Genomic DNA, 139,545 nt, shown 5'->3' on the forward strand with positions numbered 1-139,545 from the left:
GAGTTGGATGCAGCAGTTGAGCCAACAATCTGGGCCGGGCCTGACCCCCAGGCAGCAGGGGGTCTTCGCTGGTGAACAGACACCTGAGCGCAGGCTGCTTTAATAGCTCTGTTTACAGCAGCTCCAGCCACCAGTATACACGGACCTCAGGTTCCCATAGCTGCCGGGCCAAAATAAACAAGCCGTCCGGCAGGAATCCTGCTGAATTCCCAAGTCCTTGACACTTCCAAACAGCTCAGCATTATTCCAGATACACACCGGCGAGAGTCATCTCCACCATTTGTCTTGGTGACAGCTCGACCACGATGACAGATCAGCATCTCGTGGAAACATCTGGGCTGAGCAGGTGTGTGTGTGAGGCCACGTAGATGCGGGTGTGTGTGTGTATGTTTTCATGCTTATTCCTTCACTATATTCACTGTGACATCTGACCCACATGGAAAAAGCACATGGAGGAAGAAAGTTTAATCCGGGCCCACTCTGAGTAATATTCCCATGGATCAGAATGAAGTCAGTGTGGACTGCAGGCCATTTGCAGTCTTTTGAGATTATACTAAGCAGCCCTCTGACGGTTGTCCATACATGTCGGGGCGGACATGATTTGTGAAAGTTATGGATCTCCCAGTTTATAGCCAGTGTCGACAAGAATTTATCTCTTTTGCCCCCCTGACCAGTTGAGTTTGTGACCCCTGCTTTAAATAATGATACAAACTATATCTCAGGGATTTTTTGTTGTCGACATTGTTACAGTAATACTTTAGTTTAGTCACTCATGAGACATTCAGATTTTGGCATTTTAATGTGCGAGTCTGATCATTTCAATTTCATCTCGTTTAAAGAAAATGTATTATTGTTAATCACTGATAAAACAAACATTTATGTGGGAATTCGCATAACTAACTGACCATTTTATTTTTATACTTGATGTAAATAGCTCAGGTAAAACAAAATTGGACTTATTTTATATTCTATCATCTTAATATGTGTCCTTTTTCGTGGTTATTTCTTCTGCCTGAAAATAAATTAAAGTATAAAAACCATTAGCCATCGTTTTAACTTTGTGTGACAAACTAACTTCAAGATCGACTGAGATATTTTGTTATGAATCTAACCTTTGCTACAATTTTCTCCATGTAAAAGTTCTCAGGCCTCTTTTAAAAGACATCATTTGGGGAAGTAAAAATAGAAACTATAAAATGTAGAGAAGCAAAAGCGGCCTGTCTGTCTTAAAAACGAATATTTGGCAGTGCGCGACCTCTAGTGTTTATTATGCGACACGACAGGAGGTAACATCATCACTGTATCTTTATATTAAGTATAGATTATTTGTAAAGCTCTTTTCGCAGACCATATATATATAATAAGAGAAACGTATAGATAACTTACTATTATTCTGACGTAAATGGTGTTGAAGGATGTTATTATTATTTATTATTGTTACATGAATCGGTAAATAATTGAAAATTGTAATTACACAACTAAAACCAGTCATGAATAATAACTTTAGAAGGCTAAACCTAATTTTTGTTTTTTATTCAATTACTTTTTCTACACGTTTTTATTGACAGAGGTTAGCCAGTAATTTAAATATCACATTAATATTTTTCTTTCTATTTTTGGATTATAAAAAAAAAGAAAAAATGATCAAAAAGGAACAACAATTGAACAAAAACACATATAAATAATAAGAAATAATAATAAGAAAAACAATTGATGTACTGACGTCTACAAATAAATATCATAATATCTAGAAAGAAAAATGTCTTTAATAACAAAATAATATGTATAATTAAATTACATTAAAAAGGGAAATAGTAATTCATGTTGAAATTTTGCAAAAGCTAAATTTTCATTTTTTAAACTATAGAGTTTCTGGTTTCTTTGTTAACAAATATTAGAATAATAGGTTCAAATTAAAGTATATTACACATTAGTGTAAACTTAACTGCACGCACTTAACAGTCACGTGATCTCACGAGATTGAACGCTTTAGTGGATCCAATAATCAGTTTATGACGTTTGTCGATTTATCCAGACAAGAGGTTTATCATCCACCGCATCATGTCGGGTCTCCTCTGAGTCAAATCTGTAGTCACTGAGGTCAAAGGTCACCAGATGGCAGACCAATGTTGGATCTATATGTGGGTGTTCAACATAAGCACAAGAGATAGAGATGAAGGCCTGGGCTGTTCATATATGAAAAAACAAGTTTGAAGGGATTGCTCAGTGCACGAATGCTCTTCCCTATATTCAACACTAATAGACTCAGGGACTCATTCATTCTTCATGCTATTAAATTGTGAGTTTGTGGGCAGGAGTGGAATAAAAAAAGGTGTGTTTCTATTCTATGTTAATCTTTCTATCCTTTTCTTTCTGTTATTTTTATTTAATAATTTTCTTTATACTTAGATTTCTGTCATTTGTCACAATTGTTATTTTATTGCACTTTGTTCTTCTATTATGAATCTATCGTCTGAGTTGCTGTATTCTGGAAAACAATATAGCAAAGGAGACCTCCAGAGGTATTAATAAAGTCCATCCATCCATCCATCAAAATAAAATGTTTAAAAATATGTACATTTTTGACAAATATTGTACATACTATTCATGTCTTTGTCTATTTCCCAGTAAACCTGCACATGGCGTCTTCTGGAATCTGGAGGCTCTACGGAGGAATATGGGCCAAGTTCTTTTTTGGGAAATTTAGGACAGTCCGCTCAGCCAATGGATTTGTTAACTGACATGGGTCTAATTTTAACGTAGACCCGAACCATAAAGACCTCCATAAAGAAATCCTACTATCAGTGTAATGATTAATTGGAGGAGATGTACATGTACATTATGTTTCATTTATTATATTATTTTATCCAAAAATACAATTTAAAAAAAGGATCAGCATGTAACACTAAAGAGGTCTTACCTTGGTTACTCTGGGAGCTAACTAGCCTGAAAGACATGGCCATCAACACCTGGTACTCTGCTGCAACCATCCTAGAACACCAGAACAGAGAACAGATTTCAGGGGTGTGTCTGGTTAGCATCATAGACTGTATAGAAAAGGGCTAAAAGTATCTATGGTGTCACATGTTTGTCCATTGATCTGAGGTTGATCGCGATGGCAGCCATCTTGGAAATGCAATATCTGATTTAGCAAGACACATGAAATGTATTTAAACAAATCCACTCAAGAAGGTAAAGCGCACAAGCTAAGAAATTATCTGACTATAACATTTATAAACTGAAAACACTCAGGAGGAACACAGTACAAAACCAAGGACTCAAAAATCACTCTTCATTAGAAGAAATAATATATAGAAAAACATAACAATACTTATCTCTGAAGTAGGCAAGGCTCTGATGGAGGCTGGAGGTATTCGAACGAGACAAACAAAATACACTGGCAGAGGAAGACGAAGTATATATACACATGGGGGTGACACGAGAGGGAAGTTACTTTTCAAAATAAAACTTTTTTTACAACCAGCCTCAAGTGCAGCTTTTTGTGCTTCTGCATTGGCTTCGCTTTTTAGAACAAGATGATCCAACTTTATTAGCATGGATACATTTCTTACCTACTCATTATTTTTTTTATGGGTATCATATTTTATTTCAAAGTTGTGTATCAGAGTGTGTAGTCAGAAGTCAAATGAAAGACGGTGCATCACTTGGAAAGAATGTCCTTTAAGTTATTTTTTCATGAGTTAAGGGGAAAAATAGTTGTTTATTAGTTCTTGGTAACGTGTTGAGAACAGTAACTAACAATAACATTATGACCGTTAAAACCTTCTGTAAGCCTGATCAAGGTCAGGATGGTTTTCCTGCACTTTTTTTTCACGGAAAAATCAATGAAGCTGTGAGATTGTTTAACTGTTATGTACACCATCATCTCTGCGCTGATGCTGTTTTGCTGATAACCATCTCCATTAAAATAACATTCCGTGGAGGAAGACCAATGATGGAGGGGCTTAAAAAAAACTGATTTGATTGAAAACAAAGTAAATCCCACTCCTCTATCCCCCCCCCCCCACGTCATTCAATCTCTCATCATTACTATGAACACACTGACGTCCCATAAACCCACTTCTTAATCCCAAGGCTTTTTTTTTTTTTATATTCTGTGGTCAGTGTGCGACACGAGGCAACAAATCCCCTTCAGCCTAAATCTCACTCCACCCCCACCCACTCTGTGACAGTGTGGATGAAACAGATTTTACAGCTGGCTTCATCAACCTGTCTGGGACTGAATGTACCTGGATATGAATGCTTGACTTTGGAATCCGGCTTTTTTTTATCGGACTTTAAAAGAAGTGCAGAAGATGGATTTGATCATTGATTTAGATGAAAAGTTTTCTCTCCGGACGATCTTCAACTAAATTAAACTCACAGAAAAAAAACCCGGAATAACACAAGACGGGTGTAATTCAGAGAAAAAAAAAGAAAAAAAGAATTACGGATACTTAAGTGCGCGCTCTCGCCGCGGCGCAGCATCAGGACCAGCATCCAATGCGCGTCCCCGCTCCGGCAGAAGCTGCCCGACATCCCGGGAAGAGGAGTTGGAACTGCGGGAGTTAAAAGTTGGGCTGGAGGGGGGGAATTTGAGAGGATGCTGCAGGACCATCCACCATCTTATTAATGCGGAGAAGCGTGTTCTTATGAGTGAAGGATGACTCGTGTAACACTCAGCATATGCCTCTTTTTTTTGGGTTTCCAACAATGCTGGTCACGTAAGTGGGAAAATATTCACTCGTTTTAATGTTAATGTTGTCATAATTCAAATGTTTTTATCCGTTTTATCCACGCTGGATCTTTTCTTAACATGTGGAAAAAGTTGTAGGATCTATAAGGTTATAATTCTGAGATGATAAAAACAAGCTGTTTTCTGTTTAATTGCGTGATATAGATGTAACAATGCGGGGTTTATTTAGGGGGGTCCCCCTTGTGTGCGGATAGAAACTGCGCCGGTCCCGCAGACTGTGTCTGCATTGCAGTGCTTTTTTTCCATCTCCTCTAAGTTCCCGCATCGTTCCCGGTCCACGCCGGAGTTAAAGCTCCGACAGTCCAGAACCAGGCGTGAAGGTGTCGGATCGGCTACACATGTTCAGTGCATGGGGTGAAAGAGGGAGGATCACCGGACCGAACCGGGACCAGCCCACTGCAGTACTTTTTTTTTTTTTTTTTTTTTTTGGGCACGAGGCTGTGTTCCCGTGATGCACCGGTCCATCTCTGAGCCACATGGAAAAGTTGGATGTGATGAAAGCTTGTGCTGGCTCAGGGGTGGAGCTGCATGTTTTAGGAGGGAGGGTGCGCGCTACAGTCAATGTCAATATGACCTTTTGATGTGCAGCCATTGAGAGATGGAATTTGATGTAGCACGAAAATAGATCAGAAACATTCAGATTAAAATCCATGCAGTGCATATTTAATGACCACCCCACTCCCCCCAAATAAAACAAAAATAAATATCCCAAAATAAAATCCTACTTTATGTACATTTATGAAGAAATTATGATGATAAAACATCAAAATGGTAAGATAATTTATCCATCTGAGAGATTTTGAGATGTTAAAGGGATCTGCAGTAAATCTCACACCGTTGTAATGCAAACAGTTTTATGCACATCTAGTTTGTCCCTTAATATGTTAATAAGCTTTACTGCAAGGGTATAAATAATAATTTAAAATGTAGTTTTTCCTTCACTCATGGGCAGGTTCAGATGATGATAATGACATTTGTTTCCTCGAATCATATAGTGTAGGACACTTAAGATAAGAAGCTAAAATATTTTGAATAGAATTGTTATATTTCATTGATAAATTCACGTCAATATATTTTGGCTCTTGGGCAAAATGTTGTAAGTAATAAATAACCAATCATATTTTTCCATTAAACTGCCAGGATATTGACAATACAAAAAAAGGAGCTAAGACAGAAGGCAAAGGAACATTCACCGACAAAAAAGTACAAATACATTTTCTAGAAAGTAGGTTCTTTATGAAGGTTGTTTCAGGTTTAGCAGAAGGAGCTAGCTAGCTAGGGTGAACAGGCGGACAAAGCTATCAAGCTAAAGATGGACCCGAGCTAGCTGTCTTAAACTTAACGGGGGCTAGGTAAAGATGAACAGAAACTATATAGTTTAAGATAAACGGGAGCTAGCTTGCTAAAGATAAACAGGACCTATATAGTTTAAGAGTAACAGGAGCTAGCTAGCTAAAGATGAACGGGACCTATATAGTTTAAGATTAACAGGAGCTAGCTATCTTAAAATGAACGGGAGCTATATAGTTCAAGATTAACAGGAGCTAGCTCGCTAAAGATGAACCCTAGCTGAGCTATCTAGCTAAAGAGAAACAGGACCTATATAGTTTAAGATAGCTAGCCAGTTTAAGATGAACGGGAGCTATATAGTTTAAGATTAACAGGAGTTAGCCAGCTAAAGATAAACAGGACCTATATAGTTTAAGAGTAACAGGAGCTATCTAGCTAAAAATGAACCCTAACTAGCTGTCTTAAAAGCGCTATACAAATAAAAATTACTTACTTACTTACTTAAGCTTAACAGGAGCTATCCAGCTAAAGAGAAACGGGACCTATATAGTTTAAGATAGCTAGCCAGCGTAAGATGAAAGGGAGCTATACAGTTTAAGATTAACAGGAGCTAGCTAGCTAAAGATAAACCGGACCTATATAGTTTAAGATAAACAGGAGCTAGCTAGCTAAAGATAAACGGGAACTATATAGTTTAAGATTAACAGGAGTTAGCCAGCTAAAGATAAACAGGACCTATATAGTTTAAGATAGCTAGCTAGCTTAAGATGAACAGGAGCTATATAGTTTAAACTAAACAGGAGCTCGCTAGCTAAAGATAACAAAAAGCTATATCATTTAAGATTAACAGGAGCTAGCTAGCTAAAGATGAATGCAATTCTACATGTGTGTTTGTCTTGCATTATATTAAATACTTTAGAGAACACGTCTATTGAACATCATGGTGCTTTGATGATGATAAATACTTGTGTGGTTATTGTAGTAAGATTTTTGTATGAAACTGTTGTCATTTTAAGAAGCCATTCTGGACAACAACATCGATTAACATATCAATAGCATTATTTGGTTATTAAATTCTTTAAAATCCTTAGCAAAAAAAGTGAACATTTATATTTACAATAACAATTGAATATGCAAGAATTTCACTAGAATACAATATATATATATATATTTTGACTGGTTTCTCTACAACAAGATGGAGTATCTGCGTAACTCATTTTCACGAGTTAACAGGTTTATCTTTTAAGCAAATATGACTGGAACAAGATTTTGACTCAGTAAGAGATGTTTTCAAATCCATGTCCTGACAGAAACAGTTGAATAAAATAAAAGATGATCCTCAACTCAAGAGATGGTCACAAATAGTTTAGCGAGTTACTAACTTCATGCTTGATTATCAACTTCAGAATTTCTATAAAAGATTCACACGCTTGCCAAAAGTGTTTTCGCATTCAACCCGCATCTCAAAGAGGCAGCGAGAGAACACAAAGTTCCTCCACAGTTTTGGGGTCACCTCTCGCAGCTGCTGTTGTGATTTACTGAGATGCAACACTATAGATCAAGTGTATTATTGTTGTTTGTTGCTGCACAGAGAAGAAACATCATTGATAAATCTCTTCGTCCGTTGGGGGGGTTGGGCTTAGCATTGTCTCTGCTTTATTAAACGCAAAGCACTTGCATGCGTTGAGCCAGATTAAAGTGGGACCTCACATCCCATCGCACCCTGACCCCCGACATGGGTGTGGTGGTAGGGACTTATCTGTGGATTCAGGGAAGAGTTTTTGGTGCAACGCTCGACTCAGACGCACCCCCCTACTGTGATCCATGCATGTTTTTGAATTATTTATTTGGATGGAGGATCTATGGGGAGAGCTTTTGGATCTTTTCTGTTGCACCATCGGGTCACCACGGCAGCCCAGACTTCACTCCGTCCATTATACATGCCATCACAGTCGCAGCCGACTGATGACTCAGCGAGAAAGGATGCCGGAGCTCCGCCTCGGTCACGCTCAACCCCTCAGAGACACACTGACGAACAGAGAGAGAGGTTGTGGTGCAGGGAGGAGGGAGGAGGAGAAGAAGAAGTAGCTGCTCAGGTATACTTCAACTACTGCAATGTGACGAAGCACTTTCAGAGGATAGAGGCGGCAGTGCAGAAAATTGTTAGTCAGAAAATCCTTGATAGTAGCAGCTGCAATGTGTTTTCGAGCCACTATTTGGTCAAAATGTGTTGCACATGCTGATTCAGGAAAGATTTCCTGGCGCTGGTTGCCTTTTTTCAGCAATTTTTCCAAGATAAATTCAACATATTTTAGCCCTAGAAAAGGGAAGATGATTTATGAGGGGATTTGGATATGTGTGCTATTGTTACAACACCAAAAAAACTAAAGAAAAAGCGGTTGATTTTGAATTCACCTCCATCTTTGGAACATCAAAACAAGAAATCTCTAATACACAACCAGGAAAATTGTATCTATGCAAATTACATCATAGAAAAATGTAAAAGGATTTTGTGGAAATGTGTCTCACAACTAAAACACAATTCTATATGATAATGTAAATGTATGTTTTGGTTTTGACTTATATTTATTTTATTTAGTGTTTCTTTGGTTGTCAAAATGATTGAGAAGGAAAAAGGACAAACCTTTCTAGAAACATATAAGTATATTTGCATGATTCATCTGATGTATATTGAGACATATATATATAACTAAAATGAAAGTAATCTTAAATTAAATAATAACTGTAGGTCATTTCTATATTAGTTTTGCATAATAACACATTTTCTTTTTGCAAAAATGGTGTATTTTCCTTCTTCTTATATTTTAAGATACAGGTAATGAAATTGCCATTTATAATAATTAAAAAATATGTATTATATTGGAACACACTCTGCTAAAAGTGAGACAGAACATTGCACCTGCTTTTAGTTGTTGGCACGTCTGGAGAAATCAATTCTCTCTTGGCATTTACAGCGTGAATGTTTACAACACTTCAGATGCTTTCATTCTGTCGAGTGCCTTTTTATTTTATGACGAAAAGAAAGTTCTGTTCCCGTCTTCTCGACACCATAAGTGAAAAGTGTGTTAGGAAAGTGCGATGATGTTCTCAGGGTTACCTCGAGAATCGTAACAATGATGTCGACAAGCATCAGAAAACATCTGCATTTGAGAAAGTTATCATGTTTTGAAGGTTGATGGAAAGACATTTGTTGGATTTTGGATTTAGTTACTCCAGTGCACTCATGTCAAACTTGAGCCCCAGGGGCAAAAAAAGGCCCACCCAAACAATGGCCCATGAGATGGAAGAAAAGGTATGATGTTGATATAGTGACCTATGATGATTGTAGTGTGATTAAATAAGAATATGTGGTTATTGATATCAACACCAATAAGAGTGCCTTAGAAAGAATGTGGGAATTTATTGGAAATCATGTGGATTTTATATTTTGATGCTTTAAAAGAAGAAACAGAAGAAATGACTATAGATTTAACCTCAAATAATACATAAAAAAAAGTACTGCCTCTAATATTTGGTAAACTTTAACTATGTTACGACTCTAGTTCCGATGTGTGTGATATTATGTTGTGTCTTAAAATCAAAGTATATAAATGTACATGTTGATATGGTGACTATTGATTTTGTGGAATTCCTGTTGTGTTATCAGTTTTATCTTGATCTTTAAAGTATATACTTGATATTGAATATTGTTTTGAATGTTTAAGCGCTTTGTGACCCTGGTCTGGGAAAGCGTTTTATAAATAAAAATGACTTATTTACTTACTTACTATTAATACAGTGATTAAGCTAAGATAAGGGAAGGATTTTTAGAACAATTATAGGTATATAAGGGATGTCCAATGAGCGTCAAACTGATCTCAAGGTTTTGCTTGGTGAATGATTCATAAAAGAAAACAAAAACAAAGATAAATATCATCAGACTCGTACCTCCTGTTACAGTTAAAAAGGTAACTGTTTACACAGTGACAGCAACTGTGGGTTGAAAATAAGAGGCTGAGTTGTTACTGCAGCACAAACGCTTAAGGACTAAAACCGTGGCTCATTGAGCTGCATCTGCGGAGGGCGTTTGTTAGAAACCTTGTGTGAGCTGGAGCAGAAAGTCAAGGTGACTCTTCTCTTTGCTGAGCACATTACATCCACAGCACACGGCAAGAATAGTTTGTATCTCTGCTCGTGTTACCTGGAGCAGCTCAATTCCGCAGAGGCCTCTTCTCTAAAGTCATTATCAGGATTAATCCTCTACATTTAACATGTTTTTGACCAACTTCATACACACGTTATTTTCTCCGAACAAGAAATGTTCCCCGGACTAAGTGGTTGGTCAGAGTCCAGGAAGCCATCTCGGAGCAGATATGGGAATTATAAGCGCCAGAGCGATTAAAATGGACATGATTGATTTAAGCAGAGAGGCCAGAGCCCCAAGATAAATGAGGACACGCCTATTTTCATCCACAATATTCCCTCTGAGACTCAGTTATCTCAACAACATTTATAGCCTTCTTTACTTTATATACTTGCTAAAACCCTCCGCAAATATATGACCTGAAAGTACCCATTAGTACTTTTCCATTCCATTCTTTTTCAAGCACATAAATCAATATTTACCGACCTGTAATGCACGGCTTTTGAGACAAAATTAAGCTTCTTATCTTGTTAATCCAAATCTATTTTTCCTCACGGTACTTATTTCAAACCCATGGCCGATGGTGCAATAAGGGCCCACCGATTCGATTTATGTGGCCGATGAGAAGTTAATTAGAAGTTAAGCTCATTTCAATATAATGTTCAAGTTCATATTATAAAAAAAACCTAAAAACTTTTCTATTTATTATGGTATGGCTGTGGTGGGTGATGAAATTCTCTAAGGGGCCACTGTTTACAATGACTGTTTTAAGAGCCCTCATGCCAAACAGGATATTATACATTTTGTTGTATATCATCTTATTTAACCTAGTTTATTTTGAAAGAAAAATTAATACAAAAAATGGATTCATTTATTTATTAATTCAAAATACTTTAATGGACAGGAAGTAGAAAAAATATTTATAAATAAATGGTTATCTATTACTCTCTTTCATTGAAAAATGATCTTAAGTCCCGCCCACTGGAAACACTTTGTTTTTAAGGAGATTCAATCTTGTTAACCATAACCACGCCCACTCGGCTGTGATTGGTCAAGTATCAAGGTTTGTCAACGCGCGTCATAGATCCTGGAAATGTCCACCTCCAAGGGACTTGTTGTATAAACAAAGCAGGGTGTTATTATAGCTGGCTGGAAGAGGAGTGAAGCCCATAATTACGTCCTAATGGACTCCGCTCTTGTAACCTCTCGTTTGCCGAGATTTTAGACGGGGGACAACTTTATAAAGTAATAAGTTCAAGACATCATCGTGATGAGGGACTTACTGCATCTTGGAGAGGAAGACTTCAACATTTGAAACATGTGAGAGTTGAGTTTTCACATTACTTGCCCTTAAAGAAACAATGTCTTCGTAATTGCCATAACATGCGAACTTTACAGGGTGGTATTTAAAAAAGCAAGCTTACCATAACTCATTCTTTATTGTCAATAGAATAGACTTAAATAATTAAAAATTGAAAAATATTACCATATAGTAAAAAAACTACATTGTCTGATGGTAATTATTTTTTTACACGGAGAAAACTGTCTGAAAAGTGTATTATTTCTATCTAGTTTGAGAGTGAATGATGCTTTATCTAATTCACAACACGTCAATTTACAGTTTTGATATCTTTAAATAGATTTCACAGAGTGAGAAACGTTTGTTGACATGCTTTTAGGCTGAACATTTCTCTTCTAATTTACTTTTGTATGAAACTAAAAAAAAGAAAAAGTTCCTCCAGCTGCCTCTTCCAAAGCTCCATCACCAGGAAACAAGCGGAACAGACAGTAATTATGACGGTGTTACCTTGTTACAGTCGTGTCAGAGCAAATCTGGGGCTTTACAACCACTTTTCTGTAGGTAATGACTCAGAACGGATGAAATATGGTTATATCAATGAAGACATCGTGCAGCACAGAGCCAGTTTTTTATACGCTCAGTTCAAGTGTCATATAAACCTGGTTCATAATTTGATATTGATGGGATGCTGAAGCAACATCTGTTCATCAGTCATCGTTTTCTTACAGATGGTTGGAATAATCATCCCAAACATTATGACTCACCAAATACTCCATTTGTCCTTTTTCTTCTAAATAGAAACTGCATTTTTGACTGGTTGTCTGAGGGAAAAAGTGATATTTAAAGGGGTTAAAGATCACTATATTTGGGTAGATGAATGAATGGGTTGTTAGGTGTGTGTGTGTCGTAACAAACCACCTGTGTTAACTTTGAACTGTTTTCTCTTCGCCTCCGTAGGAGATTGTGTCGACCCGCTGGTCTCCAACCTCTACGCCTCTTCCTTCCTGGCCTCCTCCAGATATAATTTTCTTTACTCTGCAAATTTTGCCAAACTATATGGTATGTCTATGTCTACACTTACACAACAAATCTTTGAAATCCAAAAAGCTATCGTTGATCTGTTGGTCACACTGTTGGCCAATGTATAACATAAATCAAGATGGGATACTTTATTGTATTTAGGAGTTTGTGAAATAAGGATATTCAATTGAAAATTCAAAACACCAAATCAAGACAAAGAAATCATTCCTGCTTTAGAAGTGATTATTTAGACTATTTAAGTTGTAATTGTCTAAATATTAAGGCTTACTAATAATGGATGGAAGTTTATGATTAGTGATGGGCAGATGAAGCTTCAGTGGACAGTCCTTTTTTGAGCAGATTGTGCTTTTTCCTGAAAAAAATTGAGGTGTTTCACCAAACAGATGTTTATGATAACACAACAAAAAGTGCCATCTAGTGGGCTCTGATAAGGAGGACAATTCTACTTGAAGCTTCACCAGCCCATCACTACTGAAGAGGTTTCATGATACTGTAAACATCTCTGGATCTAAACCTCACATATTCTTTTAACTGAGATCACTATTTACTCAATTTTGAAAATGATGACATTGTATCGTGAAACCTCATCAGGCGTTTCATAAAACATTAACTCAAATTATGGTAACATAAACCAGCAACTAGGCCAAGACAAATGTTCCTTTTACCTCTATTGATATTCTAAATTATTAAGAATCAATTTATACTATAAAAGAAACTTAAAAATATATTTACAGTTTTATCCCAATTATGTGTAGTAAACCCAAATATGTTTTAAACCTTAAATTACTTTTGACGGTACTCTGAACTTGAAAATTGGGGCTGAAATTAAATAAGAAACTTTTAACAATCAATGTTATCTATTTAGTAAAATACAGAAGAAAAGAATGGTGGGTACATCATCCTAAATATATTTATTAAATTTGATGCTTTTTTGATTGCTCAGAACATATTGTTTAGGAGAGGTATATCAACAATAGAAGTTGATTGGGACAAGTTTGTTGCGATGTTTAAAGTAAAAAAGTGACTTTGACTAAAACCTCTTCACTGAATGTTATCCCCTACCTTAGGCAGCAGTGGCTGGTCCCCCTCCCTTAGGGACAGACAGCCATGGTTGCAAGTGGATTTGGGAAGAAAGTACCGACTGCTTGCCATCGCCACACAGGGCACCTTCAACTCATATGACTGGGTCACCAAGTACACGCTTCTGTACGGAGACAGACCGGACTCCTGGACGCCGTACATCATGAAGGGAGGCAACTCGGTGGGTGACATTTTTTTTTTTCCTCGTCGCCAGGCCAGAATTCACTTGTCTTGTGTCAATATGTGATCTATTAGAAGCATTATTGCCGCATACAGACCTCCGGCATTCTGACAGAGCTAATCTCTGCATCAGTTTATCTGAGGCCACTTAGCGCGACTCCCACATCATTGCGGTGGCTTAATAACTCTCTTATTGGACTCCACTGCTTACAGACGATGCCTGGGAACTGGAATTATTATCAAGTGAAGAGGAATGTCTTCCATTACGCCTTCACTGCTAAACACATCCGCCTGCTGCCTCTGGCCTGGAACACAGAGAACGGAGGGAAAATAGGCGTGAGGCTGGAGTTGTTTGGCTGCTCTTACGGTAAAAACTACACTCTAAAAACGAGGAACTTTCTGTGACTCATTTTCACTCTTCAATCTACAGATTCACATGTGCTGCAGTATAACGGGGATGACTCAGTGGTCTATAAGTACCCTATACAGAGATCTCGGACCCTTACAGACCACATCGCTATTAATTTCAAGACTCTTGAGCAGGATGGTCTGCTGCTACACAGTGAGGGAATACAGGGAGATGTCTTCACCTTAGAGCTGAAGAAAGGACGCCTTTACCTGCACATCAGCCTCGGTATGACGTCACCACGACCCAATGTCCCGCCATCTTCACTCTCGGCGCCCACCAGTCACAACACAATTGGTTGTTAGCTACTAGCCTGAGAAAACATAGATACAATACAATACCATAGAACATATATCAAACGAATCAATGATCAGAGTCCCACTTGTAGAAAGGTTGCCATCGGAAAATTTCGGTTTCAAGGTCTTCAATTTCTCCGCTAGGCTCTTTCTCAATGTGTAAAGCCTTATTCTAAAGATTTTTAGTTTTGGTTAGGTCTTGAAAATCCATGTTATTTAACAATATTTCTTGCTGTGTGACCCACGCTTGGTTTTTATTGATCTTGGAATATGTTGATGGCCAAATATGCCAAAGGCCATTAATGGATTTACCTCGGCATTCAGTAACTGCAAGACCATAGTTATTCAAAGAGGTTTTCAAACTTTAATATAAAAGCAATTGTCGTTTTTTGAAGTTTGGGTGGTCTGCTGTTGAAGAGCCTTTTTTTAGAAAACAAAATTTAGCCAAAACCATTTTCCAATATTGCTTACCAAAATGTTATAGTGCGAGGAGGTTTAGGATCTAGCAACTAGGAAATCTGCTTAAAAAGTTTCTATTTCACTTTAAGTCATTCATTGTCTTTTTGTCCCTCTTTGGTCCAAAGGAAGCAGTATCGTCCACAAAGTTAATGGTCGCACTACACTTACAGCCGGAAGCCTTCTAGATAACTTACACTGGCACTACGTGACCATCAAGCGCTACAGCCGACAGGTCAACCTTACGGTGGACAGTCACTCCGTCACAGGAATTTGCAATGGGGAATTCACCCACTTGGATCTTGATAATCAGGTAAGAGTTAGCTAAAATGCTATTATCTGTGCACAAGTATAACAGTTGTACGTTCTTTCTCAGCTGCATGTTGGAGGGGTTATTGAGGAAAACCTGCCTCATCTTCCTACTACACCGAACTTCCGAGGTTGCTTGGAGAACGTCTTCTTCAATGGGGTTAACATCATCGACAAAGCTAAGCGAGAAGACGAGGAAATCCGTATTCCAAGGAAGGTATAGAGCCAACGTTACCAGGGTAGAGCTGAATGATCTGTGATAAATATTAACTGGATGTCTTGTTCTATCCACGGTAGAAAAAAATGCACTTTGCCTGTCGGGACATCCTTCTGAAACCCATGACATTCGCTGGACCAAATAACTACCTACAGGTCCCAGGCTTCTTCAGGAGGCCTCGTATGTTCGTCAAGTTCAAGTTCCGCTCCTGGGACTATACTGGGCTGCTCATGTTCACTCGATTCGCTGATGACCTGGGAGCCCTTGAGCTGGGCCTGAGTGAGGGTCAGATCAACGTCACCATTTTCCAGCCAGGAAAGAAGAAACTCCAATTCGCTGCAGGTCGGCATATCAATGTTGTTGAGGAAAATGATGGGATGCATTAAGCATACTTTCCTTTTTCATAATTTTTTTCTAGGTTACAGACTGAACGATGGCTACTGGCATTCTGTAGATTTAGCAGCCAGAGACAATCTGCTGACCCTCACCATTGACGAGGAGGAGGGATCCCCACTGAAGATCACCAACCCTTTCACAATACGAACTGGCGACAGATACTTTTTTGGAGGTAAACCGCCTTAAACATCAACCATTCACAGTATTTAATCGGTACAACTAAAAATTCACTTTCTTCATTCAGGTTGTCCAAAAACCAACAACACAATACGGAAATGTGAGACAAAGTTAAATCGCTTCCACGGCTGTATGCAACACATCTTCATAGACAATGAGCAGCTTGATATTGACATTATTCTGCAAAGACAATGGGGGCGCTATGCTGAACTGCTGCTGGGAACTTGTGGCATCACTGACAGGTAAAAAATCCCCGGTACTGATCATTTAATGCATAAAGGCAATGAATATCTATAATAAGATACTCAAGTACAGATGTCAAACTTCTATTATAACTTTAAATCAAGAGAAAACTAGATCCCTACCAATCCCTTATCTTGACCACAGAAATATTGTGTACAAAATTAAGAATGTAAATCTCGAAAAATGATAAAAGATGGGTGAGAAAATGTAAGTTCTTGCTTAAAGAAGAAAGATTGTAGTCGTCGACAGCTTCTTCTTTTGATATTTCCCACCAAGGGTTTGCACGGCAAGTTAGCCTTGTCCACTTTATAAAAAAACATATATTGAGCACCTTTGTCCCCAAGTAAAATCCTGTCCCCAAGTAAAATCCTCCCCATCTTCTTCCTTTACTTGGTATCTCCAATGTCCAAACTATTGTTAAGCCCATAAGAAAATAATAAGTTACTTCTGCTTAAAGACAATAAGGTTTCATCTTCGTAACTATTGCCGGTTTACAGATGTTCTCCAAATCCGTGCGAGCACGAAGGCCGATGCATCCAGTCCTGGGATGATTTCATCTGCCTGTGTGAAAATACTGGCTATAAAGGAGAAGTGTGTCACATGTGTAAGTAGAGTTTTATGTCTTCAAACACGTTAAGATGTTGGTCAAATGGATGTTAATCTACTCTTTTAAACAGCGGTTTATAAAGAATCATGTGAGGCCTACAGGCTTAGTGGAAAGTACTGGTCAGGAAACTACACCATTGATCCTGACCTGAGTGGACCTCTGAAGCCATTTGAGGTCTATTGCAAAATGAAGTGTAAGTACTGACCCAGAAAAGAAAGTGGGACAGATATCATAGACAACCAGCATTAATTGTTCTTGACTATGTGATATATATCTTGTTCCAGCGTACAAAGCTTGGACGTTGATAATGAATGACCGCGTGGACGGTACCAAGGTGACCGGCAGTTCAATTGACAAACCCTACACGGTTAATGTCAACTACTGGAATGCAACATGGGATGAAGTTACTGCTCTTGCGAACGCCTCCATTTACTGTGAGCAGTGGATCGACTACTCTTGCTACAAGTCCAGATTGCTAAACACCCCAAGTAAGGGTAGTCTTACTATTCAGACCTGGCGTATTTAAGAAGAAAGTTGATTGATTGGTTGATGTACAGACGGACGGCCGTATAGCTACTGGATTGGCAGAAACAACCACAGCCACTATTACTGGGGTGGAACATTCAGAGAGGTCCAAAAATGTGGGTGCGCCATCAACCAGACTTGTGTGGACCCCAAATTCCAGTGCAACTGTGACGCTGACTACAGACAATGGTGAGAAATGACCGCCTCAAGTAAATCATTTTCAAGTCTCGTTTTTGGTCGCAAAATATTCAAGTCCAGTTTGGTCTGTTGTAAGGTACAACGATAAAGGATACCTGGATTTTAGAGACCATCTGCCTGTTAAAAAGGTAGTGGTAGGCGACACCAACAGGACTGGCTCGGAGGCTCGCATCACAGTTGGACCCCTGCGATGTCACGGAGACAGTGAGTAATAGTTTGTACAAATATAAAGAGGAGACTGAAAAACTGTCTTTGCTCCACAGGAAACATCTGGAACACCATATCCTTCGTCAAGCCCACCTTCATAACCTTTCCTGTCTTCAACCCCGGCTCCAGCGCAGACATCTCCTTCCACTTCAAAACGTATCGCGATCATGGCGTTTTCTTCGAAAGCTCTGATGATCACCTTCGAAATTTTATCCGGCTAGAACTCAATAGTAAGTTAAGTCCTTCTTTAATAAGGTTAAGTTTGTATCAAACCTAAAATGTACTTTCTTCTCTCAGCCACACACAACCTTCTCTTCATATTCATGGTGGGGGACGGAATCCTCAACGTGACCCTGCGCTCCCCTGTGCCACTCAACGACAACGAGTGGCACTTTGTTCAGGCCGAAATAAACGTCAAACTCGCCCGGATCAAGGTCGACTATCAGCCATGGACTGTGACGCGCTTCCCGGGTCAGACGTTCGTCACCATGAAATTCACGCAACCTCTGATAGTTGGTAAGTTCAAAATGGCTCTTTCTACAAAAATCGGTCTAATGGCACTTGGAAAAATCCTCTAGGACAAGCCATTTTTAGGGTTTAATTCCAACGTCCATTTTTCTTACTAAGTAACAGTCAATATGCACTATGTTTAAAGTGTAATTCACAACATTCCATTTTTTCCTCAAATGATAAAATGTCCCTCATTTGATATCAGATAGTAGACAATAGATGAATTAATGACATTTAAAGAACATTGAGATTCTAGTATTCCAAATATATTAAAATACAAAGAGTTACATGTTGATAAATATTGCCTCAAAATGACTTCAGCTAGCACTGGTATCAATAAGCTAAGCTAACAAGTATACCCCACAGTCCCTTCTCTTACAGATGGAAAAGGTTTCTATAATGGCTTACTTCACAAGTTTCAAACTGGGATCAGGGGCCAAAAACACGGCCCACCAAGTCATTGTATGTGGCCCATGAAAAGCTGGCCTCGAAGATAAATTAAATACAGGTTTATGTTCAAGTTAATATTGTGAGCGACGTAGATCCCAGTGTTGGACTAAGCTAGCAAACTGTGTCCCAAATTGCACACTTCTGCATTTACAGTATTTTGAGTGCGTCCCAATAAGCAGTGTGCGAAAATGTAGTGCGCAATGAGCACTCAATTGGCCAGAAAATTGAGTGTAGATCGATGGACACTTTCCACCCTCAATGGCCGCCAGATGACGTCAAACGGAAACAATGTAACTGACGACACTGTTTTCGGAGCAGATACTGGCGGTAAATGTCTCGAGAAAACACTAATTTTACCACAAAAACAAAACAACAACAATAAGAACTAAATGAAACACAAGTTAATAACTTGCTCAATTAGCGAAAAGCGGTGTCAAGTGTCGGCGATAGTGTTTCAATGACTGGTTGCAATCACTGTTAAAAAGTAGTAGAAGAAGAAGCTCTCAAGTTTTCTCAGAAAAGTTCGTTTTTGAGACTGTACTACCCTGTCAAAAAATGTGCGCACTGGCTAAGAACGTGCACTATCTTAATGTGAACTATAAACCAGTGCACTCATAGAAGTGCGCAATTTCGGACACAGTCTTCCGATCAACAGAAGAAAATTACGAGGAGGAAGAAAAAAATCATGTAATGTCAAAAAGTGTTATGAGTTGGTGATTTTTATCTCCAAAATTATTTTTTATTTATTTTATGTTATGTGATGACGGGAATGATTGAAACAAATGAAAGTTAGGTGGAGGAAAATGGTAGAATGGAGAGTATTTTGACTTTCTTGTCATGGAGATAGTAATATTGATCAAACACAAAAGACAGTTGTTTTCTTTAGAACAAAGAATTGCACAACTCTGATGGCCCTGACTTATTGAATGTGCTTGTCCGGGATAGGCTCAAGAAACTTCACCCAGAAACCATTCCTGGGATGTTTGCGAGGTTTGAGGATGAACGGTGTTCCGCTGGATTTGGAGGGAAAAGTAGACGAAGAGCGAGGAATCAGAAGGAATTGTACTGGACAGTGTCTCAACGCCACCATACCGTGTCGTAACAGTGGGCAGTGCATCGAGGGCTACGCTTCCTACACCTGTGACTGTAACAACACTGCGTTCGATGGGTTCTATTGCCATAAAGGTGAGTCCTGATCTACTCTGAACAAGCTGAATCTCTTTTAAATAAACATACAAATGTCCCCTCGGAAGACATCGGAGGATACTTCGAGATCGGATCTTGGCTAAGATACAACATCCGTAAGAAGCCCGTCTCGGATGAGGCCGCGTGGGCCATCTGGATCGATCCTCATTATGACAACTTCAGCCTCGGCTACAACGACACCGCGGATGACATAGAGTTCAGCTTCAGCACCGTCCATGCCCCAGCGGTCCTGCTGTACATCAGCTCGTTCGTCCAAGACTACATCGCCATCATCCTGAAGACTGATGGTAGGAGACCAACACAATCCATTTGTGTGATGATGGGAAAAAATGGACGTCACGGCAGTTAATCAAACACCGGAGATGTAAATCCTCCGCTCCCCACTTAGTAATGTGTTTTATCACCTCTCTACAGGTTCTGTGGACCTGAGGTATAAACTGGGCCTCATAACTCACAAGTACCAGCTGACTCATCGAAACCTGGCAGATGGATTCCCTCATTACATTAACATAACCAGACACAACCGGACCATAAAATCTCAGGTTTGGCTCAGACCATGAATTACTTTCTGGGTTCAGAATGGAGGGGGACAAAAGTATAGAGTTGGACAATAAATTTAAGTAAGTAATAATTATTTGTAAAGCGCCTTTCTGGACCAGGGTCACAAAGTGCTTGAATGATCAAAAGCAATACACAATTAAAAACAAAACATTTAAAAACTTTGATACAAGACAAACACAGGAGTCCCAGAAAATCAGGGAAAAGCCTGCACAAATAAAAATATCTTCAGATGTTTCTTGAAGGAGTCAGTAGATCATCAAACACAGAGGGAGAGGAAGATTGTTTCAAGGCTTAGGAGCAACAGTCTGGAAGGATTTCTCTCAACTGGTCCGGAAGTGTTGAGGAACCATCAGTAAATTCTGATCCACAGACCTCAGAGCCCGAGCTGGGGTGTAAGGCTGGATCAGATCACTGATGTAAGGAGGAGCCTGACCATGAATAGATCTGAAAGTAAGAACCAGAATTTTAAAGTTGATCCTGAAAGAAACTGGCAGCCAGTGAAGAGTTTTAAGGATCGGAGAAATGTGAGTTCTTCTACTAGAGCAGGTCAGATTTCTCGCTGCAGACACAAACGCATAATTCATAAGGTCCAAATCCTGTTGTGACACCATTTTCCTAAATTTAGAGATGATTCTCAGTTTAACAAAAACAATTTGAGTTTTTTTACAGTGTTGTACTACAGACATGTCTATGTCAAATACAACACCCAGGTTTTTCATAGTGAATGTGTGAAATGTTTCAGATTTTTATTTGGGAAAAATGGAGTTTCAGTACTTGTATTATTTTTTCAAGTGTCAATTTTGTTCTAATGTGACAGGTGGATTACATGGAGCCCATAGTGGAGAAGATCACTCTCGTGGAGGACGCTCGCTTCGATTCACCAAAGTCCATGTACTTAGGGCGAGTGATGGGTGAGCGACTTTTTTCCACCCTTTAGCGACAAAATAGCTTCTGTTTTGATTTCTTCCGAATCCTATTTTCTCATCAGAGGTTGGAGACATCGACTATGAGATCCAGAGACACAACGCTCCGGGCTTCATCGGCTGCATATCTGGAGTCAGATACAACGTCTACGCACCCCTGAAGTCGTTTTTCAGACCCAATGAAACGGATCCCCCGGTGACGACGCAAGGTATCGTCACCGAGTCCATCTGCGCAGCCTTTCCTCCAGTGCTGGGTTACGTGCCGTGGGAGGCCGACCCCTGGTTCACCACCATCGGTAAATACTGCTCCTCCTTTCTAGTGATGCAACGTCTGGACCTCAGTTACAGTTTTCTGATATTTTTTATGTATTTGTCTTCAATTACAGAGTACATTTACATCCACGATGACCTCGGCTTATTCTGGATAATAGGTAGGAGTTCATTGTCTTACTTCTGATCTTATTTAACCAGATTTACTACCTTTTCAAACAAATCAATTACAACTTCTCAAACTAAATAAAATAAAATAATTGTATTTTGTTTATTTAAAAAAATTGTTTGAGTTATGTTATATACAAATATAGTTATAAAAACATGTATAAAAATACATTTATAAAAAATAAAATTATATTATTTATTACATGTTTTTAATAACTCAAACAGGGAATTGAATGATCATATTTTTAATTTAAAAGCCATCTTTGTTGCATCGTTAAAATGCATAAATGAATAAATAAATAATTAAAAGACAAATCATGTTATCATTTCAATGGTTGCCGTACTACTGCGCCTACTTGCATACATTCAATTAAATAACTATTATTGCTCATTTAAGGTTTGAACAAAACCATTTTAAAAATTGAAAAACAAACAAACTATAAGGGTGTTTTAAAAGTAACCCCTCCTGTCCTACAATCCTCACCAGATAATCTTCAGATAACTGTCAATCATAAAAAAAGCTCTAGATTATTGGATTGAAAGATTTGATTGTAGATTTTGGCAGCCTCGCTAATCGTTTTTACGAATTGAAAGCTAAAATGTTTCTCTTGTGCCAGTGACAAAGATGACGCTTGAATATGAAGAATTATCTAGGCTAGTTTAATTGTCATTATTTGCCGTTTTAACAAATGACAGTGTGAGATTCAGGGACAGTAGGATAAGCCAGTTGAGGACAAGAGTAACAATAAATACAAAGTTCAAAATAACAAAATTAAAAACGCAATTTTAGGTCCTAAAACCATCACAAAAAAAAAAAGAAATCGCATTAGGCTAGATAAAGTTGTACATCGTCTGCTGCATAAAAACATCCACATGGTGGAACTCAGGGCCCCTGTTTTCAATAGCTTTCAGCACCTCTGTCGGGTGAATAAAAATAATAATGTTGTGGTCCATGTAAAGCAAGAATACAAATTCTATTCAAAATTACTTTATATAGTTCTTATTATAGGAGCTTTAATTATTGCAGTGCATTGCACATTTTTTAATAGTTTGGGGTGATTTTAAGGGAGACGTTGATTTTAAATAAGAGGAAAAAACTGTACTAAAGAGATTGTCAGTAGTGTTTTAGCTGATTTCCAAGTATATTAGATTATTTAAACCATCGTTGGTATTATTAAGAGTGTGAAGACATGAAAAAAAAAGCCCAAGAGAAACAATTGGAATTTTGAAAACTATAACAATGTTATGATTAATTCATTATTTAATATAAGCAAAGAAGGAGGAAAAGAAAAAGTCAGTATCGGTATAAACTAAGTAATGAAACCTGGTGACAAAAAGTTAATAAGTTTAATTTATTTTGTATTTTCAAGTAACATTTTAAGATAAATATTTATTAAAGAACAAAATGTACGATACATTTCTAGCCACATGGAATCCAACCTAACAGATGCCTTCCCTCGACCATTAGTGTTTAATGTCACAAACAAAATATTGTTCCCATAAACCTGTCCTCAGGCGAACAGACGCGTTGGATCGAGAGCAGATAAACAGATTCTCTGGATGTTAAAAGCACCAACAGAGCCATTAATAGAATCAGAGAAGTCGCTAAAAGTCCAGAGAATGGATGTAAGGAGGAAGCAGAAGTGACAGTGAGGTCATTAAAACCAACTTCATCCATCATTTGAGACGACGTACCGCACCGCCTCGTGAGTATTTTAGGACGATATCTCTCTCTGACTCTTGGTTTCTGCCGCAGTGATCGTCGTCCTGGCTCTGCTGCTGCTGTTGGTGGGCGTGTACACCATCTACGTGTACGCGTACCAGCAGAAGGGCAGCTACATGACCAACGAGCCCAAAAACCTGGAGTCGCCGAGCAGCTCCCGACCACTGACCGACACCCTCAGGAGAGAGAAGAAGAGCCTTCAGGGGCTGGAAGAGGAGTTCAGGGCCAACTGAGCTCTGGGCGGACACTTGAACGCGGGGAGCAGGGAATTTAAACTTACAACACTACAGTTTTTTTTCTTTACTATCACTTTCTGTTCGGTTTTTGATGCCTGGTGCTCTACTTTTCTTTCTTTTTTTGGTCTTTGAAAGTCAAGCCAGATATCGTGAGAGAAACTGTGTCGCAGGGTGAAATACTGAAGTGCCTGGTCTGAGCAAGCTTGATCCAAAATAACAGCTACTTAAGATTGAGATTTAACCGCGACATCGGCCGATATCGAAGCTTTTACCATCGAGATATACCTTTCTGAAGACAATCCTAAATGAAGCCACGCCGTTTCTCGTTTCCATAGACGGCTACTTCCTACTGAACCAATCAGCACGGAGTATACCTCTGGTACCTCGGACAAATTGGTTACCTCATAACCTCGGTTGTGTGAACTGAGACCCGGTTCTATTATCGTCATGCTAGCTATAAACGTCAAGTCTTCTGCTTGTGATGTCAAAATCTAAACTATAACAAGTCGGGCTGTCATTTACTCAAGATTATGGGATGAAATGCTTCTACTTATTATCTATACTAATATATCCGAAATAGCTACCCGGTATTTACTGATTCTTTGCATTTCATTTAAAAGTAAAATTTTGGCTAAATCTTTAGGCACCCAAAAAAACAATAAATCAGGGAATGTTTGTCTGGTTATGGATTAATCTTTAGTGTCAGGTCACAAATGTTGCATTTACTTTGAGATAAAAACCCCAAATATTTCATTGATACATTCATTTTAGCCTCTGATTTACAGTTTCGGATCTAAACCGTTTCCCGATCTAGAGCACTTGACGGACAAAGGTTCAGGGGCCAAATCCAGCCCATCCAGTAATGTTATGCATTTCTTTGGGCGAGAGGCAGGGGACACCCTGGACAGGACGCCAGTCTGTCGCAGGGCACACAAAGACATAGAACACACTAATACCTAAGGACAATTTCTCCGAATTCCCAATCAAACACTGTATGTTATTGGACTGTGGGAGGAAACAGGAGTGCCCGTAGACAGATAGGAATTTGTTTACAAATTTAAAGTGAAACAAAATGCGTTTTTCTTACTTATTTTCCAGTTAAGACAGTACTTTTAAAATGATTTATTAGCAGCTAAACCATATGTTCACCCAACCATTCATCTACTCTAGGCTCTTAGGGGTAACAGTGGAAACAGGGTCACAAAGAGGTGCCTCCACGACCTTGACCATCAGTCGTATTGTATTGTATTAATATCAAGTGCGTTCACTGTGTATAGTGTGATTGTGTTTTACATCGTAACAATATTAGGTTCTCAGTCTTGATTGCTCGTCTCAACATGTGGGATGTCAAGATGAAATGAGGTGCTCAAACTTTATAGCGCTTTTAAATATCAGAATACTAGAATATCGAAAAGGGTATTTTAAAGGGACTGAACCTAAACTTTTGGCCATGATAGTGAAGATAATTCGACGTCGGGTCTCGTACTAAAATGAAATCGACAGCCCTAAAAATCAGGCCACAATGGACCAAGCATAGAGCCTTGACTCACATAGAGATAGTATTGAGGTATTTTACACTTCGATCCGTTGTGTTTCCAAACATGCTACCAGAAGTACAAGCAGAACTGCTCAGACCGTAGGTTGCAGTACTGAGAACAGAACGTTGGATAATCGAATACTATCTGGAGACTCCCGGATTAAGAAGAGTCAACCAGTCTGACTAGTCAATGATACCGTCATCATTTACAGACAATAATAAGATGAAGGGTGACACATCACTACCTTTAGCACTACCTACAAGTACCGTCCTCTTTGTCTTCTTTTAACCGTTACCTACACTTCGAGCATTCTTCGTCTGGCATGTCTCTCCTTCTCCCTATTTCTGATTGTACGAAATTTGGAAATTCTCAGGATCCTTAGCTAGGAAGTCTGAGAACCATGAGTGGAGAATCCTAGATATTTTTATGAAATTTACCCCCATTTTCTTTAAGACAACTGCTTACTTCACATTGACACACATCAGACTGCAATGGCCAAAAAAAACAAACAAACATTGTTTATATTTGTAATAAAACGGTCATTTTAATCCCTAATCCTGATGAAAAAGGCAGAAGGAAACACATAGTTGGCTGTTGTGTTTCCTTCATCCTCATATTACTTTATATATAACTTGATCAGACCAGAAACAAACTAGAAATACTTTAGTGGAAATTACCATTTAAAAGCTTCACCTCCGACACAGGTGCATGGATCTCAACATTCCCCCCCGAGCCTCTGCACATACGCTTTCTAGTCACTCCCTAAGAAAACCTCTTTAACTCCGACTCTTCTATCTTTTGTGTCTCTTCTTTCACCAATTCCACCCTACCTACACTCTCTTCTTCACCGCCAACCATGTACTCTCATGACAAGTGCATTCAATCCGGGTATTAAGATTAGATTTAAAGTATAATTAAGTACATGCCAAGATGGAATCAGTCGGAATAAACTACATACAATGATTTATATAGTCAAAAAACATATTTAATAAACCTCAAGAACGTCTCAAACGAAGTGACCAACACTCACATCTGTACAGTGGACCACTGAAGTGTACATCGATCACTGATACTACTTCAATACTGTGTGCAGTAGCCGTCCACACTGGTTGTTTAGCTGCTTTGTTATTCAATTTAAAAAAAAACAACAAGTATCCGGTAGAAGAACTCCAACCATCATTCACCGCTGCTCTTCTACGATTGTGTATTTTCGGGGAGTAACTCGCCATTCCTGCTTCCTCTTCGCTATTGCATTTGTAGAATAGCATGAGCGCACTTAGCAACGTCATGGATACGAGCTTCTTCCAGATGTGTTCGATGTTTTTTCGCACAATAGCAAGTAGACCATGCTGGGTGTGTACGTGAATATACAAACTGTTTCTCGCTCCAATACACTTCGAAGAATGTACTCATGTGACTCTGTAATGTACTAGCTTTTTTTTTTGCTTTTTTGAACGGAGGGATGACACTTCTTCAAGTGTACATGTACAGCAGGTGGATGTATAGACGGTGTGTAAATTTAGGGGAATACTGTAAGAATTGTATAGATTTGACTTGAGGCGACCCAGTATTTTTTGGCTGTTGAAGAGATTTGGGTGCGTTTTTTTGTTGTGGTTTTTTTGCTTCATGGACGATCACAGCTTTTTTTTTTTTTTTTTACACACATTCTGGATAACACAAAAGCCATTAAAGGATGTTACTAATCTTACAAAACTAACAGCTATTTCCAGGTTTCAAGATGTTGGAATGTCACGTTACCACCAACAAATATGAATGACACCAAGTTCACCTCACTGGACCAACAACAACAACAACTGTACGACAATAATATATATATTTTTTTTAAGTCATAGTAATCCATTAAAAAAAAAGATTTATGTTGCGCGGTGCGGTTATTAAAGCGACCAATAGAGGGAGACATTGACTCAAGATGATATCTGCTCTTCAACTAGCGTTGAAACAGCGGTGCGCATGCGCTGGAAGCGTCGCCATCTTGGCCGCATCACTACAGCAAGTCCATTAGGACAAATAAGGTCATCGTCGTAATTTATCAAGTTCATTTTACGTTTTGACTTTATTTATTTTTAATACTATACGTTTCTAGGTTTAAAAACAGGATCACATTTTAAATAATTAAATAGAGAGATAGAATTACACATTTTGATTAATATTAAGGCAATTTATTAGTTGTTTTTTTTTTCACTAAAGAATCACATTTGTTTTTTTAAATCTACACACAGAATGCTTCTATTGACTCTTTATTTTCATTCTTATCTACATCTCTTGTCATACTTCATGGACACAAGGAGTAAACTCACAGAAATGGTGGCAGCTCCAGTTCGTGGAAAAACATTTGGAAATGTCGTACAACACCAGTGAGGTCAAACCACCATCAACCCCAATCCCCTTGTGAACGTTACTTTTTGGCTATTACTGTGTTGTGACCACGATGCACTAATTTATTATCTTTTTTTTTTTGGGTGATATTTTCACTGTAAATGGCCATTACTGTGTAAAAAAAAAAAGCCAAAACTCACCTCAATAAAAAAAGAAGCTTGAATGAAACCTGATGTCGTGTTTCCTCAGGAAAAAAAAAAGAAAAACACAGAACAACCATGTTTTTAATATATAAAGTTAAACTTTTTATTCATATAGGCATTCACTGTACAAAGCCGTAAACTCCATTTTGTTCTCTTCTATTGACAATGATCTCATTTTCCAAATGTCGAGTGAAAAAGTAAAAAGAATTTAAAAAAAAAGAAGAAAAATTCAGATATTTTGTTTTCATATTCACATCTGGGGGATACATGTTTTTTTTTTGGTTAAACACTGAATATTTTGCTTGTTTTTTTTATAGTCATGTGATGGTTATTTATCCGTCTTTGTGGCGTAACAGAAACCACACGCTCGGATTGTTGTGCGGTTACATTTGGCACTTTTTCTTTTCAGAGGAAGACATTTGCTATTTGTTTAGCAGATTCATTTTAAAAAACTGTGCCTCAATATATCATTTAAACATGACCACGTACCAATTGATCCTGGTTTAAAAAAAAAGATGAAATAAAAAGACGAGATCTCTCCGCCATCATCTACAAGTTACATTCAGTCAGTCGGGTTCTTGTCTGCTTGCCTATTTCTTTTCTGCTAAACGAAGATAGATGCACATTGTCTATTCTTTTATTTATTTATTTTTTTCACCATCCAGATGTGGCGCCCACTACTGGTGGATTCAGAGCTGCATCCGAGTGAAGCTGCTGTTAAATATCCAAGAAGACGAAACATGCATTTCACGGACGTTAGGTATAAGTGTTTGCGTTACTGAACGTAAAAGCCGGACTATAAGTACAGGAACTGAAGGGGAGGAATCTTTCTGTGTTAGGCGATGACGAGTAATATTTATTTTTATATATTTATATATATATATATATAGAGAGTTCTGTGGAGAAGTTTAGGTTCAGGTGTGGTGAAAAAAGGTCAGTGCTGAAAACCTGTTGGACGACGAAGTGCTAAGAAGGGGTTATCAAGGCGGGGGTCAGGGGTCAGTTAGGCCATCTCCACCTCACGCTCTATGCCCACGTATTTCAGAGCATCTGCTTGACTGTATCTGTGGAAGAAAGTGTGAGAAAACAGTAGGTTTGTGAGATCAACCGCCTGTCAAATGGATAAATGAACAATTACTTAAATATATGACAACTACAAGAATTGCATTCATACACAAGTGTTTATGTTATTTATACAGGCTTTAAAATGTTTGTAACATTTACAACCCAAAATACAGAGTGGTTTCGGAATTGATACATAAGGATTATGAGGCCCACTGGAGATTTTTGAGAAAATAAAAGGATTTTAATTGCTCCTTATAGACCGAAAAATACGCTAAATTAAACAATGTGATGCATCTGTTATGTTGGCTATAATCAAGGATCCCCCTTAGGTAAAATACAATTGAAGGAATTGTAAAGCACTGGGGGGTTATCTCAAACCATACCATACCATTAATTGAATCATAAAAAAGTTGTTTATACTGTGGAAGGAATAATACCTTCTTGCCAAAGATTGTTTTAAACAATCAATAGACATGTTAAATGATCTAATGAATAAAGCTTTTCTATTCTATTCTATTCGAATAATAAAAAAAAAGATTTTAAAGAGTAAAGTATGCGACCGTATAATAAAAGAACATAAAGGCAGAAGGAACGTTGATGCACTTCTCTTAATTTGAAAGCCAGAAGTTTATTTCCTTCTTCTAAACGGTGTTTTGGGAATTTACCGTTAACTAAGCGATAACTTTCCAAATTAAAGTGCGGCTCATGAGTGGAGAAACGTGAACAACTGATTGACAGCACTATGATGTTGTTGTTGAGTTACGATGACTCAACCTCGCACAGTTGTCTCTGTGTGATTTTAAAGATAGACCCGCCTTATGTTGCTTCTGATTGGTTAATATTGCGAGGGGCATTCCATGATTGGCTAGATTTAAGAAAAAATGACCAATGTTTATCATCATTAAAAAAATTAAAGTAGAGTATTAAATTGGTAATTATTAGCGTGATAACTGTGGTACGAGAATGCTTTTAAACTAAATATTTTGGCGGTTTTCTACTGAAATTAAATTAAAAGTCCTGAAAGTAGCGGATATCTGGGATCCCTGTGTAATTTATCTCCTATTTAAAGTGGTTCAACTAGGATACAGCATTTCGGTCTGATAACTACTCGAAGGGCTTTGCTATGATCTGATTAGTCGGGGTTTGAATTGAGTCATAACCCTCTAGTGGTTACATGGTGCAACTGCAAGATGAAGATCGTAAATCTCCGCTGGTTAGACTGAAGTTCGAAGCTTCGGTTACACTGGTAGAAGACATTGTAAACACCACTTCTAAGATTTGAGTTTGTTCCAAAAACAAACAGAAAACGACAACGAACCTGTAGTCGAAGAAAAGCTCCTCCCCCTGTAGAATTGCTCGTTTGGCAAATATTCCAATGCGGTGGTCGCCGTTCACCATCACCACTGGTGAAACACATTAGGTCACGTGAGGACGAGAGACATGCAACACGCAACACGTGTGTGTTACCTTTCGCGTAGCAGTTGGGGTTAACAGAATGGTTCGCGAAGCGAATTTTATTTCCTTTCCGTGTTGCATCCACGACAAAGTCTGCCGGGAAGAAGAAGAGAAATGAAAACCTTAAAAAGTGTGATGCTGATGGGAGCTCACCGTTGTTGAGGTTGAACAGGAAGCTGGACATGTATTTGTCGTAGATCCTGCCTCGTCTGTCGGCCTCGTCCTGCGAGATCAGCTGGAGACAAAAAAAATCAATATTGGTTTTGTGTCTCAGAATATAATCTCCACTGAGATGAGTTTTACCTCGCCACAGTACTCCGAGATGAACTCGTTCTTCTGGACCGGCTCCTTGATGAAGGTGCCCCATCCAGCCACGTCAGAGGGGGCCAGGAGCAGGTGCTGCTGGGAGAAAAAAGTAGGTTAGAAAACTAGAGCATAATGCAGGCTTTGATAATGTATATCATTAAAAATCTTAGCAATGACAATTGGGTTGTCTAGCTAGGGGTATGTATTGGCAAGAATATGGCAATACGATATGTATCACGATACAGGGACAACAAAGACGATATATTGCAATAGATTTTTTTTGTAGTATTGTCGAGTTCTCGACTCTGGTGCTGCAGAATTTACAGACCACATTACTCTTGACGAAGTCGTAACTGCCTTCATCTGGTTTGAAACCATAATATGTCCAAACATTAGCTTTAAAAGCTGCGGGAGTCGACTGTATCCTCTTGTCCCCAGTCATTGCTAGGTATCCCCCAGGACTTTGTTGTTGCTTCAGCTTTGACCGCTGCCATCTATTTTATAACTATTATATTGTTATTAAATAGAAATATTACCATAAAATGTTATAAATAATTTTTTAATTCAAACCAAATCTATGGATTTAACACTAAGATTAAGAGGGTAAGTGAAGAGCGATCTATTAACCTTCTGTGAAAAAAATATCTGGCAGAAACTAACTTTGTAAATATAATCTCAGTATTTACTCAATTTATTTTGAGTGGTAAAAACATATTTTTCCAAAACTAAACAAAGATCAAGAAAACTGCTTCTTTTTAAGATAATACAACATAAATACAAAATGTTGCAGCTCTTCAAAGAGCTACAGAGTTAGCATTAGCACAACAATGTAGTTTATATATCTGATAGTATAAAGTGGCTAATCAACGGTAGCACAGGTGTTAAATCAACAGCCGTTTAAAGGTGCACCAATGTGACTCAGGTACCTTCTTCAGACCCCTCTGAATGCTACAGTTCTTGCAGGAGACCGCCTTGCTGTCCCAGTGGTCGGCGGCGCCGCAGGTCATGCACAGATCCGGGTCACACTCTCTGACCGCCAGGTAGCACGGACACTGTTTGGTGTTGCACTGGGTCTTGCATCTGCACCCCGGGAAACGGTTCTGACCTGGAAAAAGATCCCGAGAGTCAGTCACGTTGAGAAGAACATCTGATGCATAAATCCTTAAAAACTGCGTCACTGACGGAGTGACCTCTGCTGGCGGATGTGTAGTAACACAGATTTCTTCCAATAGCCACCTTGTTTAAATCATAATCCGTGGGAAGATTTTGTGTTTTTTATTCTCCTGCCAAACCTCCCACACTGAGCCAGAGCAGATTGCGAGCGTCTGCGGCGTCCAGTTTATTTAGCAGCTCTGACTCACATCAGAGCTGCTGGACATGATGTCGTGCATCAGGCTCACAGCTTGTCAGCTCGCTTTGATTCTGCTCCAAGTGTTGCGAGCACACATGCACGGCCGCTTCCTCCTCGCTCGTGACACATCGCCGCCGCGGGGACATGTGAGGTAACAGCAAATGAGACGCAGGAGGAGGCGGAGTGGATGCATTACAAAATCTTGCACCATGAGTATTCCTTTCATAAAGTCGGTGCGTTACACACACACATATATACACACACACACTCTCCTATTTACTGCCAAAAGTCATCATCATAATACATATTAAACGACACTGACGCACACATGTTGTCGTCAGCGTTTCTTTACTGGAACTGAGAGTTTGACTTTTTATTAACCTTGAAATGTTGTTTGTCGAATAATTCTATCTATTGTAGGTGCAGTTCATAACCAGTAGATGGAGCTGTCTACATGCCCACGACTGTTGTTTTTTTTAATTCTATTTGGTGCATCGAAAATAAGAGCGAATAGCATATAATCTTTGAGGGAAAATAAATCCTTAAAAAACTGATAAAAGCAGGGGAAGAAACAAACTATAGTATTTACATACTTTCAATTTATATTGTATTTCTTAATATTATAAATTACAAGTATATACAGGACATTTGACCTCATGAGGGCCACATAAATACAGTCAAAGAGCCCCATGTGGCCCCCAACATCTCATTTAAATCTTGGAGCATCAAGTTCAAATTATTTGAAACACAAGCCTGTTTTAATTTTCTGAACAACAACATAATATTTGTTTTAAAATTTCAATTTAAAATAAAGAAAATTTTAAAAGAATGAATCTGGTCAATATGATTATGTATGAAGTTACAAAATAACAAAAACAAAAAAACAAGTGGATAGCTCTAACATTAATGTATTAAATATAATACAATTTTCAATGTAATGTAAATTCAATGTAAATATTTTTGAAATTATTTTAAGCAAAGCTTGACCTCCATTCCACCTTCTGATCTACAATTGATACATTATTAACTCATCAAGTGTGTTATCTGTGTTATTTCAAAGTCTATTTAAGTATATGATATAGATAGATGGATAAAACTTTATTGATACTGTCATATAAACAGTTAGAAATTAAAAAACATGGAAATCATGGAATTACTATATTTTCTTTATCATAAAATGTATTTAATATTATTCACAGGCACACACACCATAAGAAGAAGAAAAAAGTATAGTATAAAGGTAACATATATGTAACAATATCAATAATAATGTTCTTTTAAATATTTTCCTTTAGTTCATTCTATCTATTTTCAAAATGTGGAGAAGTTTGCCGACTGACGTTGACCCACTAATCGAGCAAGATGGGAGATCAGACTGCTCCGAAATAGAGACAAACTCAGAGAAATCTCAGCAGTGGGACTTGACCTATTTTAACATCAGAAGACCTGATAAGAACTTACATTCATGCACGCACTGGCAAAACTTCTCGCAGAAGTTCTGAGTGATCACACATGGGCAGGAGCTGTCGCAGGGATGGTCGGGGTGGTCACATGGTTGGTAGTTGTACACCTGATTGGAGGGATTATCTAAAGAAACAAACAACACGACAAAAGATTTAGTTATTTAAAAAAATATATACAAATTGTGAGATTATTTCACCTTTCTTTAGTTGAATCTTTGCCCATAACCTGCAAGACAGGGAAAATGAAATCATTATTGGCCCAAAAGCACATTTACAGTTTGATCATGACTCAAACTATTTAACAATGTTTTGTAATTCCATTAAAAGGTGCAATAAAATACATATTCAATTGGTGTAGTCCGGACATTGTTCTTGCCATAAAACTCTTCCTTTTTTGCACTTAATTTCCTGTGCCTTGTTAATGATTGTAGTGGTGAGTCATTTATTTTTATTTAGAATTTTGCACTCCAAATTGGGTGATAATTATAATTATTATAACAACAACAAAAAATAGAATTATTTATTTTATTGTCTTTTATTGTTTAAGATTTACATTTTTGAGGTCAAAAGCAAAATAAAGACATTTTGTTCAAATCAATATACGTGTCAATCAATTACTTTTATTTCATTATAATATGTAGGCTTGGCAATTATTGTGTTGGTCATACTATACATTGACTCGTATTTTGACACCCTAAAACAATAGCAAGCTGAATCACAGTATTTGAAAAGTATTTCCAGAATAATTTAGCACTAACAAATATTGTTTTTATTTTGACAACCCTACACAGGAAGTGGCACTGAGAATCTATTTATAAAAGATCAATTAATCACATTATTGGGGCGATTAGAAGTTAAGGTTCTGGTTCTTGCCTGTGTTTCCTTTTCTTCTTCTGTGGTGAGATGCCGCCATCCTCCACTGGGACGCGGTGGATCAGGACTTCCTTCACTGCAAACTCATACACCTGCAGGATTTAAAGCAAAAACATGGAGCGTTCCTTCAAAATAAAATACTTTTTTAAGCCTTCAAACTTCTTTACAGATCAAAAATGCTGATTAGTTGATCCAGCTGCTTCCTACTTTTCATTTCTTAATCTGTTCATTTGTGGGTTAAAAAAAAAAAAAAAAGTCCCTGTTCTTTGTGGCAGCTTTGAAGAACGAGTGAAACCGTATATTGTTATATCCAGGAATGGTTGAGGAAGAATCTCCGCATGGATGACCTTGTTATGAGAGATCACATCTGCTCATGTTTATGCTGCCACATGTTGTTTCTCTGTAGTCACTCCAATTCCCCGAAAAACGATTGGACCACAGAAGGAGAGTGCACGTGGACGCAAGGAAAGCACTTTGAAAATGTTTAAAGCCGACTAGCGCCCCTTATTGATTCAATTTTTAACTTTTGTAATATTAATGTGCCACGATACCTCCTTGCAGTTCTTGGTGCCGATGAGTCGAGCGATGGAGCAGAAGTTGTTGAAGTAAGTTCCGTGCAGAACCCGAAAGAGCGACTCCTCCGCGCCGCTCCACTCCACCATAGTACATGGCTGCTGCTCCACTTCCTCCTCAGCTGTGCGCAGCTTGGTGGGAGTTGGACACCGAGAGTTCCCCTCTGAGTGACAAATGTGAACACGATTATCATTTTTATTGTGAGCATGTAGTACATCAATCAAAGATTATGGCAAAATCTTCCAGCTTTCTACTCACCATAATATTATTTTGAAACACAGTATCTATTACGTAATACTCTGTGAGGCTCTGTAGTAATACTAAGTGGGGCTCCACCCCGATTACACAATTTCGCAAAGTAATACTACGAAGCCTCACATTGAGACGGAGCCTTGAGGAGTCACAGGAATACTATGAAGTAATACTACGGACTTGCTGAGTGACACTATAGAGTCTCACAGATTAATGATTCAGAGTCTGGAGGAGTAATGCTTCGGAGTCCTGCAAGGTAATGCAACAGAGCTTGGTGGACTAATGCTACGGAGTCACTCGGAGTAATATTACGGAGTCTCTCGGAATAATGCTCCGGAGTCTCTCAGAGGAATAATACAGAGTCTCTTGGAATAATGCTACAGGGTCTCTTTGAGTAATAATACGGAGTCTCTTGGAATAATGCTACGGGGTCTCTCAGAGTAATAATACGGAGTCTCTCAGAATAATGCTACGGTGTCTCTCGGAGTAATATTACGGAGTCTCTCGGAATAATGCTACGGGGTCTCTTGGAATAATGCTACGGTGTCTCTCGGAGTAATATTACGGAGTCTCTCGGAATAATGCTACGGGGTCTCTTGGAATAATGCTACGGGGTCTCTTTGAGTAATAATACGGAGTCTCTCGTAGTAATAATACGGAGTCTCTCGTAGTAATAATACGGAGTCTCTCGGAATAATGCTACGGGGTCTCTTGGAATAATGCTACGGGGTCTCTTTGAGTAATAATACGGAGTCTCTCGTAGTAATAATACGGAGTCTCTCGTAGTAATAATACGGAGTCTCTCGTAGTAATATTACGGAGTCTCTCGGAATAATGCTACGGGGTCTCTTGGAATAATGCTACGGGGTCTCTTTGAGTAATAATACGGAGTCTCTCGTAGTAATAATACGGAGTCTCTCGTAGTAATAATACGGAGTCTCTCGGAATAATGCTACGGTGTCTCTCGGAGTACTGCTGTGGAGTCTCTCGTAGTACTGCTGTGGAGTCTCTCGGGGTACTGCTGTGGAGTCTTTTGGAGTAATGCTGTGGAGTCTTTCGGAGTAGAGTCTCGTAGAATAATAATACAGAGTCTAGCGGAGTAATGCTACTATATTTTAGTAGTAGTGCTACAAAGTCTCGTGGAGTGATAATCCGGAGTCTAGTGGAGTAAGGCTACAAACTCTCGTGGAGTAATAAAACAGAGTCTAGCGGATTAAGGCTACAGACTCTCGTGGAGTAATAAAACAGAGTCTAGCAGAGTAATGCTACAGACTCTCGTGGAGTAATAAAACAGAGTCTAGCAGAGTAATGCTACAGACTCTCGTGGAGTAATAAAACAGAGTCTAGCAGAGTAATGCTACAGACTCTCGTGGAGTAATAAAACAGAGTCTAGCAGAGTAAGGCTACAGACTCTCGTGGAGTAATAAAACAGAGTCTAGCAGAGTAAGGCTACAGACTCTCGTGGAGTAATAAAACAGAGTCTAGCAGAGTAATGCTACAGACTCTCGTGGAGTAATAAAACAGAGTCTAGCAGAGTAATGCTACAGACTCTCGTGGAGTAATAAAACAGAGTCTAGCAGAGTAAGGCTACAGACTCTCGTGGAGTAATAAAACAGAGTCTAGCGGAGTAATGCTACAGACTCTCGTGGAGTAATAAAACAGTCTATCAGATTAAGGCTACAGACTCTCGTGGAGTAATAAAACAGAGTCTAGCAGAGTAATGCTACAGACTCTCGTGGAGTAATAAAACAGAGTCTAGCGGAGTAATGCTACAGACTCTCGTGGAGTAATAAAACAGAGTCTATCAGATTAAGGCTACAGACTCTCGTGGAGTAATAAAACAGAGTCTAGCGGAGTAATGCTACAGACTCTCGCGGAGTAATAAAACAGAGTCTAGCGGAGTAATGCTACAGACTCTCGTGGAGTAATAAAACAGAGTCTATCAGATTAAGGCTACAGACTCTCGTGGAGTAATAAAACGGAGTCTAGCGGAGTAATGCTACAGACTCTCGTGGAGTAATAAAACAGAGTCTATCAGATTAAGGCTACAGACTCTCGTGGAGTAATAAAACAGAGTCTAGTGGAGTAAGGCTACAAACTCTCGTGGAGTAATAAAACAGAGTCTAGCAGAGTAAGGCTACAGACTCTCGTGGAGTAATAAAACAGAGTCTAGCGGATTACGGCTACAGACTCTCGTGGAGTAATAAAACAGAGTCTAGCAGAGTAATGCTACAGACTCTCGTGGAGTAATAAAACAGAGACTAGCGGATTAAGGCTACAGACTCTCGTGGAGTAATAAAACAGAGACTAGCCGAATAAGGCTACAGACTCTCGTGGAGTAATAAAACAGAGACTAGCAGAGTAATGCTGCACACTCCTAAATGCACAATGCACCTTGTGATGTGGCTTCGTAGCTTGCTAAAATTGTACTAAAACATTATGAATGGAAGATTTTTGAGAATTCATAAATAAGGTGAACCCGATTAAAAGACGCACAGTGAATTTTTGATAAAAAATATAAGGACATTTAATCAAAGTACCGTCATGTTCAAACAACTGCTGAGCCACATAAAGAATTTGACACTTGTGACATACAACATGTTTCTAAACATTAACACCATATTTACTATGCCACTCCATCTCTCTGTGAACACACTGGAGGCTTTCATTTGCAGTTTTTGGATATTCAGGACCACCACACACAGCTGAGGACGAGGAGGTGAACGTTGCCTGGCAACAGCTTGAATGCAGCATTTCTCTGAGGTCTATTAATCTACTCTGCAACCTGCTTTACACCACATCAGCTCGACACAGTCTCTGCTGAGTCACCACAGAAAAAAGAGTGATCGGCGTGAGAGCGGCGGGAGGCGGGGAAACCAGATAAGGAGCCAGAAAAGATTGTTATTTTTTCACCTCCTGCTGTTTCTCCTCATGCAAGTATCAGAGGAAATGGAGCTTAAATGACGGAAAAAACAATAGGGGGGGAGAAGGAACATTCTCTTAATGCTGGCGCTGAGACAGCGATAACTAATAGATGGTTTCCTTTTCTGAGCCGACATTCTTAATAGTTAAGAGTCTTAAAACTGCAGTTTGACTGTAAAAGTTGCTTCAATTGTTAGCTCTATTCTATTATTGTTATCTTGTGGACTCAAGATTACAGTGTTATTGTAACAACAACTTTTTTATTTAGTTGATTTTTCTTCTTTTTTTGTCAAACACTATTGAACTCACCAAACTTCACAGTGTTAATCCAATGAAATTGTATTTGTGGTGATTTTAACCCTTGATTTAAACAAATGTGTTTGTTGTATCCCTTGTGTTGCCTCTGGGTCAAGGTGACTTAAGAGCCTGAAAACAAATGTGTTAGTTGTATCCCTTGTGTTGTCTTTGGGATCACCTTGACCCAGGAATACCAAGGGATACCACAAACACATTTGTTTTCTGGCTTTTGGGTCACCTTGACCCAGAGGCAGAAGGGTTGAACACAATTAAATTAAAATGGTTTTGTTCAATCAACACAAATGATTCTCGAGTTTTATTTTTTTAAATCATGTTTAGTCTTGTTTTTTTCTTTTCATCACCACTATTTTCTCGTCTTTGGTTTCCACAAGCTCACGTCAATCGCTAGGTCGATACATGTTTTACACCTGATGCCTAAATGGCTCCTTAAACGAGTCCCAAAAATATATATATTTGCAAATTGAAGTATTATGAATGTCTCTGTCTCCACTAATATGTTCCATAGAATTGCACTTTCATGCAATGAATCAAGTAATTACAATGTCATGACAAGTGAATTCTGGGTTTACATATTGATGAATGGGATGAGAATTTCAGGTATGCATGTCTCTAAATGTATAAATAAAGTAACAGTAAAGATACCTGATGACGAGGTCGTCTCATGGTCACTGTCACCATCTTTGCTTTCCTCAGCAGAGCCGGATGGACCGGGGCCAGTGATGGAACGTTGCTGCTGCTGCTGCTGTGTTTGTTGCTGCTTCCGCCTCTTCCGTGACCTTTGTGACCTCAACATGTTCTGGTCCAAAAACTCCTTAGCCCCTTTCTTCATGAGAGGGAGAAGGCAACAGCACCTGCGTTAACTTGAGTGTGTTCACACATGGGCTGGAGATCGTAGCTACCACTCACCTGCAGCAGGAAGCAGTCGTCTCCACACGGTTCCGTTTCCATCCGGATCTCTTTGGTTTTCCTCTTGTAAACGCTGGGTGTCGCATGGAAAGCTGCGTGATTATAAAATACATTTTAGCATCAGTTTATGACAGGGTGGCGAGTCTTCTGCAGAAAACATAAATACATGTATATAAATAGAATGAAGCAAACTCAACATTGCATATCAAGTGCCATCCCCTCTCAACAACCACCTTTGTAACTGATCTAAGCTGTGATCTGAACAACTGCCACAATGCTTTGCCGCCCAGCCAACCAATCACAGCTGCCAATAACTTTTTTTCATAGCAGCATAGAGGTAGATAGATGGATGGATACAACCTACAACTTTAGGAGGTCTCTGGAGGGAAATTGTTAACTTAACTCTTATCGACCATAAGTAAGATGGGTGCAGTAATATGTAGGGTTGTGAGAAAATATATATATATATTTTTAATGTTACTGTATTGATTTTAAACAGCATTGTAACCTTTTTTTAAACAGAGCTTACTGAGGATGAGAGGATACACTCCAGCGGCTTTTAAATCTGATGTTGGGACATATTTTTTTTAAATTTTTTTTTAATGAAAGTAGTTACGACTTTGTCAAGCCTCATGTGGTCTGTAAATTCTGCAAAACCAGAGTCAAGTACTAGACAATACTAGCAATATATATTCTTACTAAAGTATCTATATATATTGTATCATTGCCACTGTATCGTGATACACATCTTATTGCCTGACTCTTACTCCCCCTACTCATATGCAGACTTTGCAATGTCTAATAAATGTTGTTAAATAAATATTGATTGTCAATACTTTTTGGATTTCTACACCCGGATAAATGGATATAGTTTACTCCACTCAGACATTTTGGACAAGAAAAGAGTGAATTACGGTGTAAGAAACAGTCGTATTTGAAGCAGCGTCGACAGAAGAGGGTGTGGAAAGAATGCAGCGACTGCTCCCGCTGCACAGACTTAGCAAAGGGTCCGTCCAGGTTTGGGGTGCAGAGAGGGGGCATCTTAACAGGACTCGGGGGCTCCAGGAGATCCTTGTACCTACGAGGGTGACAGAGAAAGAAACGATAGAGCTTCAGCTGCAGTTATAAAGTCCTCAGCACTCGTGTGAGCGCTTAAATCCGAATAGAGCCGTTTCTCTTTTTTTGAGTGGCTGCTCCAAGCGCTCCTTTGAGTCGCAGTCTTGAGAGGCAGGAACCATTATTGCTTTCCTCCCTGACTGCTCGCGTTGCTATGGTGAAAACTTAGCAACGCTCTATTCAGTATTGTCCGCTCAGGTCCCCACTTTCATTTCATTTTTCTTACTTTTCTTTCAGCTCCTCTGTGGTGCCCTTGTACGGGAACATTGAGGCGATGGCCGTAAATATCTTGTCGTTGGGAATCTTCTTGACGCCGGACGGGTCCCTCCCTTCCACGGAGAAAACAAAACAAATGTTTTGGTAAGTGCTGGGTTACAGACGCGAGCTACAAAAGTTGTTCTTGGAGGTGTTCTGCAACGCTTAAGGCGAGTAACAACAAGCTCTCAGCGGCGTAAAATAAACATACCTCATCCTCTTTCTCTCTTCAACATGCATGTTACTTCAAATAACAAGTCAAAGGTTCATATTCTCCAAATTTACCTTGACTGATTCTGATTCCAATGCATCTGATTCAATGATGTTGAAACTTTAAATTATTAAAATAGGAAATTATAATAAATATTGATTTTATTATGCATTTCCAGACGGTCATGACAGGATTATTAATCTATCAATAATGTAACTTAAGTTTTTAATCTTAAAGCCATTATATGCAAGACTCATTATTACAATTTGATATTAAATTTCAGACGAACTTGACAATATAAAATAAGATAACAACAACACATCAATTACATAGGTTTAACTGTTTTCAGATGAAAGATCATCTAGACTCTAACTATTTAATTTGATATTTATTTTTCATTATTAAATATAAAAATAGGGTTTTTATTTTAGTTTTTTTTTCTCTGCTTTTGTAATTGGAATAAAAGTGCCTTTATATCAGATAAAACAAAGGTGTATAAAACACACAATAAATCTAATTTGAGCATATTTAGCTCGGTTTTTATTAATTGATTTTATACTTTCGCTCCTTCATTTTTGCTTGATGGCCAATCACAACAGCGACTGTATAAAATGTGGCGTCTAAGGAAATGTAATGGATCACCTTTGATTAAGGGACTATTTTAAACACAGTTTTATTTTAAACACTAAATAAACATTACTTTTTTGTCATAATAGTTTTGAACATTCCCCGCACAAAAACACTGTGGCTTATATACGTTCTCTGGAAGAACTTTCAGCCATTAAGAAAATGTATAAACACATTTTTAAACTAACATAAAATCGTGTTATGTGTCAATCTGCTTTGGTGAATAATCCAGGTGTGAAAGTGGACTTTTGTAACCGGAGTGGAGTCATGAACCAACTAGTTCTCTCAGCGACACTGAGAACACAGAGGTGCCTCACGAGTCAACAATGTTGCTGTGGCGGTGACGGTGATCTGTGGCAGCCCGTCACTGTGAAACACAAACAGTAGCCGCCTTGTTTGAGGCGCAGCTTTCACAGGGGGAGCTGCTCCTCCATCTCACCCTCGGTCGTGCTCCTTTTCTTCCGTCTGAGGAACGCCACGGGCCCCGGTTTCACCTCCTCCGACTGTTCCACCGAGCTTCTCCTCGTCGGCCTCTCGTCGTCCTTCTTCGCCTGAACTTCTGACGCCGGCGCTTCCTCGTCTTCCTCGTCATCCTGGTCCGAGTACTGACTCAGGGCCTCGACCAGTTCTTTAAAGATCTCGTCGCTGATGAATCCTCCCTCTGGAACAGAAGATTCAATACAACTGAATGACGATGGAAAATAATTTGCACTGCAAAACTAGAGCTGTGAGAAAATATCGATACACTAATAAATCCCAACATTTATTTTTACGATACTGTATCGATATTCAACACAATAAACATAATCATTGTTTTTTTGCTTTCAAATAAAATGTTATTCTTTATCATATTTTTTTATGGGTAATATTTCAATAAAGTGTGTATAAAATAAGATCATTATTTTTATTTTTTACAATTAACATGCAAATATTCACTGTGTTTGTTCATTTCTTGGGTTGCAATTAAACATCCGCCCAGCAGATGGCGGCATCCCCCACAGCTGAAGAAACAATGAAATCTCGGGCGATGACTAAGAACGAGAGGATACGGTAAACTCCTGCAGCCTTTATAGCTGAGGTTTGGACGTATTTTGGTTTCAAAACTAATGAAAGCAGTTACGACTTTGACGATAATAATTTTCTTGAAAAATAGAGTCAAGTATGGTACTTGGATAATTCTACATAATGTTATACATTCTTTTACCTACAGCATCCCAAAATATATCGAATCGTTGTCCCTGTATCGTTATACGTAACGTATCGCCAGATTCTTGCCACATCCTTTTCTAAAATCATTAAAAGTAAAAACATATAGGGTTTTTAAGTATGTGAATTATTAAAACGTAGTTCAAGTTTCATTTATATTTTTAAACGTGCTCAATATAGTTACTCAAGCTTGGATAATATTTCAACTGCTGTATGACAAGGCAGAGAAATATAATTACATTTTCTGGTGTTCTGCTGACAGGGCGAGTTTGTATGTCAGATGCCATTATTCATTGAAGCAGCAGTACTTCACCGTCGTCACGTGATCCAAGAAGCTGAATCATATAATTTTGTCTGGTGGCACTAGTACCAAAATATCTACATTTAATTTAGAGGGCTACAAAATAAAATAACATTTATTTTTGCATTAATAGAATTGGAAATCTACGTTTTAAAAAAAAAAAAAAATTTTAAAATATTAAAAATTGTTTAATTTAATTGTTTAAAGAAAACAATGCAAATATATACACATAATTGTATTATTATGATTCAATACTTTCAATAAAGAAAACCAGTTTATATGTACTTTCATATTGATCACATGTCAGTTTATATTAATAATTGATAAACAAATTTTGGGAGGCTTATTTTCTTTAAATCTTTCTACTTTTTAAGGTGATATTTACCATTCAAGCAGTGATCAAACAATAAATGACTGCACATGCACATCTAAACTGACCAGTAAATAAGAGTATATCACAAAATAAAGTATTTTAAAGGCTTTTTTAACCCTCAAGAGTACGTTCATTGATCTACTCCTTTCTCTGGGCCGGAGACTAAACCAGCTACATACTTGACAAAATAAACCATCATGAATGTTTTTTAATTGCACATTATGGGCTGGAAAGTGAACAAGATTCCACACTAAACGTTTTCTTCATACGAGCCTCTGAGAGAGCTTTCGATCAGATGGAGAAGTTCAGGGAATTTGGAGCTTTTTCCAACCAATGAAATAACTTTGTAATGACTCTCTCTGGTTTGCATCAATCCTCAAGTAGAAGAATTTGAGCCATTGCCTCTTTAAAAACCAGAAGAAAGGTAACAATCTAAACAACATGTCAATAAAGATTATTACAAAAGACAAATTTGGCTCAAAGAAAGTCCCTGTTGCGCAAGTGGAACAGAATAAACTTCCACAAAGGGGATGATGACGCACTTTCAGATGCATGACAGCTACAGCCGCAGACAGTGATTGACAGGACTGACCTCTGTCGCCATGGACACCGTCATAGTTGTCGATGAGCTCCTCTAAAAAGGCCTCGTCCTGTTCCAGGACCTCGTCCCCCATGTATGGGATGTTGTGAAGGAATGTCTCATCTTCTACCTGTCAAACATAATAGAAATCAAAAGATTTGAAATTCAATTGTTTTATATTATCATTATTTATTTATCAGATTAATCCATAATTTGATTTATTGCTTCCTTCTTTTTTTATTTATTTTTTTATTTTTTTGTGAAGTCCATGCATACAGATTTGCATCAGTACAATTTTTTTTTATTTTTTTTTAATAATCGCGTTCAATCATTTCTTTTTGGTAAGAAGACATTTATATATATATATTTTATTAATTGAAAAAAAAAGGTTTTCAAATAAAACGATTTTTGTGAAATAAAGTTTGAGAAAATGCATTTGTGATTTATTTTTTTGGAATTAAAATATCAATTCAACATTTCAAAAATGTGCAGCCTTATTAATTTAAAATAAAAAGTGTTGTTCACAAATTGAAAAGGCTTAAAATAAAATACATATATTTAGAAAATTCTAAAACCAAATAACATTTTTCAAAATAAATTAATTTGGAAAATATACGATTTGTTAGCCCTTGTGTCATCTCAGGGTCAAGGTGACCCAAAGGCCCGAAAACAAAGTGTTTGAGGTTTGTGTTTCCTGAGATAAAACAAGGGTTAAATTTGATAATTAAAAAAACAAATTCAACTTTTCATATAGAGATTGTTAAATACAATAAAAAAAGAAGATAATTCAATGCTTCAAAAAAAACATTCAAATAAACATTTATTTTCTTAAATCTTGTGAAGTAATTTCATTAGAGAAATTCCTTCTTTTTTTTAAAAGAAATATTTCAACATGGATTTATGAGTATTAGCAACAAGAAAAGATGGAAAAGATAAAGAAAAATATCTGAAAATTGACACAAAAAGGAAATATTTAATGATAAAATCAATAAAATCTATCAGTTTAAGCTCCACAATGATCTCATTGGAAGAGTCAACATGCAGCCAGTGTTCCTCACACAATGTTCAATTGACTCAGTTCACATCTGTTGACCCTGCACGCTGTGTGGAGCCGCTGAGGTCATGAGAATCATCTTGCACAACAACTGATAGATGCATGCCAGACCTGCAGCAGCCGTGACCATCAGCGGAGAAATATTCTAGCGTTAACCGTGATGTTCTTAATGCTAACAGGTCGATTCTGATCTTCTCAGATATGAAGGAGTTCATTTCAGGAATAGATCTAATTATAAATCCAGTCGAACGAAAAATAGTTACACACAAATCAAGAAAGACAAGATGTTTCTTTAATGTGTAGCTGAAAATAACCCGTCTATGTTTTAAAAAAAGAATTGTCAGGAATTATACATGAAAGAGCAGCGAACGAAGTGGACATTTTAACCTTGAATTTGATCACATCATCACTATTATTAAAATCATCTTTCACACATAACACTGTGACTATGGAAGTACATCCAAACCATCGGATTATTCAATGTTTCAATTCAACATTTCAAATGTTAAAACTTTTATTTTTTCATTAAAATGCTTTTTCCAGTAAGCAAGTAAGTAAGTAAGTAAGTAAGTAATTTATATAGTGCTTTTCTAGACCAGGGTCATATTTTTTTTAAATGATAGATTTTATTTATTAAGTCTATAATATAGTTTTATAGTTTTATTGTAATAATTAAATTAAATCAAATCATTTCTGTATTAAAAGGGTGAATTAGTTAATTAGAAAATTCAATAAAATATTTTTGGCATAAAAGTGCCAATCATGGTGCCACTGTTATACTAACACTTTGAATTTAATAGACTACGAATAAAAAAAACAATGTTATATTTCTCAATTTTTCTCTTAAAAATATTTAATTAATCTGGATCAGAAACTTGTATTGCTAGTGTTGTAAACAGTACAGAAGCAAGAAAAGACACAGCCATTTTGCAATGCCTAATTTAAATTTGAATAGTTAACTCAACGATTAATCAAGTATTTTTTAAATATTCAATTTTAAATCATTAAATTAATTGATCATTAAAATACTAAATAAATTCAACCTTTCAATATATAATTAATTGAATTCAATTTATTCAAATCAATGATTAAATGCTTAAAAAACCAGATGATTTCACTTTTTAAAAAAAAGTTCAATTCAACCATTTAATAATTTAATGGCACCTATATAATTCCATCCTTGACCTTATTCAAATTGTACAATGAATAGACAAAGATGCTTTTTTATTGTTCTTAGATTAGTAGTAATACAAATAGTTGTGATAAATTATAGAGATGTATCGATGACGCTCACATAAATAGAAACAGCTAAACTGTATAGTATTCCATAATTCGATATCCATACCATGAAGTTGTGCTGCAGTGGTGACCAGGAGTACATGAAGGGGATTCCTGTGACGGTCGACAAGGGTCTCATGGCAATAGCTTGAGCCTTGAAGCCTGGAAAACCAAAGCTTACGGTGCACATCTGAAGGAGAAGCAGATGAGTTTTGATTATTTATTTATTTATTTTTTACACAAAATATAACTGCAATCCCATCTGTACTGTGTGCACATGCCTGGGACTTGTAACGCTAACATCCGCTGCCTTCACTGTCTTACGGTTGTCATGGCAACAGGAGTGCTAGCCTGATGTCGAGCACCTGAGCGATTTCACCTCATTTAAACCCAGTTATTTTTGTATTCAGGTCCATCTCTTTTCAACAAGCTGCAACCTCTCATACCCAGTCCTCACACTAACACTTTTAGGGTTATTAGGATAACATATACATTCAAAGCATTTCAAATGTATTTCCCTTTTCACTGATTTGTTCAAATGATAGATGTAGTTTGATTTAAAAAGTGATATTTTGGTTAAATAGTGTGTAAATTTCGATTTATCTGGTAACATGTTTTTTTTTTAAATAAGACATCTAAAAGGGCATTTTTAATAGAGTATATTGGGACGAATATTCCGATACTATATGCATCACAATACAGGTGATATGCTAGGAGATATTGTGATATACTGTAGGAACAAGGACACATTTGTAGTATTGCCTGATTACTTGACTGTGGTGTTACAGAATTTACAGATCGCATGACTCTTGATGAAGTCGTAACTACTCCTTAAATGCTGCTGGAGGTGACTGTATCCTCTTGTCCTCAGTCATGATGTAATGACTGCGGCCATGTGGCGGCGGGAAGTTGAATTGACACACCAGAAAAAACACCCGTCACGAATATCTGCATGTAATTTGTAAATAAAATAATTTAATATTGAATTTAAAATGATTTTATTATTTTATTTTACACACACACAAATGGAATATAAACCATACAATTACTTTGTGATCACAAAATATATATATATATATACTGTATATATATTTAAGCAACATTAAAAAAAGTGGAATATATTAAATATAGCAATAAATGGAGGTATCAAAATGTTCTCACACCCCTTGTTCCCAAAAAAGATACATTTAAAAACACTTTTGACGTATTGATCGGTTTTATATGTTTGGACTAAAGTTATCTATTGATCTACCAGAAGCCAGAGACATGCTGTCAAAGTCTAAGTCATGACAACTCGACAGTGTAAATATGAGATAATTGAGTCTGTTTGAGGTAAATATGTTTATCACAGTAAAATGAATACACACATAACTCACTCCCGACATTTAGTTTAGGGGTCCCTAACTTTTCTTTGTACCACCATTGTCATACACCACTAGTATGCCTTTCACTCATTTTCGCTAGTTTACAGGTTTATTTCAAAGAAAACAAAAAACAAAACAAATTTCATGAAATAATAAACCAAAAAGTTGAATTATCTAAAATGTTTTTCTTTCAGGGCGACCCGGAGACAAATGCCTCATGGGCCGTTTCTATGGGTTTCTTAAAATATCGATACACAATGATACTGCAATATATCAGAAAGTTTCATTTTCGGTTATAATTCTGTATTGATATTCAACTGCACTGAATTGATTTTTTGTTCAAGAATTCCAGATAGATTTTTTTTTTTGCTTTAAAAATCATATTTAGTTTATGATTTATTTTTTAATAAAGTCTATATAAATAAAATAATAATAATACATTTACAATAACATATGAATATTCACAGCAATACTTCTAGGCCTCTAGATGGCAGTACGTCCTTTGCAGTTAAAGGAACAATGAAATCTTGCGAGAAGACTGAGGACGAGAGGATACAGTATATTTTGACATATTTTGGTTTCAAAACAAATGAAAGCAGTTACGACTATTACGACTAAATTCTGCAACACCAGAGTAAAGTACTCGACAATACTACAAATATATTCTTGTTCCTAAAGTATCACAATATATCGTATCGTTGCCCCTGTATCGAGACGTGTCGTACAGCCAGATTCTTGTCACCACTCACCCCTTAGCCAGTGTTTTTTGAAACCACTGATTTAGTTTCTGACTCTCGCTGGTGAAACATATACTTGCCTTCTTGTTGGCCATGGCTCCACCAATTGTTGACAAGGGGATGGATTGAATCCTCAGTTTGGACCACTCATCATTCAGAATGTTTTTCTGCTGCTCTATCTTCTGTCTGTTTGACATGAACAGCGACTGAAAGATTTACAAAAAAAAAGACTTTCAGGAGAAACAACATCACACTTAAATTCAAAGTCTCATAATTCTCAGATATTACCTTGACCTCCTCAGCTTTCTTAAGGCGTTTTTGTTGGCGTAGGCGCATATACTCCGACTTGACTCTCCGCCGCCACTCCAGCAGACTGCGTGAGGGGACGTGCGATGGTGGCTGAGATCTCGGGGTCTGTTGTGGGACAACCTGCCCCGTGTTGGAAGCTTCGGGTGAAGTTGATGTCTCCATTTCTGTTTCAAAGGAGAAACATTTTCCATCAGAATGACTTGAGTAGATATGGTGTAATTAAATATATGGCAACCTTTATTTTTTGGTCTTTGAAATCACATTTTATATTTATCGTAGTTATTTTATAGTTTATATTTGAGTGTGTATTAAATAACAATAATAATAATTAAAGATTAACATGCAAATATTCTGTTAATATTTGTGTCACAATTAAACTTCCGTTATTACATCCTCCGCAGCTAAAGGTACTATGAAGTCCCATGAGATCTGAGTGATGACTGAGGATGAGAGGATACAGTCCACTCCATTAGATTTTACAGTGGATGTTTGGACATATTTTGTTCTTAAAACAAATTAATGCAGTTATGAGTTTTTCAAGTAATTCTGTAACACCAGAGTCAAGTCCCTGAGCGATACTACAAATATATCCTTGCTACTACAGTATCGCAAAATATCGGTGTGTTGTATCGCACCCTATCACCAGATTTGTTAGTACAGCCATTCTAAGCTGATTTTGAAATAAACCAAACAATAAAATACATTATTCACTCAGGATGGCTTAAAATATGCTTGTTATTTATTTTTGTTATTAATCATTAAGTCATATTTCTTAAAACAAATATAGATTCAGATTTTCACCTAGTTAGTAGGTTTCAATCCATTTAAAATGGCAACTTTAATACACAATAAATCAATCATTTCTCCTGAGATTATTGAAATATCAATCATAGACCTGATCATAGTTAAAACATAATATTATTAGCTATGTTGCTATATGTTGCAAAAATGACAGATTTACGATGCTATAAATCAATAAGTTATGATCCATGACTTAACTTAAAGTATCTGCTAGAAGCTGCAGACTACTAAAGCCACCATTTAAAATTGGAATTTGGGACAAATTCATATTTAAAATCGTCTTATTTGTGCCAATATTGCATCATCAAAATGACAGGTGGACACGTTGCTGTGTAGCGTATTATCCTTTTAGCTTCTGCTACAAACACACTCAACAATACACTTTTGTCTGAACAATTTCTAATGTCAAAGCTTCAACACAGGAAAGGACATTACAAAAGAGCAACATAGAGGTATTTAGATTTTTGTTTAAAGAAAATGGAGACCGTCCAATAGACATACATTCTGCCTATAACTTCAAAAAAAGACTCGTTACTTGAAAATAATCCAAACCTTAAAGAGAGTAGAAAATGTAATTCGTCATTCAACTTTTATCTTCCAATATCTACATTTCCTATATTTTAAATAAAGATTCATCAAAAAGAGCGAAACTTATTTAATCCATGTCGAGCTTCTGTTTTTCTTCTATTGAAGATCACCAGTAGGCTTCGCGAAACAGCGCTCTCTGTCGGCAGCAAAACAAAACTACAACTCATGGCTTGTTTTTTTAAAAAAAAAACGCCTTCCACTACTGCGTTAATTCACATTTGGAAGAATAAACCAATATATCATCAGTTTCGTTCAACAAAAACTGTATTTATAAGAACATTTACCGCACCGTGAGGACCAGCATCCACATTGCACTGAAGTGGGCGTGCCTCTTAAAAATGAAGCGGAGAAGAAAAAGTGCGTAGTGCTATTTTTTCTCTCCGTGGGTTTTTTTCACCAACCGACTGGATCTTTTTTAACTTCCATTTCCCCGCGGTGACCCGTCGACCCCACGACAACACACCTAAAGGTTTCGAAGCAACACACAACACGTCCAAAGAAGGGACTAAAAAGTCGCGCACACGTTGCTGTCGTGAAGTGTGCTAACGGCGGACTCACACGTTTGTAGGGAGGTTTAAATCCGCACCACAACCTTATCACAGAAGGGAGTGTTTCTTCTTCTACGGTACCTTTTTTTAAATTTTAGTTCGATCCGTCCGCCCCCGGAGGTCTTGTTGTTTTTTTTTTGTTGTTGTTGTTGGTTTTCAGTGGAAAGCTGCGGTGGAGTAAGAGGCGGTCTCGACTGGGTCTGACGCAGATGTAGTGTCCACTCGGCGGGGATATGCGGGTCGTGTGGCTCCGGCGTCCATGGTGCAGGAGATGTTGCGTTCAAATGTCTGCGCACTGACTCTCTCGTCCTCTCGAGCAGCAGGATGACGTCTTTATTCCGCTCTGGCAGCAGCAGCAGCAGCAGTGGAGCGTCGGTGGCTGTGACGCGTCCTGAGCGCCGCGAGCGTGACATGACAGCGACGCACGCGCACACACGTGAACACGCACGCACACATATACAGTTTTTATTTTTTATTTTAAACATTTAGATTTAACAATGTTTGACCAAGAAACATCAATGATAGTTGATAGTTAATATAATAAATATATTTATTATATATATATATATATTAGATACTATTTTTTGACAGTGTCATACACAGAACTATTCGCATTCTTATTCCATTATATTTTACATATATCTTGGCTTTGCCTTCTCTTTTAACAAACTGCCGAAATTAATCCATCCATCCATCCATCCATCCATAAATTTATGTTTGTATGTTCTCCCTGTGTTGCGTGGGTTTACTCCGGGCACTCTGGTTTCCTCCCACAGTCCAAAAATCATGCAGAGGTTGATTGAGAACATGGGGAAATTGTCCATAGGTAGGTTAGATTAGGTTAGGTAGAACTTTATTGATCCCTCAGGAGGTCTCCTTTGGGAATTTTTTTTTCTGCAAATTATCCACAGCAAATACAGCAATTTTTCATAAAAAATATTCAAAATATTAATAGGTATGAGTGTGTGTGTGTGTGTGTGTGAATGGTTGTCTGTCTTTATGTGCCCTGCAACAGACTGGCGTCCTGTCCAGGGTGTCCCCTGTCTCTCGCCCAATGATACTGGGATAGGCTCCAGTCTCCCCGCGACCCCCACAAGGCGAAAAGCAATAGAAAATGAATGAATGAATGTGTTATAGTAAAGTGAAGGTTATTTGTAAAGCGCCTTGCCAGACCAGGGTCACAAAGCGCTTGAACAATCAAAAACAATACACAATTATTATTAAAATATATACTATAAAAGATCAAAACACATAAGACAAACACAGGAGTTCCTGGAGAAAATCAGGGAAAAGCAAAAATAAGAATGTCTTAAGATGTTTCTTAAAGTAGTAAGTAGATCCATCAAACACAGAGGGAGAGGTGATTGTTCCAAAGCAATGTTTCGAAATCCAAAGCACTCCTAAATGAACATGTAAGAAGTTGGCTTGTGTGTTCAAATTAGTCTTATAATTAGTGTCATGCTAATTACAATAAGGAACATACAGGTGTAGTCCATCCAACTAATATATAATATATGCCACACCAAATACTTCCAACTTAGACTATAAGAAAATGTATTACTATTTATTATTTTGACTAGAAAAACACTCCCACCAAAATATTCCTTTAACACATATTGTCTTACCCTACATTTATTTTATCTGTTTAAATTAAAAATATACTTTTTGGGGTATTGGGGTACTACACTTTTGTCACATTTGCTTTAACTTTAGATTATATTATATTATATTAGATAGACTTTAATAATTCCTCTGGAGATCTCATTCTGGAAATTAGATAAAGGGTACAGCAAGTTTTTTAATAGCAAGAACATAAAGAAAGGCCAAATAAAAAGAACAACTGCAGAGAGATAACAAAGTACAAATATAAAGAGTATAGATCTGTCGTGGGACATCAGCCTGGTACAGTTGAGCATGGAGATTAAAGACAACATCAAAGACACATTAAAGGCAAAAGGGTTAGACATTTAAATTAGAACCCAAACCTGAGTTAAAAGTGAACGAAAGAATTATAAAACAAATAATAATACTTACAATAATATTCAATACCTTTGATTAATTACCAATGTACATAATAATGAATAAATATATGAATGTATAATAATGACTTATTCTAACTGTAAAATGTTGTGAATGAAGTTATCGTAAACACAAGACTGAAAGGAACACAAGAAATCTAACAACTTTATTCAAAATCAGTTCTATGAATATTAGCATGCTAGTGTTAGTTGCGAGTTGTTACAACTTTTGTGTTTTTTAATCAGTAAGCAATGAAAGTCAATTTTTGGAAGTCAAGTCCATTTTATTTAAATATAACAAGTAAATGATGAACAAAGATCATCGAACAGGAAGTTTCATTTTTTGTATACAGACTCAAACTAAGTCCACCGTCTCCTGAAACTTAATATGCAAATTAAAAAGATAGTTCAATTTCATTTAACAATATATACATGAAGACAAATCAATTAGTTAACAGCACGTCTTAAAAAATAAAGATCACAGCTTTAAAAGTGAAGAATAAATAACAATGGCCCGGGAATGTCACACGTCTACATGTTGACCTTTATCCCTGCAAAGAGGCATATGGATATGAGGAATTGGTAGAAATTCCTCCGGAATCCCATCCTGGGTCTGGGATTTCCGGGGATCGGTTCTGGTTCTGGTTGAGCGTTTTCTTCTTCGGGCAGAACCACAGCTGATCCCAGAAACTCTTCCTCACTTTCTTCCTCTTCTCTTGTCTGGATTGGAGCCGGTTTGGGAATGATCGGGACTGGAAACATTGGACGGATGCATTCTACTGACACGTTGATGATTTCCCCTAAAAATTCCGGTGCTGAGGCTGCAACGTTCTCCTGCAGAACATCAGCCGGATACATCTCCCTGATCGTGTCCTGGATGGACTGGACCAAGTCGACCCGGATCTCTCGGGAGAAGGGGATGAAAAAGAAGTTCTTGATGTTGCCGTTGGAGATTTGATCTAAAACGGCCTTGGTCACCGTAACGAATGTCCGGCTGAGCTTCTGGGAGTCCAGGGCGGGGGCGTCTGTGGGACGGACCCAGAAACCCTGCAGCACTTGAGGGACAACCGCCAGCACCACGTCGGTCAGACTCGTCAGTTTTGCAGAAAACGCTTCAACTGCGTTCTGAGTCAGGACGCTGACATATCGCCGACACAATGTCCGGATTTTGCACCGTCTGGAGGGAGTGAGAGTAAAATAAGTAATCGGCTAACTAGACGCATGATGTCTGTTCTGCCTTGACTCACTGGGATTCGGACGCAATCAGTAAATGATCTGATGTATTTGATTGGGTTTCCTCCAAGATGTCTCTCAATTTGTTGCTGACATTCACCTTCCACGCCTGAAACCAAGAACACTTCACTTAACAACAGATGAACTACATTAACACGCTGGAAATTGGAGAAGACTTGGAATAAACTCAGTAAGAACCATTTACGCTAAAGCCTCTAGAGCAGGGGTGGGCAATTAAAATTATTCAAGGGCCACATTCAATTCTGTGAATGTTGTTAGTGGCCGTCAAGCAAAAAGAAAGACACAAAAATCCCTTAAAAAAGGACATTTGTCAGTGGGCCGGGACTTTTATTAAGCTAAATAAGCTGCAATTTTATTCTTGTATATATGAGTTTTTTTCAAAAAATTTCTTCAACTAACTTATAAAAAATGTTCTGAGGGATTGATATATGATCGAAAAATTACACACAAAAAGTAAATAAGTGTTATGTTGAAATGTAAATGAATAATAATTAGAAAATACATTTGTTAATGCATTAAAACCATTTATACATGATCATACTTTGACATTACGAGGGCCGCATACAGTCAAAGGGCCGCATGTGGCCCCGGGCCGCACTTTGACCAGGTCTGCTTTAGATGATCTTCTTGATGTATGGGTCACATCATGTCTGCCCTATTTTACGTTTTTATTTTACTAACACGTGTAATCCAATGGTAGTAACACACTGTGTACACAACAACAACCTGATTAGAGTTCACACGTGCACTTTTATATTGGAAATCGCTCTTCCTCATATTTCACCACACTAGGGTCGGGAAGCAGCCAAGCTGCATCTCAGCCGGATAAGTGAGAGGGTTGTTGAAAACCCCCACTTTTTTTAATGGGAAAGTTGGACAAGTTTGCGAATATATGGGGATAGATTTTGGATCAGCTAAAATCCTGAATTGTGTAACTATGTGTTAACTCTGGTCATAGGTTTGAATGTCTATATTTTAGGAGATAATATAAATAACTCAAAAATAAAACAAGGGTTCCAGACTTACAAGAAAGAGAAGGGATTTTTCATCTTCATCATCCAGCATCTCCACATCAAAATGCCAAAGTCTGAAATTAAGAAAAACAAGAAAATTCATGCATTAAAGGTTTTTTCTTTTGTAAAAGTATACATTTTATCTAAAGACTTTGATGCTCTTACTTTTCGCCGAGTTGGATTCTGCCTATTTCCCTTATCAGGTCGATCATGTCGTCAACGGTCACAAAATTTGGTATGATGTGCTTCTGTTGAAGGCTCAGGAGTTCTTTCAAAATCAAAACCTGCGTGTAAAGAAAACACATTTAAAAACAAAAATATTGGACAGAATAACCAGAGAGTTATAAACAAAACAAGACAACAACATCCTTTAAGAAACATCTTAAGATGTTTTTATTTGTTCAGGCTTTTCCTTGGTTTTCTGGAACTCCTGTTGTGTTATCAGTTTTATCTTGACCTTTAAAATATATACTTTACTGAATATTGTTTTGATTGTTTAACAAATAAAAATTACTTACTTACATTAAAAATAACAACATCCATCAACCTCATTCGAGGAATTAACCATTGACTACATGTTACATCAAGATACTTATATTTTAGTCTCGTATATATAAATATAAACTCGACCACCAAATAGAGCTTGGCAATAACTTAAAAAGTCAATCTAACTAACCAACTAGTTCGATGTCAACTACTCTTTTAATTTTTTGACATTGTTTTTAATTTGAAAATGCCAGTTTTTGAAGCATGTCTAAGGAAACTATAGGAAGTAGAATCATTTTGACATTTTATTGACATTACAATTGATTACAACGACGAAAGCAAGAAGGTAAAATACAAATTATATATATATTAATAATAATAATATAACAGCACTTAACAGGAGTAGAAAAATACAGTAGTCCACTTAACAGTTTTTAGAGGTATACAAGAAACAAACTGTCCAAAGTTAACTGTAACATATATTGTTTAAATATTTTTTTAAATGAGATGAACATGTAGTCATATCATCAATCTAATAATCATCAGTGTATTTTAACAGGAAAATCACTTTGTAATTCTTAATAAGAGACTTTTTTTTGTATTGTTGATTTCAGGTCAAAACAGTAGAAAGTGATAAATAAACAATAAACGTTATTTAGAACTTAAAAACTTACCTGAGTCTTGTAGGTTTTCTCATGCCAGCATGTCTTCATGGACTGCTGGTACAGCTTTGAGCTGAACAGGTGCTGTTGACGAAGAAAAATATGATTTTGTAAGAGCCGTTAAACGCATTTAAAAGGACTTTAAATGTCACAACTCACATCCATTGAATCCTCAAAACCAACGTCTTCTGGAAAAAACTCCATGACTCCAGGGACCCAGTGATGCCTCCAGGGGACAGCAGGAGCCTCCGTCTCTCAGGTGATGCGGGACTAGAGTGAAACCAACTCCACTGGGGGCCGTTGAATGTGCGTTACCTTTGCAACGTCATCGACCCCCCCCCCCCAATCGTGACGTATCAAAGGATTCAAAGGAGCGACGACGTCATAAAGGTAACTCAAAGTACGAAGTTGTTTTGAAATACTTTATCAGTTTTGTAAACGTTAGCATGCTAGTGCTAGCTAGCGGCTAGTCGTAACGCAATTAAAAAACTGAATTGACAACTTTTTTGGTGTAATTTAATTTAAAGTTCCTTCCTTTTTTTGTTTTGGTTAAACGAATATATATTTCAGTGAGTTTGGACTTATTATATTTCACTATAATGCTACTCGGAATGTATGCTAAACGCTATGCTAATTGCTAACCGTAGCCTCAGATAAACATCTGATCTAACCAGACAGTATCCTCTCCAACTCATACAAAATAGACATATAACATATTTTAACGCCTGAATAAAGTAACTGAGCAGCATTAAATATTCGATTCGTTGAATCATGCCACCGAATTTTGACAATAATTGAGGATTTAACTTGAGTTCTAATGTGTGCAATATATATATATTTTTAAATCGAAGCCATTTTTAATCAGGACACTAGATGTCACTGTTGTGCAGCGTGCGTTTAGAAAAAATAAGTATATTAAAGTGTCACATGATAAGTATACTTATTTTATACTCAAATCAAAGTGGTATACTTGAATAACTTTTGACAGATTATATTTTAGAATAGTACCCTCATGTCTTTTTGACTTATATTCAAATATACTTTATAAAATGTACTTTCACCACAATGAACTAGTTTTTTTTTATTTTATGTTGGCAACTGTATTATTGTGGTGATCCAGAAGTAAACTGTGCAAAGGACTGTGGGAGTGGGTGACGGGTGGCAAAAAACATTTGCTGTTATTGTTATATATATATATTTGCTTTGAGGTATTACCATTATTATAAATGTATGATCATGTAGTGCAGGTTTCAAACAAAAGAGTGTGTTCTTATTTTCATTACATGTATGTACTTTACACTTACTATTCTTATACTTAAGTTTACTTGAAGTTCAAGTCTACTAGTTTTTCCAAAGGGGTTAGGTTAAATACTTTTCCCGGTCTTTATAATATTTGTATATCCAGTATCGTCAAGTACTTGTCGAGCTGTCAGAGGCAAAACAAAACCTTCTATAAAAGCATGTCTGGGGAATAAACCTTATCAGCAGGAAGCGTCTTTATTAGTTTATTAAACACTCTTCTTGTTTGTCTTGGCAAAAGATATAAGGAGGCAAATACGTTCCAGATTTTCAGCGGAAAACCTCTCTCTCACTCTAAAAAAAAGTTTTTTTTATTTATATTATTAGTCTGTATCTGTTACAAAAGTAGGTCTATCTTAAGTAGCAGTCAGAGCTTAACAAGTAAAGAGCACAATAATGGAACTATTCATATGTAAAAAGCGTGATGTGGTTAACATATAAAATGATTTATTAATGGTTAATTCCCTTAGAGTGATGATCTAATACCATGAATAAACTATAGGAAATAGATTACGTTGTTTGTTTAATGTTTGCTGTATAGTTCCACGACCCTTAATTCTCACAAGAAAAACAAAATAGAGAGGAACGCTAAGATCTATGCATGAGGGAAACATGTAATCCAGTCCAACCATGACAGGTACTTGGATACGTGTAATGAGTTTGTGTACAGCTTGTTTGTGAATGTGAGTACTTTCACCAGGCGGATTAACATGTGTAAGAGGTAACAAACAACTGCACTCAGGTGAGACTGTCGACGCATAAAGAAATGGGAACGTGTTGTTTTGTTTAGCAAAAGTATTTCCGCCGTTGAATTAATCACCCTGAAACTGTCTGGCAAGACGAGGGCCGTCTGCATACCAATGACTTGACAACCCTCTCTGTGATGAACGGACCATTCGCACTGTGTTCTACTGATTTGCGTTTCTTGTGAAGCCTTCTCATACTTCTTTTGTTAAGCTGACTAGTTTACCGGCCTGTCAATGCTCTGAGCTTTTGAAATAAAAAGTCATCAGAGACTACAACAGTCTGCTTGTTAAACGTTTCAACATGTGTTGCTGTAGGAAAAAGGAAATCACGTTGAGTAATGACTGCACTGACTTTCACCAGAACTTAATAATAATCCTGCAGTATATACTTGTGTTATAAAAGTTGTATGACAACATGTGCTGGTTATAGTTTTACGACGGTTGAATGGGTCGTCATGGGGTTTTATCGAATAATATACATTAAAAGAAACATTAAAATAGAATAATATAGTTGTTTATCTTGACATCAGTTGAATATAGAGCATATGCATGATCTTAAAATATTGGCCATTTCTTTAACCAAACAAACATAGTATACAATAGAATACAATAGCTTTTCCCCTGATTTTCTGAGACTCTTGTGTTTGTCTCTGTTTTGTTTTGACCTTTTAAGTATTTATTTTATTGGGTATTTTTTTGATTATTAGCGCTTTGTGACCCTGGTCTTGATAAGCACTCTATAGATACTAATTAATTACTTACTTACTAAATTGCACAACCTTTCAAAACTTGGCATAACATAATTAATAAACAAACAAGATATTTTTTTTCTTTTTGGAAACAACCATAGCTTTAAAAAAAATGGATTCATTATTAAGATATATCATCAAATTGATTTTAATTGAAAGTAAATACACAGAGTGTATACTTAATGATATTTATCTCAGGGTCAAGGTGACTGAAGGCTCGAAAACAAATGTATTTGTGCTATCCCTTGTGTTGTCATATTTGTTTTTGTGGGCCTCTGGGTCACCTTGACCCTGAGGGTTCAAATATATACATCTAACTAAAATGCTGAATTAATGAAAAGCTCCCAACAGGTTTCTCTGCAAAAAAGATAGTCACATATAGTTTTAATAATTTTGTTAAAATATTAAAATGATCAAAACAAGTATCTTAATGAGTCAAGAGTCACATTCAAATGTTACTTTAGAGAACATCATTTCAAATGAAAACACCTTATAGACAGTCGTAGTCAACATAAATCATATTCATGTTGACTATCTAATTAAGATTGTTATGCATTGACCACTTAAACTCATTTGTAAACTGATATTATAAACCACCATATAAGGTAAACACAAAACTTCAACATGAAGGTAATGACAAATAATAACACATTTTAAATCCAACTTAGATTACACATCATGTAACCCTAATTAACATTTGGATAACATGTTTATATTTTTGTTCTCAAGACACATTAAGAACGTTTTCACAGTGTTTTATGATTAATAATGTGTTTGATTGTTTATGAGAGACCCACAAGCTGAACTTAACTTGTGTGTATTTGTCAAAGGGGTGTGGGTTTCATGCTGTTGAGTCCAGCTGCCTTTTATTACTGCAAAGATGTGGCGTCATATGGTGGGATGAGTGCCACGACTGACGCGGCAACAGAGTGCTGATTCATCTATGTTGTTATTATTATATAATAAAGAGTCAAAGTCAACAAACATGACCTTCTTGTGACACAAATCAAGTAAATGTGACTTGTTTACCTTTAAGAATGAGCCTTCATCACCTGTAATACGTCCTAAATGTCTTAATGATTTTAAGATATTTTTTAAGATAGAGACTTAACATGTCAAATTCAATCTCTGAATTTGTTCATACACCTCCTCAGCTCATTGGAGCTTGTGTACTCATCAGCCAGAAATAAAGAAAATTCTGCTGTTTAATGACCTGGCTCGGTGGATAGAAGCATCTGGACTTCCAGGAAAAAAAATTAGGACAAGAATTGACCTTCTAAGTGCGTATAAGTCCAAACAGTTGCATGCTGCTGTTAGTAGTAAGTCGATGACTAATGATGAGACAGTTCCATTGTACATTTCCTTTTCCTGGAAATGTCCATAGAGAAGAAATTCTATTGTAAATTGAAGTTTCTTTGTAAGTTCTTCAACAATTACATTTGAGAGTGAAGATCTCTTTCTGCCTTTTCAACCCAAAATGTCTTTTTTTTTCAACAATCTTTTCAAACCATTTTTTCATTTCTCTCTATATTTAATAAAAGTATTAGGATTGTTTTTCTTTTGCTTATTTTGTTCATTTAACTCTTTAATCTGTACTGACACCACCAAAAAAGCCAATGTTGTCTACAACACTGGCAATAAAAGTGTCTGATTTTGGTTCTGATTCTTAGTCTGATTCTGATTTAAAATAGAAAAAAGCAATGAGATTGAAAGGGCAGCAGGTGGCAGCACCAGTTGGAACTTGCACAAAGTGAACAAGTATAAACGTTTATTTCTTTGCCATATGAGTAAGTAAGTAAGTAATATTTGTAGACTGCTTTTTTTGACCAGGGTCACAAAGTGTTTAAACAATCAAGTCAATACCTAATATAATGTGTGCTCAAAAGGTTAAGACACCACGAGACAAACACAGGAGTCTCAGAAAATCAAGGAAAAGCCTGAATAAAAATGTCTTAAGATGTTTCTTGAAGGAGTCAGTAGATCATCAAACACAGAGAGAGAGGAAGATTGTTCCAAAGCTTAGGAGCAACAACCTGGAATGATTTCTCTCCTCTGGTCCTGAAGCTTGTGCGAGGAACCATCAGTAGATTCTGATCCACAGACCTCAGAGCCCGAGCTGGGGTGTAAGGCTGGATCAGATCACTGATGTAAGGAGGACCATGAATAGTTCTGAAAGTAAGAAACAGAATTTAAAAATTGATTCTATAAGAAACTTTCACCCAGTGAAGAGTTTTAAGGATCGGGGAAATGTGAGTTCTTCTACTAGAGCGGCTCAGAATTCTCACTGCAGTTTTCTGTATCAACTGCAGGCGAGACAGATCCTTCTTGTTTCTCCAAAATAAACTGTTACAATAGTCTAAACGAGAAGACAGAAACCCATGTATTATACAATCCAGATCGTGTTGTGACAACATTTTCCTAAATTTAGAGATTTTTCTCAGTTAAAGGAAACAGTTTCTGGTAAAAAATCTTAATAAATAATTTGTGGAACCTGATTTTAATTCATATTATATGTTTTCAGTCAAAATAAATAATCTAGATGAAATTCTATATACAATTTGTTAAAGTTCCTTTTTCTCTTGTTTTTGCTTTTTCTCAGAGCCCACTAGATGGGACCTATTGCTGTACAGTATGCAGTATTGTTGGTCTTCGACCAACTGTTTTGACCCATGCGTTATCTCTGGGTCCAAGTAAGTAATTATTATTTATAGAGCGCTTTTCAAAACCAGGGTCAAAATTTTATTCCTCTTTTCCTAGATTTTCTGAGACCTGGTGGCCCAAAAACAAATGTGTTTGTGGTATCCCTTGTGTTGCCTCTGGGTCAAGTTGAACGACCTATGTATTTCTGGAGGCCTGGGAGGTCACCTTGACCCAGAGATAACACAAGGTTTAAGGAAACCTCCCATCATTTTAAAGCCAAAAGCACCATCTACTGAACTCTGTAGAGAACTCTGCTTCATGAAGCTCCCTCAGCCTATTACTAGTAAAAAGATCAAGAGCAAAATGGAATAATTTATGAATAAAGAACAGCACTAGTGGATTTATGAACAAATGATCTTCATTGGTCTGACTTAAATCTCAAGAGTTTTATTGTTTGTGTTGTTTCCTAATCGGTTTATAACTGTTGGAAGTTCCCTTTTGTTAGCATCTTGACTCATTTTATGAATGACCTCTTCATGTAAATAAAGGAAAACAAATATTTTTACTCTCGATTCATGGTTGATAAGTATCGCCAAGTTAACACACAAGGTACTTAACTTGTTTATGTCGATCACTCATTTCTTGCTGTAACCAGAGTGCATGTTTCAGGGTTTATAAACACACACACCCACCAGCCTCACACGGAGTGAGGTGTAGCGTTTTCAAAAAAGAGCAGGATGAGAGAGAGAGCAGGATTAAACTGGGGATGATACTTCAGCGGACCACAGGAGTTTCCATCTTATCTCAGGCTCGGCCTGGAACCATCGTGAGAATACGCCCATCCTAGGAAATGGGGGCTTCCTGTTGTTTTATAGAGCCTTCCTGTTAAAAAAGGGTTGAGATATGTAATCCCCAACCGCTAAGAGGGGAAAGCCAGAGGACTGCCAGACAAAATGACAGCAACCAGCTCCACTCGCTTATTTTTTGGCTCCTTGATGACTTTACTCATTTTAGGTAAGTGCTTGGATCACTTCTTTACTTTTCCCCTCAGAACAGGCTATTAGTGATGGAGCGGTTCAGGATGACTTTTGACACACTTTCATTCCTCAACACCTTCAAGGTTAAGGGTCATTGAGTGATTTGTTTTAAATTGATAAGGTATGTTTTGCGTCAGAACAGAATCGTTTTTAAATACTAGTGTTTAAGTCATAAGTTTTCAATTTTCTTACCTGCTATGACGGGAAACGGTTAATTGTATTTGTATTTTTGTTTTTTGCTTTAACCCAAATTATTCTTGTCTCCGACCAAAGATCAAACGACAGTGTGTCTGGTCGATGAAAGGGTAGCAGTGCAACCCACCACAACATCATGTAAGTGTTGAATTTTTAGAAAGTCTTAAAGTCAGGAAACACTAAACAGATGTTATTTTTTCCTCAACAGTCTCCCAGTCGACAGAAGCAATGAATGAAATTATCAGTACGTTTTTTTTGTTTCTATAATAATGGAATGAAAATCTTAATATTTCGTAAATGATATGTGGAACAAGTTCGTTACACTTCTAGATACAAACACATGCTGGGGTTGAGTAATATCTGGCTCCGACTGAGGATTAGTTTTGGATTAGTTCCCTCAAACTCATTTGCTTGGCCCCGGAGCTGACAAACAGAACAAGACCAGGTTCGAGTTCCTTGCGTTTCGGCCCGCGTCCAAGACAAACTCCCGGTGAGGTCTCGACCAGCGGGAGGGTCAACAGCAGTCGACTCCGGACCCCGCGATGTCCCGGGGGTGAAAGGTTAACTGAAACCTTATTACGAGGAGGACCCCCAAGTGGTCTCACCGTCCTGGATTTTTTGTTCGTCATTCACCCCACGCGACGTCTGCGATCGACGCATGAACTTGGCGGTTGTGAAATAAGCCCCTATTTTCCACGCTCATCATGTGCCTCCTCGCTTATTTTTTTTCCCCTCCCCTCGGAGTGTCCCCCCCGCCCCTCCTTCCCCTGCCAACTCCCCCATCTCCGAGCCCCTCCTCGACTCAACAGACGTCTCTTCCTGATGTCATTGCCGAATCAAAATGGTGTTCAGTAAACAGATGTTTTGAGAGGCCCAAACATGTAGAGTAAGTGACAGGAATATACTGACTAGTTTTGAAAAGACACCATTGAAAATGAAAAAAAACAAACATTGGGGAGCCCCTTAATAAAGACCTTTCGAGCAGGTATGCGATGGACTAATAGCTCCTCTGGCGTCTGGACATATTAACCTGCATCTGAAATCGCAGCTGTCCTCCTAACACACCCAGCAGACTCACGATAAAATCCACCTCCAAATGCTCAGCCCTAAATGTTTGCTCATGTTTCCGATTTGGCAGAGGCGGCCTGAAAGGCAAATAAATCACATGCTGCGAGCCAGCCAGGCCTACAACTGTGAGAAAAAAAAGGGAGACTCAAAAGCAGAACAAGAGTTAAAGACTAAAGAGTTTTCAGATGTGAGTCCAGCCCAGGCTGGGTGTGCTCCCTCTTTATTTGGGGGGAATGAAGAGGACAATTGTTTTTTGCCTCCACCCCCTTCAAAAAGGGAGAAAATCCCTTTTGAAACATGCGTTGGAGAGGGAAGAGCTGTTGCCAACACGCAGGGCCTTTTCTCAGACGGATCTCTGAAGAACATCTGGTCACGGAGGGTAGCTCCTCTCTGGACATCTGGCAACCGAGGGGTAACGCCGCGTCTCTCTCGTGCTGCTTCCTGTTATGCGTCGCTGTGGACGGAGCAAGAGGTTCAGCGTTGTTGTAAATGACCGTCAGGACAGAAAGAGGCACCTTGATTCATTTCCTTCTGACATGAAGGGAGCGCTTGGTTTCATTGGAGTGTTGCTCTCTTTTCTCACGGGTGAGTGTGTGGTCCACATCTGCAGCTGTCTTCTTGAAATATGTCAAAAAAAAAAAGGAGAAAGAAAAATCAAGCGTAACGGTGAATGACAGTATCAGATTGGAAGTATTTGTCGTGATTACATTTTTTTTTTTTTTCAGATGCCACCTATCAGGAACTTATCCAACCGCACCGTATGTATTACCCTTTTCTTAAATCCATTAAGTCATTCTTAAAAGTGTCGACATCATTTTTTTTTTACACTCTTTTTTTGTCATCTTCATAGCTTGTGGAGATAATGACCCGTTTTGCCCAACTTACTGTTACTGGTGTCATATACACTTTGGTGAAACATCGATGGAGTGTCTTCAAACTATGCTGGTAGACGAATGTATTCGTCAATTTGAGATGTCAATGCTTTCACGAAACAGCAGCGACTGGTGCCTTTGGAGTAAAGTTAGTGGGTAAGTAGCTAATTTACCTTTTTTTTTTTTACTATTATTAGCTTACAAAATCCCCCAAATAAGCTGGTGACTATGTACTGTGATAGCAGGTTAGCTACAATATAAAAACATACACATATTCTTTCCATTGTTCTATTGAGATTTTTACTATTTGTATTGGAGCAATTTCCCAATAAATGGTGCAATTTCCACCTTGCATTAATTCACATGTTCACCCCATTTTTCCCATTAAGGAAACATACATTTATTACACAATTATTATTATAAAACATTTCCTGCATTAGATGTAAATGGAGATTTACAAATGTATGATTGTAGTCTTCAAAATATACAATATTAACGCAGCTAGCAGTGTCAGCAACTAGTTAAGCTAGCAAGTTCAGTTTCAAATTACTTTCAGTAGAAAAAATACATCCTTAATTTGTGGTATTTAAAGTTAAGAATCAAGGTCATGAATTTCATAGTTAAATTGATGAACTATTGGTATAAATAAATAATATGATAACTGATAATTCTATGTGGATATTCCCAAAATTCATTAATTTCCTACTCACCCTCATGTCGACTAAGGGTTGGGATTAATTTCAGTAGTAAAGTAGAGTTTGTTTTTGGAGTTATAGACAAAAACGTATGTTTATTTTAATGTAGCAACTGATGATCGTCCAAAAAGACACAATTAGAAACCAAATCCAAATACCTCCGTACAACAAGTCTATATGTTAAGCATGTTTGCAGTAAAAGTTTAAAGGCTAACATGCTACTCAGACAGGAAGTACTTTGGCTAAATATCGTGTACAGTCTACACTGGAATTGCTCGCGATATTTACTTGTATGAAGACGAAGACAATCTCTAAATTAAGAAATGGATTACTCTGAAATCCCAACCTATAGTCCACATGAGGGTGAGTAGAAAATGGTTGAAATTTGAATTTTGGGTGAACTATCTCTTTAACATTCAAAGTTAAATTATGTAATTCACTTCAATTCATAGTTTTAAACCTTTAAAACACATTCCTGACACATTTTTGAGAGCTCATGAAGTTGAGCTTTTTTTTTCCATTATGAGTTAGTCACTGAACTTTTTGAATGTTTTTCTTCTTTACTGTAAAACATTCCTTAAACACGTTTGTTTCCCGACCCGGCAGAGTGTACAGCAACCTCAGCCACTGCACGGAGAAGTTCTCCGACTGTCTCATGATCCCGTGGCCCAACCCTCTGGTGGAACAGACCTTCGTCGGAATCCATTCACAATATTTCGCCGACTGTCCGACGGAAGAACTCATCGATCCTCCGCCTGGGATCATATTCGCTCTGGTCATCACCCCCATCTGCCTCATCCCCATCATGGTCAGTCTGGTGGTTCTGAAGACCAAGAACGGGGATGGAAGTTCCTGATGGCCCCGATGACCTTCCGTACGAGAAACAATCGGACTATTCCATCTTTGTGATGATCTAAATGTGATCCAGCTGTTTTGACGGCAATTAAAAATGATGTTTTTAGAAATATGATTCTGACGAGAAAAAGATAACAAGCAAAGTGAACCCCCTTTTTTTTCCTGACCGGTGCACAGAGAGGACAGTAGGATGAGTCATTGCTCGTGGAAGTTGGGGAGGATTGGGGGGGGGGTCAGAGGTCACAAATGAGACACAATATGTGGGTGTGCCCTGAAAAGGAGCGCTCCTTCCTGGTATTGTCTGATTTTTGAGCAGCGTGGAACCGTCTTCCTCCCTCCAAACACAGACGAACCTTAATCTGATTTAACAAATGATTATTTTGTCGACAAGAAGAGAAGTCTTTGCCTAATAGAATGTTATGAACCATGACGATAAAGCTCACGTAAGTGCTTTTAAAACTGTATTTATAAAGTATCTTGACTGGATTGTACGACGTCACATCGCTGAGTGATGTAATAAAATATATTTAAGTCATTTATTTGGTGTAAATATGTAACAGCCATGTCTCCTGAGTCAGATGGCACCCCTTTGTTCCTCTGGTTCTGATCGCAGTGCAGTCTGCTGAATGCTGATGCAGTGACGGAATACGCTCATGTATCATCCCAGGACTGCAGGGTGGGCCTCCACGTGTGCGTGTGCGAAGGCCTGCATTTGGCACAGCTGGATGGGAAAGTGTGTTCGGTGACCTTCGTCCTCTATATGTCGGGTCATGGCGGACCGCACCCGCTTCTTCCTCGTCCGATCCCATCCAGGGTTTGGGTCACACCACGTTTATTGTGTTGAGACACAAACCCCCTTCTGACGCACTTTTACTAGATGTGATCTGAGGAAAAAATATTAGACGCGACACATGCGTCAGTGTTTTGTCAGATTTAAGTGGTCATAACGCTTTTTCAGGGACACGTCTTTTGGTTCTTGAGGGCCAGTCAGAAACCTAGATGACGGATGCTAACGTGTTAAAAAAAATGTATCCGGTTCCTGACTAAGACTTCAAATCAAAGTGTCAGGTTAAACTATTTTTCTTTTAACCTTCAGGAAATATTTTCAAACACAATGTTTAGATTCGTAGAAAGACTCAGGTTTTTGAATTAACTGTTTGTTTTTATGCAATTGTAACATCTGGACTATTGGTCGGGTTTAATTCAAGGTTCACAGAAAACAGAATCCCCTTTAAATACATGGTTGTTTTCTTGAAAGCAGAGGTCATAGACCGTTGTATGCGACACCACCGTGTTTTAGTAAGTCGACAATTACTTCCTGTTAAACAAGAGTCAGTTAAAGACTCACAGAATTATAAATTTGTTTTTATATGGCGGCTTGATTTATGTTTAAAGATTTGGCTTCTTGAGTTTGAAACCCCTGGTATAAGTATAAAATATAAATCATTCTTATGCCTTTATTTGGGGAAAAGTAAGTAAGTATCTAGTTAGTATGTACAAAAACTCAACACAAAAATATCTTAAAAATAATATCTATATTTCTTGCTCCAAATGATTTCCATATTTTTCATTTTTTATTTATTTACATTGTTTTACAGCTTTTAATATATTCCTGGTAAAAATAATTAAGAACTTTTCTTGATAGACTTTGGGTATAGTGATTAAATATAGATAATTATTTTGGTTTTTTTCATATTTAAAAACTGATTGGTTCATTCCTTATCTTACCCAAGTGGCTTATAATTGTGAGCCCCTTAAACATGTAATAAAATGTACTTCTATTAATTATTTATCACATTATTGTTGACCTGAAAATCGTTTTTTTTCCTTCTTATTTTATGTAATACAAGGTGCGTATGAGCCATACTGTTCTAATAATAACATAGTGATTATAAAATGTATATATATATATATATATATATATATATATATATATATATATATATATATATATATAAAGATAGTTTTTAGTTACAAACCTCAACTTACCATAACTTTTACTTCTTTTTGCTTCTTGTCAAGTTTAGTTAAACTTCTGTTCAATGAAAACATTGATTTAAGTCCTATATATTTAGTGACTGTGCTATTTTTTCTTTTCAAATTTAACAGCTGCTTCGGTGTCAGGGGCCTGGAACTGCAGCTGTGCAACCCTAGATGAGGAAAGTATGAAGTTAATCAGTAAAAAAAGAGTAAATTACTGCTTTTAATGATAATAGGCATGATGCACTTGCTATTTAAGACAAACACAGCTTTGATTTAAAACGTTTGTAAGTACTATGTATCAGTAAAATTCTGTTGATTTTTTTTTTTTTTAAACCTTTACAGAATGCATCATGCATCATGATGTTAAAAATCATACTTACATACATACAGGAGGCTGAATCCAGCATGTGGTATATGGGATTTCCTTAAACTGCGCCTGCTTGTAAACATTCTACTAAATTAAATATTAAATTGGTTGAATCCAAACATTTAGAAGAGAACGACATTATTCAAAGAATAATTATTTGTTATATTTACAAAAAAATCTTTTATGTTTTCAAATCCATTTTTGGCTGAAAATTGGATCGATTACTGAAAAGCGCTATACAAATAAAAATTACTTACTTACTTACTATAAGGAATCGTGAGCTGCAATGCGATAGTTTGCCACGAGAGGCCACTGCAGTATAAGTTAATACTACACGTTAAAATCAAAGCCCTTAAATCTCAATTAATATTGACAAATTGTACTTTCTTTAACGTCTAATTAACAGTAATATTCAATAAAACATTACTCATTATTCCTTTTTATTGGCATTTGTGATAGCTGATGTCTGCTGTAATGAGAATCAACTCTCGGTTTTGTCTTTCCAAAATCAGCTCTCGGTTTTGACTTTCCAAAAGAAAACTATTTAGCCCTTTCTTACTTATTAAAAGGTAGCATTGTAAAACATCTTACTCAACAGAGTTCCAAATCCTTGTTTTGGCAAGAATAAAAATGAATAAAAAAAGACTGGAACACAAATATCAAGTGAGAAATCTGATGTAAAAGGCTTTACTGTACTATTCATGTTCATGTTATCATCCTGGATTAGAGCATTACCCAACACGTTGAAAAAAATCGTGCAATTAATTTGTAACTTAAAATAATGCTCACCTTACAGAAGTTTACTTTTTGTTCTTCTGAGGTCCTGAGAAGAAATTTAAACTGCAGTTCTTAAAGTTGCCACTAGATTCTGCTGTAACACAGTATAAAATGTGTTTGGTTGTCAATTAAAACGTTTTCTTTAATTGATATTGAGCCATTTAATTCTTGAAATGTCAAGCAGTTTTTTTTTAATAATGGCCCCAAACTAGAGCGCAATAATTAATCAAACATTTAAAATCCGGAGAGAGAACTTTGATTAAAACCTGAACTTTGCAATTTCATATTTAAAATAAATACAAGTTGGAAAGTAACGTGGATGTTTCAGCCCAGTTTGTAAAATCAATTAAGACACTACGAAAAGATGGTTCACAACTCAATATCGTCTTGAAAGAAAAATACAAAACAAAAGGTGATTTGTTTAAACTCCTTTGATATGCGTCTTTTTTGTTACCTCACTTATAGCTCTACAAAGGTTATCAGCTGGCAGCTTAAGGCAATCCTTAGCCAGGGCCAGAGTTGGGTACTTTCTGTATGCTCCTGAGTAGTTTCCTTATAGGCCAACTTGGTTTCAGTCTAAAAAGTTACAGGTTATAACCAACCACTAAATTGATCAGCTATGTCGTTGTGTCTTTCTTATTTGGGGCAACGTTGTCCCCCCACCTTACACCGGCCACGACTGGGATAGATTCCAGTGGGAAATACCAGGAAAATCAATGAATGTATGTATGGGTTCAATCTCCACATTTATGTGGACTTCCCTTTGCTCTGTGATTGCCTTCAGGCTTAACCTACCATGACCCCCCCCAATTCCATTCCTCCATGGTCCAGAGGCAGGTGTTGAGGTCAAGGTAGAGGACTTAACACAATATATCACAGGGGGTCGTAACGTTTGAGCCCATTGCATCAAATTAATATGAAAAAAACCTCAACATTATTATCAGAACAAGGTTGGCTCAAAGGCTAATATTTAACTTCCCACAAAGTACACAACCAAGGTAGGCTGCCTGAAGAACAAGCTCAGGATATCAAGAAAAACAGGTGCTTGGAGTTGCCTCCAGACTCTAGCACTGGAAGCGCAAGAATCTTTCACATTTAGAAAAGAAACATATTTAATGTTTTATTCCTTTTTTTAAATATTCATCACATTAAAGTAATATCAGTTCAGGCTTGAGTGCCGATCGACGTAAGAGAGGGAAAAGACTACCTTCCATCTATCTCTGGAGTTGCCCTGTGTTGAGGCGATAAGCTGGGGTGGGCTTGCCTTTTACCTAGTGATGGGCTCATGAAGCTTAATGAACTCAGGGCCGGTATCTTGTGGTTTGACCCCAAGTAGATAAAAAGCTTGTTGGGTCTTCACACTAAATTGTAGTTGAGAGTACCTGCATTAGATGGAGAACTGACTGGAAAGCGCTGTTTGTGTCTCCATTTTTCTGCGTTACAGTAGAAAAAAGGCATGATTTGGAGGGTTTGTTGTTGGGCCTATTGTGGTTTTTGCCAAACCATACACCATGTTTAAGCAAAAGAGGTCCATCCGTAAGTGCACATGGCACCAGGCACAGGAAAAGGATGGAATATCCCCTTCAGGTTGGAATAGGGGTTAAGGTGAACAAGCTCAAGTCTCTCAAGGTCTTGTTCACAAGAGAGGGAAAGATGGACCGGTGCAGTGCATACAATCATTAGATTCTCTTGATGAGTCATCAAGAAAAAAGGGAGCCAAAAGGTGTAGCGCTTGATTTACCCTTCTCACATCCAAAGTCAAGCACAACATTTGGGGAAACAAGTGACCCGAATAAGTTTTATCCTCAGGTTGTCTTGACTCTTAAGCTTTGTGACGTTGTATCAACTCCAAGTTTACAGCCGATTTAGGTTGCTCAGACACCTTCTCAAGATGCCTCTTGGTTTCCTCATTTGGAAGGTGTACTTGGCATGTCAATCTGTGAGGAGACCTCAGGGCAGACCCAGGACTGCTTGGCTTGAGAACGCCTCTGTATTCTGCTAAAGGTGTTTCTTGTGGGGGAAGGAAGTCTAGGCCTATTTACTTTTGCTTTACCCAACGCGGCCTGACCTTGGATAAGTGTTAGAAGATGGTTGGGTGGATGGTGCTGGTATCTGTTCCTATAACAACTATACTTGCACAGTGATGGTGTGATGAATTTGCACCGGGACATATTTTTCCAAGATTCCCCATCTTAATCACAGTTTTATCAGAAATGTCGAAGTTTGTTGGGTTTATTTCCCAGTGTTTTTGACTTCAAGATAGAAAGGAGCACAGTGTCAACCGGGTCCAGTTTAGAATCGAGACATGGCCAGAGATAATACCAAGAAGTGTGGCTTGATTACCCGAGGCTGGGATTGGAATACAGATGAACATAGATAATTATCTCATCAGACGTCCGGACAAGTTGGACTTTGGTTGTCGACTCAAATTAGACAGTCAGGGATGAAACTAAGTAAGTAAGTAAGTAGGTAAACAATCAAGAAACTAAGATAAGAGGTTGATTCTTATTTGCCTCAAGTAACTTTTTGGATGGGGGTCCATGTTTGAGAAGGATGAAGTACATCCATCCCAAGCAGGGATGCACATACATTAAGAACTTAAATTCATTGTCAAGAGTTATGATACAAGTGCGTTACCTCTTCTCTTGTCGCTCTTAAGGGAATTTTATAGTTGTGTTGTTTGTCTGCAAACTGTACTTTAATCCTCACGAGACATATGTGAAGAAGACAAAAGTCAAAACTGATCCTTTGGGGGCTAAAAAATGGTCCCAGCTCTCTCCAGCTGTGATCTGCTGACGTCCGGGATGGTCTGCTGACTCACTTTGGAAGGATGAGAGGATGCCGGTGAAAGTTCCCTGTGGTGTTGTGTTATGAAAGCATGTAATACAGTAACCATAACGACTGCATCGTCAGCTCTATTTGGTCGATGGTCACATGGTAGGGGGTCCGCCGGGGGGGTTTGTTATGTCCTACAGTTGAGCAATCTCAAGTCTATTGGAAACTATTATACCACCACAGGTCACATAAGGGTGACATTAATTAAGTATTCAAGATGTTGATGCCATGTTGACGTAGCTCTGGATGATTTATGGATGTTGGGAGACTTTTACAGTTGAATATCTAAGATGATGATGAAAGATTTTAAGTGATGTCCACGCTCAAATAGAATTGCAGTGGTTTGCTTTTGATGGGTTGGTTTGGCTTCTGTCAATAGATTTTCAATTTGTACGAATGTAATAAGAATAATCCTTTAATTAAATATATCAAAAGTGTTTTGTGGTTTTTTCCGCCTAAATGTTTGTACCATATAATTCAGCTTTTAGTTTGGATGTAGAAAAGTAAAAACTCATGTGAATGTCAATATTTTTAGATAAATATGTAATTTTTATATATTGATATAATTTTATAATTTCTGATTCCACGAGCCATAATTTTGAGTATACAGCATTAGGTCTAACATTCACACTTAATCAGCTTTTCTCCCCTGAGCGTTGACTTGCAGGCAGTATCACGACAAGCTGCTTATTTTCGTGCGATTGTGGGTTTGCATCAGCTGATTTTAAAGTCATGAATAGACAAGTCAACAAGGTGTTAACGTCAGCGGCGCACCTGTATTCATATGCGTTTCTCTCCTTTTAATATCCAGGTGACAGATGCTCTCAGCTTCCCAAACAGCGACGTTGGTAAACACAATCAATCCACGAACACTGAGCTACTTATGTTTATCTGGGCATGAGAGGAGCATTTCAATTGTTCATGTCTAAGGATACCTTGTGTTATTCTAAGATATTTTTAATTTCAAAACTGATGAATATAGATGACTTATATCATATATGACGTACAGTATAGGCACACACATGCATATACTGTACGTACAAAGACATGCTGTATATTTAACGATTCGGGCATCAGAAGGACTTACTAATAGGTGGAATTTAAAAGCGGAAAGGAATACAATATAAAGCCTAATCAGGTTTAAAAGCTTTTAAACAAAAGTTCTTATTGGTCTCCAAGTAACTGTCCCACACAGCCAAGGCCTCTTGAAACCTCCCATTATTTTAAGCCAAGAGCGCAAGTATCTTTATTGTATGTTTTACAAGACTCATTGTTATATTTGCATGTAAAATATAATTTTTGTTTGTCATTCGACTGGCAATTCACCTTTCCTAATATCTCCATGTTTTTAAACTGAAACTGTTTGGATCATTACTTACTGGTACAACCTAGTAGCCAAAACCAATGTAGAAGCAATCTGTAGAACAAGAAAATACAGATTTGTTATTTAAGACTCAGGCAATCAATAGTTACTGAAATGTCCTACTGAAGGCCTTAAGTAAAACATTTCTCCTACTTCAGGCATTTGTATTAATCAAGTTATATTTGTGCAAGAGCCACTCTGGAAATCTGGGAATTGGCTTGTGCCCCTTACTGGTGACCAATCTCTACCTCACCCTACCTCTATGATCCCCCTCACATGTCCCAATAGAGCCCATCTATGTTGTTCTATCGAGCTGAGCCCCATGGATAAAAACCCAGTAACCAGGAGCTGGCCTAAACACTCCCTTCCCCAAGCCTTAATCCTTTGTCTAATCCCTCATAAAGAACCTGTCCGTCCTTGGATACTCTACTGAACACCTACGGCATACACCTCTGGCTGGTGCCAATTCTTGACTGCCTATGACCTTGCGGCCTTGCTCTTCTTAGTAATTAAATATTATACGTTTGTATTCATCAAGTTATATTTACCCAAGCGGCAGTCTGAGAACCTGTAATTGGCCTTTGCCCAAGGCTAGTGTTTAGTCTACACTGCACACATCCTTTATGATCCAGCTCACAGGCAATCCATGAAGCTTTGAAGAATCTATTTTTTATCTGTTCCATAACCCAGGACATTAAAGACCCTACTACTACGAGAATTCTGACCTGCTCTAGTAGAAGAACTTACATTTCCTCGATCCTTAAAACTCTGCATTGGCTGCCAGTTTCTTTCAGGATCAATTTTTAAGTTCTACACCTTACATCAGTGATCCAATGTTAGAGCCTTAGACCCCAGCTTGGGCTCTTAGATATGCAGATCAGAATCTGGGATGGTTCCTGAACACAATACACACACACACACACACTTTGGAACTATCTTCCTCTCTCTTTGTGTTTGATGGATCTACTGACTCCTTTGAGAAACATCTAAAGACCTTTTTATTTGTGCAGGCTTTTTCTTAATCTTCTGGGACTCCTGTGTTTGTCTTATATATTTGCCTTTTACAATTTTTACATTTCTAGGTATTTTTATACGTGTATTGCTTTTGATTGTTTAAGCGCTTTGTGACCCTGGTCTAGGAAGGCGCTTGACAAATAACCATTACTTACTTACTTGCTTACTGTAGAGAACTACTGCCTATGCCCCTGGGCTTTGCCTAATATCCACGGCACCTTTATATTTGCCCTTTCATACTTCTTTGCACTTGTTCTTTTTATTTTCACTTCTTTCTTTCTTTTATGGAACTTGCTATACTTTCTATCCAATGCTGTGAACTGCTATCTATCTATTTATCTCTCGTAGTTTGGTGGGCCCATGGGAGAGCACATGCATGTGGCCCTTTCGGGTTGAGCCATGTGGGTAGAAGCCTAGTCACAAGCTGCTTTCCTGAGGAATCCCATCCTTGGCCTCAATTAAGGTCAGGGCTATGTTGACCCATGCTCAGGCCAATCAAAAGGTTTCATGATTTTTCTTTTAGTCCGGTCATTCACCCGGGATCCGTTTGGCATTAGAGACCCTACTGGAGACCTACAACCCATAATATCCAATCTTAATTGCACCTGACCTTTTGTCAAGAACCCCACCCATGACTTGGAGACCTTGACATTGTCATTGGGGATCATGCACAGCCCCTGACAACATAGCTCCTAGGATGAATGGGTAAAGTGGCAATTCAGAGAGAGACTCCTCTCTAGGCTGAGGAGTTCAAGTATCTTGGGGTCTTCTGAGGGAATATTGGAGCACCAGATCGACGGGCGAGTAATGTGGGAATATCCGTTTGCGTCAAGTCAAACTGAATACATCATATCCATGATGCGTGTATAAGCATGTACATTCAAGCATATGCAGATCATATGTAAAAGGCAGATGCTGTCAACGCTATAATACAAACACAATGGCAGATTTATGAATACTGTATATAAGCTACGACGATTGAATATCTAAGGCATGGAGCCTATTTGGATTGCATTGCTTTCAAACAAAAGTTGGTTTATAAGTCATTTTTCCTAATACTGAGCTCGGGGATTCAGTGCTAAAGAGGCTGAGTTTGCTTCTATATTATGTATGGCTTTCATGCAAATGCAGCGAGTGACAGCGAGAGGCGAGCTTTGATCCGGGCGTCTTTGTGGCTGAAACAGTCGAAGCTCCACCAGCGCCACGGCGGACAAAGCAGCGTTGTTATTGTCGACGGGAATCGGACTAAACTCTGGCTGCTGTTTACGCTCCGCTCACTCGGTTTCCTCCTGTTAGACGCACATGTTTGTCTCAGGTTAATGACTTCATCCACGTAGAACTGCGTTTGCATTCAAGTCGTGTCATAAGACGCAGAGATTGTCTTCTCTTCCCAATTAAAGATTCACAAGGCTTGCAGTATGTGTAATGAGTTGCTCAGCCATCATAATAACAAGGTCTTAACCTAAATCCATTATTGCCTCATTCTTCTTCCACCCGGCACACTTCCACGGGATCCTAATTGCAGGAGGAAAAAAAAACAATGTTTGGAACAATAAGCAGATAATTGATGGTTTTACATTGTCAACACCAGCAGGTTGTGATTGCACTTAACAAGGGAATGATTGTACCTGTTAGAAGGAGGAAGTAATGGTCGTGTCAATCTTACAATACACAACATTGCAGAAAGCATTTTTGTGATTTTTTTTCCACCAGGTGTATTTTAATTGTAGGAAAGCTGCACAGTTGCAAATTAAATATTTTCAACAAAATGTCTATTCAATGAAAATGTCAAGAGGGATGAGTGATCCTTGGTAAACACGAAAACCCCCGGAGAAGCAACTATTTATGTCTGTAAAAAACGTGTATTAAGTTTTAATTAACTTCATTTTGATGTCCAGTATGTTTTCTTAAGCTGGCAAGCCGCTAGCACATGAGACCTCAATGTTTTTTTGGCATCACAAAACGGTTGAATCTAGGCTTGTTTTTGGCAGATAGCAAACATCTTACAGCAAAATCAACAAAAAGGAAACATATAGTGCATGAAAAATACAACTCATGAACACAGTGAATCTGCGGGAGACATTTGCCTGTTTCCCCGCAACAAGATATCCGATATAAAGCGTGTTTTACTCATTTTCACTAATTTTTGGACTTATTTGTTGAGTCGAATTGACTGAAACCAGGGCGTAGACTTGTCAAGAGTCACATCGTAATGTTAATATTTATTTAGTTTTACAAATATCCTTTCAGACAGTAGTAATCAAAACATACATAACAAAAATGATATATATATAGTAAGTAAGTAAGTTAGTAAGTAATATATACTCTTTTTTCACTGTGTAGCCCAGTACCAAATGCCTATAAGTCAATAGTCATATAATATTGGGAAATATACAGCAACATTTTAGCCATTTAAAAAATGATCTTAATTTGATCCTATGCGTGATAAAGTTGCGTTATTTTTATTTGATTACCTGAATTCTAAAAGCAATTATTATTTTATTTGCTTATGAACAGAAACAGCAAAAAACAAGTTACAATATTTGCCTGAACTCATTTTGTGTCAGCTGGTAGAAAATCTGTTTTGTCAATAGTTTTTATGTTTACCCGTCTATTTCACATGTTGTCATTCACACGGTGAGGATTTATTTTTCGCTTGTTGTCATTACAGTTACCTCACTTCACCTTGTCCATGTGGTTCTTGTCCGATAGTAGCTTCATAACCCTTTATTACTATTTAAACATTTGTGTTTGATTCTGGTTTGTGAAGGTAAAAGTTTGCTCTGAATGTCAAACTGGTTATCTCTTGGCCAAGGTGACCCGAACGCCCGGAAAAAAAAGTGTTTTTGGTATCCCTTGTGTTGTCTCTGGGTCAAGGTGATCCATTTCCGCCACTGGATGTATTTCTGGAAGCCAGTGAGGTCGTTCACCTTGACCTAGAGACCACACAACTACATGTTTCTGTATCGCCACAGAAGATGTTGTGCAATATTTTACTGTTTACATTATAATGAAAGAGGAGCCTAAGGTTTGAGTCAGTATTTTCAACAAGCTAAATCAGCACTACTTTGAAGTTTGCTGTTGTTGTTGTTACGGGTCAAAAGACAAGACAGACAGGAATGTGACATCATTCGTGGCTTTCGGAACATGGCGAAGACGCAAAGCATTTTTACTCTCCTGACTGAAAAATGCTTATTTACATAAGAAACAAGATAAAGGAGGATGCCCGTCTTGGTCTTGGTGCTTATTGGTTTCCTCCCAATTTGTTTCCATTAACTAAGTGAGTTGCCCGCCTTCAATTTTGAAACTTGAAAATTTTGGTCGACAAAAGGTAATATTACTGTCCATTTACAAAAAAACCCCAAATATTTCATAAGACCTAGTAGGAAGACTACGAGCATGACACTTTACACTCACAACGAAAACAGAATAATTGACTGTGACCCTTGACTAATACAAAATATGTAATATTAATTGCACATGTTTTACTATTTTAAGACTTTGATTTATTGTTGGTTTACTTTTCTTTTGACTGAACATAATGTAGGTACATGGGTGTGTCTCCACCCCATGGCTAACACATGGATTTTAACGATTATCTTGTATTTCCCATTAGCTGTAAAGTTGAAAAGTAACTAGATCAAGAAGGTTTGCATTATTTATTTTTAATGTAATTGTAGATTCAGTATAAGAAACCTCAACTCCAAATATGCTTTTTGAAGAATGGAAAAAAAACAGACTAAGAAACATGTTCAACAAAAACCTTTATTATGTTCCTCAGTGTCAAGACAAACTCAGACGAACAGGTGTGTTTTCATTCTTGAGCCCTCGTCCTTCGCAGAGTCTTTTCTGAATTTACATTTCTAAAGGCTCCATCTATACCTGGATGCTGTTGAAACAGATGGAGTTAAACGCAGCACTAGTGGGATTTAAAACGATCTTAAGATCCGTTAGTAAAAGAAATGGGGAAAGAAAAATGTATTCATACAAATGTAATGTTTTGCATGTACGATATAAAAGTCAATGTCATGCTGTATTAGAAGGTTCAGTGGATTGAAACACAAGAGTGATCATGGCAGAATGGCAGGAAAAATAGAACCCAGGAAAATAAAGGTGTGTTCTGCACTTACTGTAGGAGTAACTTAGGACTTATTTGTGGTCGGCTAGTTATGGTGCTGCCCCGTGAGGGTGAGGGATTTATCCCAAACTTCTACTTTCATGATGGCTTTCCCCATAGGACACATGGTGGCTTTGATGTCAAGATACCTCCCCACATGAGTGATTGACGACCCATCGGCTTGCTCTCTAGTGAACCCCTCCTGCTTCTTGTCGTAGTACATCTTTTTAAACAAAGCCTCGTCACACTTCAGGTCCCTGTCAAAGACGCCCACTGCGAACCAGTTCTTGTACAAATGGTAGTCCCAGGGTACGGAGAACATGATGGCCACGGTCTCGATGTAGGTGGCTTGCGTTCGCTCCAGCAGGTCGTACATCAGCACGCCGACGGCGCCGGTGGCCTTGCCGCCGGACTTGGTGAAAGTGCAAACCTCCGTGAAGAGGGGACGCACCGTGGGTTGAGGTGGGTTGTGCGTCTCGCCATTATCAAGGAAGACCCTAAAAAAGACAGAAACTCGCAGTTATGTTACGTGTTATTTGACGAATACATACAATGTTCACTTTATAAAATTAAATGTTCGGTACATTTCATTAGCTCTTGATAATGTGTCACAACCTTTTTTTTCTGTTAAACAGAAGTGTTGAAAATTATATTATAATAATGTTCTTGCCCTTAATGCTAGATTAAATAAATATATATTGTATAATTAAACATGTAATTTTTATTGATCTTTGCCGGTCCTTTAGTTTTGGTATTCAAGCTCATCCTTGCTACCCCATTGGCTGATGGATGTCGGCTACACCCCCTTTTTTTTCTTCACAAACTTAACTTTTAGTGTCGACTCGTACCTCGGATTGATGAGGCAGTAATTATTGGTGACGTTCGAGAGCTCGATGGTAATGCTCCTCCTGGCTTTCACATCAGCGGCGAAGGCTTCGGCGGACTCGTTCATGATGCTGCAAGATAGCCAGAGAGAGAGAGATCAGGGGGTGTTCCAAAAAACCAACTTAAAGTAGTCGACCGGCAAAAATATTATCACAGTGGAAAACCTTCTCCTGACCTATAGACCGCTGATGCGCTCCGTTGGCATATCCCTGACCTTCAAAAGCACAGATAGACAGGCTGAGTGTATGAATGATGGATTTCTCCGCCTAATGGGATTTCAAAACTGCTGTTAACAGGCAGAGAATGGCTTCAGACTCCCCTCGCCTCATTAGAGAGTGTACCTTTTCAATTATAGCTCTAAGTGCTGTGCAATAACGGCGATGGAGTGAAAACACTAGAGAAGATGAGCACGCCTTTAATCAACAGATACGAGACACAAATCAAACAAATGCGCCATTGAACTTCTGCGCCAACTCTATATTGCTCTATTCTTATTTCCAGTCATGAACCTTTTCGCTAATGAACCGCAATTCATTTTTGAAATATCTCCGAGTTGACTTACCTGCTTTGGTGTCTTGCTTGTGTTCCCGAAGTATGGAAAACTTGCTCTTGCTCACCTCTTTTTTTTTCTTCCCGAAAGGTGGATATGCCACCACCCTTGAAACAGAACCCTCCCACTTGGTGCAGTCTCCTATTTCTTTCTCTTCTATCACAGTATCTTTCCCCGTAAAGATTATGAAAGCAAACACAGAACCTGTTTTTTCCCCCTCTGGGATTAACAAAATCCTGCCACACCCTGTTCTGTGGAAAAATTTCCCAACAATATACAGATAAGCACTGGGAAGTCAGGGGTGACGCCTTCAGGACACTGCATCATCCAACAGGATTCTGGACCGCGCAAGTTAGGACAGAACTCTCTGGTTGCTGTTTACACAAAGCTTGTGTGTAAAGAAATGTTTGGCATTTCAGATACCACTGAACCAAACGTTCAGTAAAGATGCTTAATTTCTGAGGGTTGGGGGAACTGTTGAGACTCGACCAAAGTCATCGTTCAAAAATGTCATTGTATTGGCCCCGACTGCACTTGAACATGACTGGACTCAACAGGCATGCGCTAACAATGCTAACACACAGAAAGCAAAATTCATACAGTTACGGGCCAACAAGAAAGAGCTGTCTCGCCTGCAGTTGATTCAGAACTCTGCAGCGAGAATTCTGACCTGCTCTAGTAGAAGAACTCACATTGCTTCGGTCCTTAAAACTCTTCACTGGCTTCCAGTTTCTTTCAGGATCAACTTTAAAATTCTGGTTCTTACTTTCAGAACTATTCATGGTCAGGCTCCTCCTTACATCACTGATCTGATCCAGCCTTACACCCCAGCTCGGGCTCTGAGGTCTGTGGATCAGAATCTACTGATGGTTCCTGAACACGGTTCAGGACCAGAGAAGAGAAATCTTTTCAGGCTGTTGCTCCTAAGCTTTGGAACGATCTTCCTCTCTCTTTGCGCTTGATGGAGTCTACTGACTCCTTTAAGAAACATCTTAAGTCGTTTCTATTTGTTCAGGCTTTTCCTTGATTTTCTGGAACTCCTGTTATGTTATCAGTTTTATCTTGATCTTTAAAGTATAAACTTTATTGAATATTGTTTTGATTGTTTAAGCGCTTTGTGACCCTGGTCTGGAAAAGCGCTATATAAATAAAAATGACTTACTTACTTACTTACAGAGTCTTTTATTCAATGTGTTTTCTTTATAACCATGACTATTTCGATCTCAACAAACAAATTGAAAATAAAATGAAACGTTTCTTCAAACTAGCAACCTTTAGGTGACTTCACAGGTGTGTCTTGTCTGGGTAACTTTGTGGAATTTATTGACTTTGTTAAAGGAGTTGAAGCCTGCAGTTGTGTTGTGCCGAAGTTGGGTTGAAACACAGCCTGATTGGAAAAATGTCAGAATTCAAATTATGACAAGAACCAAACAGTGAAATTAAGAGAAAATAGTGACCAACTTTACTTGAAGAAACCAAGGTCAGCCTTGCAAAAATGTGCAAATGTCAGAATTCGAATTATGACAAGAACCAAACAGCGAAATTAAGAGAAAAGAGTGACCAAATTTATTTGAAGAAACCAAGGTCAGCCTTGCAAAAATTTGCAAAAACTGAATGAGGTACCACTCATCTCTTACACTTTATTAAAGATTAACTTTATTCCTTCACCTTTTATTTGCCCAACTTCTTATCCAAATCATGAGATCATGAAGTGCTTCTTCTTCTCACACTTGTTTGCCCCTGAGTCAAAAACTAAAAAAAAATTAACGAACCCTGAGACACGTCCAAAAATTGACACGAAAATGCTTTTGGCAGTTTTGTTTTTTTAGGTATGTATGAGAGATACGTAATCCCCATCCATCTTGTAATTGGTCATTTTTTAAGATGTTTGTCTGTTTTAAAGTCTTATTTCCAGGGCTTCATGATCATAGAAACGGTCAAAGTGAAGTGAGTGAAAAAGTCATGACCACTTATAAATAACTGACTCATTAACCTCTGTTACATCTACACGCAGTAACACGGCCTAGTTCAAGAGGTCCGCGGTCCATTGATCCAGCACCACATATTGAGATTGAGGTTACCTCGGGTTAACCACAGTAGAGAGCACTTCAAAGAAATACGAACAAGTTGTTTCCTCTGGAAATTTCCAATACTTGGACTGAGAAATTGTGATAAACTCTGTGATCCAAATGTGTTCTACAACAAATAGGTTATTAAAAAGCTAAGCTTTCACCTCAGCTGTCACCGCCAAAAAAAACCAAATCAATAAAACTCTCCCCGAACAACTTGCCTTACAGTTAGTCATCTGTGTGAGTGTTATACTTTTTTGAATTCCAGTTTAGTTATTTCACTTTTTGAAAACTCTATTTCTAGAGTTGATGTGCTGTCTAGTATTATAACTATTATAAATCGTTTTCCAAAAGTCGCCTTGAATAAAACGATGCCACCCAGCTGGTCTCGACATTACTTCTGTTTGCTGCCATTTAAATCCTCCCCTCTAACCACTCTGCTGAGATGATTGGACTTCTGATGCACCCTATTATTCATGCTTAAGTTACACAATCTATACATTTGTAAAGAGGCACATTATAAGAAGGCCCCTTGAAGCATAAAAACACATGACTCACTCCATGGGTGTATAAGTCTGTCACTGACAGTGCTGCCACTGGTGTTAAAAGTCCCCAGGAGTGGGTGGGATGTATTTTCCAACATGGTTTATGTCTTTGCCAGCACACTCTGCTCCCAACAGCCCCCCACCCCCACTGTGCTGATAATGCCACGAATGCTATGGCTGGGTCGGCCCAACAATCACGTTGGTCTTTCTTTTATCGAAGAGTGGATAATGGATGGAAAACACAATTTATTTTCAATTTACATTTCGTTTGCGTCTGAAGCGGAAGGTACTTCTAGGGTGAGGAATACTTTTCAAATATGTCCAAAGCTTACAACGTAATGCTACTTTGACCCTCTATTGCCTTTTGTGTTTGATCACTTTTTTAAAAATAATTCCATAAATAAAAAGTTTTCCCTAATGTAATGCTTTTCTTCCCAAATCTAATTTATGCCTGCCCAGCAGGTTTATAAATACCACCCCATGATTCTTGCATGTTCCGATTATTACAAAGATATTGTTCTTTAGGTGCAATTAAATAAATCAGATGACGTCAGTCAAACCCCCTCAAGCTGGCAAATTCCCACCCTTTCTTCCTTTAAATATAGTTTGTTAAGTTTAATTAGGCCACTATTACATTTATTTGTGTGATGTAAACCTCATTTTATATTGAATGGTGTACCTGCTAGCTTAGTTGATAACAGTGCTAGAATGAGATTACATTACCAGCCCATTGCAATTACAATTTCTCTTTATCTCTGATTATACAACAACGTTTTAATCACATTAAAATATTTTCTTATCTTTTTTTCTTCAAATGGATACATCCGTTACAAGGGGTGGTAAAGATGAATTTACAGCTTAACAATAAATAGGATAATATCTAAAGGGTTTTATGTATAATTTGAGCCTATATTAAAACTAAGTCTCAAACATGATTCAAGTTTTTTGAAAATTCCTTTTCCTAGAAATGGCACTAATTTCATAGACCTATTCCCCGAAAATAGGGAATCTTGGATGTAATGAAGAGATTTGGTGTACTTTGCCACTTCATAGATGTGCTTGTTATGGGCTTATAATTGAGCTTAAAGGTATTTTAAGGGTAGAGGAAGGGATGGTCTTTGAGAAAACAAAGATTATCGTTGCTTCCAGCATTACTGTTGACAGGCAAAAAAGGCATCACACATTTAATTTGTCATGTTTTAATATGTCAAGAACAATACATATGACACGATAGAGCATTTAGATCGGACTAGTTCATTTTTGTTTTGTCAGCAAATCGGTATTTTATATTTCTGGTAAACTACGCGCCTCAATTCTTCAACGGGTCATTTTGTCGTAGAGCTCCACTTTGACGATGGCCTTCCCAACGCTGGACATGGTCGCCCTGACGTCAACGTATTGAGATTGGTATTCCAACCCGGAGCCACAACCGTCTCCTCTCACAAAATTTACGATGTCTTTCCCATCATACATGCGTTCGTAAAGTTTTTTGTCGCAGGCGGCGGACGCCTGGGTGAACAGGCCGACGGCCAGCCGGTTCTTGTACAGGTTGTGGTCGTAAGGCACGGAGAACATGACGGCGAGGCGATCGGAGCAGACGCGACTCTGCTTGTGGAACAGGTCGTAGGTCAGCAGGCCCACGGCGCCGGTGGCCGTGTTGTCGTCCTTGGTGAAGGAACACACCTCTGTGCGGTTGATGCGCACGGTGGGCTGCGGCGGGTGCTGACAGAAGCCGCTGGACATGTAGACCCTGGACACAACACACACATATTTGATACCTCCAGAAAGTTTCTCGGTCATGTCCTCACCCCCCCCACCCGGTCCCCTCAGAAACAAGAACTTTGAACAACGTGAGCTTTTCTGAAACTTTGGCAGAGACTATTGGGGTACTTGTCAAGCGTAGAGCCTTCCAGGGTGAGACTCCGGATGCTGATGGATGGAATGTGACTGAGCGAATACTGCTGTGGACTTCTAAGCAACAGTGAGCGTTCCTGCCCGCGATGTGCAATGAGGCAGCGTTTGTCACTTCATGATGGATAGGTGGATGTTCTCAGCAAAGTGATGTCACACATGAAAACCAGCCATCCATGATTCCAGCTCTCCTGCCACTGCGAGACAAATGTGGGAGCATGCTTCCAATTCTAATAGACGCTAGGATGTTTTCTTTCCCGTGCTTTTCTTAAGCTAACATTTCAATTCAAAGCTATCATCACATGATTCAAAACTATTGAAATCATGCCATGAAAGGTTGTTCTAGTGTCATCCATTAGTTTGACACATATTTATGTATTTTTATTTAAATTTAAATTCTACCTTTTTCTTTTCAAACAGGGCAATATTTGACAAATCGATACTAGAGGTTCAAATAAAGGCATCTTTATCTTTATCCATTTCAAATTAATATTGAGAACTTTTCTATTTAGGAATTAGCATAATTTTCCTTACTTTTTTGTGTTGACATTCGACTCATGATCTTCTCATAAAAAATAGCATGTGTTATTTTTGAAAAGTTCCATTTTATAATTAAGAAAATGTCACGTATTATACATTCTCTGGTTTAATGTATACCATAGAACAGAGACTGTGGACTGCATGGAATCTGAAATCAAGGGCCATAAAGGGTCCTCCGACCAGATTTTGGTTATGTCTGGACAATATTGTCAGTAAAAGTGATACTTATAGAATTTATCTCTGAAATAAACTTTTTATTCTTACACATTTCGAATGAAAAATGTTCCTAATTTATTACATTTTTAAATACATTTTCATTGCCAAAAGTGATTTGACTGAGTTTGGATATACTTCAATACACAGAATGACCTTTGAGATGCAGTAAATAAATTCATGAAAGCAAACAGGTGGAAAAACATTTAAACAAATATGTTTCTAAATTACCTTTGATTAAGCATGAAATTAATCCTAATTCTTTTTTTTTCTTTTACACGCAAGTCTCAAACACAATCATACAGAGATTATATTTCATTATATATACTTTTAAAGATTTTATTATATTTATATTTATTATATATTACTTTTGTAGTAGCTAGAAACTGTTTCAGTGCATTTTCAGGACTCCGAATGGGCAGAGATATTAAAAACATTAGTTAATAAAAATGAGAATTTGTTGCTTAAGATAAAAGTAGTTTATTTAGGAGAGAATAAACACTTAAAAACATTTAGTTATATGTGAGATATGTTGCTCCACTGCTGGCTTGTTTGTCTTAACGCTGCTCAAAAGCAACCACTTATTGCCCAAAGGCGTGACTTATAAGGCAAATAAAGTGTCTTTTATTCAGGACAGTGCGACATCATTTTTTTTGTTCACGATGTTCAACAATACTTACTTGGGGTCGATGAGGCAGTAGTTGCTGCTGACATTCGCGATCTCAATGGTGCAGTTTCTGTTGGTGGTGAGAGTCGCTGAAACGATCTCGGCTCTTTCCGGCATCTTGGCTGCGAGACAAAAAAAAAGAAGTTTAAATTTGGATTCTGTCTAATAAAATATTTTTGTATTTTTTTTAAGATCTGAGTTGGACCCACCTTATGGAGTCAAACACACACAAGTTGCTCTGCGGATGAGGTTGACACCTTCTTCTTTCCTCGGCACCAGCGACAAGTCAAACCCTAGTGTGTGTTTTTCTAAACACAGGAAAAGGTGTGTCCGCCCGGTGGAGAGCACACACCCCTTTTACAAGTATCCATGTCTCACAAAGTTGGTGTGAAATCTATCAATAACGCTGAGGGCAATTATGTAAGCAAATGAATGCATTAATCTTTATGTTCTCGCCGCGGGTGAGGAGTGGGTGGCATTGATATCAGATCTCAGTAAAGGATTGAAGGGTCAGGGTGAAGTCAAAATGATGCTTCCTTTTCAAAAAACGGATTTTATGTAACAAATAATGCAAAAATCTCTTCAGATTAATTGTTTAGCCTCGAAATATGAGTTCAATACAAAGTTTTAATGAGCGGACGCATAGACCTATAGTACACAGAGCATTGATTTTTCTTTCTTTTTTTTTTTCCAGGTGGAACATTTCGTGTTAAGGCAGGAAACTTCTGTCTCGTAGGTATTGCACAACTGATTGGCCGCTGTTGTTGCTGCAGGTAGCGGCGGATTTCAGATTCCTGTGGGGACGTCTGCATCACTCACATCTTTTAACACTGTCTGAGTCTTATGTTTTCTGCATTTATGCCGCTTGTCCTCTCCCACCGGTGGAATGGAAGAGACGACTCTCCCCTCGTCTGTGTGGGAGGGGAGCAGACAAACTACAAATGATGTAACGGTGAAGAAGGGAACAGTTATACATATCATTACACAGCTCCAGGGTCCTCCCAATTAACTGTGTTTTGCTAATTGTATGCGTTTTTTGAAATGTGCTCATTATGGGAAAAAAAAAAACTCAGTTAAAGTAGAGTAATGACAGCTGTCCCCCTCCGTACGTCAGACGGCTGGAACTGGATTGAAAAATTCAATGATTTAATTCAGCAGATGGCCACAAGCATACATTTGAAAAACACATTTGCACTACATAGGCTGGGTAAGTCAATGTTGGTCTTCTAATGACTCGCCAGTAACGCTGACAGAATTCCTATAAAACATTTTTCTCACTAACTTGCCCAACCTCCAAAGTTTTTCCATGAGAATTTTTCACCGCTTGATCTGTGCAGCATTCGTCAAGTATTGTGTCGAATCATTGCGCCATCAACTACGAGAAGCTAACGCTTTCTGATTAATGTTTCGCAAACTTTTCTTCCACGTCTGTGACTTCCTTGCCTGTGAAGCTTCAGTGGGTTCTTGCTCTAACTAAGGGGTGAAGATAAGATACAATTCAATTTGTGTAAACAGTGGCATCAATAAAAGTTGGCGTTATTGACGTAAAAAAATATTACAATTTGTTACTTTAAAATAGTTTCTCATAAGGCTTCATCAGCCTATCACAAAAAAACAACAACATATAAACCAACTCAATTTCAGACTAAATTTCAGACCCTGTTGAGGAGAAATACAATGATGGGGAAGGGAATTTACTATTTAATTATGCATACTTTTTTTGCCCCATTTCCCCATCAAACCAAATAGAAAAATCATACGAAAATGGATAAACTCAATAATCCCAAAGCGTAAAAAACAAGTCAGTGTCCAAGTCTTTGTGACGCCAAGTCAATTGTGGATGTAATGGCAAGTTTTTCAAACGCTTAAGACAATCGTAACCAAATTTGATTTGTGAGAAAGTTGCCATTTTATTGTGTAATGCACATATTAACTTAAATTATTTGTTCTCATGTATTTTTTTTAATAACCCATGAAATATAGATCACACCTTCTTTTTTTATTCGAAAGTTAGTTTAATGAGGTGCTCATTTTTAATCCAAGTTATCTCCTATTCGAGAATATACTTTAATCGAAAAAAAAACAACAAATGTAGATACTTAATACACTTGTCATAATTAACCTTTTGAATATCAAAAATATATAAAAAAGACACTAAAGGGAGAAGATTATTTTTTGTGAACATTTTTTTTTTTTTTTGACAGTCTTAGTCTTTGTTTAACTCAAATGTTTCTGACCATCATTTACTCACTGTATTCAGAATTATGTAGGCATTTTTATTATATTTGTGTAAGTGGTATGAATTAATAAAGAAAGAATATAATCACACTTTCAATTTTTCATCTAGAAACTCAATTTAGGGTCTCCTTTCAATACATAGTCCAAGCTGGTGGCAGAGGTCCAACGTTGGTCATGTGACTCTCTCTGACAGCAGGAATTATACTAGTTAAATGCTTGTTTTTCTTCGGTTTCCAATCAACGCACAAGCTGGTATTAACTGAACCATCATCGTCGTCCACCGGAATAGACAGCTGAAGGTTTATTTTCTTAAATCTGTCCAAACAGAAGCTAAGCTAGCTCTTCGTCTCATACACGGTGGTATCACGCAGAGTTCAGCCTTGTTTAATTTTCTAAGTCAATTCTCGTGTCAGTGTCTCTTCTGCTTTAAAAATAGTTCAGCGAGCTTCTTTCAGAATATCGTACCAGCTTCCCCCTGCGAGGATATTCCTCTACACTAACAACGGGATGTTTCAAAATTTCCATCTCAGCGAGAGCACAGATGGAGTCGTAAATGTTATCGACGACGGAGACTATTGACATGCACTAGAGCGTGTGCTTTTTTTATGATGTGACAAAGATCTTCCAGCGTCTTCATTTGCATGGAGGGTTTTTAATTAGTGAGAAAATGTAAGTACACTTGCAGCTCAGGCCGGTTGGTGGGAGGTTTTCTCGGCGTGTGATGATGACACCTTGTGGGCAGGTGTGATATTGGGTTGTATCTGTTTTTCTTAAATCTTTTTCCAAGTCATTTATGTATTCAAAAAGGCAAATTTGCTTCTGAAGTACAAGTTCATTTCATTAATTTTTTTGTGTTTGTCTTTTTATTCTGCCTATTCATGTTGCAGCAACAGCACCACCTACTCTACCCCCGACCCGAGGCTGCCAACTGAGAGACACAATCTCTCCAGCCTATCCTGGGTCACCCCCATGGTCTCCAACTAGTGGGACATGCCCACCCAGTTGCACACCAGCTTCCTGTGCCACCTCATCTGGAGGAGCAACGACCAGTGACCACACCTACCATTCGTTCATTCATTTTCTACCGCTTATTCCCTTATAGGGGGTTGTGGGGGAGCCTATCCCAGTTTCTTTGGGTGAGAGTCAGGGGACACCCAGACCACCTACCTGTGAAGAAATCAAAATGTTCTAGCTTATATCTGCTGTCACTACACAGCGTTTGTGACCATTGGTTAGAAAAGGGACATAGACTGGTTTTCGGAGAGCTTTCCCTTTTGGCTTAACTCTCTTTTCACCACCTCATATCAGTGTAGCGTCTAAATAGCGACGAGATCCGATTGTCAATCGACCAATCCATTCCTACCCCACTCGTGAACAAGGCCCTGAGATCATTGAGCTCCCCCAGTTTGTGAAGAATCTCATCTTTAAACTACAGAGTTGGGGGACGAGAGTTCTAGGTTGGTTTCATCCAATTTACAATGCTAAAAAGGCCCGGACTCTCCTTTCCTTAGACACCTCTCCTTGCTCTTCTGGGGCTATACTGAAGTGTTCCAAAGTCAAGGGACATTGTCTACCATCTGTGTCCAGTCCGTTTTGCATATGCCAACTAAACTTCTTGGTCAATCTTAACTGGTCTCTCTCGATATTGCAGAATTTTTACTTTGAGTCTCAATCGATGCCCGAGCTTCTCACTTTGGATGAGCTAATGAAACATCATGAAGCAGTGCCATCTTAGTAGATAGCACTATTAGTAGTGCTCAAAGCCAAACACCATACAGTATCTAGTGTCTAAATCTCAAAGTTCTTGTTAGGAAATGACAATTTTAACTGTATTGATCATCTAGATTTAACACACATTTCAATGGTCACTTGATTAACTGATAATCTTTCATATTGAATTCATATTAAATAATCATTGCCTTGCATTAAAATCCATGTGCTCAGCTATTCTTCAGGTCAGGTCAGGTCAAGTCGACACTCCGACCAAGGACAGACATCTGCGTAAGTCAACTGATAGACAGATTCTCTCTAGACAACATCAAACTTCGGCAACTTTCCACAACCACCACATGGCACGGCCATCTTAGAAGACAAGTGTATAGAGTTACTGACCAAAAATACAAGCTGTAATGGCCAGAGGGGTTTACCTGAATATTCATACTATAAAAAATCCGTCATTTCGTTAGAACTTTGCGCTTGGCACCAGAAGACGTCTCTGCGATAGATCTTAAGATTTTCTCTTAAACTCATTCCTGTGTCTGTGTCCTTCTTTACCACCACCACATATCGAGACTGGGAAGGGGTCGAATCATCGGAACAGTCTATTTTAGAGGAAATTAATTTGGTCTCCTTGATCTTTTTTTTGTTGTTGATGATTTAAGATTACAAAAACATATTTTTTAAACGTGTCAACCAATTTTGCAAATCCCTTGTTTTGTGAAAGCATCGGTATCTTTCCAAGTCATCATTTTACAGGAAAATTATTCTTTTAGTTTGGTGTGTCGACTGTAATCTCCTCCTTTGAATCCGGGCTCTGCTTTTGTTTTGACCTTTCCTAGAAACCTGCCTCACTATCACATATTGACATTCTAGAGCTCTGGGACGTCAAATTGGCCACTCAGGAGATGAAAGGAAAAGAGCTAAATCGCTCCTCTGATGCTGGTTTTAAGCAGATGGTCCTGACTGATTGTTGCAAGCAATGAAGCTTTACATCTTCACTGACGATGAAACAAGGGGGAAATTCAATGTGGTCAACAGCTCCCGTCGTAATGGCGCCATTAAATACTCGTGCACGGAAACAGATAGATCTTTTGACCGTAAATCAAATTCACATTATGCAAATGTCACCAATGAATAGATTTGCTGTGGTTTCGCAAAGCATGGAGATTATGTACTCACTTTATTAGTACACCTACCAGAACATGGTTCCTCACCTTCTAGATTCCTTTTGCCATAGATTTAGCAAGGTATCGGAAAATGTGTTGGTGTTGTTTTATATTGACATAATCACGTAGTAACGTCTGTGATGCCAAAATAAACCAACTTCTAATGTCAAAGAAACGAGGGATGAGCTGATGGCACTTTATGAAGCATTGTCCGTATATTCAGAGCCCACTAGGTGGCACTCTTTCCTGTATAATTTTTGAGGGATGGGGATCATAAGCCACAATACTCAGGGTGGCAGTGGCCAATAAACATCATCCAGTTGGTACTAAGGAGACCAAAGTGTGCGAAAGAAATGCCCCCCTCCGACAACCAAAATGGATAGTTACTCATTTTCTACTGACCCTTATGTCGACTAATGGTTTGGACACATTCAGAGTAATCCTTTCCTTTTAAGAGTTAAAGGCAAAAATGCGTCATCAATAGATTCTGATCCACAGACCTCAGAGCCCGAGCTGGGGTGTAAGGCTGGATCAGATCACTGATGTAAGGAGGAGCCTGATCATGAAAAGCTCTGAAAGTAATAACCAGAATTTTAAAATAGATCCTGAAAGAAACTAGCAGCCAGTGAAGAGTTTTAAGGATTGGAGAAATGTGAGTTCTTCTACTAGAGCAGGTAAGAATCCAGGCTCCAGATCATGCTGTGACAACATTTTCAAGCCTCGACATGAGGAATCGTTTCGAGTCTCAAGTCGATATTTTTGCTTTTTTGTAGCAGAAGTTAAAAGGCAAACATAGACATTAAGTACTCCAGGTAAACATCGCAGGTGCCTTCAGTGTAGACAGTAGATTGAAAGCGTGACCATCCTAACCCTTAGTCGACATGAAGGTGAGTAGAAAATTAGTGAATTTTGGGTGACAGGATGTTTGTTGATGTTGTTTTGACATTTTGTGCGTTCAGAAAGAAATTCCTCACAAGTTGTTTGCATTCCTGAACCAGGCTAGACACTCTCCTTTATTTTTATACAACCACCACTCACCAGTTTATCTTACAGGCCATTTTTAAATCAGGGGCCTCAAGATAGCGGTACACGGAGCATTAGAGGACCCTCGTATGCAATTGTTCGAACCACCATTTGATAGTACGGGTTAAACCAAGGAAAGGTACTAGGGAACAATGTCAGAAAGTTAGGGAATAAAGATCATCTTTATATAAAATGTTGTGTTTTTTATTGCGCCAAATTTTCAGCCACTGAAAACATTTGGCCAAAATGTTCACCTCACAATTGTGCTAATCTTTCAGCAGGCCAGTCCATTTAGGGTCTGTAAATAAATCATGGTTTAGTTTGACAACGAAACATCATTATTTAAATTCCATTTTACAGTAGTAGTCCAATTTTGAAATGTCAGTGCCAAATAAAAATAGTCAATTTTTGTCAATAAATACTTCTTTGAAGCATTTAAAGCAAATACAATGCCTTGATTTTATTGAGGTACTGATAATTAGCAAAATAAATTATTGCAGTTTTTCGGTTACTTTCATTTCGATGCATCTATAGTTTTTATGACTTGCAGGTCACAAGTTACAGACAGAGTAATTTCTAAAGAAAACCACCAAAATGTAATTTAATTAAAAACATTTTCCACATTTTCTGAGAATATAATATAAACACGTTCAAAACTTACAACTTTTTTTTGCCTTCAGATGGATAAACATCAAGATAATATATCCTCTTTGATCTAAGTATACGTTGTTGGACAGTTTTTTTTGAAGGTCTTGTTCCATAGGACCACTCGAGCGTCAAATCTCCGCTGTAACGGTGATAAGCCATTAAAAGCTGCAGACCTTGAATCGTTCGTCATGTACGTTACGATATCACTTGGTTTTTTCAAACGCCTGACATCTTCACTCCGCTTTAGAACTGAAGGAGAATATCCAGGATACGTTTTTTTTTAAAAACCGAGTTCATTTGCAAGTGGGTCAAAAGTTAATGTAAAATGTTGAGGGCCTTTTGAGTCTGAAAGCGCGACGACAAGAGGGTGAGGAAATGGATCTCGGTGTCATCAATATTGGATCGTATGATTTATTTCTTCTGCACACACAGAATGACCACCTGACGACACGGTAAGTCGTCGCTGCTTTGAATTTCATGACGCGCACCAGACTTTGACAAGCCCTAGTAGAAATCCAATCATTGACTAGAAAAAAAAACATTTTTTTCCATCTCTTATAATTGCCGCATTTATTCCTCCGATTTCATCAGAGGCCCCCGGAATGGCACCTCGTGATTAATCCCCGCAGTCATCAAACCGGTCTTTTAAGGTAAAAGGTTCTTAAACGGAGGGTAATGGGTGGGGGGAGTCCCGGGGTATTATGCAAACTTCACAGTGATTAATTCGGGCCTGAAATGTATCTCCGCTGATGGTAGCCGGGAGAAGAGCGTATTGATTGATTGCCGCAGGGGGCGCGAGGTTCTGCACATTTACTTTTTGATAAATAGGCTGTCAGGGCCACGGACAACCAAATACGGCCCCCATAAATGAATGTTTAACCGCCGGTGTGTAATATTTACACTGATACTTAGAGCTAAAAGTGTAAATATTACACATCCATTATGGAGGATTAAATCCGGTGCCACTTTAAAGGGGGGCGACAGAAATGATCCCTCGGAGCATCCCGAGCACATGTAGGAACATGTTTTAATCTGCATGTTTAATGTCGTAGAATACCAAAACAGGAGAGTCCTTGACATTAATCTGTGTCTGCGTGTCGGACATGACGGGCACACGGGTGCGGACGTGGTCGAGGGCGGAAGGAGGCTTCAGGTTGACGGAGCATGGCGGCGCATCCAGGAGCCGGAATTAACGGGTGAAAAAAAAAAACACAAGAGGTGAGAATTGGGAATGAACGCCGCCTCAGAGATGATGAGTGCTCAGGGCGGATTAATTCCACCACCTGAGGAAGAATCAATAGGTTTTTTTTGTGTCACCTCGGGAAGTCTTAGACGATTGCTAATCATTTTATTAATCTGGTCAAGTGATGACAGTCTTTACAAACACCCGCCTCCTCGCTGTTGAATTATGTCTGTCTGTTTGAATAGCACTTCGGTGTCTCCAAGCTGCAGCACGCGATCACTCAAACTATGCAAATGTATTCCGAATATTCTACATTCATTATTCCAGTCAGCGTTCCCATCTCATCTTTTTGGAAGAGCCCGCTGTTTGACCCTTGCGTTATAAAAAAAAAAAGAAAATTATTTCAGCTAATTAAATGAGCTTCCTGTAATTATTGGTGAGCTCGGATTTAACCGCGAGTTGTCGTGGTAAACGCCAGAAAACATTCCAATTAAATAATAATAATGACTCCGTTCTGAAGACTTTTTTAAAATTCAACTGATGAAATCCCCACTGAAGCAATCCTCCTTTTGTCCCTGCTCATTTATTAAGATACAAGGAAGGTAGGACCAATTTGTAATATTAAACTATTATCATATTAATGATAATGGTAAATATTTGAATAATATTTAATGTATTACACGTTTTACTTCTTTAAATTCTAATTTGTGTTAAATATCAATTACTTTAGATATTTTTAACCATTTCCTTTTTGATATTTTATCATTTTCATTAAAAGGGCAAATGACACTGCAAAGGAGTTCATTTAACATAACACTCACAAGTAAGTAAAGATTAATTGTAGAGCAACTTTCTAGCCCAGGGTCATGAAGCGCTTCAACAATCAAAAACAAAACACATTAAAAATATATAATTTAAAAGATCAAGACACATAAGACAAACACAGGAGTTCCAGAAAATCAGGGAAAATCCTACACAAATAAGAATGTCTTAAGATGTTTCTTGAAGAAGTCAGTAGATCATCAAACACAGAAGGAGAGGAAGATCGTTCCAAAGCTTAGGAGCAACAGCCTGGAAGGATTTCTCTCTTCTGGTCTGGAAGCATGTTCAGGAACCATCAGCAGATTCTGATCCACAGACCTCAAAGCCCGAGCTGGGGTGTAAAGCTGGATCAGAACAGTGATGTAAGGAGGTGCCTGACCATGAATAGATCTGAAATTAGGAACCAGAATTTTAAAATTGATCCTGAAAGAATCTGACAGCCAGTGAAAAGTTTTAAGGATCGGGGAAATGTGAGTTCTTCTACTAGTACCTCTACTTTATCTTTAGACTTAGATTGTATCATCTTCTCTTTATTTCTCTTTGTTCTTGTTCTTATTTTATTTTGATTTATTTTTTTTATGAAAGATTGCTGTATTTTCTGTGGCTATGGGAAAAAAACAATTTCAATAAAGTTTTACCTTACCTTACCTTAGAGCAGGTCAGATTTGTCGCAGCAGAGTTTTGTATTAACTGCAAACGAGCGGCTCTTTCTTGTTTAGACACGAAAATAAACTGTTACATTAGTCTAAACGAGAAGACACAAATGCATTGATTACAAGCTCCAGATCATGTTGTGACATAATTTTCCTGAGTTTAGAGATTTTTCTCAGTTGAAGGAAACAGTTTCTGGTCAGTTATCTGCAGTGTTGTACTATGCAGTGTTGGGTAAGTTGCTTTAAAATAGTAACAGTTGCTTATTTCTAAAGTAACTTACTTTAGTCACTCATTACTTTCAAAGTAACTAGTTACTAGCGAAAGTAACTTGTGAGAAAGTGAGGAAGATAAGCCAAATTTGCCAAGTGTACGGGCCTGTGTAAGATGGATTCTGTAAATAAACTATTCATAAAAAAGTTAAGAACAATAAATGAAATAAACAAATATAAATATAACTAAATTAGTGGTGCATCGATAATCAAATTTTCTTTCAAGACAGTCAGGCTGAAAAAAATTCCAAGTAGTACATTTATCTGATGTTCCCCGCCTTTTTCTCATATTATATATTTATTTTTTTCAGAAAAAAATAAGGTTATAAAGTTATGATCACACCTGGGTATGAAAACTTGGCATCAAAACACAAAGCATGTTGCGGTATTCTGTCCTACCGAAGCACCATCCTTGTTACAAACTTAGCTGTAAATCAGATTTAAACTTAAATAGATGATGAATCCACTTTAATTTTCAACCATATGCGAAAATGATCGAGTTTTCCTTAATCTGCTGACTCCGTCCTTTTCGTCTCCCCTTTCAAAGTCGGGACAATATCTTCATGTCAACATGCTGTGTTGCATGTTTGCTGTACATTTCCATATCCCCAGATGGAGCCTCCTCATCCTGGCATTGACTAAAGGATAAACACCAGGGGCTTCTGTTTGCCGTGGATCTTCTGAAGAGACGACGGACAGGAGATCGATAGACTCCCCGCCTTCCCGCCCCGTTCGGCTTCTGGTCTCCTCACCACCTCAACACACATTGAAACTCTTCACCCTGAATATTGCTGCTGGACCACAGCCTCTCTCACTCTCTCCCTCTTTTTTCCACTCGCTCCGATGATTACCACCCTTCGCTGTCTCCCCCCCCTCCTTCCTCCACTTCTGTCCCGCCTTATAAGAAATATAATCCCATTGATCCGAAACCCGATGGGAAGCAATGCTGTGTAAACAGTGGAGTGTTCAATAAAAGCAGGGCGCTCTGGAGAGGAGGGATGGAGGTTGATGGAGGTATTTTAGGTGCAGCTGGTACAACATGGTAGTGCTGGGGTGGAGGGGCTGGTATCCCAGTGTCCTGGCATCATTCATCAATTTTATTGCATTCTTGTCGTCTTGCCCGACTTCCGGGGCCCCTCACCTGGACCCCCTGCTGCAGCGGCTTCGATTCCCTCTGCCCATGCAATTAAAAGTGCGGCGCTCCGGGTGAACCCGTGAAAGGTGTGACATTTTGCCTCTGACTGATGATGAATTCAGAGTGACGGGCCGGACCGACGCATCCAGGCATAGATATAGATTTATTTTTTTCCTCCCCTTCTATTTCTCCACCTCGCTGTTTGACTCCCCCCCCCTTCTCTCTCCGTCTATTAGGGGTCACAGGATTCGGATAGGAGGGAGTTTACCCCCAACACACACACACCCCGATTCATCCTAAATCACTACGTGACAATGTAAAAGGGCACAACGCAATGGATGACTTTCTTTCCGGCCGTTTCCATGGTTATTTTCTCGCGCTTAACCCTTTCTGTGGTGCTGAGGAAGAGACTCCATCTATCTGTACTTACCGGGCGTCTTTGTCAACATCATTCGTCAGAGAATGAGACGCTACTAGGGCCACGTGGAGGGAGTTTTTTCCCCCCAACTGGAAATGTGTGGAAACCTGATGCTTTTTCTGTTCTAGTTTTTCTAAGTGGGAGCAATGAGAGCTGCTGTGAACTGCATCATGAAAAGCCATTTAGCATCAAACTGGCATCAAATTGTTTCCATTCGATTATCAGGGAAATCCAATATTTTCCCAGATTTCTGTATCAGGACATTTCTATTGACCTTTGACACATAGTTTCTGTTGCGTTAAAAAAAAAGAAAAGAAAAATACTTTTTAAAGCAGTAATATGTATGTTTCTCATAATATTTTTCTTATATGATTGGTTTAGTTTTTAACAGTCATAACCTATGTGGTAGAACCCAGGTTATTATTTTAACGATGCTATTAAGTAGGTATATGTGTCCAGTCGACCTGTACTTAGAGTCATGTGACCACTGTTTCACAGTAGTGGGTCAGTGAATGTATTTTCATATGATGACTTTTTGAAGTTACCATAAAGATAAAACAACTCAACTACAGCCCAAATCACACACAAAGTCAGTCATTTTTGCACATTGGAAAAATTCTATATTGCAGTTACACTTTACCGACATATGGGGTCGCCAGAAACAACATTTCTAAACTTACATACTGTCACTTTAGTGTGGAATTCCCACCTCACTAAATACATTTTACAACAAAACCATTGCCAATATACAATGGAGTACATCAAGGCTTCTACAACTCCTTTATTCGTGACTAAAAACATTTTTTCAAAGTGGTGTCAGTACATTTTTAGAAGGCTTTAGAATGTTGTCATTGTTATTTAAATTTGGTTTTATTTAAATAAATAAATAAGTGAGTAAGTAAGTAATTTTTATTTGTATAGCGCTTTTCCAGACCAGGGTCACAAAGCGCTTCAACAATCAAAACAATATTCAATAAAGTATATACTTTAAAGATCAAGATAAAAACTGATAACACAACAGGAGTTCCAGAAAATCAAGTGTGTTGAACACACAACACATAAGACCAGATTTTCTCCGAATTAACATTAGCCTGTGACTCATGTGATGTCAACACGTTTTTTTATTTGGTCAAAATTACTCCAAATAAAAGTCTATAAACTGGTGAAAAACTTTAAAACACAAACTTTAAATGTTTTCTTGTTGCAGAGAAATTAGTCGAGGGCTTCTACGGATCAAATATTTTATGCAAATAGATTTTTCTATTCCTTATTTATTTAGTTTTTAAATTATTCTAACTTAAGACCATTGTGTCGCAAACATTTAGCTGACTTTATGTTTAAATCTGGCTGTACTGGGTTGGGTTTGCACATTTATAACTTGTAAACTAAGAAAATACTTTATATCCAGGTGTGAGGCTTCTGTTAACCAAATAAAAGTTTTGACTGTGGAGGCAGAGCAACTCAAGAATAATGGACACATGGTTCTTGAGTTTGTGGGGGAAAAAAAACAAAAACAAAACCCTTTTCTACAGTAGGTGTGCAGTAAAGCCTTAAACACAAATAAACACATGTTTTGGTTAATTACAGGATGGTTGGTTTGGTTAACATTAGGATGAATATTGGAAGAGCTATTTAACCAGAATTCCTCAAAAAATAAATGTCTTACCCGTGCCAAAATTGCCTGTTGAGCTTCAACAAATGTGATGGCAGTGACTAGATTTTAAACATCTTAAGACGTTTCTATTTGTTCAGGCTTTTCCTTGATTTTCTGGAACTCCTGTGTTGTTCTCAGTATTATCTTGATCTTTAAAGTATGTACTTTTTTTATTATTAGTATTGTTTTGATTGTTTAAGCGCTTTGTGACCCTGGTCTCGAAAAGCGCTATATAAATAAATATTACTTACTTACTTGCTTACTTAATAGATTGAGTCACTTTGTAACTATAACATCATGCTTTGAAGCAACTGTCTTTAACTTCAGAGCGAATGGCTTAAATTGGTGCTTCAATATTTGCTCAAATAATGTTTTTTCCTCAACACTAGTTTGACCATATTGTGACGTCCCTCTTTCATTAAAGCAACGTTTTTAAGATTCTGCTACCACAAACTTTACAAGCTGAAACAGTGTTTTCAGCTTGTAAAGTTCCTCCAAATAACATAATAATCTAATTGAATCCCAGAAGGGCACATTTCTGTTTCAAGCAGGGAATAAATATAATAAATATTGCAAGTACTTATTCACACAATAGATATGAAAATATAAAAATGTTGACTCTTAAAGTGATTCTAACTTTCATTTGAATTTAGTGACTGGAGCTCAGGTTCATCTTAGTCCACAACGAAACAACATCCAAGGACACAATATTTAGAAACACAACAGACAAAAAAGAGAAAAAGAACTAAAATAGGCACTCATAAATCTGGAAAACCTCCAGAGAGTAGTTTCTGTAGAAGGCAGTTTATTGACATATCGACATGGCACCATATTGACATGCAACAAAGGTCATTAATCGTTCATCTTAAGTTGTATCAAACCAAAAGAGTATTTGTGGTTACATTCTTCTGGAAAATTGGGTGATTTATTGAGAAAAAGCATGAGCCAAGGACTGGTTTTACTATAGATAATGAAGCTCTTGGCTACTTTACATTTTTTAATTTTCTCATTTTCTTGATTTCTTTTTAATTCCCCATGTGAAGAAAATAAACTATATTTTATATATATATATACTGTATATATATATATATATTTCTCTCTTGATATCAGAAAGGTGAAACTGAACAATTTTTTAAGGTGAACCACTTTGTGACCATTAAATGTACCACAATTTCTTTCCATGTTTGTCAACTTACTTCTATAATAAGTATCACGATACAGGGGCAATGATACGAAATTGTGCATATACAGTAGGAACAAGGATATATTTATAGTATTGTCGAGTACTTGACTCTGGTGTTACAGAATTGACAGACCACATGACTCTTGTTGAAGTCGTAACTGCTTTCATTTATTTTGAAAATGAAATATGTCCAAACATCAGCTTTAAAAACTGCTAGGGTCAACTGTATCCTCTCGTCCTCAGTCATTGCCAGGATCTCAAGGTATTTCAATGTTAATTTGGCTTTTGAGGATGTAATGTATGCCATCTAGTGGCCAGGTGTTAAATTCCAACAGAAAAAGGAAACATACGTGGTGGATATTGCATGTTAATTGTTAATATATGACATGCAAGCCACAAATGAAAAATATACTATTATTATTTTTTTATAATAATCGTTACAGTGTTGTCGAATATCAATACGGTATCGTGGAAAAAAATATTACGATATATATTGCCATATCTATATTTTCGCTCACCCCTAATTGCTACATTGTGCATCAATTGTGTTAGTGTCTTTTTAAAATGACAGATTTGAGAGCAGTTATCCACAGAGTTGTCATGTGGACTCACACTTTGACCCGCGCCAGTCAAGTTCAGCGTGTCAGTTATCGATGTCACCTTTGGACAGTCCAGTTTGTTTTGCAGGTCATTAGCAGCCGTGTGCTTGTGACCTTACAGTTCTGATGTTGTCCGGATCAATACCTCGGGTCGGTCCATGCATGCGTGATGACGGAGATCAATGCTGCCGGACGGCACCTTCTTTTCCCTGCACCTTTTTTCTTTTACTGTCCAATTAATCAAATCGACAAAGATGACGAGTAGAGGTTTCCTTTAAAATTCTGACATGGACTTAAAAAGGTCAATTTTGCGGAAAATTTTGAAAAGTGACGTGGAACATGCCAAGGCCTCAAAGATGGCCAAAAAATGTTGGAGTTCAAGGCTTTAATTTGCTTAATATTTGAGCTACAGACCGGACAAATAAGGTAAGGTAAGGTAAAACGTTATTGATGGAAATAAGGTCAAATAACAAAAATCTGACTTAGTCTAGACTAATACCAGTTCTTGGCGGCCATTTTGAGCCCTAGATTAGCTCTTATTATTCAAATTGAGAGTTGCACTGGATAAATACGACAGTGTCAATATTTTCTGGATAATTTGGGGAAAAAGAAACAAACAAAACAGAATTGGTGAATATATCTTTTGTCTTGTTTAGAGTTATGCCTTGGTTTATTCCAATTTTAAGTATTCTGAATTAAAAAATATATATATATTATATTGCGAAAAACTATAAATATAATTAGGTCACTAAATTATTAGGCAATGAATTATTTTTATAAAAACCTCTGTTACCATGTTGGGGGATTTCATTGATTTTAGCGATTAAGTTAAAAATGAATGATTTGATTTTTGCACCTAAGAGGTGGCAGTGAGAGTGAAACATGTTTTGACAGGCCTTTTAACATGATGACAACTTATCTGAATGCATCGTAAAATGTAACACCAAATTTACTTTAGCGTACTGCCAAGTCAAAGTCCAAACCAGGGGGAAAACAAACTAAGGAAAACTGAAAAACAAAGTTAGCGTCAGGGAAATACACACATAATAATAAAAACCACAAAAAGCAGGCACAGGCACTAGGTGAACTTAGAACAACAAAAAGATCAAATCCAGAAAGTCGAACAGGAGTAGAATACAAAAGTAAAATACTATGTAGCAAGGAATTATAATCTGGCGCCTGCTGCTGGCAAAGGCGTGGCTTTATACTCTTCACCTGATGGAGTAATTGCTGAAGAGCTGCACCTGTTCCAGCAACAGGCGCTGAGGTTCTAAACAAACTCAAACAAGCAGAACAGAGGAAGTAAAATCACAAGACATGACAACCATAAAGATAAGACTTAATTTCTGATTAATTTATGAACTGGCAAGTTTAAAGTTTAGTCAAGAGAAAAGCAAAGTGGTTTTCATTACTTGACATTTATTATAGTTTCTTCATAGAGGTTTAAAATACATAAAAACTTTTATTTTCAAACCTATATTTAATTCCGTATAATATAATGTAAATTAATTAAAAATGTGAAAGAAATTATTTATTGACTTCTGATATATTTGTTATATCTTAACAGGTAAGAGTAGGTAAATTACCCACTATTGGTATGTTAAAGTCAATTGGTGTTTGCCAATCTTTAAATGTCATTCAGGATACGCCATTAAAAAAAAAGCATGTTAGTCATTCTGAAGCCGCTCAGCTAATGAACAACGTCTTCATCACTCTACGAATCACCGCGATTGCCAAGAGATGCAATATTTGGGTGCTGAGGGATCGTCTGGCCTTGTTCTGACCACTGCAGGTCCTGGGATTCCTTCCAACGGTAATCAATTCTCTGTAGAGTATATAAATCTTCTCTCTGGGTGATGTTGAGTGTAATGAGCCTTCCAGTCAATTAAAATATGTTTTGTCAGACGGACATTTTGTCTCGGCTCACGTCGTTATCCTCCGCCGCGGTGCCGTCTCCTCAGATGCAATAACTCTCAGATGGAAACTTGTTTGTTATTGGGAAAGAAAAAAAAAAAAGAAGCGGCAATATAAATAGCATAGTTTTTGTAAGCTTTGTGAACAAGGACGATAGATCTCCTTGACAGTGTAATCACCTCCTAAGTCATTAAGAAGTGATGGCAATCGCCAGGCAGGCCCCAGAGTCAGTTTAACAGGGAAGCAGATGGCAGCGACCGAAAATTCATTGTCACGCAATATTTACAGAAGGCGAGCACGTTTGTAATTCAACGACGGCGGCTATATTTGCTTGTCCAATCTTTGCATTCTTCACCTCTTGTCGTCAACACCACATTCTTCTTGACGCAAAGATGGGGAAATTTGAATTTTCGGAAATTCAATTTCTTCTGTTTCGGAAAGTTTTTTTTAATGTTTGCTAACCGGTGTCTCAATACGTCTTGGTCTTCCAGTTCCTTTTGCCCAATAATGCAGCGTAAGTTGCTACTCATTACAGGTGAGTGGTTGAGAAAATTTGGCGATAAAACGGCAGGTTCTTGGGACTAAAGATTGAAAAGCTCAAAACACATTTGACTTTTGGCTTAAAATGTGTTATTTCCAGATGCTAATGATATTTCTTCCTTCCAAAAAAAGAGGTTGTGTTTAGCACCACAAACCAGTTGAATGTCAACAAAATTTTACCGGGTAAAAACAGAAAGAATCTAAATGTAATACTGGCAAAAAAAAACTTTGGTAAAGAGTATGAAAAGTACATCTCACCATAACGCTGAATCAGTAGAGTGGATTTCTCTGCAAAAATATTGTGTTTTTACAGAGATATAAGTGTCCTAACGTGTTAAAGTGATTGTCCAAAAAATCCAAATTAATTTAATTTTCTACTCACCCTCATGTCGACTAAGAGTTGGGATTATTTAATCCGTTACTTTATGGAGTTAAAGACGAAAATGTTTTTTCATTTTAACGTAGCAACTGGAGCTCAGTTGTTCGTCTTCATCTTTGTTTAGGACGACAGACTTAAGAGCATCCAAATACCTCCATACTGCTCGTCTGTAATGTCCTTCTTGTATTGAAGTCTAGTCATTAAGACATTTTCAGAAAAAAACTTGTCTGTTAGGCTAGCTGCTAGGACAAATTCCTATGGTCTTTAAACTTCTGAAACAATTCCTATCCTCGAGGATTCAATACAAAGGGATGTTATATACAAGCAGTGTGGATGTTTTTGGACACTTTTTGGACAAAGATAAAGACGAAGACAACTGAGCATTATTTGCTACATCAAAATAGAATTACATTTTTGCCTTTAACTCCAAATAGGAACAGATTACTCTGAAAATACTGCCAATTTTTATTATTACCACAAGATGAGGGGGTGTTGAACATTTGTGAATACAAGCTCCTTTTCCACCAAGTCGTGTTTGCCGTACTATACTTTACTAGACTCGACTGTACCAGGTTTGTGTTGCGTTTGGCGGCCACTGTTTGGTCAGAGCGGGACGTTACTGAATAGTGAACAGCGTAAATCCAAACACAAGAAACAATTCCACCATAGTTGCAGAAGGATTGGCCAAAAAGTCGAGGAGCTCACAGAGTCAATGTGATGGCTTAGCTTTTATTGAAGATGCTATGGTTCTCCAAACACATAGATAATCAGTTAATTAAGCAACGCTGACGCAGCATCAGCTCTTCCAAAGACTTTATTCCAGGTCGCTTCTCTCCTCAGAGAAGTTAGTCAACTCTCATTTTAGCTAAATCAAATTCCTCACATTCTTTTCACTGAATCTTGAGATATTTTTTGTCAGGGGTCAGTGGGTTCTTTCGCCACATTTATAAAATCTCTCTATAAAATATTTTGCTACCTCTCTCGATTGACTAGCATTGTAATTCCCAGATGATGCTGACCTACCACCCTTGAGCATCCACTCATAATTTCAACTGCAACATAGATGCTACTATAATCATGAAAGCGTCAACATCAGGTCTGCGAGTGCCATCCAAACCAAAGGACAAGTTGTCTAAAATATCGGGGATTATACAAAACGTGGTCATATATCTGAACCTAACCTGGATTGGGTCACCGAAAGGATGGGATGCATCCTATCAACTAGCCGTTTCCTGCTCAGTGCTAAACCGGCCTGCCTGTCCAGCTGGATGTTGGTGAGGACCGTGCCCTTGACCTCATCAGGTATGTCATATCTCGGGAGTCAGGATGACCATCCAGTCAGCATCTACATTTCTTGGCAGTTTAAAGGCGACACAGATGAGTAATACCTGGATGAAGATAGGAGAATCAACCATGTCGTAAAGTAATGTGTTGACTGCCAGTAGAAGTACTGGATTGTCCTGCAGCGATGCCTCTGCAGCACCGTGACAAGGAGCATTGATTGTTAAGAGAGAAGACTAAAGAGACATCTTGTTAGTCAACTGTCAGCGATTTCACGCATGGATTAAGAGCTTGTTTTGGAGTAAAAGAAAAGTAAACTCGAACACCATCGCCTTAGGTGAGACACTATACAAAAAACATCTTTCTAGTCCCTTCGATTTTCTGTTTGTCTTCCCCATAGAATTCAGGTATTTTACTGCAGGACTTGTGATGCTTCGCTTTCCTCTGTCATGTGTATTCCTGTGTTCACTCTGGGTACAATCATTGATTGAAAAGGCATCTTTTGGAAGTTTCCTTGTCTGTCAACGGCCCTGCAGCTGTGTGGCCCAGAAATATCACTTTCCCCACAGTGACAGGAGTGTGAGACAGAGTGAGAAACCAGACTTGCTAATAAAACACGTCGTCATCAGATCCTAGTTATAAAAACTAAAAAAAATACCTGAAATACATCCAACTGACAAACTATGTGCAGTCCCATAGATTTAAATAGATACGTCTTTTTTTTTGTTGCATTACCTTTTTAAGAATGCAACCCATTATTTGCTTTCGCCACCTGTAAGGTACTGTATATAAAAATCTGATTTTAAATACGTTTTCAAAGAAGAAAGAGCAGAGAGCCCCTAAAAAATGAGTTGTAATTGTATACGTTTTTTTTTTTGTACCTCCCTTAATGTAAACCTTATTAATTTCCAATAGTTTTCGTGATTTTTAAATAAGAAAAATTGACTGAATTAGGTGTCTTGACAAAGTCACAGTCTAATATGACTTTGGTCCCTGTACCTGTACCGTGGCAAGCTTTCTAGGGAATAAAATGCATTTTTTTCTATAAATATAAATGATTATTTATCACTATTATTACACTCATGTGTCCAAGACTCACAGGCTGTGACTCTTGGACACCATTTCTGATCATTGTTTGCTTTATTACTGGTGATGATGGGACTTGCGTGAAAAACCAACTACACAAACCATGACTCACAACAATATCAAAATGTTAGATTTCATTTTCCAACATACCCTTGTGTGTCACACAGTTTTTCGTGTTGGAAGACAAAATAAAATAAACTAAATAAAATGCCATTGATTAATTAAATTTTCTTATTTTCTACTTTTTTTTCCAACATTACCTCTACTTTAAACTTGCAAACCTCTACTTATTTTCTGGGATAATAAACCTACAAGTGCATTTAAAATAAGCCTTTAAGTCTTTTTCCTGATATAATGCATATTTTCAGTTAATAAAGTGAACCTTGAAACATTATTGTAGCACATGAACTCACTTATGAACTCACTAATGTCTAATTCATTAAAAAAATACTAAATTTGATTAGATTTGAATTTTTGTTTTTTAATTGAAAAATGTAACATCCAGTTAAAGGCTCTCAAAAATGTTTCACAAGTGATGCTTATCTGGTTTAAATAGACCAACAGTAAAAATGCTAAAGATCCCTCCCCTAAATTGAGCAATGGAATCAAAGTTAACTTGAAATCTACGTTACCTCATAACCAATATTCAACAAAGTTTTTCTCCATGGTGCAATTTCTCTTTTTTTCATAGCAATAAATCTAACAATAATACATCATATTTACTAACAAAGATGCTTAACAAACAGAGGTACAGGGAGACAATTACCTGCAAGAATTTTTAAACAGGTGGGTTTTGAGGGGTGATTTAAAAGTCTTAAGTGAGTCCGAAAAATCTATAAAAATACAAATCTATGGCGCAATCAGGAAGTGGCAAAGCATGCAATAGGAGTAAGGTCATGTATGCACGATAGCAAAACATTAGACTGACATTAACTGGACCTGGTGGGCTACTGTGTTTATATATTTAAATAAATCTATCCAGCTTTGGTTAAAAAACTAAAAAAGCATTTTTTGCGGTCTGAGGTTAAACTGACCTTCAGGCGCCTTCACAGTGAACACATGCTTCGTGGGAAAGATAAGAACGTTCAAACCGCAGCAGAAGCAGAACCACAGGAACAAAGATGGGCAGACGAAATTAAACCTGCGGTCTGTTAGCTGCTGCGGCAGAGTGTAGCAGTGTGACGTCCCCCAACGTCCCCCAGGGGTCCGCCAGGAATAAAGAGTGAGTAAACCTCACATATCAAAGTTTTCTTTCTCTCCTCTTATTGCTCTTGCGTCTCTCCCTGACAGCTCGCTGATTCATTTCCCCCCCGTCTGAAGGATGGGAAATGAATAGAAAGCCCGGGATATTGTCAGCTGCTAAATGGAAAGGCAGTCGCTCTGGAGACACAACACGGGTGCAGGTAAGAAGTTTAGTTAAAAGTCCCTCTACACAGAAGACAGGAGGTCTCACGTGAGCACAGAAGGGAGGGATGTAAACGGGGGTGTGAGAGATTTTTCCCCGAGATTCATCTTGTAGCTGTCAGTCACCACGATGTGGACACTTTACATCCGCAGCAGTGTTTAACGCTCTCCAAGTATGCAGAGAAGTTTTTCAGGAACTCGCTGGCAGGCGATCAAATCCGCCGCTTTGGCTGAGAGACAGACTCTCGCTCGCATCCCTAGATCACCTCAAACACCTACTGAGATTCATGTTGCAGTGATGAACCATGTAATCCTCAAGTGAGATCTCTTAAAGTAAGATTCAACTTTTGCCCCCCCCAAGTTCAGAGTTTGTTTTAATCATTTTACCTCAGTCAAGGGGGTGAAGTAGTCATCAGCATATTGCAAAAGTACAGGATTTTTAAGTTTTTGATGGAGGAACAAGAAAAAAAATGTATAGTAAATCAGGAAAATCAAAGTAAATCAATGTTTTTATTTTAACACTTGTTTCCTTATGCTGGCATTTCTGATATTTCATAGTAAATAAGTGGCTTAAAGGTCAGTTGTTCTTTAGGGCTCAACTCATTTTCTTTTTTTTTTTCACTGGAAAACAGACTTAAAGCAACAATATGTATGTATGGAAGCTTTGTTGTTTGATCCCCCCAGTGGCAGGGCAATGTAACTGCACTGCCCTGTTAGTAAATAAGAAAGTAATTTGTATTTATATAGCGCTTTTCCAGACCAGGCAAGTAAGTAAGATTTGTAGAGACCTTTTCTAGACCAGTCACATAATAATCATTTTATTTATATAGCACTTTTTAAACCGTAGTTACAAAGTTAAACCGTAGTTAGTAGTTTAACTACAGTTAAAAATGACACGAAACATTTAACAGCACAGTAACAAAACAAGATAAAACAACACGTGATCCAGTCAAGGAAATTGTTAAATAAAATGATAAAAACACTGAAAATAATAGGAGAGTAAAAGCCCATTGATGAACCCAGTTAAGTGTTAAAAGGTGACATCACATGAAAGCCAGTCTGTAAAAGTGTGTTTTTAAAAGAGGTTTAAAAGAAACATGTCTTTTTTTTCACAAAACAATATAAACTCTAGTGTTGGGTAGTTTTGTTTTAAAAATACAAAAGTTCATTTTGTGTGGTTGAGGGAAAAACAGTAAGAGGTAATTTTGATTTAAATTAGTTCTGTAGAACTTGCCACATATATGGAATAAAAGGAGAAATTTGTACATTTTTAGAATCTTTATTCCAGGCTTGCAGTGGGAAATATGACAAGGGATCTATTTAAACACAAAGCATTGTTTTACACAACTTAACGTTTGACAACATGCATTAAAACTAAACAAAACAAAAGCACGGACAGTATTTGCTCTTAAAAACATTCCTAGATAATCTCCATATTATCACTTCTTGTGGTTTTGACTAGAGCCGGACTGAAACAGAATGAATCTAAAACGTTTAATCCCAATAGATAAACGCAAAGAAAACAAAGTACCATTGTCCATGGAAACTCAAAGCGCAACACAAGTCCAGGGAAGAACAAAAAAATCGGTGATAATAAAAAAAGAGCAGGGATTTGAAAGAAAAACACACTGAATATGACAAGAAAAAGGTTTTTTATAGACCTTACATACCAGGGAGTGACGTTTATAATGTGGCGCCTGTTGCTGCAGGAAAGGTGGCTCTAAGCTCTGCTGCTAAGGTATTGATTGTTTGACGAGCTACAGTTGCCGTCAGAGCAACAGGTGCCAGAATGAAACAGAAAGGACATACAAAACAACTTTCAAAATAAAATAATGAGACAAATAAATATTGTTTCACAGCAAAAAGAAGGATTCAGTCTCAACCACTAGGCCACACCTGACGTTAGCTTACCCAAACCATAGCGATGATTGCTAGCTATAGTTATTTAGAGGCTGTCACAAAATGAAAACACGTCCTGGATCCACAACACCACTAAAATTAGAACCTCCAGTCACACCTTTTGCTATCAGACAACTCACAAACAGAAGATGCCAGAGAAGAATCAACAAGAAACACCTCTTGTCGGCTGATGTTTGTTACATAAGTGCTTAGGATTGGTTCTCAAAGTTACACAAAAGTGTACAGAACATAGTCGAGCATCCCTCAGATAAAGGTCAGTCAGACCAGGAAATTAACATATCAGATCCAAACAAACCGTGTACATGGATGACATGAGCATCTATGTTACGATAATTCCATGCGACTTAAAAGTCTTGATGCATTTTCATTAAGGCTAATGCGTCTTTGGAACACGCAGACGAGCACGCACCGGCCAGTGAGCATCAACCTCGCCGCTGTACCGACTCTGATCTCAGACCAGTGGTGCTGTTCGACATGTTTCTTGACCTTCTTCGCTCTGTGTGTGTGTGTGTGTGTGTGTGTGTGTGTTTTCTGAAGGTGTCTTCAGTTCTCTCTGAGACCTTGTGTTTGAATAACCGAGTTTATGAAAGAAGAGCTCAGTTAGAAGGAATATTTACATTTCATTATTCCGCTTCTTCCGTCTGCGTTTTCCCAGGTGAAGACCGCCTTTTATCCCACAAGACATTAGTTTTTTTTTTTTTCCCTCTGAATTTTTTACGATGATTCGATGCTCGTATTATATTTGCTTAAGTAATTAAAGTCTTTAACACAAGCGGAGTATTTTTTTAAGTGAATAAATTCACTTAAAATTGAAAATGATCTATTCCTTTCTCCTGTCACACATGTGCAAATCGAGTTGAAACCAAACAATTTAAAACTAAATGTATTAAAAGAGTAAAGGATCAGGAAAAAAAACGAGTGAATTGAGCAGATTAGTATTAAAAAAACAGCAGTAGAACACAGTCATAAAAACAAGGATAAAAATGTATTTAATTACTAAATTAAGACAAAGGAACTCTAATGTTCAAACATAATAACTAGAAGAGAAAATAGAAAAATAAAACAGTAGAGGCAAATGTGTCAAAAAGTGATTCTTAAGACGGAAAACTAAAATCTGGTGGATATTTAGTTTGAGCAGTTCTCAACTGTGTTTAAATACATTTTTCTTCTACATGGATGTAACATTCTACTTCTTTACTCTATAGATGGTACTTCTGTAAAGTGTAGGATATTACAAAAAGTTTTTCAGAAAAATAACAAAACAACAAACTTTTGTAAAGACAACAGAGAAATAAAAGAATTTCAGTTCAAACCATCAATTTAAATCTAGATTCTCTTTTGAATATACATGTAAATATAGATAAATTCAACCCAAATTTAGATAAAGTAGCTGCGTTGCCAATGACGTAACACGAACAGCAGCCAACTTTCAATCGTTCCAGTTGGATTGCTAGCAGACGTGTCAGAACCAAATAAATCCCCCAATGAACTTCCTGTTAAAGCTTGTAAATACTGGCGTCTTCCAGTTCAAATGAATCATAGCAATGTCTGCTGTTAGGATAATACAGATTTTGAGCTCTTTAATGCGAGTTATTTAGTAGCTTAAGATCTTTTATAACTTTATTTCTTGTTTTTTTATCACCTCAACACGTTGGTGCTTCCTGATCTCGCCTCTTTAAACTTCTCCCTTCATAATAAAACAACATTGTGTGTGTCCTGCCTCGCCAACATCCTGCACTGTGTGAGCGAGAGACTTTGAATTGTTCCGCGACACTTTGGATTACGTCTAAGTCGCGTCTGTGCTGGAGCCAATTCTGCTGAGTCGGGCTAAAACTAAAAAGTCTTTTTCTGGCGGGATCCTGAATTAAACATTACGTGAACGCCATCCTCAATCTGTGCCCCTGCGAACACTCCAAGAGAGAGTAATTAGTCTCAGCGAGCGCCCCTCGCCGGCTTTGAGGCGGAAGACACACCGAGCTAACGTCTGGATTACCGTCTTTAGCGGAGAGAGGTTGGACGCCATGCTTTGATTCTGCTGCTGCACTCGTCACTTACTCCAGTTGATATTCGCTGTCAGACAAAAGAGACTTTAAAACCCTTATTTAATGTCTCGTCACTCAACATGGACTTGATCCACCTGCGTTTATCACCGTTGTGCAGTCAAGATGAGTTTAAGAGATCAACTTAACTAGTCTTTTTTTTTCCTACTAACACAGACTATATAAATATCATAATATTTACTGATCTTAAGCAAGTGAAGTGGTCTAATAAACCCTTAATTCTAATCCTAACTCTAATCTTAACTCAAACCTTTACCCGTAACCTTAACCCTCACACCTTTACGCTAATCCTTATCTTAATCATAGCCAAAACCTTATCCTAACCTTAACCCCAAAATTACCTGAATTAACCTGAACCCTAACCTTAATCTTAACCTTAACCCAGACCCTAATCTCTTACCCTAACTCTAACTCTAACCCCTTTACAACAACCCTAAATCTAAACTAATTTAACCTTACTTTACTGTAGAGATATTAACTTTACATTTCTTTAGTTTACACTAACCTAACTAACGCTCCTACACTAACCCTGACCTAAATCAAAGCCCAAACCTTTCCCTAACCTTAACCCTAAATTGAACTAGCCTGACCCAAACCATAATCTTAACACTAATCCTAACCCTATTTTCTATTCTTTAACCCTAACTCTAAACCTCACCCCTGTATGACAACCTTAAATCTAACCAAATTTAACGTCACCTTACCCTAACCCATAACCCTTAATCTAATGTTAACCTTAACCTCTAACCTTTAACCTTTAACTCTAGCCTTACATTTAGTTCAAGTGGAGTAAGCTGTGAGAAGCTTTAATAAAGAAGGGGAAGAAGGAAATTAACAAACAAAAAAAAGTGAAGAAAAATGAAGTAGTTATATATAACAATGTAACCATTGCTATTTTGATAAAATACTATCTTGTAATTAATATGATTATGAAGGATATGTAGATGATTCAAACATTTGAGGGAAGAGATCTAAAATATAGTTGTAAAAAAAACAACTTACACAATTTACATTTCTACCTTAATCACCCCATCTTGGTTAAAGCAGCAATATGTTCATTTGAAAACAATGTTTTTGTCTCCCCCTGGTGTCAGAACAGTATACATGATGTTGTAGCTCCTCTGTTGCTACATACAGCATGTACATTTGTTCACAGGCGCTTGTTGAGTCAGTTTCTTGTTTTATCTTCCTGGAAAATTCAAAACGTCTCAGTACTTCATATGAAAACACAGTCTCTGACCAGTGGTGGTCAAGTGACACTCACAGGGTCATCCGGGACAAAGTTTCTGAGTTAAGAACATAATTCGAATAATATCTAGAGAATCCTCCCATGAACCATTGTTGACAGCCAAAACAATCCATGAGAAATGGAAGCGGTTTAATTAATTTGATTGTAATTTCTGTTTTATTAACTTAATTCGAAATGTTGCCCTTGGCAGGGGTGTGAGTCGTCACAGTGCTTATTTTCTTTGGATTATTTCCACTTTGAAATCACCATTTCATACCCTCTGGAGAGAAAATAACAAACTTGCATATTAATATTTTGGGGCAAATATACCTTCTTGATGAAAACAATTCCTTATGAAAACATTTATTTTAAGGATAGAGGGAATATGTTTAATGCCTAATATTTTACTGCAAAAGTTTTCATTTTCTACAGCACACTTCATGAAATTGGATGCAGTGAGGAAAAAAAAAGTTATTCTGTTTAAACTAAGATGCATGAAACCGCAAACCCTCGAATGATTTGGGATCCAGATCGACTCGTCTGGTGCCACAGAGTCAGAGGAGTCAAGTAGCCTCCTGCTGACGGGCCATATGGGCCAGGAGAAGTTTCTTGGGTGTATAAACGTGTCAGCGAGCTTCATGCCAGTCTCTCTGCTGATTTCTCATTATCGAGGAATAAATAGAACAAGACAACAAAAGTGGCCCTGTTGTGTCATACGCAATCTGACTTGGGTGTGAGACAGATGGCAGCGAATATATGGCAAGATTTGAATAGTTTGGAAACTGGGCAGCTCACAGACGCACAACTACCAGGAAATTGTGATTGAAAAAGTACGTTTGTGACCCAAAATTGAATTTACCGTTTTACATCAACATGTCTTTTGCTGGTTGAATGAAACTCTCTTGACCTTTTTTAAGATTGTTGTTGAACATAAAGGTATTTAATTCATTTTTATATAAAACAGACCAAAGTCAGATGTATGTGGTGTTATAAAAGTTATTTAAGATTCAAGAATTAGGGATAAACCAAATATTTAATAGAATTATTTAATCCGTTAGATGGAGTGTGTGTCCCTTTTAGTTTGGGCTGGTGCGTAACCTTTTGTGTCGTGTCACGTTTTTTTCCTTTTAATGTGTTGGTTTCAGTTTGTGTTTAGGGGTTGGTCTGTGTTTTTGTGCCGGGTGGTTTTGGGGGATGTTTTCAGATCCAATGAGTTGGATGTATGTGTATGTTTTCATGTCTCTGTTTCAGTGGTGTGCATGGGGCTTTGTGTGTTGAGGCTGTTGTTGATCATGTTTGTTGCTGTGGCGTGTGTTATTGTGTTTGTGTGCTGGGGTGATGTGTGTTTCTGTTTGTGTGCTGGGATGGTATGTGTTACTGTTTGTGTGCCATTGATGTGTTTCTGTATATGTGCTAGGGTGGTGTGTTTCTATATATGTGCTGGGATGGTGTGTTTCTGTTTTTGTGTTGAGGTGATGTGTGTTTCTGTTTGTGTGCTGGGATGGTATGTGTTACTGTTTGTGTGCCGTTTATGTGTTTCTGTATATGTGCTGGGGTGGTGTGTTTCTGTTTGTGTGCTGGGATGATGTGTGTTTCTGTTTGTGTGCTAGGATGGTATGTGTTACTGTTTGTGTGCTGTTTATGTGTTTCTGTATATGTGCTAGGGTGGTGTGTTTCTGTTTGTGTGCTGGGGTGGTGTGTGTTTCTGTGTTTGTGCTAGCATGGTATGTGTTACTGTTTGTGTGCTGTTTATGTGTTTCTGTTTGTGTGCTGGGGTGGTGTGTGTTTCTTTTTGTGTGCTTGGGTGATATATGTTTCTGTATGTGTTCTGGGGTGGTATATGTCTCAGTTTGTGTGCTAGAATGGTATGTGTTTCTGTTTGTGTGCCTGGGGTGGTGTGTGCTTATTTTCTTGTGTTGGCGTGGTATGTGTTTCTGTTTTCATGCTGAGGTTTTATATTTTTTCAGTTTGTGTGCTGGGGTGGTTATGTGTTTCAATTTGTATGTGTATGTGTTTTTTGTGTGCTGGGGTTGTATATTTTTTTGTTTGTGTGCCATTGATGTGTCTTTGTATATGTGCTGGGGTGGTGGGTTTCTTTTTGTAAGCTTGGGTGGTGTACGTTTTTTGTTTGTGTGCTGGGGTGGTATGTGTTTCTGTTTGTGTGCGTGGGCGGTTTGTGTTTGTGTACTGGTGTTGTATATGTTTTAGTTAGTATGCTGAGGTGGTATATGTTTAGGTTTGTATGCTGGGGTGGTTTATGTTTCAGTTTGTATGCTGAGGTGGTATATGTTTAGGTTTGTATGCTGGGGTGGTATATGTTTAGGTTTGTATGCTGGGGTGGTTTATGTTTCAGTTTGTATGCTGGGGTGGTATATGTTTCAGTTTGTGTGCCGGGGTGGTATATGTTTTCTTTTCTGTGCTGGGGAGGTTTTTAAAAGTGTTATATAGTGTCTTAGGTTGTAGATCAGTTGAATTGAACATGACAGGAATGTTAAGCACAGAATAATAACATGAAGAAAAGGATGAACATCTTGACATGAATCCATCATTACACGACTTAGATCTTCTAAAAACTGATGAGCAAACGTCACAACAATTCTCCTCGATTGCTCCTGAACTGCCTTCTCTTTGTGCGAATATGTGCTTCCAGCAGTGGCGTGGGTGGATGCGGAAGCGTCGCAGGGAACAACAGACACCAGACGTGAGATACTAGACCAAAAATAATAAACCTGATGGTGGAAGGCGACCTGTAAATAAAGCACAGCAGATTCGGATTCCATTAAATGTCCACGTGTTTCCGAGCCCTAAGCTTTATTGCGCCGTTGTTTTGGGAGCGCGAGCCCGGGAGGCTTTTCAACATTATTAGCAGCTCACGCTTTACAATCCCACAGCTGATCTTCAGACCGGAGCCAGAATGAACAGATCACACGTGAGAGGGTGGACTCCGGACCGGGAGGAGGTTCAGAAAAGAAGACATTGTAGAAGGTTTCTCATCACAACATCAAGCTCCTTCCATGTGACGGCAGATGGTGGCCCGTCTCGGAGGTCCCTGGTGCTCACTAAGTCATGAGGCCGGACGCCATGCCAGCGTTCTCTTCTGCCATTCCGTTAGAGAGGACGACTTGAGTGACTTCCCGAATGTCTCGGCCTCATTTTCTTCTGACCGCTTCCAAAAGTAGAAGGTTGGTTGGAAAACCAACGTGTCTTTGAGCAAAGAGCATTTATGCATTTGTCGGGACAATCCAAGAAAATCAGGAGGAAACTTGAAAAGCACCAAGAGAGGGCAGACCTCTGCTAAGCAGCTCTCTGTCTTATTTATTTAAAGAATTTTACAAATAAAGATGTGCTACAAAGGTGGGGTAGAAGTCAAAAAAGTGTTGAGCATTCATGTGAGTGACATGCGACCACCAAACTTCTTTACATCAATAAGAGACAGTGTTTTCATATGTACTGAGAGACTTATCCGGAGGTTCCACTAGGGGGTGCCCAAAACAATATTTTTAATCTCATATATTGCTGCTTTAATTTCTGTTTGCTGAGCATCAAATGTTTTGGATATAAACTGATATTATCTAGTTTCACTCATATTGTAGCATGAGGCAAAACAGATTTGTTAATTTTCATTTACTAATATTTTCCACTGCCAATATGGTTACATAGGCTGAAGCCTGTCCCAGCTGGTGTTGTAGAAGATGGATCTACAGTATTAGCAATACAAATGGAGTCAGAAACCCATGTACAAATATTATTAGTATAATGTTGGCATGTTTTCTTACTGTAGAGTGACTGAAGTCTCTTTGTAGCTTAATTTTTAAATAAATGTTATGATCTTTAGCCAGGTTAGAATTTTTTTATCAGTGGTAAAGTTGTTTTATCAAGATACAGCCGACATATAAAGGTACATGTGTTTCTTTATTATTAACATCGATAAAAACAAGTTATTAATAAAAGAAAAAAACTATTTTCACTTTGGTTAAAAAGAAAGGACTTCAATTAATTGAAGAAACAACTTTTTATTTCCTTTTATTTTTTATTAAAGATACTTTTCTTTCTTAATGAAAATATATAATATATAACTTTTTTGATTCCATTTTTTATTATTTTGTTGCTTTTTTAAATCTTTTTGTTGATTAAAGCAACTTTATTTATATTGAAGTAACTTTTTTTGCATTTAAAAATAAAGAAACTAATCTACCTGAATAACGTCAATAACCGTAATAATATAACAATATAATATCTAGCGTAAAGGATAGCTATCACTTGTTTTTCACCTAAACATTATCTTATCTTAAAGGCCATATTTTGGTGTGATCTTCCGCTGAATATGTCCATAGTTGTGGTATTTTTACAGGTTATTTGGTTGAACATCTGCTCTTAATAAACTCGACTTGTGGGCTACAGAAACTAACTCACAACTAGTTAATCAATAGTTTATAAAAACCCAAGTTTTATTATGGCTCAAGCCCTTGCGTTATCTCAGGGTCAAGGTGACCCGAACGCCTGAAGGTGAACGACCTCCACCACTGCATATGTATTCATGGAAGCCAGGGAGGTCGTTCACCTTCAGGCCTTCGGGTCACCTTGACCCTGAGATGACACTAGGGTAATCTTAGAAATGATGTCTACCAGTTAAGAGTCTTATGATTGGTCGAAAGACTCTCATTCTTTTAGCTTGAGGCTACAGCTAAGCTAAGCTTAAACAGCATTAAGATAAAAGGCTAATACATGCTAACACGTAAAATGTATCTACATTTATGGGGTATGATTATATCATTTGTCTCTCTTGGTATCTCGTCGCTTCCGATCTTGTTCAGCAGCGACTCGCATCGTCAATTGTTTATCTTTATATAATCAAAGTTAAAAATAAAGTGTCAAGATCAAGACGGTGAATTCACCCGGCGCTGACTCATCAATATTAATGCACAGCCTACAGATGCTGGAAGCAAATTATTCCCAATCCTCGTTCACTGTGTCAGTTCAAGACATTTAATAATAATAATAATAAAAAGTATGTGAATAAATTCCAGACGTAAATTATTTCCTCTTCGTATTCAGGAAGTTAACCTTATTCAAAGACGTGGAATCACTTCATCACCTGTGGAGACCGGAGAGGTTTGATTTAAATTAAAAATTTGGGCAGATATGCAGCAACACTCACAGGAGGTGATGGACGGAAATAACCTGCTCTCCCAACGCCACTGTGTAGGTTGAAAAATGAGCGTAATTGAAGAATTATATTCCTGAAGCAGGTAGTCGAGTCCTCTTCACTGCTATAGGAAATAACTGAGAGACTCATATGAGTTGTATTTGGACGTCTTTGGAGCTAATTATGGTAAAAATACAGAAAAGTATTTTCTTCTAAATTGTGGGTAGTATCAATAGAGTTGTTTTCTGGAAAAATCTGCAGTACATTACGTGTCCACTAGAGGCTGACTGCATAAGGATCAGAAGTAATGTACACACTAAGGAATGTTTATCTCCACCACTAGGGTACACATCTCGATACACTGCCACCTTTAGGATATTATTCAGATTAATTGATCCTCCTTATCTATTCGATAAAAATCACTCATATTTACGATAAGATCTTTTTCAAACATGATTTTCGTGTAATGTAATGTAAAATTGAAAAATACACAAACTTCTGTTGGACTGATGTGACCGACAAAAATTCAGATAGTCGACTGGATAGTGGACAGAAACGGCTGACATTCCATCTTGAAAAGAATGACGTTCAAAAAACGTCTTACAGACTGAATGAAAATAATTTTTGGCAGCAAAAAGGAGCTGCTCTGAAATATTTCAGATACTTTTACCAAGGTGCTCCAATTATTGTGTTACTTTCCAAAGTGCCACGTCAGTAATACTTGTAGAAATAGTACTGCTGTGATTTCTATTAGAAAATGAACATGAAAATGTCAAATTTTCATGTTCATTTTCTAATTATTAAATATTTTCCAACAAGCCCTTCAAACTAAATATTGCCACATGTTTGACTTGTGTATTTGTTGCCACAATAAATATTTTAATGTTTCTCTTCATTTTTGTAATGTACAATCTTTGCACTTTGGTGTCAGTGCCAGAGGACACAATGGTGTATTTAGGCCTCGGAAGAAGAATAGCATCGTTGTATCCGCAGATGTTAGCATGTATTAGCCTTTTATCTTTCTGCTGTTTGAAGCTTAGCTTAGCAGTAGCCTCAAGCTTAATGTACAAGATTCTTTCGACCAATCATAACACTCCTGACTGGACATAATATCTAAGATTGCCCTAGTGTTATCTCAGGGTCAAGGTGACCCGAAGGCCTCAGGGTGAATGACCTCGATATGTATTCCTGGGAGCCAGGGAGGTCGTTCACCTTGACCCTTATATCACACAAGGGATACCACAGACACATTTTTTTTAATCCGCCTCAGGGTCACCTTGACACAAAGACACCAAAAGGGATACCACAATTACATTTGTTTTCGGGCCTTTGGGTCACCTTGACCCAGAGATAACACAAGGGATACCAGAAACACATTGGTTTTATCGGCCTCAGGGTCACCTTGACTCAGAGACGACACAAGGGATAATACAAACACATTTGTTTTTGGGCCTACTCAACAATGACAATGACTTTAGTAATAGACAGATATAACATTGATATTACTTGATAAATAAAATAACTGGAGCCACACAAACCACCTACAGCTTAACACCTCAAAGACAAAGGAGCTGGTCATTGACTTTAGGAGGTCAAGACCAAGGTCTCGAACAGTTGTCTTAGACGGAGCTGAGGTGGAGGCAGTGGAGTCCTACAAGTACCTTGGCCTGTGGTTGGACAATAAATTGGACTGGACAACACACACCAACCACCAGTACAAAAAGACCCAGAGCAGGATGTATTTCCTAAGGAGACTGCGGTCCTTCAACATCTGCAGCAAACTACTGCGGATGTTTTATCAATCTGTAGTCTCCAGCATCCTCTTTTACACCGTGGTATGCTGGGGGGGGCAGCATATCCAAGAGGGACTCATCCAGACTGGACAAACTCATCAGGCGGGCAGGCTCTGTGGTCGGCAATAAACTGGACTCTCTGGTGTCGGTGGCAGAGAAGAGGACACTGGACAAACTGATGGACATCATGGATGACACCAGCCACCCTCTGCACGCTGTCATCACCAACCAGAGGAGCCGGTTCACTCAGAGACTGCTGCTCCCCAAGTGTAGGACCAATAGACTGAGAAACTCCTTTGTCTTTCACGCCATCAGGCTGTACAACTCCTCACTTGGGGGGAGGAGGTTGCTTGGGGCTGGAGTCGGAGGGGAAGGAGTCTGACACTTCCACCTCTACAGTGGATAACAACACTCTGACACTTTCATCTGCAATAACGTAAAGTCACTTTGTTTAGTTTATTTTATTTTATTTATATTTTTATTTTGTTTATACTGTCGTTATATTCAGTTACTGTTTTGTTATTTAATGCTATCGTGCTCTTCTGTGTGCTTTTTGGTTTTTCTCTATTCCTTCTGTGCTACTGGAAAACAGAAATTTCCCTGAGAGTGTCATCTCAAAGGGATCAATAAAGTGCAGTCTAAGTCTAAGTCTAAGTCTAAGTCTATAACTACGGACAATTATAATATTCTATATATTCTTTAAATGTGTGTTTGTTGACACATTACCCCTTTCTAGTGGACGTGTCACCAATTTCACATCTGAGAAAAAGTATGTCATCATAATTCATGCGTAAAAAGTGTTTAATTGGTCGACAATTGGGTTGCGTAGATGTCAATATATAGCGTTTGGATATGGTCTTGTTCAGCGCGAGATGTCGTCAATATTTACCAAACAAAGCAGTCACGTGAGGGATAGCGCCCATCGTGGCGCAGCGTTCAATGTCACCATCGTCGCACGGAATTAATAGACGGAATAAAGCGTAGTGTTTGTCATGAACGCAATTATCCGTCGCCGATATTCATCGGCCGACGCTCCACTGTGGGTTGGTGTGTGTCATTAAAAGCATGATTGCCAACACCACTCAGCATCTGTCCGCCACTCACTTATCTCTGGTGTCTCCTCCACTGATCCGCTATTCCACTTATCCCAACCCCTCGTCCACCTCCTGCTCCCTCCGCCCCCCCCCCCCACACACCGGCCGCCGTGACATTTGCTATTCAAATGAGCTAAGGGCGACAAACCTTTTTGAAACTTTGACCTTTTTTTTTCCCCCTCCGCTCCCTCTCCGGCGTCATCACCGCCGATTCCAAAGTGAGTGACTTTGAGGAAAGATTTAAATTCATGAAAGCACTCGATTGCATTTATTCATCCGTCCTGTGGATTTGGGCTTTTTAATTTGGACTTCCTATTTGGACCCACGAAGACTCACTTTTATTATTAACCTGCTGGAAGGAGTGAGCTCGACTGTCAGACTTAATAATGCAGGTAAGTACAGAATCAACGGTGAAAGGTTAATGAATGCCACATGACATGCCATGGGACTATTATATATTCAGTTTATTCAGGGGATGCTTCGTGATGTAGTGTACAGTTCCCCCTCATGAAGCTGCACTCGCGTCCTCTTGAGACGCATTAAATTCTCATCTAGTGTCTGTGTCAAGGACAAGTGGGCATCTTTTTTTTCCCAGACGTCGTGCAAACCCATTTAGCTAAGTTGTTTTATCCAGGCATTTATTGATTTTCATGAAAAAAAAGTTTATATTTTTAATATATATGACATTTTTCATTGTGTATTTCAAAAAGAAGATTGTATTAGACTTAAAATAAATGATATAAAATGCCTTAAGACACTGATAAATATCAACCCTTGTTATCTCAGTGTTAAGGTGACCCGAAGGCCTGAAAGCAAATGTGTTTGTGGTATCCCTTGTGTTGTCTCTGGGTCACGGTGAACGAAAAAATGTATAAGACTCTCAAAATAAATAATACAAATGCCTTAAGACACTGATAAATATCAACCCTTGTTATCTCAGGGTTAAGGTGACCCGAAGGCCTGAAAGCAAATGTGTTTGTGGTATCCCTTGTGTTGTCTCTGGGTCACGGTGAACGAAAAAATGTATAAGACTCTCAAAATAAATAATACAAATGCCTTAAGACACTGATAAATATCAACCCTTGTTATCTCAGGATTAAGGTGACCCGAAGGCCTGAAAGCAAATGTGTTTGTGGTATCCCTTGTGTTGTCTATGGGTCACGGTGAACGAAAAAATGTATAAGACTCTCAAAATAAATAATACAAATGCCTTAAGGCATTTTATAAATATCAACCCTTGTTATCTCAGGGTCAAAGTGACCCGAAGGCCTGAAAGTAAGTAAGTAAGTAAGTAATATTTATTTATATAGCGCTTTTCGAGACCAGGGTCACAAAGCGCTTAGACAATCAAAACAATACTCAAAAAAGTACATACTTTAAAGATCAAGATAATACTGAGAACAACACGCAAATGTGTTTGTGGTATCCCTTGTGTTGTTGCTTGGTCAAGGTGACCAAAAATTGTATAAGACCCTCAAAATAAATTATACAAAATGCCTTAAGACATTGATAAATATCAACCGTTTTTATCTCAGGGTCACAGTGACCCAAAGGCCTGAAAACAAATGGGTTTGTGGTATCCCTTGTGTTGTCTCTGGGTCACGGTGACCGAAAAAGTCTATGACTCTCAAAATAAATGATTTAAGTGCCGTTACACGTTCATAAATCTCAACCGTTGTTATCTGTGGGTCAAAGTGACTGAAGGCCTGAAAACAAATGTGTTTGTGGTATCCCTGTTGTCTCTGGATCACAGTGACCAACCTCCACTACTGCATATTTATTTCTGGAGACTCCCTTGCTTTACTTAAAAGAAACTTTCAATCGAGACCCAACATAGCATGGATAAATATTTGTTGAATATAAAATAATAACAAATACATAATAATAAGTAATTGACACATCACATTATTAAAAATAAGCCATTAATTCATTAAAATTCTATAATCAAATCTGCTTCCTGTGTGTGAGCTTGTTCATTGAAGTGATTACCATTTAGTTAGTGTTTTCGTTACAGTATATCCTATGCTCTTGAACGCACCATAGCAATCCTTAACGCATCATTTATGTGTGACAACTGACAAGCCTTGCAGCGAAAATAATGGACATCTTGTCTCTTCTAGTCTTTTTTCCATCATCAAAGTTTTACAAAATATACAGGGTTGATTTATTAATTTTATTAATTTAAATGTGTCTATCAGTTTCTGGATTTCCGTGTTCTTTGAAAGAATACCATATCCGGGTTTTGCGAAACACAACATCCTGTTTCAGCCAAATTCTTTTGGTGATAAAAGTTTTACAGCCAAAAGACAAAAATGCACTTTTCGGGAGAAAATTTAGATGGCTGAAAATTCAGTGAATCCCTAATAGCAGTGTGATTATTCATCATCAAGGATTCCTTACGGATTTCAAAGTCCACTTCTCGGTGCATGTCAAGACGAGAGGCCGCCAACGATCACCTTGTCAGAGCTGTGATCCCCGTCCATCGCCTCCAGCGACCGCAGGAAGCTGGAGACACATATGGCCAATTATAAGTGGACAAAGAGAAGGTGATGTGATCCGAGAGCCTCTTCACATGTGGCCCCCCCCTTCTCGGGGCCGCCCATGGATGACCCCCTCCCCGCACCCACTTTTCCTCTCATGTAGGTCTAAAGAATAGCTACCTGTTTTTAACCTGATCAATACTCACCCCTAAACCTCCCTTTATTGCTCCACAGTGAAGGCAAAATTTACTTCATAAATCACGCGGTAAAAAACGTCAGTGGGGTAATTGTGGTTTTTCTAGGAGCCTTTAGAGGAACGCAGGTTTTATTCGCACCTAAGCGTCCCTGGCGACCTCCATTCCTTCTCATTATAAACTCATAGAGCTATCATCAAACTGTAATAGCTTACACGGATATTCAAAAAATACTCGCCGTAAGTGCTTTACTCGAACACATGATGGGATTCTGGCTGTATTTTACTCATTGTTTGTTTTTTATTTGCTAAGTGCAATGATTGCCTCATTAATGATCTTCACTCTCTATTTCTCATTGCAGCCTCTTCAATGAATTTCAATTGGGCCAATATTTTCCCATCACACCCTCCTGTAACAGTGTGTGTTTTTTTTTTGTTTTTTTGTTGCCGTTTGTCACATCTCCCGGTGATTAAATGGATCGATTTCAGCGCGCCGTGGGTGATTAATCCCATCGGGTTAGAGAGATTACAGGAGGGGAGCCACAATGAAAGGCTTCTTTATGGATTCACACTGGGAACATTCCATTCATGGGGGCTAATGAGATTGGATTAGAGGAACAGGGCTTCAGAGACTCAAGAGTCAAGTCCAAAAACTGGAGAGGGGGGTAAAAAAAAAAAAGAAAAAAAGATGGAGTAGATGCATGATGGCGAGCGAGAACATGAGCGACCTTTCCTCTGATTTCTGTCGGAAACTTAAAGCGCCGGCGCCCGGTGGGGGTTCGTACACTGTTTATCTTCCGTGATGCCCCTGCAGAGAAGTCTCACGTTTGATTGATCGCAGCCATTAATAGTCAGTGGGATGGATGAGCGGTGCACGGGATTGTGCTGGAAAAAACCGCGGCGGCGTTGCCGTTTTGGTTTGGGCCACATGGTCCAGCTGTTTTTTTCAGGCGGGAAAAGAGCTGGATGACTTGTGAGCGAGAGAAAGATGGCGAGTAAAAGCGCTTATATCTCGGCGCCACACCAGTGGAAGTCTCCTGCCCCCCGGGTCGCGCTCCAGAGCCCGGGGTCACGCCTCCTACCATCTAGGGGTTTCCAAGCCATCCCATGAAGCATCCTTGGCGGACAAGAGGGAAAAAGCATGTCTTAAAACACATTTATGACCCTTTACGGGATCAGAGGACTCAATCAAAGCTGGAGGTCATCAGTGTTAACCCCGGAGAATAGACGCTGAAGTAGGTTTTTTCTCCACTGACCCATCCTAGGAACATTTCTATTGGAGGGGTCAGTGCGACAGACTACAGTTTTCTTTTCATCTCTGGGTAAAAGCTTTTGACACTTTCGCATGCTTTTGGAATGCAAGAGGGAATTGGGGTGCTCAAAAGAAAATCACACAAGAAAGGAGATAACACACGAGTTCCACACATAAAAGGGACGAAAAATGGGTGTTAAAGCCAAACATTCATACTGTTTATAATCCTGTTTTAAAATTGATCGTGCTAATATTGCTATACCGTATTTCAAGAATCCTTTGCATAAAATGTAGTTGGATATAAGGTCAGTTCATTTTGAGTCTTACAAGAAGAAAAGCACTGAAACAGCACATACCTGCACCAAGGAGCTCAGTACCACTCTTGCTAGTTACCGACCAAACACATTATTTCACGGCCACATACAAGCTGATATTTTATTCGTAGGCCGTGTTCTTTCTTTCTTCTTTATGCTAATTCTGAACAGAGGAAGGCCCTGTGAGGAGCATCTTTTCGAAGGCATACAAATAAATATCTGAAAATTGTTAGTTAATTTAACATGATTCTATACTTTAGTGTGCACTTGATTGCAAGCACTATTTTATAACAGGTTTATAAACAGAATTCTGTCTAGCTATAACTTTTTATATCATTTTAAAATTTTAGTTTAGTTAGTAATCCTAGTTTTCTTTTCAATATAATATTATATAATGTAATATCTTGTACACATACAAATGTTTTATAATTTATGATAAATGAATTGCCTTGTAACAGGGGTTCCCAAACTTCACCATTCCAAGGCCCCCAAAACACCATTAGCCTTTAGCCGGGGGCATCCTTTGCGAAACACAACCAATTCTTCAGAATACATAAAGAAACGTCGATTTATAGAACAGTAGGTTGGCTATTGAGTTTCCTCAGGGGCCACATTTTCTACAATGACTGTTGTTAAGGGCCATCAAATAAACCAAATAAAGGAGCAAAAATCTTAGATATAACGTGAAATCCAACAAAATAATTAGAAGTTAGACAAATAAATCTAGTAAAAACCTTTTTGAGGGGCAAAGGAGGGCAAAAGTCCCAAAACAAAAACTGTACAGCCATATTAAGAGTTGAACGAGTGATAAATAATACAATTTAAATTAATTTTGTTCCGGTCCCCACTTTGCCCAGGTGTACTTACTTTTACTCCATATTCACTATTTGTTAGGTAAAGGGGATTATTAACAAATGAGTATTCAGTACTGCATGTTGCATGTTAGGGCAAATGGTTCAACAGATATTTTATATTATATAATCGTATATTCTATTCTTCCCTTCCCTCCAATTTTCCAAACGGCATTAGCAAGGCTCAGTCAGAATAAAACAGTCAATCTCAAATTCCTCTGCTTTTATTTACTATAAAAAGCGTTTGTTGTCTCTTAACATCGAGTCAAGTGAGTAAATAAGTAAGTAAAGGTTATTCGTAAAGTGCCTTTCTAGACCAGGGTCACAAAATGCTTTAACAATCAAAACAATACACAGTAAAATATATAATTTAAAGGCCAAGACACACAGGAGTCCCAGGGAAAAGTCTGCACAAATAAGAATGTCTTAAGATGTTTCTTGAAGGAGTCAGTAGATCATCAAACACAGAGGGAGAGGAAGATCGTTCCAAAGCTTAGGAGCAACAACCTGGAATGATTTCTCTCCTCTGGTCCTGAACCGTGTTCAGGAACCATCAGTAGATTCTGATCCACAGACCTCAGAGCCCGAGCTGGGGTGTAAGGCTGGATCAGATCACTAATGTCAGGAGGAGTCTGACCATGAATAGCTCTGAAAGTAAGAACCAGAATTTAAAAATTGATCCTGAAAGAAACTGGCAGCCAGTGAAGAGTTTTAAGGATCGGGGAAATGTGAGTTCTTCTACTAGAGCAGGTCAGAATTCTCCAGTGTTTTGTATCAACTGCAGGCGAGACAGTTCCTTCTTCGTTAAACACGAAAATAAACTGTTGAAATAGTCTAAACGAGAAGACACAAACGCATGGATTACAAGCTCCAGATCGTGTTGTGACATCATTGGACACCCTGGACAGGTGACCAGCTTTTAACAGGACACACAGAGACTCACACCTAGAGAATATTTTCATAGCTCAATCACCCTCCGTAGGTGTTTGGACTTAGTTCACCTTAGACCGGCAGCAACGTTTAAAAAATATCCAATTATCATTGGCATTCAAAGCATCCAATGTTGTGTCGATAGTGATGGTGTTTCTGAAGAGGTTCGTGGACTGCACCATCAGAAATCTTTTAAAGAAGGTGAGAGGGTCACGAGGAACAAAAGCTCAATAAAGCACGTGGGAAGCAGAGACTTACCCCGACCGGCGAGCCACTGTGACTCAAATTGCTCGAGAGGTTCACGCTGGCGCTGAGAGAAAGGTGTCGGAACACTCAGTGCGTAGCGGCTTGTTGTGTACGTATCCTTCCTGACCCTGACGATGACCTCTGTCACCACTTTGTGCCTTAAATACTGAACATTTTATTACATAGAAGGGTTGAAGAATCCTTGAAGGATGAGGCGAATGTTTTCATCTTCCAGTAAAATGTTTTAGAGTTAAGAAGAAGAGCAATTCACAAGCTTCACAAACACTAGAAATAAATGTATTTAATTATAAAAAAAATATAAGCATGTCAATCATTTAAGAAGATATAGACAAAAATAATAAACTAAACATGTAGAAACGTCCATCATTTGGAGGGTCAGAACAAATATTTATCAGAATTATAACCACTTAAATAATGAAGTAGTTTGGTTTAGTCCACCTAACTAGAGGTTGTTCCGGGGCAAATTTGGTAAGTGTCAGTGAACAACAAGTCAAGAGAGAAAAAAAGTGCTGTCATGTACTGGTGTGGAGCCACTTTGTTGGTCTCAGCCTGGAGAGGGACTTCTTCTTACACTTCCCCACTAATGGAGCTTCACTGTCAAGACCTTCCAGATACACAGCGGACAAACGACATCTGCTATTGTGGATTTGTTGCTGACATTGTTTTTTAAAACTGCTGTTTATTTAGGTCACTTCTGGTTTTATTTATTTATTAGTATAACATTCTTTGTTTATTATGATATTGCTGTAAGAGTGTTTAATGATTGAAAATAAGCAAAATAATTTACATTATTTTTAGTTTTTCATGGTTATTTTCTGTCATGTTTCATTATTTGTTAGATTTAGTTTGGGCGTTTTGTAATTAATATTTCTAAGAAGGTATTGTTTTCTATCCATGATCCTCCATGAACACTGCTGCCTCTCTTTTCTCTCATTGTATCCTCCCAACAATACTGCGTCTGGTTCTGCTCAAGGAAAGTAGTTGCTGGGATCTGTTTTTCTTTTTCCTATATAGTCTTACGTAAACTATGAAGAGTCTTAAGATAACTTTGTTATGATATGACACGTTCAATAAAATTGAATACAATGCGACTTTGGGTTGTGTTTACCAGATATTTTGTTTGCTTGCGAAGTGTTGTATTCTGAATCAGAGTTATTGTGTTGGTTTGTTTATTGTATCATAGGTTGTTTTTTTACTTCTTCATATTGTGTTTGGAGACATTTTTATTTTTAATTAGTTGTGGTTGTTTTTAAACCTTTAATGATCCGCACGAATAAAACTACGTACATTTTACTAACATGAGTATGAGTATTTATTTATTATTTTAATTTTCCACCATGTTCACATTTCAGATTGAAAATACCTTTATCCGTCTTTTTTAACAAACAAACGCAAGCCAAAAAAATATAATACAACAATAAATTAACCGGTAATAACAACGTATGAAAAACAACAACAATAATACTTTTTTCTTTACAAAAAAAAGTTAATTTAAAGAACATAAACCAAACAAAGAAACACAAATGTCAAACAAAACAAAGGTTAATATACATTAAATAAAAATAAAGTAAACAGTCAATGAGACTCAAGTGTGTTCATTTAGAGCCAATATGAATACCCATTGACCAATTGTGACCAATTGTAAGTCAATTTTCTCAGAATTGACTGGAAGGAGGGTCTGAAAGAGTTTTGGAAACAAAACTACGGATCTGCAAATATCGAAAAAAGTGTTTAACTGTTAGCTCACGTAATGAAGATAGATCACCGAACCTGGCAAAAATACCGTTCATGTACAATTTTTTTTACATTTTTATTACCTCTATTCTGCCAAGAAGCAAACAAAGAGTTCAGAGCAGAAGGAGGAAATGCATGATAATGACTTATGGGTGTTGGAGGAGATATACCTTTGAATTTAAAGAGACTTCTGAATTGAAATTGAATTTTAGAGTGTTGTGGACAACTGGATTGTTTGTGAATTCGGCAAGTTTAAAGGGAAGAGAAGAATATAGCAGAGCTGTCATAGATGTTTTCTGACAAGACGCCAGTTCAATTTCACACCAAGAAAATGTTGCCGATGCCATGTAAAAACAAAGTTTCTGAATGTGTGAAGCCCAATAGTAAACTTGAAAATTTGGTAGGGACAGACCACCATCGAAATTATGATTTAAATTTTTTTTTTTTTACCCTTGGTGGTTTCCCACACCATACAAAATAAGTTATAATTTTGTAAATAGTATTAAAGAAATACTTGGGCAGAAAACATGGCAATGTTTGAAAAAAATAGAAGAATTTGGGAAGAATATTCATTTTAACCACGTTAATTCTACCAATTAATGATAGGGGGAGAATGGCTCAACTACAAATATCATCTCCGAAATCAGGGGGGTGAAATTTGCTGAAACTAATTTAGATATAATTGGGGTAACATTTACCCCCAAGTACTTGAAGCTAGTTAGACTGAATTAAACGGTTTGTCCGAAGATTTAAGTTGTTCCGCTGAGCAAAACATATTCTCTTATCAAGATTTAATTTTTATCCTGAAAATTCGTCTAGCATGTTCAAAATGACAGGCACCGTAACAGCAGGGTTTTAACAAAGGGAAGCAAATCGTCAGCGTAAAGAGAGAGTTTGTACTCTTTGCCATTGTGTACGATACCTTTAAACCTCCGGGCAGATCTCAGTGCGATTGATAGCGGCTCGATGGAGAGAGCAAAGGGTGACGGAGAGAGCGGGCATCCTTGGCGAGTACCCGGCTCTAGACAGAAGTGACTAGATTCAACATCATTTGTAATTACACTGGCAAGTGGAGAGGCACTGAAAAGACGTATCCAGGGGCCTCCTGTACTAAAGGGTTATATAAAAAAAAGTACTGAGCCACCTTTTACATCAAATTATTCACAAACTTATTAATATGTTCTCATTCACCAAATTGATGATCTGTATTTATTAAGACAACATCGATCACTTTATAATTAATATTTTAATCCGCTATTTTATGCTATTCAGAAAAAAAAATGAAAGGAATTATGAGCTTGTTTTTATAATATAACAAAGAAAAATATTAGCGTCTGATGCTAGTTGGATTACCTGTATCTTTAGCGAGGATCTTTCTTATGTCATATTACTATTTGTGCCTGGGGTAAAGATGGGAGGCAAAGAGCCAAGCTCCAGCGATTCATTAAATACAGATAATAATAAAGGGGCCAATTTACATTTAAATGTTTTCAAAAACTAGGGAATCCATCGGGTCCACAGGCTTTATTTGATTGCATATTACTCATTAACTGTATAATTTCTTCTTGTGTAAAAGGTGCATCTAGATCGACTCGTAGTGGGAAGGTCAATCTGTCCCCAAAAAAAATTCTCATCTCACTATCATCTTCTGGGAAATTACAACGATATAAATCTGAATACAACTTTAAAAAAATGTTGTTTATTTTGATGGGATCATCTGTTAATGAGTTATCTCCATTTCTGATTTCAATAATGTGACGAGAAGTTGCTCGTCTACGGAGCTGATGAGTCAACAATCGTATTTTGTATTCGTAGTAAGCGCTCCGCATCTCTGGTAGATATCAGATCGAACTCCCCCTGTAAATCGAGCCTCTGTTTGAATAACTCTGGATTTTTTATCTAAATTACTTATGTCAATGGCAATATGTGTAAATCTGACATTTAACTTTTTTTGGGTATGAGATGAATAAGAGATTATTTGGCCTCTCAAAATCACTTTAATGTTTCCTATAGCAAGCTGTGAGTGGAGCAGTCGTTGCGGTTTATATCCAAAAAAATCGTCAATCGATTAAGAAAAAAATTTACAGAAGTCTAGATCTGCCAGTAGAAGTGAATTAATCCTCCAAGGTGGCCGATCGCGCCTGTTAATTGATAGATGCATATCTAAGATCCCTGGAGCATGATCAGAAATTACAAAACTTAAAGCGATTCTATGCGATTTGAAGTTGAACGACGCCAGTGGACTAAAGTGGTAATGTTTAGCCCGACGGGAGACCACATTTCCCATGAGCACTCGCTAAATGTCGCAAAAGTTGCCATGTTCCGGTTTGCAGCAGTTGGACTAATGTTATGTTTCCAGACTTCCATTGGATGAATGAAGGATGGATACCGATGAGGTAATGAATCAGATTGTGGATAATGAAATGTGATCTGCGTTATGACGGCTTTGTAAATAACATAACTTTAACTTTGTTTTTATACCGTAATTCGCTGTAATAAGCTGTAGTTTCAACTAATCAAAGTCTATAGTTTGACCAGAATCAAGAGTTGTATGTTAGGGGCTCGCCGTGTCAGCAAGCCTCGACTGGTGTTGAGTAGTGTTATGGGTCTTTCGGCTCTTACGACATTTTTTGGTGAGCTGACGGGTAGATATGTTCGTACGAAGTTGATTCGGTCAATTTCTTCGGCACAGACGCTAATTATTTGATATAAATCAAGATTTAAGGAGCCCTTTCACACACGTTTTACTCCATTAATGAGTATTTTTATACTCATAATATTATTTATTATTTAATAAAACTTGAGTTTGTGTTTTGATAAGCCAACATGAGGGAATATTTTCAGAATACACATCGATTCATCAACATTCTCCAACATTTAAAATCGCAGATGTTTACAAAAGTATAACCTTGCCTCTAGCGTTAGTGTGTGGTACTACACCCTGCAATGTCTCCAATGCGACTATAATTTCTGACAAATGTGTCTCATCTTTAGATACAACAAAGATGGTTTTTAGATGATCATACAAGTAAAAAAATCTGATCATTGATCAGTATTTAAACTATAAGACATCATTGCTTTTTCAATGCAAAATATTTGTTTTTTACATTTTTATAAAATCGCTGATGTTAAAGTAAAACATATTGTTTGGCTAAATTAAGCTTTACTACAAAAAGGAAATGGGCTTACATATGTATGTGTGTGTCTGCAAGTGTGCACTCACTGTGTGTGTACTCAAGCAATTTTGGATTTAGCCACCAGATTTTTTTTTGGAATCCAGTCCAAGGTTAGTTCGGTGTCAAACATGTCTGACGTCAGACATTTGCAGCTATAAGAGCTAATTCTGGAGCAACACCGGGGGATTTGTGGCCAATGGTAAGAGCTGTGTGTGTGTAGAAGTTGTGTTTGTGTGGAAGTTGTGATGCCGACTCTCTCAGAAAAAGTGAGTGAAGCAATCATATACTGTACCACTTCTATATACTGTATGCGTGTACATGCGCACGGACAGAGCCGGTGTATAGCCTGGATTTTTTTTTTGCAGTCTCCAGGTAGAGAGGCAAGAGTTTTCCCTCAGTGCAGAAGCCATTAGTCAGAATGGAAGTGATTTATGGGTTGTCTCCTTGCAGAATTTAAATTAACTGCCATGCTGTTTGGAGGGAGGAGGAACCATACTGGCTTTTTGGGTTGCTACCCTTTGCACTGCACCTCTCACAGATTTCTTCCACTCCCCCCTTTCTTTTTTCACTCCCCCACCCACATCTGAGAAATTGAAGGGCTCTTTGCTGAGAGTAATACGCAGAGTTCTTGTAAAAAGGTTATGATTTAATACCAAAAGAAGTGGAGAGAGAGAAGAAAAACAAGGTCAGGGATGGTGGGAAGAGAGTCATAGGGTACTGGGTGTCTAATATGTACTTGAACGTTCACGGAAGTCTGTTTGAAAGAGAAGGAAAAACAGTTTATTAACCTACATTTTGAAGACACACATGGTTCATAAATGGGTCATGTGGAACAGAAGAGTCATCAAGAGCACAAAGACATGAAACAGCACTCTTACATGAGCAACATTAAAACATGAAACAACTGAATCTATTACTTTTTATTTATTTATGGAATTTACATTTTAAATGATTGTTTTTATTTATTTAAATCTATCTATCTAAACAAATATATGTTTTGCAGTTACACTATTCTGACTCCGGGGGGTGCCAGAAACGCGTTTTTCAATCGTACATATTGCTGCTTTAATAAACATTCTCAGATCCCAAATGAACATTATGAGGACAGGACCTTTACATGCACATGTATGTGGCAACAGATGTTACACGAAATGTATTTTCTGACACAAGTGGGAGCCAGTAAATCTTTGCTCCTTAAAGCTCTAATTATACGAACAAGGTTCACAAAGAAATAAGTAGGAAATTAACTTTAAGTAGTCGACCAGGTAAAGAAACAACATTTATGGCTATATGAAAAAATTGTATTTGTTAAACTATTTAACTGGATATTTAGGAAATTTAGATTCAAATCTTACTCATACACAAATATTTAAAAATGTGCTACATGCCTGTTATATTTTAATTAATAAGTGACATCAAAATACTTACTTAATAGTGTAATACTAATCTAATCTAATACTTTTCAATGACATCGAAACATGCATTATGTAATTCATAACACTTGATTGATTCTTAAACACATTTTGCCACATTTTCTAAAAACAAACTTACATAGGTTCAGACATTTTCGATTGCTTATATATTAACACATCATTTCAACTTGAAAAAAAATGTAAACAAAGCAAACAAATACATATATTTTATTTTATAATTTTTCCAATTAATTGGTTCCTCCAATTTGTTTTATGGTCTACCAGGCTTCGCTCCTCAGCCACTAAATGCAAAAATATACGTTAATGGTGATGATTAAAAACAATCTTTTAAATAATTCACTTTAAACTCCAGTTTATGTTTGGAGCCGCTGCAAAAGAAAGTGTCTTGTCTTGGAACGATACAACAACTGGCCCAGTGACTCGTCTTCATAGAACACACTCTAACCATACGTTCATTACGTCGTGTACATATTTTAAAAACGATAAATAAATAATGTTCTCCCAAATGAGGGGAATGCAGAATAGCTAATCACAGAATTCTCATTACTTCGTGCTCTCTCTGCTCCCATATCCATATAAATGATTTCATATTAACGGTGTTTGCTACTGTACACCCTCCTCGCCATAGATCACGTGATGTACGACTGGGGGGGCGACACAAGCGTCACTTCACCAGGATGTCCCTTAACACAGAGCAAGATTCATGGAAAGAGCTTGATATAAAAGGGCAGGGAAAGAGTCTCGCTGCGGAGCCCGAGGTCTGGGGTCAAAGGGCGTGCGTGGTGGAGGGACCGCGTGGGCGGGTGAGGATGACCGAGTATGACATGACACTGAGAAGCGGAGTCGGTGGAAAGTAATAAGTGACATTTGCAGAATTAGACTTGTTGCCGATGAAGTGATAATCTGGAGGTTTTATTGCTTCCACAGACGCACACAAGACTCCTCCACGATCCTCCCTCAGGCTCAATTGACTCACAGTGAAATATGTTCTTATTTCATTATGCATCCTTTTTTTCCTATACAGCCGCGTGACCTTTACTGAAGTTTGGCTGTTGCCGAGCTGAGAGACGAGCGCAATTATTACCTAATAACTTCGCCGTTTTAATATTAATAACAGCCGCGATCGATTCATCACATGAACACTTACTTAAGGTCAAAATAAAGCAGGATATAGAACCTCCTGCATGTCTGCTGTTCTGTCTCCATCTGTGGTTATCAGCCAAATGAGCCAATTTATACAGTTAGTGTGGGCGGTTCCGTGTGTCTACACGCTAGACTATATTAAACAATTGAATTATTGATTCTGTTTTTTAATTTTCACCATTATATTGTTATATAACTTCCGTAGGAAATCAAGTCTTAACCGCTCTGTATAGGCTGTGAAACATGGACAACAGGATGTATTGTTTCTCATCAACTACTATCTTTTGAGTTGAGACCGCAGACCTCCTCCAAGCAGCTCGTATGACAGCGTGTATCACCTACAGAGTATCTTCAGTGAGAAATAGGAAGCTTTTTATTTCAGAAACATTTAAAAATTCACTTGTTCCATTGGCAGACACCTTGAATAATTACAATCAAGGGAGAAACATTATGTTCAATTTTTCGTACTAATTTCCGGTGTAACAAAAGACTGGTCACATGACACTAAGACTCTCTGGGAATGTGAGTCGTGACTGTTCAATATTGAAACAATCAATACAAAAATATATAGAAATCACGTCAAAATATGACATCTTGTTGCTTTAAGAGAACTTAAAACCAATATTTTACACTCTCTAAAAAACTCTGCTCATACATACAAACTTTCGCCCCTAAAAACGAATCTGACACACAAACGTGTCACAATGCAAGCAAATTTAAAGGGATTGCATACATAAGTACTTTTTTTAAATTTTGTGTTAGATTTCAATGAGTCTTGATTTTTTAAAACTTTAAAAATGTCTCCATGTAAATATGTGAATGTTTAATTCAAAATTGTTCGTTTGTTTAAAATATTCAATTTCAAATGTCCGCCATCACAACACACACCTCCATCGAAGTTTCAAAGTAAAATTTGTGTTTTTTCTGACCCATTTTTTCAGTTTTATTTAAGGATAATCGTTATTAAATGATCAATACAGAATTTATACCACTACCACTACTACAAATAATAATAATACAATCTGATTTAAAACATAGCAAAATGCTAAAGCAGGTCATGTTGGGCTTGTATTAAAGGTAGGGTAGATGTTTGTTAAAACGTTGTGAGCAAGCTTCATATTGAATTCAAATCACCTTACTTTGTTCAGACTGTATCTAAGATACTTCAATTTTTTAAAGTCATGGCTCTTCCAATGAGGAAAGAGCAGGAGATACATCAGATGAGTTTGAGTGACATGTATCACTATCCAATCATGTGTTGACACTAGTGAACATTACACAGGTTCATTTTTTATGTTTGAGTTGCTAATTATTTGTTGCAATATAAAGATATATATAAAAAATGTAATTAAAAAACAATGTGTTCATATTGATTTCATTAATCTACATTGCATAAGTCATGAGTGATGGTCACAGTCACAGAGCACATAGCGATTCCTCCGAGGTCGCCTGCCTACGACCCTGTCACACCGGGAACAAGGGCAGCGTGAGACGGACTCAAATATTGACAACCTCATGTCTTCAATGGTTGGATGGAGACATGACCACCGGGGGCAATTCCCTCTGGTCAGGAGAGAAGTCAGATGCACAGAAGACTTTGACTACTCGCCGGAAACAGAAGAAAATATTCACTTTAAATCGATTCAATTGATCAATTATAGGTGATTTGAAAAACAAATTGTCGTGTCACGTACCTCGAAAATCTGTACAGATCCCTCATGTTTGTATAAAACCCATAACTTTGTCTTAGAATAAGCTGTTAAATCCTCATATGTATGAGGTTTTATCCACAAAATCATTTATTTGTTTTTCCTGTAATGTGTAACCGGCAGTACTGAAGTGTTTATTCAACCTTAAATATCAATCTACATAATCCCCCACGCTCAAATCTTAAAGCGGGATTTACCGTTTCTACCTACAGAAACTTGGTGACAATGGAGGGGATAATACGCAACAAAAATGCTAACCCTCTTCTCCTGGATGGGAATAAGCTTAATGTGTGTGTGTGTGTGGGACAGGAAGGGAAAAGCGATAGGAAGTGTTTAGCAAAGGATATGACTTCTGGGTTCAAGCTGCGAGTGGCGCCGCGGTCCTGAGCAGCGAGGAAAGGTCACCCCTTCACTCGAGGAGCCCGGAGAGAGCGTCGTCGGGACAAAACCGACGGCTTAAACCAGCTCGCTGGAAGAAGAATCTCTCCTGGTAGCGTCTGCGCGGAGATACCTGGACTTTGGTCGTCGATGTGACATGACATTTTCTCTCTCAGGCTGAAAATCAATTTCAAAAGTAGCTTCCGATTTCATATGCTGCGTCAGTCGGAAAGTTTCTTTTCTTTCGACCCGAATTATTCACCGTTGCACAAACTTTGAAATTAAAGCTTTAAGTTGTCCCATTTCATGACTGAAGTGCATCATATAAGATAAAGAAAAACATGTTTCAAAACCCTAACCATACACTCTTTGAAGACCAACTGAGCTCCAGTCACTACATTAAAATGAACAAACACTCTTGTCTATTAATCTAAAAAAGAACAGATTACTCTTAAAATAATCTCCTTAGTCAACATGAGGGCGAGTAGAAAATGGGTTTGAATTTTAGGTGAACTAACCCTTTAACAAATAAACCATTTCAGAGACAGAATGAAAACCAACAGTTTACCAGAAAACTACTTCAAACCATTTTTTGAAAGAGTATTCCAGATAATTACTCATTATATATTACGAAGAAATTTCCAGTTAGTAGATATAAAAAGCTTAATCGAGAGAACCAGAAGCTTTCCAGGGAAATGATCCGAGTCTGCAGTGATTTTCCTTCTTCTTAAAGCGAAACATTAGTTCATTTGTTTTATGATTTCCTGACTAATCGAGGCATTCATTGCGTTCCTAATTTAGCTAATATAGCAGTACACACTATTAAAAAATGAAGCTTGTTTTATTATTTTGAATCAGTATTTGTAGTACAAACTGTACGACAGAGTATTCATATTAAAAATACCTTTCTACTACTTGTGTCGCTTGAGTGCAACAACAATTTCCCTAAAGCTTCGCTGCTCAGAAAGTAGAAATAAAACACACACGGCGTGTAAACAAAGACAGCAGATCAAGCCTTGCTCATGGGTGACAAAATTCCCGTCTCCAGATTTTCTTTTTTTTTTTCTCTTCCTGGCATCTGTTAACTTGTCCGTCTCCGGAACCATCTCATAAATATTGCATATCTCAACCTGAATCATTGAGCTCAAAGTGCGCAATTTCGGTGACGTTTTTTTTTTTCGTTCCCCCAAACGTCGCTAGCTCGGACTCGCTCGGCGCTCATTAGAGGTTGTAAATACCGCCGCTGTGACATGCTTAAGTAAACATGACAGACGTCCCGCGTGATGGAGCCGTGGTCGCTCCAGCGAGGAAGACCACATGGCCTGAGGGGATTCTGCTGCTGGGGTGGGGGGTGGTGGTGGGTTTGTGCGTGTGCATTTCTCAGAGTCATGCCCTTCACTGTTTCTGCATTCACCTAGATATTCTGCAACCCATATATAGTCGGCGTCAGCAAGAAACTCCTGAGGCACTGAAGCTTTAAGCAAATACATATTAATTCCCGCAGCAGATTTTCGCACAACAGCCCCTTTTTTTTCCCCGGACATGACCTCTTTCTCTGATCAACAACTTCCACTCTACACTTTTTTTTACCAAGCGATGTGCAATTTCTTCTATTCTTTCCCGAAATGCAGCTCTTTAAGTCTTAACTCAACTTCAATCTTCCGCCGCGCTCCTTCCAGAACCGGCACGCCGGTGCGTGCCAAGCAGTCACAGCAGTGGCCTGATCCCGGCACTTATGAAAGAAGCTCTTTGATAAGCCTCGGCCGGCAGCAACACAAGGGAAGCAATCAGAGACACAAACTGGAGACGAGGCATCCACTGTGTTGTCTTCTGTGTTTGTGATGTTTTGTTTCTTTGACCTGTTAAACTTTACTCTTCAAAAAAAAAAAGAAGAAATAAATAAAGGAATCCATGAAAGACATTTTTTTTCTTTTTACTCTGGAGTGTGTGTTTTTTTTGACGGCTCCCTTGTGCACTTACGAAACTCTTGGAAACGCACTTATTCTTCCTCACCTTTCCTTTGTGCTCAGGGGGGAACAACAAAGTGATTAGACAGGTTTAGCTGTGGACGGATGATGGAAGATGATTTCCTTTCATGTCACTTCCTCACGTCCCAACATGACCGGAGGCTTTTAATCACCTGTTTCACAGTTAGCATAGTGGCTTTTTTTTTTTTTTGGCTGTTTACGTTACCATTCCTTAGCTTGTTTTCTTGTGTCAGCTCGCATCAGTGTGAGAATGTTTGTACCTCAGCCCACCCTCGCGTCAACAGAAAAAAAAAAGCTAGAAAAAGGCAAATATGTGAGCTCCCTTTTGGCATGTTTCTGCTCGTAACCATGGCAACTACATAGATGTAAATATTACAGACCTTTTTTATCAGCTCAGGCAGAATCACTTCATACATTGACATCCTATAGTCCGGTGTGCGTCATCAACAAAAAACTAAATAAATCGGTGTCTTGTTAAAGCCCCACTAGGTAACATTTTTGCCACTTTTCACATTTTCCGTAATAAACATTGGTTTATTTATGAACATTTATGACTCATGTGGTAGAACTGTGAGTGTCCTTGTGCCAACCAAACTGTGTGAGTCAGAGACAGAAGTTGCGACAGACTTTTATGAACAAATGCAAATGGTGCGATGGAAAACATTCATGGGTAAAATCATGATACAGACTGTAATATTAATTAGTACATTAAAAAATAAATGTGATTAACTAATAGTCACTTGATTTTTTAAAAAATATATATTGTTAAGCTCATTTTATTTAATTTATAATAAATTGTTTCTATTCTAAGCTGAATTCAAAACACCTTTGTTGTTTTTACAATCTTGAATAATAAGAAGTTTTGAGTTAGGCAAAAGTAATATAAGTGTAACATTTCGGGACTAAAAATTGCACTTATCTTAAACTACTT

At 38.0% G+C, this 139,545-nt stretch overlaps 6 protein-coding genes across 10 annotated transcripts; 2 read left to right on the top strand and 4 right to left on the bottom strand.

The window, feature by feature from the left end:
• The first annotated feature begins 4,442 nt into the window (after positions 1-4,442).
• On the top strand, positions 4,443-27,494 carry cntnap1 (contactin associated protein 1). The gene is made up of 24 exons (XM_087810061.1): positions 4,443-4,724; positions 12,448-12,549; positions 13,599-13,792; positions 14,005-14,158; positions 14,222-14,425; positions 15,078-15,262; positions 15,326-15,475; positions 15,556-15,817; positions 15,894-16,043; positions 16,116-16,290; positions 16,789-16,895; positions 16,969-17,091; positions 17,183-17,386; positions 17,456-17,612; positions 17,698-17,825; positions 17,885-18,058; positions 18,126-18,344; positions 19,734-19,973; positions 20,042-20,281; positions 20,409-20,536; positions 21,373-21,466; positions 21,544-21,774; positions 21,865-21,909; positions 23,673-27,494. Exons 1-24 carry the CDS (start codon positions 4,664-4,666, stop codon positions 23,870-23,872), a joined length of 3,927 nt encoding a protein of 1,308 aa, XP_087666187.1. The 5' UTR covers positions 4,443-4,663; the 3' UTR covers positions 23,873-27,494.
• Positions 27,495-28,031: 537 nt separating this feature from the next.
• On the bottom strand, positions 28,032-51,171 carry ezh1 (enhancer of zeste 1 polycomb repressive complex 2 subunit). Of its 3 annotated transcripts, none has more exons than XM_087810062.1 (20): positions 50,867-51,171; positions 48,828-49,012; positions 48,620-48,745; positions 46,506-46,628; positions 44,119-44,236; positions 42,086-42,307; positions 40,780-40,882; positions 40,352-40,515; positions 39,438-39,529; positions 39,174-39,354; positions 35,018-35,202; positions 34,467-34,558; positions 33,791-33,819; positions 33,592-33,717; positions 31,706-31,884; positions 30,777-30,875; positions 30,627-30,708; positions 30,486-30,566; positions 30,337-30,421; positions 28,032-29,017 (listed from the first exon to the last, which is right to left on the bottom strand). In XM_087810062.1, the coding sequence occupies exons 2-20, from the start codon at positions 49,008-49,010 to the stop codon at positions 28,957-28,959; spliced, it is 2,331 nt and encodes a 776-aa protein (XP_087666188.1). In that variant the 5' UTR covers positions 49,011-49,012; positions 50,867-51,171; the 3' UTR covers positions 28,032-28,956. The 3 variants fall into 3 exon arrangements, with proteins under 3 accessions (XP_087666188.1, XP_087666190.1, XP_087666189.1); XM_087810064.1 differs by having other exon boundaries at positions 30,777-30,872; positions 50,867-51,170; XM_087810063.1 differs by lacking the exon at positions 50,867-51,171 and adding an exon at positions 50,202-50,301.
• Positions 51,172-53,061: 1,890 nt separating this feature from the next.
• On the bottom strand, positions 53,062-57,011 carry LOC148065206 (uncharacterized). The gene is made up of 6 exons (XM_087809378.1): positions 56,378-57,011; positions 56,231-56,302; positions 55,236-55,354; positions 55,084-55,144; positions 54,051-54,145; positions 53,062-53,980 (listed from the first exon to the last, which is right to left on the bottom strand). The coding sequence occupies exons 1-6, from the start codon at positions 56,420-56,422 to the stop codon at positions 53,335-53,337; spliced, it is 1,038 nt and encodes a 345-aa protein (XP_087665504.1). The 5' UTR covers positions 56,423-57,011; the 3' UTR covers positions 53,062-53,334.
• A 5,315-nt stretch (positions 57,012-62,326) lies between these two features.
• ramp2 (receptor (G protein-coupled) activity modifying protein 2) lies at positions 62,327-66,913 on the top strand. 2 transcript variants are annotated; one of them, XM_087810033.1, is made up of 6 exons: positions 62,327-62,666; positions 62,963-63,022; positions 63,093-63,128; positions 64,678-64,710; positions 64,803-64,980; positions 66,126-66,913. In XM_087810033.1, the coding sequence occupies exons 1-6, from the start codon at positions 62,606-62,608 to the stop codon at positions 66,373-66,375; spliced, it is 618 nt and encodes a 205-aa protein (XP_087666159.1). In that variant the 5' UTR covers positions 62,327-62,605; the 3' UTR covers positions 66,376-66,913. The 2 variants fall into 2 exon arrangements, with proteins under 2 accessions (XP_087666159.1, XP_087666160.1); XM_087810034.1 differs by lacking the exons at positions 62,327-62,666; positions 62,963-63,022; positions 63,093-63,128 and adding an exon at positions 63,146-64,537.
• Positions 66,914-78,460: 11,547 nt separating this feature from the next.
• apnl (actinoporin-like protein) lies at positions 78,461-80,429 on the bottom strand. Of its 2 annotated transcripts, none has more exons than XM_087809079.1 (3): positions 80,278-80,429; positions 79,679-79,786; positions 78,461-79,327 (listed from the first exon to the last, which is right to left on the bottom strand). In XM_087809079.1, the coding sequence occupies exons 2-3, from the start codon at positions 79,780-79,782 to the stop codon at positions 78,877-78,879; spliced, it is 555 nt and encodes a 184-aa protein (XP_087665205.1). In that variant the 5' UTR covers positions 79,783-79,786; positions 80,278-80,429; the 3' UTR covers positions 78,461-78,876. The 2 variants fall into 2 exon arrangements, with proteins under 2 accessions (XP_087665205.1, XP_087665206.1); XM_087809080.1 differs by lacking the exon at positions 80,278-80,429 and adding an exon at positions 79,891-80,236.
• Positions 80,430-84,062: 3,633 nt separating this feature from the next.
• LOC148065209 (DELTA-actitoxin-Aeq1c) lies at positions 84,063-86,527 on the bottom strand. The gene is made up of 3 exons (XM_087810023.1): positions 86,420-86,527; positions 86,224-86,332; positions 84,063-84,629 (listed from the first exon to the last, which is right to left on the bottom strand). Exons 2-3 carry the CDS (start codon positions 86,325-86,327, stop codon positions 84,197-84,199), a joined length of 537 nt encoding a protein of 178 aa, XP_087666149.1. The 5' UTR covers positions 86,328-86,332; positions 86,420-86,527; the 3' UTR covers positions 84,063-84,196.
• Positions 86,528-139,545: the final 53,018 nt, after the last annotated feature.

The sequence above is a fragment of the Callionymus lyra genome, chromosome 15 (assembly GCF_982586985.1).
Source record: "Callionymus lyra chromosome 15, fCalLyr1.hap1.1, whole genome shotgun sequence".
Taxonomy (NCBI): domain Eukaryota; kingdom Metazoa; phylum Chordata; class Actinopteri; order Syngnathiformes; family Callionymidae; genus Callionymus; species Callionymus lyra.

Bases quoted from the DNA above. Each gene is read 5' to 3' on its own strand.
- cntnap1 (XM_087810061.1), top strand. From the start codon at position 4,664: ATGACTCGTGTAACACTCAGCATATGCCTCTTTTTTTTGGGTTTCCAA. The intron at 16,896-16,968 runs GTAAGTAGAGTT...TCTTTTAAACAG, and splicing joins AGGAGAAGTGTGTCACATGT to CGGTTTATAAAGAATCATGT. The intron at 17,613-17,697 runs GTGAGAAATGAC...GTCTGTTGTAAG, and splicing joins GACGCTGACTACAGACAATG to GTACAACGATAAAGGATACC.
- ezh1 (XM_087810062.1), bottom strand. From the start codon at position 49,010: ATGGAGACATCAACTTCACCCGAAGCTTCCAACACGGGGCAGGTTGTC. The intron at 40,516-40,779 runs GTAAGAAAAATG...TCACCCTCGTAG, and splicing joins ACAGAGGAGCTGAAAGAAAA to GTACAAGGATCTCCTGGAGC. The intron at 39,355-39,437 runs GTGAGTGGTAGC...CCTCTCATGAAG, and splicing joins ACGACTGCTTCCTGCTGCAG to AAAGGGGCTAAGGAGTTTTT.
- LOC148065206 (XM_087809378.1), bottom strand. From the start codon at position 56,422: ATGGAGTTTTTTCCAGAAGACGTTGGTTTTGAGGATTCAATGGAT. The intron at 56,303-56,377 runs GTGAGTTGTGAC...CTTCGTCAACAG, and splicing joins GTTTTGAGGATTCAATGGAT to CACCTGTTCAGCTCAAAGCT. The intron at 54,146-55,083 runs GTAAGTCTGGAA...TCTTGGTTTCAG, and splicing joins AAAAATCCCTTCTCTTTCTT to GCGTGGAAGGTGAATGTCAG.
- ramp2 (XM_087810033.1), top strand. From the start codon at position 62,606: ATGACAGCAACCAGCTCCACTCGCTTATTTTTTGGCTCCTTGATGACT. The intron at 62,667-62,962 runs GTAAGTGCTTGG...CTCCGACCAAAG, and splicing joins GATGACTTTACTCATTTTAG to ATCAAACGACAGTGTGTCTG. The intron at 64,711-64,802 runs GTATGTATTACC...TCATCTTCATAG, and splicing joins GGAACTTATCCAACCGCACC to CTTGTGGAGATAATGACCCG.
- apnl (XM_087809079.1), bottom strand. From the start codon at position 79,782: ATGAACGAGTCCGCCGAAGCCTTCGCCGCTGATGTGAAAGCCAGGAGG. The intron at 79,328-79,678 runs GTACGAGTCGAC...TGTCTTTTTTAG, and splicing joins TACTGCCTCATCAATCCGAG to GGTCTTCCTTGATAATGGCG.
- LOC148065209 (XM_087810023.1), bottom strand. From the start codon at position 86,327: ATGCCGGAAAGAGCCGAGATCGTTTCAGCGACTCTCACCACCAACAGA. The intron at 84,630-86,223 runs GTAAGTATTGTT...TGTTGTGTCCAG, and splicing joins TACTGCCTCATCGACCCCAA to GGTCTACATGTCCAGCGGCT.